This window comes from Cololabis saira, chromosome 1 (genome assembly GCF_033807715.1).
Source record: "Cololabis saira isolate AMF1-May2022 chromosome 1, fColSai1.1, whole genome shotgun sequence".
Taxonomy (NCBI): Eukaryota; Metazoa; Chordata; class Actinopteri; order Beloniformes; family Belonidae; genus Cololabis; species Cololabis saira.
Genome location: NC_084587.1, coordinates 36,139,259 through 36,283,437, shown reverse-complemented (window position 1 = coordinate 36,283,437; position 144,179 = coordinate 36,139,259). Strand labels below are relative to the sequence as shown.

The 144,179-nt window shown below is 41.5% G+C and overlaps 4 protein-coding genes across 8 annotated transcripts; all 4 read left to right on the top strand.

The window, feature by feature from the left end:
• Window positions 1-50,413: 50,413 nt before the first annotated feature.
• Window positions 50,414-89,136, top strand: LOC133444373 (phospholipid-transporting ATPase ABCA1-like). Of its 2 annotated transcripts, none has more exons than XM_061722130.1 (51): window positions 50,414-50,584; window positions 54,401-54,507; window positions 55,654-55,747; window positions 56,778-56,919; window positions 57,133-57,251; window positions 60,960-61,081; window positions 62,285-62,476; window positions 63,566-63,655; window positions 67,782-68,025; window positions 68,131-68,270; window positions 68,360-68,476; window positions 69,353-69,547; window positions 71,400-71,608; window positions 71,688-71,864; window positions 72,570-72,792; window positions 73,010-73,231; window positions 73,472-73,676; window positions 74,404-74,517; window positions 74,637-74,811; window positions 74,911-75,042; window positions 75,135-75,274; window positions 75,925-76,062; window positions 76,183-76,412; window positions 76,505-76,577; window positions 76,699-76,901; window positions 77,269-77,320; window positions 77,510-77,614; window positions 77,808-77,956; window positions 78,120-78,244; window positions 78,897-78,995; window positions 79,125-79,314; window positions 79,405-79,499; window positions 79,612-79,644; window positions 79,733-79,838; window positions 80,046-80,120; window positions 81,082-81,251; window positions 81,354-81,531; window positions 81,677-81,792; window positions 81,879-82,023; window positions 82,128-82,251; window positions 82,351-82,480; window positions 82,667-82,850; window positions 83,867-83,973; window positions 84,070-84,211; window positions 84,324-84,458; window positions 84,552-84,655; window positions 84,803-84,895; window positions 85,147-85,390; window positions 85,494-88,476; window positions 88,844-88,875; window positions 89,024-89,136. In XM_061722130.1, the coding sequence occupies exons 2-49, from the start codon at window positions 54,442-54,444 to the stop codon at window positions 85,635-85,637; spliced, it is 6,807 nt and encodes a 2,268-aa protein (XP_061578114.1). In that variant the 5' UTR covers window positions 50,414-50,584; window positions 54,401-54,441; the 3' UTR covers window positions 85,638-88,476; window positions 88,844-88,875; window positions 89,024-89,136. The 2 variants fall into 2 exon arrangements, with proteins under 2 accessions (XP_061578114.1, XP_061578105.1); XM_061722121.1 differs by having other exon boundaries at window positions 77,510-77,623.
• A 4,638-nt stretch (window positions 89,137-93,774) lies between these two features.
• Window positions 93,775-95,726, top strand: LOC133452716 (probable pancreatic secretory proteinase inhibitor). Of its 2 annotated transcripts, none has more exons than XM_061732299.1 (4): window positions 93,775-93,948; window positions 94,322-94,347; window positions 94,496-94,608; window positions 95,548-95,726. In XM_061732299.1, the coding sequence occupies exons 1-4, from the start codon at window positions 93,897-93,899 to the stop codon at window positions 95,591-95,593; spliced, it is 237 nt and encodes a 78-aa protein (XP_061588283.1). In that variant the 5' UTR covers window positions 93,775-93,896; the 3' UTR covers window positions 95,594-95,726. The 2 variants fall into 2 exon arrangements, with proteins under 2 accessions (XP_061588283.1, XP_061588274.1); XM_061732290.1 differs by having other exon boundaries at window positions 93,837-93,948; window positions 94,316-94,347.
• Window positions 95,727-102,314: 6,588 nt separating this feature from the next.
• On the top strand, window positions 102,315-105,252 carry spink4 (serine peptidase inhibitor, Kazal type 4). 2 transcript variants are annotated; one of them, XM_061732267.1, is made up of 4 exons: window positions 102,315-102,415; window positions 102,763-102,794; window positions 102,983-103,095; window positions 105,095-105,252. In XM_061732267.1, exons 1-4 carry the CDS (start codon window positions 102,364-102,366, stop codon window positions 105,138-105,140), a joined length of 243 nt encoding a protein of 80 aa, XP_061588251.1. In that variant the 5' UTR covers window positions 102,315-102,363; the 3' UTR covers window positions 105,141-105,252. The 2 variants fall into 2 exon arrangements, with proteins under 2 accessions (XP_061588251.1, XP_061588262.1); XM_061732278.1 differs by having other exon boundaries at window positions 102,327-102,415; window positions 102,769-102,794.
• A 2,655-nt stretch (window positions 105,253-107,907) lies between these two features.
• Window positions 107,908-138,807, top strand: stra6l (STRA6-like). 2 transcript variants are annotated; one of them, XM_061722099.1, is made up of 18 exons: window positions 107,908-108,031; window positions 108,533-108,605; window positions 110,230-110,330; window positions 110,500-110,630; window positions 110,711-110,831; window positions 110,938-110,983; window positions 111,177-111,302; window positions 111,502-111,575; window positions 113,774-113,882; window positions 114,003-114,156; window positions 115,363-115,438; window positions 115,611-115,692; window positions 116,849-116,897; window positions 135,282-135,399; window positions 135,497-135,616; window positions 135,947-136,110; window positions 136,979-137,122; window positions 137,224-138,807. In XM_061722099.1, exons 1-18 carry the CDS (start codon window positions 108,003-108,005, stop codon window positions 137,445-137,447), a joined length of 1,941 nt encoding a protein of 646 aa, XP_061578083.1. In that variant the 5' UTR covers window positions 107,908-108,002; the 3' UTR covers window positions 137,448-138,807. The 2 variants fall into 2 exon arrangements, with proteins under 2 accessions (XP_061578083.1, XP_061578092.1); XM_061722108.1 differs by lacking the exons at window positions 115,363-115,438; window positions 115,611-115,692; window positions 116,849-116,897.
• Window positions 138,808-144,179: the final 5,372 nt, after the last annotated feature.

The window sequence follows — 144,179 nt, the reverse complement described above, 5'->3', positions numbered from 1 at the left end:
GCAAAGTCAGCATCTGAAATCCCTAGCTGTGAAGGGGTAGATTCATACACACTAGCCCTTGAAAGGTCCTGAAACGTCTGCCTGATGGCAACAGTTCAAAGAGTGAGTGTCCGGGGTGAGATGGGTCCTTGATGATTTTCCTGGCTTCCCTGAGACGCCGGGTGTTGTACAGCTCCTCCAGGGAGGGGAGAGATTGCAGCCGATTATTTTTTGGGCCGTGGTGACGACCTTCTGGAGTGCCTTCTTATTTGCCACTGTGCAGCTGGAGAACCACACACATATGCAATATGTGAGGATGCTCTCTATGGAGCAGCGATAAAAGGACACCAGCAGCTGTTGATTTAGATGATAGTTTCTGAGAATTCTCAGAATGTACAGTCTCTGCTGTGCCTTTTTGATGATGGTTGTGGTGTTGACACTCCAGGTCAGGTTGTCCTCTATTTCCACACCCAGAAACCGTAAGCTGGAAACCATCTCCACACAGACCCCGTTGATGAACAGACGCTGAATGACTGTCTTTTTCCGTCTGAAGTCTATGATCAGCTCCTAGGTTTTTGCAGTGTTCAGGATCAGGTTGTTCTCTGAACACCACAGTGCCAGCTGCTCCACCTCGTCCCTGTAAGCAGACTCATCCCCCCCGGAGATGAGCCCTACCACAATGGTGTCGTCCGCAAACTTTACAATGCTGTTGCTGGAGTGGGCAGGAGCGCAGTCATGGGTGTAGAGGGTGTAGAGAACGGGACTCAGCACACAGCCCTGAGGTGAGCCGGTGTTGAGACTGAGTGCTGAGGAGATGTGGGAGCCTACTCTCACCCTTTGGGAGCGATCAGACAGGAAGTCCTTGACCCAGCTGCAGATGGTGTGGTATTCCCAGTTCTGACAGTTTGATCACCAGTCTATCTGGTAGGATGGTATTAAACGCGGAGCTGAAGTCCACAAACATGTTTTTTCTTCTTTTGGTTTATTTGCTCCAGAATAGTGGGTAGGTTGCCAATCACGGACTAAATGCTTGGAGGGATGTAAACACACAATCTATTTAGTTCGTTGTTTAGCATGCTTTTAAACAACTCTATCAAACTGGAAGGTTTCAATGAGACTGAATGCTGGTTTTTATAAAAAAGAGATATTGACTGATAATTTGTTTTCATGCATTGGATGAATATAGACTATTCATTTCCACAGCTTAACTATTTTTTAGCTTCTTTTTATCTTAATTTATGCCAAATAAAGCTTTTTCCTAAAACTTAACCATCTTAATATAATGTCTACATCAAACAAAATTCAAATTCAAAATCAAATTGAAACAATAATCTTTACAGCTTCGAATGAAAAATACACCTTTCCTGAGAAGTCAACTTTGTCAAGAGGAAACTGTGAAATCTCATTTGTTCCAAATTAAAGCTTTGAAATCAGGACAGGCAGCAACAAAATGTAGAAAAGCAGGAAGCAATGTGAAGGGCAAGAGACATGAACTAATTAAGGAGAAACTGGGAGGTGGAGAGTCAGCATAGAGACGGAGACAGTCAGATGGAGTATTTTATTCCCAAAATGAGTAAACATTGGCTACGTTTCGTCATCATTATGACTGTACCATAAGACAAGATGTGTTTTTCCTGTCCGAGGGTGCCAGAAGCCTGTTTTGAAGAAAAAAGATAGAAAGAAAATCCATTCATATTCATTCCAGTAAAACTCAGTACTGATACAGAGGTAAACCTAGTCAGCTGGACCTCTAGAGCAGAAGTTTGTCCATTTAAAACAGCTCATGCCTGAGAGCCAAACAATACCTTCTAACAAAAACCATGCATACACCTTTTCATGCACACAAACTAGTATTTTTCTAAGTCAGAATGGGCAGGCAATGTGTACCGTATTTTCACGACCATAAGGCGCACTGTGTGAAAAGGCGCACCCTCCGTTTTGTGTGTAATTTTTGGTTTTAAAACATACATACGGCGCACCGACCCAAAAGGCGCAGTCACAGACACGGAGACGCGGAGCTGCACACAGGCGCGCCGAAAACACACTCACGCTGCAGAACAGACCCACAAGCACACAGGTGTGCTTATTTAAAAATAGGACAGGAGCAAAACTTAGTTTGATTGTACTTTATTTCAGTTTTTACATTAATCAAACCCTTCAAAGTCCTCATCCTCTGTTTCTGCATTAAAGAGCTCCGCTAGTTCAGCTGCGCCAGTCCGAATTTCCAGACATGTCTCAGCCACTTGATCATCATCTCTTCATCCAGCTACCCCTTTTCATTCGCCCTTATAATGGCTGCGGCTGGAAACGTCTTTCCTCGGTGTCAGTCACTTTCTGCACAACAGTAAATAAACTTTTCATACCCCGTTGTGCGGATCCTCCACCGCGCAGAGCCCGTTTCTCCCCGGCGCAGATCCAGTCTTTCCCCCGGCGCAGACCCAGTCTTTCCCCCGGCGCAGATCCAGTCTTTCCCCGGCGCAGACCCAGTCTTTCCCCCGGCGCAGATCCAGTCTTTCCCCCGGCGCAGACCCAGTCTTTCCCCCGGCGCAGATCCAGTCTTTCCCCCGGCGCAGATCCAGTCTTTCCCCCGGCGCAGACCCAGTCTTTCCCCCGGCGCAGACCCAGTCTTTCCCCCGGCGCAGACCCAGTCTTTCCCCCGGCGCAGACCCAGTCTTTCCCCGGCGCAGAGCCCGTCTCTCCCCGGCGCGGATCCCGTCTCTCCCCGGCGCGGATCCCGTCTCTCCCCGGCGCAGAGCCCGTCTCTCCCCGGCGCGGATCCCGTCTCCAGCCACCCCTTTTCATTCGCCGTTATAATGACTCCGGCTGGAAACGTCTTATGCAAAGTTTTTCTTTTAAAAATCACCAAGCGTTTCTGTCCATCAGTGTGGCAGGCAAGCACAACATAAACCAGTATGTGTGTGTTCGCGGCGCGAAACACACCCGTGCATGTCGGGATCCGGTAACGGGGTTTGTAACCGACAGATTCCGCTAAAAATCTCGGAGGTTGAAGTTGATCTGACCTGAGACAGACCCCTGAAATCTCTGCTCCCAAAGCGGGTGGGAACAAGGAAGTCGGGCTGTAAGCAGCGCAGCGCTGCTCCACTCATCACCGCGGCTTCAACTGGGGAATGTGACCGGTTCCGACCGACCGGGACCGGAGGAGTGCACCTTGACTGATAGCAGGGGCTCCCGGGGACCGACCAGCGGGATTTCAGCCGGATCTGTCCCGGGGATGCGGCGATCGGACCCCGCAAACCCACGGCAGGTGTATGCTCGGTTCTGACATGCAAAACACACGCACGCTGCAGAACACACACACAAGTGTGCTTATTTAAATAGAGCGGGAGCAAAACTTAGTTTGATTGTATTTTATTTCACTTTACACATCAAGCAAATCCTTAAAAGTCTTCATCTTCTGTTTCCGCTTTAAACAGCTCAGTGGATGGTCTCATTCACGTCGCAACTCACGGGGGCTTCACCCGCCCCCTTCTCTTTTTACCATTCACATGGTGGCCGGCCTCACATTACCGTAATTCAGGTAATAGACACGGCGCACCGTTTCAAAAGGCGCCCGGCACATTTTAGAAGAGGAAAAAAAAAAAAAAGTGCGCCTTATGGTCGCGAAAATACGGTAAATATTTCCACCAAATATAACCCTCAGAGCTCATACACATACACATACACATAAGCATTTTAGAACTGCCATGGTAAAGTAGAAAAAGGGCAGGATTTACATAAAAAAACGCAGTTCTACTTGAAAGTATGATAGATAATTGTGGCAGGGTGGAGAGGTTGACGGGACACGCGCACCTGTGTCCCATCCACCTGAGTGGCTGCAGCTCTCCACCCTGCCTGCCTTTATAAGGCAGAGCTGGACAGCAGCAGCTTCAGTCTGAACCAGCTGCAGTCTCCCAGTCCTCCTTATCAAGGCTGGCAGGGTGGAGAGGCTAATGGGACACACCTGTGTCCCGTCAGCCTGAGTGGCTGCAGATCCTCCACCCTGCCACAACGGGACACACGCACCTGTGTCCCATCCACCTGAGTGGCTGCAGCTCTCCACCCAGCCTGCCTTTATAAGGCAGAGCTGGACAGCAGCAAAGAGGTCGGAGGAGCTGTCTGGTGTGATGCTTGTGCACATGTTGGTGATTTAACGAAATAAAAGGGTTCTGCACGAAGCTCTGTGTCTCTCCATCCTTCGGTCGGCCCCGGTAGCACTCGCCCTGCTACACCCGTCAACCTCTCCACCCTGCCACACACCCCCAACGCCAATCCCGAGCCGGGGTCCGTCCGGCCGAGCCTACTCCCCCCTCGGAGCGGGAGAGGAAGCTCGGAACCCCCCGGGCCTTCCTGGTCGGGGGGTCGTCCCCGGCGTCGGCCTGACCTGCGTGGAAGACGCTCTCGGGGCCGGGCCCATGGTGGCATCGGGCCCAACGGTGCGTCCAGGACCACCTCCTCCTTCGTGACGCGGCCCCGCGCCAGCTGCCGGTCCGCCTCCGGGACCGCCTCCTCCTCCTCCGCGACGCAGCCCTGCGCGGGCTGCTGGTCCGCCCCCGTCTCCGCGGGACCCGCCGTCGCTGGCGCAGCTTCTGCCTCCCGGCGCTGCGGCGCCACCAGCGCTGCCGCGGTGAAACTCAGGCGGGGTGCAGGGATGGGTCGCTCCGCAGGTCCCGCCGCCTCGGGAGCCGTCGCTTGGCGGCCCGCAGCTTCTGCCTCCCGGCCTGTCAGCTGTGGCGCCGCCAGCTCCTACCACGCTGCTGCGGCAACCCTCAAGCGGGTCGCAGGGCTGGGTCGCCCTGCGGCCACGAGCGCTTCCATTGCGGCCAGCTGCCGCCCGGAAGACGGCTGTCATGCCCGCCATGGACTGGGCGAGCGCGTCCAGGGCCCGCTCCATGCCTCTCTCGTCCGTCCTTCGCGCCCCACGTTGGGCGCCAGATGTAGCAGGGCTAGTGCTACGGGGGCCCGACCGACAGGATAGAGGACACGGAGTTTTGTGCAGAACCCTTTATTGCCAAACATCCAGGACACACGTGCACAAGCACAGCTCCAGCTTCAGTCTGAACCAGCTGCTGTCCAGCTCTGCCTTATAAAGGCAGGCAGGGTGGAGAGCTGCAGCCACTCAGGTGGATGGGACACAGGTGCGCGTGTCCCGTCAACCTCTCCACCCTGCCACAATAATTTAATTTTAGTTGGAGATTTTTTTTTTAGTTTTTTTATGGGGGGGTATGTAGTTTCACATGTTTTTGTAGTGTAGTCATATGTATATAGTAAAAATAACTTTTGTGCATAGTTGTGCATAAAAGTCATGCAAAAGGATGGCTGCTCTAGCTTTGAGGAACCTTGCTAATTTGGTTTTAATGAGTTTTTTCTTTTTTAATTTAGCACAGGGTGACAGCTGATTCATGTGCAGCTTTCGACTTCAAAAGGCCCATGTTACAATACTCAAACTGTATCTCCTTCCTGATCACAATTTCAGACTGTATCCCATAATGCAGTGGGCTACTACAGTGGATGCCAGTCACAGCAGTACTAATGGCAACCGCCATACCATCATGCAATAAATACTGTATTCTACAGTTGTAGTATGTAATATGTAGTTTCATATTTTCTCCTTCAGTGTCCCTGAGTTTAAAGAAATGTAGCATTTCATAATAGCTAGGATGCACTGACACACCTCAGTTTGGGGTTTACATACCTTAATTGTGTGTAATAATAATAATTTATAACCAAGCTGCTCTCAGGTGGTTCTGCAGTCACCACATGCATGTGGGTTGAGTATTTACTTACTGTTCTGCGTTGCATGTCATGATCACCTTCTCTGCCCCACTCACATTTGTTTCAACTTTCAAAATAATGGCCTTTATTGCCACAGAAAATCTGTACCAGGGGAGTACAGTCATCTGTTCAGGTATTACGTGTTTTTAAGTCAATAAAGTTAATTCTGTCTTTAGTTTACAATTAAACTTCATTAGTTCTTTTATCTCAGACAAAGATTTTTCGCCTTCATCAGAGTGTCACATGAGGGTGTGACTTGTTTTTATCAGCTGATGTTCAATGAACAATGCAAGGCGCGTATCTGACAAAGTGTTGTGTGTGGTTTGACGGGTCTGTTGATGTTATATTTTTTCATTGCTCTTTGGATGTGTTCTGTAACTCCTCTTATGTATGGCACACATTGCATTGTTCTTTGTACATCAGCTGATAAATGTGAGTCACACACCATCACTCTAATGAGGGCGAAAGAGAACCGGTTCTCAATTCCCATCCCTAGATTTAAAAGAGGCATTCAAAAGTTAAAGACTTTAAAACCAGAAATAAAGACAGATAGAATTAAAAAGAAATAAACAAATGCGATGCTAGAAATAAAGGTTGTAGTGCATTATGGTGGATAACTGAAATGCAGCAGTAAATTAAGTCACGGTTTTCAAACTTGACTTAAAGCAAATGAGAGTTTCAGCAGCCCTGGTGCATTCTGGGAGTTTGTTCCACAGGTGAAGAGGTTAAAACTGAACCCTGCCTTTGGTTCTAACTCTGGGTACAGAAAGTAGGCGTGACCCTGACGACCTGAGGGTTCTGGTTGGTTCATAATGGACTAGGAGATCAGAGATGTATTTTGGCCCGAGACCATTCAGAGATTTATAAACCAACAGCAGGATTTCAAAATCTTTTCTGTGACAGACAGGGAGCCAGTTTAAAGATCTAAGAACTGGAGTTATATGGTCCACTCTCTTGGTCTTAGTGAGGACTGTTTCATGGACTTTTTAGGGAGACCCGTGAGAACAGCGTTACAGTAGTAGTAGTAAACTATTTTACATAAAAACACAAAAAATGCATTAAAAAGCAGACAGACATAGGTTAAAAAGAATAAAACAAATCAAGTGCAAGAATTAAAGGTTACAATGTATTATGGTAGATTAAATGCATCAGTAAATAAAAAGGCTTCAACCTTGACTTAAAGCAATTGAGAGTTTCAGCAGCCCTGATGCATTCTGGGAGTTTGTCCCACAGGTGAAGAGCATAAAAGCTGATTGCTGCCTCACTGTGTTTGGTTTTAATTCCCGATACAGAAAGTAGGAATAACACTGTTTTATAAAGGACCAGGATATGTAGCTTGCACCGAGACCATTCAGAGATTTATAAACCAACAGCAGGATTTTATAAACTATTCTGTGACAGACAGGAAGCCAGTGTAATGATCTAAGAACTGCAGTTATATGGTCTGTTCTCTCTGAGGACTTGGGTAGCAGCTTTGTGAACTAACTGGAGCTATTTGATGGGAGACTTGTGACAACAGCTTTATAATAGTCCATTCTACTGAAGATAAAAGCATGGGCAAATCTTCTGCTGAGACATCAGTCATTTAATCCTTGATATTTTCTTTAGGTGATAATAGGCTGACTTTACAAATGTCTTAATGTGGCTTCTGGCTTGGCTATTGGTTTTTAGCTTCACTGCTTGAAGCTGAGTGTTGATGTCTAAACTTTCTTCCTTGGCTCCAAACACTATTATTAGGGCCCGGGCACCTTCTTTTTTTTCCTCGTTTTTCTCGTTTTTATTTTTCCGATGAAATGAGGGCCTTTTTTCCCCCTAAACCGCCCCAAACATCACCAAATTTTACATGCAAGCCAGGCCTGGCGAAAATTTTGATATTTTATGGTTTGCAATAATGGGCGTGGCCTAATTGCTCAACAGCGCCCCCTAGAAAACCTCGTGCCTCAAGCCCCACAATACGGTTTGACTGCATGCACGGAAATCTGTATACACCTGTATCATGTCGCAACTTAAAGAAAAAGAAAGCTTCTTCGCCCGAACCGTAACGTGCACCCAGGTGTGTTATACATCAAAATGTGCGTCTCGATCCTGCGATATTACTTTTCTCAGTCAAAAGCATTACGGTGGCGATGATAGACACCAAAAAGCGCGCCCCCTTTCATCTGATTGGTCCATATTTGATAGTTCCTACTTTTTGCCATAACCTTTGAATGGTTTGACATAAAGAGTCGTGGGTGGTGTGGTCGGACTCGGTTTTGAGTCCTTGAACATAATTGGTGCAAATTAGCACCGCCCCTTCTTCTGATTGGTCGATATTTTATAGTCCCTATTCTCTGCCATAACTTTTGAACGGGTTGTGATAAAGTCATGTGGGTGGTGTCATCAGACTCGGTATTGAGTACTTGACCTTCATTGGCCTGAATTAGCCCCGCCCCTTTTTCTGATTGGTCAATATTTGATAGTCCCTATTTTCTGCTATAACTTTTGAATGGTTTGACATACAGAGTCGTGGGTGGTGTCATCTGACTTGGTTTTGACTCCTTCACCTTAATTGGTGCAAATTAGCCCCGCCCCTAGAGAGTCGTGGGTGGTGACATCCGCTAAATCTCCAGGCCTGAAAACATCTACATGCAAGTCATACAAGCGCTTCCACTGCAGCACGCCTGAATGTGCACAAGGGTGCGAGGGCCCGTTCATCGCTGCTTGCAGCTTTAATTTCTGTTTTGTTTTCATTTAACTGATGAAAATTCTGGCAGACCATTTCATAAATGTTTGAATTGGATTATAGTCTCCTGGTGAGATAGTGACATAGATGTGTGTGCTATCTGCATAGTTATGGTAGCACATTTTGTTCTATTTGAACAAGTAGGAGCACATAGGCCCCAGAATTGCACCTTGGGGAAAAACACATGTCATTTTTGTAAGTTCTGATTTGTAGTTACATAAAGTCACAAAATAGTCCCTTTCTTTTATATAGGACTCCAACCAAGCAAGTGCTGTGCTAGGAAGTCGCATCCAGATCTTCAATTGGTCTATCAACATGTTTATGGTCGACCCGAATGCAGCACTGGGATTCAGTAAGACCAAGATTGAAATGTCGCCACTGTCGTACATACAATGTGCAAAACTCTTAAAAAACCCTGTTGGCAGAGTATGATGTCATCCGGGTTGATACGTTGATGCATATAGGAGCACAGACTGACTGATTTTCTGAAATTTGTCAGTACAGAAAGAGGCACGGTTGGATTGAAGTTCAGAGTCCACTTTAGGGGGATTTGTTAGCTTGTCATCAGAAATGAACAAAGTGTGTGCATTATTGTTGTTTTTGGCAATGATATCAGAAAAATATGATTCCCTTGCAGGGGATGGTCTGCCTGTTTTCATAGTGAAAAATAAGATGAGAATTTTGTGCCGCTGCCTGAATAGGAAGAGGTAGGTCAGGGGTAGGCAATTCCGGTCCTCGAGGGCCGGTGTCCTGCATGTTTTAGATGTTTCCCTGCTTTAACACACCTGATTCTAATTAATCATCGTCATCAGCTTGTCATCCAGGGCTGCACAATTCTGTTAATGACACAGGTACTTTTATCACGGTGTGCTGAAGCAGGGTAACATCTAAGACATGCAGGACACCGGCCCTCGAGGACCGGAATTGCCTACCCCTGAGGTAGGTGGATGGATGGATGGATGGATGGATGGATGGATCCTTTCAATTATTATATACTGTATAAATTATATACATTGTCATTTTATTCAGGATTTTCTTTCCATGTATGCAGCTTACATAATGTATAACTTCCTAAAAAGTTTTAGAGCTGTTTTCTTGTCAGGCTGTACATGGATTATTTAAACTTTTGTTTTGGTTTACTGTAAACATCCGCTGTTTTGTTTTGCGTATATGTGGGTTATTCACACCACATTTGTATTCTTTTGTGTTTACAAATAAGCAATCCTAGTCTTGAAATAACTGGGAAATCATAAAAAGTGGAACTAAAATGTTACATATTGTGCAATTTACCTCTGTATGTCAAAGCTTTAACTCTTGATTCACTTGAACGCGCTATACATGATGTGCAGCATGTCAAGCATCCTGTCAGACGTACTGGTGTTGATACTTGAGTGAGCAGGGCACAGCAGCATGTCGGGCTGCAGCATACCTCCATAGTTCCGGGGGTCCTTCTGGGACACAAGAGGAGGAGAGGCCTGGCGCAAGTCTGTATAATCAGTCCCTGAGGCTGCATCAGAGGAAGCAGAGCTCTACACCTGCTCTCCAGCAGCGTCTGATGCTGCTGCTGTTGCACCTGCACATCCAAAGCCATTAGCTTAGAGGTCCAATTATACTCAGTTGTTGATGTGCACACTGACAACTGGGGCACCACAGAAACATAGTTGTTCTTATTTATAATACCCACATGAGTCTGTGCACAGTAGATCACTTCATCAAAGACTCGTGTGAAACACAAATAAAGTCCGCTGACAATTTCACATTGTCACCAGAGAATCCTTCATCCCCGCTTGCTGCAGATGCTGCTGCAGTAACATTTTAATCAGCATTTTAATAAAGCTTTCAGGTTAGTGCAGATACACAGAATTGTGCAATGACTAAGACTAATGAATAATGTATAACAGAATCAAAATCAGTTCACTGACACAATAAATCTATGGCTTTTGCCAATATTAGTGTGTGTTTTGAATACATCCAGAGAACAACATATAAATGTTATTTTCTTGTTTTTAAAGGTTTATACAACATACAGTTCACTAACTCAAAAAATAGAGTAACTGTGGTTCTACATTCATTTGTGAAATTAAGATAAGAAAAACTGAAAAACAAGCCTGGAACATTACATCTGTTCACAGTTGAATATAATGAGCTGAAGTTGTGGTCCAGCAGCACTGTGAATATACCATGACATTTCTGACAGTATCATTAAAAACACACCAAAAAACCCAGTTTGGTTCAAATTTATGGCTGTTGTGAACAACGCTGCATGTCTTAATCGGTACAGTAACAGAGACCACATTTCCAGCTCTGTCTTGCTAAAAGCAGTAACCATGAGCACAAACCGACTCCCACTCACTTCTTGTTTGCACCAGACCCTTGTGATGTAAAGTACTCTGTGTCACTCTGTCAAACCCTCCTATTAAAATGAGGAACTCTTAATTTTAATGTTTGAAAGGATTTAAAGGGTTTGCTCTGTGGAACTGGTTCTATCGGAACATGTCAACCTTTTTCAAACCATTTCTGTCAAATGTGAAATTTTGTCTCCCCCCTCTGCCGGAAAGCATTAATTGCAACCCAGCTATTTTCACAAGATGTGGTGGTGTCATTGTTTACTAGTGTAATTTTGGCACTAGTCATGGTTGACCCCAGGTCAGTCCATTGATCAGCACACACAACCATCCTGGTGTTTGTGGGGTTTGAGAACCTTTGGATCATGATATCCAGCTCTGTTTCCTGACTCTGACCCTGGACAAAGGATGGATCTTTTTAAGAAGCACTTATATTAATACAAAGAATCTCTGCATATAGAACATGATAACATTCTCCATTATCTGAGGATAATAAATGTAATATTTGCATGATTTTTATGATAAACCTAGAATCGAGCGTGCAGTTTTAGTCATGAAACCTCTGAGAGTTTAATCAAATCAAATCAAACTTTATTTATATAACACTTTTCATACACGAGAAACGCAAAGTGCTTTATATAATAAAATCAACATTTAACATAGAAAAACTCACACACTCATGGTTAAAAACACACATCTGGTCATTTTCACACACATCCTCACTTTAATACCCACACAGCACACACACACACACCCCGCCATGGACCATAAAACATCATAAAAATAAAAAACATCATAAATAAATAAATACCTGGCTTGACGCTGAGGTGAAAAACGATATCTTGGGGATCTATCCACACCAGGAGCCAGCGCACCAATGACCACTGAGGGCATCACCACGGGAGAACCACCCAGATCAGGGCAGGCCAGCGCCCACACTGCGGCCAAGGCTGCTGTGCAGGACTAATGTATCTGACCCCAAAAGTTGAAGATTTTTATGGAGAATCCATAAGAGCTTTTTTTCTTTTATTCTCAGTATTTGCACAGTTGAGTGAGTAAGTTACAACATGATTTATAAAGTTCTTCTAGTTTTTTGGTTTGTCCTTTTATTTATTTATATATTTTACAGTTCGAGTTAGTCCAATTAATTTGTCTCATGGTTTTGTGCAATCTCAGTCACCTCTTTGCTCGGTGAAGTTGCACATTATTATGGATGACCAAAACTGACATTGTTAGAAATAAAATCAGAAATAAATATATTTTGTTTTTCCTTTTCCTTATACATGCATTCCTTGTTTTTACATTCGCTCGTCTCCTCTTTTTACTTTACTATATGCAGTTCTTCCTCATTATGCAAATGAGGAGGGCTGGCCTTCTTGGTCCAGCTCCTCTACTATTGGTCAAGAAAGAGGAAGAAACAGGATCAGGCTAAAATTAAGACTATTGCGCAACCGGAGGTGACACACTGGGCTAAACATACATACCCCTCACATTGGTTGAAGTGTGTTGTGGAAAAAACTGCTCCCGTTAATCTCTTTAACACATTCTTTCCAACTAGGTGAATAATTGGACTGAAAACTGAGTGTCTAAGTTACCAAGAATAAGACTTGAGAGATGATTCAGATTTTGTTAGATTTAATTAAACAGTTGTATGCAAAAGGGTCAGAACATACATCAGGCATCTCGTGGCAGAATGACAATGAAACAGAAGAGCATACTGATCTTAAAGCGTCGAGGAAGATACATTCTAGTAGACAAAACATTGGTGTTCCCACTGCTAATCTGTATTTGGGCTGAGTACTAGTCTGCACCTGTAGTCGGACGAGGCTATATTCTGAGGTTTTCAGCAGTTTTGTTTTCATCAAGTATGGGAAACACTTTTTTTCCCATTACAAAGTGTATACATAATTCTTCCCTCACTACCTTTTTGTTTACACTACTTTTAGTGCCTTATCATTGCTGGGACGCTCTGTTTTGTGTTTTACATTTTTTAACAATCATCATTGTTTATTAGTCAGACTCAAGGTCCATAATAAAAACATACAACACTCAATACATAAGAACACAAGATTAAAAAGAGAGAGAGAGAGAGAGAGAGAGAGAGAGAGAGAGAGAGAGAGAGAGAGAGAGAGAGAGAGAGAGAGAGAGAGAGAGAGAGAGAGAGAGTAAATATACCAGTAAATAAAAAAATCACATTCAATATGACACAATGATCTTAAAAACATATGTAGCAAAATAAAAGCATGGGATGAAACATCCAACCTCTCAGATCATTCTAGAGAGTGATTAAAAACCAGTGCCCCTTCAACCACACTACACAGAGCATCTGTGAAGCACCACTATTCTATAGACTGGTCAACATTCTTCATGAGTGAATAAAATGTAAAATCAATCCTTATTCTGGCTTTCACCAAAGAAACAAACATTGATTGCAGCCCTTCACCTAAAACATTCTCTATTTGATTTTTTCTCGTTTTGTAGATGGACAGTTTTGCCTGTCCCACTACAAAGTTTAACAACTTTACTTTACTTTACTGCTAAACTTTTTTGCACTCTCCTTTTTATAACCTCCACCAAAAATAAAGGCAGTTCCAGACCAGATTACATTAAATTTCATAAAAACAAATTCCAACAAGTAAAACAACACTTTGAGTCTGTGACATTCTAAATAACAGTGAAAAACTGTTTCCAGTTCCTGGCAAAAAGGACACTGAGCAGAGACACTGGGATTAATCTTGCACACAGTTAACAGCCAATGCTCCCTTTAGAATTCGCCACTGCAGATCAGCAGACCTCTTGTTTAAAGGTGCTTTATAAAACACCCTCCACACCGGTTTACACTCATCTGGTACATTTAGCCTCTCTCTCCACACAGTATCCTTCCTCCCACTCAACTGTTTCTTATTTATGGCCTTCACACAGTATTTGTACAGAGTTTTCCCATTCAACATGTACAGGTCTGCAGCACTCTCAGTGACCAGTATTTGTCTCGTAAGTCCAGTTTGGTTTATTCTGAGACTCAGCTCCGGAAACGGGTCCCCCGCATCAGGAAACTCCGTTCCATTAAAAATAGTCCCTTAACATGTCCAGTTCATTATTTTTTAGGATTTTGGTCCAGGCATTTAAAATGTCTCTGTAGCACAGCGTGTGCTACGGGGGCCGACCGACAGGACAGAGGACACAGGTTTAGTGCAGGAACCTTTTATTTTCTCCCTTCACCCAAGACACACGTGCTTCAGCTCCTTCACAGCAGACCCAGGGACCCTTTCTGCTGTGCAGCCATGCCTTATCAAGGCTGGCAGGGTGGAGAGGTTGATTGGGGCCACCTGTGCCCCAATCAACCTGAGTGGCTGCAGCTCCTCCACCCTGCCACAGTCTCTGGTGTGACGACATGACTTGATGCCAAGAAGAGCAGCTACCGCTTCCGTGTTTTGAAACCCGGGACCAGCAGCCTCCACTATGTGCTTCAGCTGAACTGCCCCAGCTGAAACCAAGTTCTGCTTAAGGCCCGGTCTACTGTCTCCTTGAATGTCCAGCCTGGCCCCATGGACTAGAGGCTCCTCCATGAGGCAGAACAAGGACCCCACAGGTTGCAGTCTCTGCCATTTAAATAAAAACCAGGCTTTAAACAGTCCCTTATAAAAAGGAGTCAATTTACACAAACTCATCAAATTACAATTCATTAAAAACAAAGAGGTATCTAAACCTAGACCTGCTACCTTTCTTAAAATAACATTTGTTGCTGGTTTCCATACCACATAATTTCCTGTAAGTTATCTTTGTATGAACTGTAACCTGAAAGCCGCTGTTCTGCTCTCTAAGGGCCCGATTTACTAAGATCCTAAATAAAGAGTACTAAACTGCGTGTGCACTGAAAAAGTTTGCACGTGCTGTTGTTGTGTGTTTTGCGGGTGATCAACTAAGAATGCTCGCGCAATTGATAACAGGTGCAAACCGCAGTATTTAAATGAGGTGTTGCGCGTCTTACGGTTTTGCGCCATGGAGAGTCTGGATGGAAAGCAGGATCGCAAGCGCAAAATGAAATTTGACGCGGTGGAGTTAGAAATATTAGTGGAAGAGGCAAATAAACACATTCAGGAACTACAGCAAAGAAATTTAAACATTACCAAAAGTGTTGTGCCGTATTCAGCACCCCTGCCGTGAAAAGCACCCCCTCGTCGACATATATTACCCACAGATCTCTTATTCACGAGTAAATGTCAAAAAGGACTAAATGTTCATGTTTAATTTACTACAAATGACAACGTACACAGAATGACAAAAATTATATTCTCATTCCGTGTCACTTTCTGTTTAGCATCCAGTTTTGTGTTAATGATTCATGTTTAAATGCGCTCATGGATTCCACAATAGTCATACTTTCCCACAATCACAGTCACAGATAACAAAAATCGGGTAAATGGTTATTGATGTCATTAATTAATAGCCTGCTTACTGTGTTGTCTTCCATAATATTTGTAAATATATATAATATAAACTCCTAAGTATGTGTTTGTGTGAGTGTGTATGAGGGGGTGCTTTTCACGGCAGGGGTGCTGAATACGGCACAACACCACAATAACAGCAGCCATCGGTGCGTAATGCTGGGCAGATTAGCACCTTCCTTTCGAACGTATTAAATACAGACGCAATCACAATCCCCGCAATTACTTTCGGGCTTGGTAAATCTCATTGCGTGTGGTAAATGAACCTATTTGCATTTTCCCCTCCCAGTATTTAGCGCTTTCTGGCGGGTACGCCCCATATTGATTATTCATCAGGGCAAAAGTACTAAATGAACAGCGTGTGCTATTTTGCTCATTTGAGAGGCGCAGTCCTCTTTGCACGCTGTTAGTAGATCAGCTTGCACTTTGGTTTGCGGGTGCTGTCAAGTTTGCACACGTTTTTACGCACACAAACCTTCAGTAAATCAGGCCCTAAGTGTACATTGGGTACACTTTGATGCACCCAATGTAACTGATCCCAAAAAAAATTCAACATGACAGACAAAATTTTTTGCAAAAGACCAGCAGGGGGTTCTATACAAGCTAACTTGTGCCAGAGAGTTGATGCTACCAGATTATTAATTATCAGCGCTCTTCCTCCATAGGACATCTGAGGAAGTAACCACTTCCACTTAGCTAACTTCCCCTCCACTTTCTCTACCACTCCCTCCCAGTTTTTCTTCACGGTATCCTCATCTCCCAGGAAAACCCCAAGGTAAAACCACCTCTTTTCCATCTTAAGCCACCGGGAAGCTGAGGGAGTCCTGCAGACCAACTTCCTATAGCTAAAGCTTCACTTTTTGTCCAGTTCACTCTAGCAGCTGAAATGTTTCCAAAATCATCAACAATATTCTCCAAACAGTTTTTACTACAATGATGTCATCAGCATATGCAGATAAAACAAGTGAAGTGTTAAAATCAGGTAAAAACAGACCATTAACAAAAGAATGAACATTGCACAACATGGGTTCAATGGAAAGTGCATACAGCATACCAGACATCGAGCAGCCCTGTCTCACACCCCGATACACTTTAAAAGGTTTACACAGAACACCATTTATTTTCAATATACTCTCAATGTCTTCATACAGCACCTTAATCTTAGCAATAAATCCCGGGCCGAGGCCGAACCTTTCTAGCACTTTCCACAGGTAACGGTGCTCAACCCGGTCAAATGCTTTTTCTTGGTCCAAAGAAACCAGACCAACATCCAGACCCAATGAACCAGAGACGTCCAAAATATCTCTAATTAATGACACATTGTCAACAATGAACCTGCCAGGCACACAATAGGTCTGGCTCTGGTGAATGACTTGGTCCATCATCTTCTTCAGTCTATTGGACAGAGCTTTAGACACTACCTTGTAATCCACACACAACAGCGAGACCGGACGCCAGTTCTTTATGTCCTGGAGATCCCCTTTCTTCGGCAACAGGGTCAAAACTGCTCTCCTGCAGCTCTGAGGCAGAGACGACTTTTCAAAACTCTCTCTGAAAACTTCAGAAAGGTCACGACCCAGCTCAGACCAGAACCCTTTATAAAACTCTGGTGGGAGTCCATCAATTCCAGGGGCTTTTCCCCCCTGCATACCTTGTAATGCTGTAAACAGCTCTTCTGTTGTCAGAGGACCCTCCAGCTCCTTATTGTTGTCTTCTGACACTCTGGGCAGCCCACCACAAAAGGAGTCAAAAGCTGCCTGGTCTTCAATATATTCAGAGGTGTACAGGTGAGAATAAAAGTCCACAGCTCTCTGCCGGATCTCACTAGGGTCCATCAGCAGCTGTCCCGTATTTGAACGCAGTGCATGGATAAATCTGCTCTGTCCATTTTTCTTTTCCAAATTAAAAAATAACTTGGAAGGTGAGTCCATCTCAGGAACACCCTTGAAACGAGACCGGACAAATGCTCCCTGTGCTTTAGAGCCAAGCAGGTCGGCCAATAAGGCTTTTTTAGATTTGAGGTCCTCAAAACAACCTAGATTTCCTGTGGACTCTACAGCACCCTGCAGCTCCACTATATCAATCTCTTTACCACAATCCCACCATTGTCTCAGTGAAGCATAATCTGTTTTCCTGTTTCTAAAAGCTTTCCAAAAAAACATAAACATTTCCCTTGAAATGTACATCTAAAAGCAGGGCAGTATTAAAATGCCGATACGCAGATTTGTGCTTCACATCGACAATAAAAACACTACAAGACACCATAAAATGATCAGAAAAACCCACAGGTAGTATTTGGCACTTTTTAAAAGTACTAAAATGATGTTTAAAACAGTAAAATCGATCTAATCTGCTCATAGAAACTAGATTCTCTTTACTGCTGACAAAGGTGTACTGTCGATCTTTATCGTGCATTTCTCTCCACACATCGATCAAATTCTGTGTCTCCACTACTTGCCTCATCACATGTTTCGAAGCAGTGTGAGGCTATGTGGTTTCTATCCAGCCAATCATTTTCAGTACAATTAAAATCTCTTGCCAAAAATAAAAACTCGTCTGGTTCACGATTACTTAAAACTGTACTGATTTCATTTCATACTGTTTATATTCTGTGATTATACATATTTTATATATATTTTTTGTATTTTTTTATATATATTTTTTTTATTTCTGACTTTTCAGTCTTTTTACCCCTCCCCTGCATGTGTGTGCTAAGTGTACTGCTGCCAACAAAAATATGTTTCCCCACTGAGGGAGAAAATAAAGGATATCTTATCTTATCTTATCTTATTTAAAAGAACAACTCTTTCTCCATCATTCGGTGCATAGACATTTATAAATACGAGAGTAAAATTTTCATATTTTGTTCTAACTACCATCAGTCTGCCCTTTACTACTTCCTCCACCAAATACAACTTTGGTAGGAAGTTTTTGGAGGAAAGAAGACCTATTCCTCCACTGACTGTACTGAGATGGCTAAGAACCACCTCTCCATCCCATTCCCTCTTCCAGTCAGTCTCATTTGTACTGTTGCTGTGTGTTTCCTGAACAAACATTACATTAATGTTCTTCAGTTTCATAGTTTCGAACAAACACGCTCTCTTCCTCACATCCCTTGCTCCATTTAAATTGAGTGTGGAAACTCTAAATTCACTCATCCAAGCTGATGTGAGGAAAAACACACATAAAAACATACTTTTAAGCAACGTGCAAGTTCGAGCCTCCACTCTCATTACTGCCGAGTTGTCTTCTCACTTTTAAAACAATTTTCCTTAACCTAAAAATTTCTTGATCAATCAGACATGATTCCTCTTTGTTTTTTCATATGGAATCTGGCTGAATTATAGAAACCCTCAATGTTAGGAAAATGTTCCTCTAGTTTAACTCCCTTTATGTTTTTTGTCTCCTGAAGAAAGGATTTGATGCAGTGTAAGCCTTTCTTTCCTGACTGCTAGTCATTTTAACAAGAGACACGTCACTACTGTCAGACACGACTGGCGATTACGCCGGAGGGCACAAAGCACACCAACAAAAACCCCTCTTACCTCAGCAAACAAAAAAACCAAAACACTAACAATAAACTTAATCAACTTATTTCCACAAACTATATTACATTAATCTAATCAAAGATTTTTTCAAAAAAATCCCATATGAGAGAGAGAGGGAGAAAACAGTGCTACACAAGACAGTTATACCAATGTTTCCACAGAGGTGAGAAATATCTCACGTCACAAACACGAGGGCTAACCAGCTGAGCAATGATGTCATTCTGAGAAACATTCAGTCTGCAGATAAAACTATACATCAGATGTCTAAGCAAGGCCTAAAATGAGTTGACTCTCATTTTACAGAACAGCTCACTTGCACTACACCATCTTGGGTGTTTCAATAGTATCCTCATGCAATCATTGTAAGCAACCTGCACCCTATGAATGCTTGCCTTCTTAAATTTACTCCATAAAGGAGCAGTATAGAGCGGGGTACAGTATGCTCTAAAGAGACAGATCTTCACATGGTCAGAACACATGTTAAATTTCCTTCTTAGCATGTTTGCCTGAGCATAAAGGACTCGGCACTGTCTATTAATATCCTCGTCATCAGTTAATTGGTCCGTGATTAAATGACCGAGGCACAATGTTGGAGGTGGGCTACATAACCAACTGACCTGCACTATTAATTTGCCTGTGCCCAGAGACTACATGAGAATGAGTTTGTAGTAATCCCTGGATGTTTTGTGCTTAGTTCCTGTCAAATAAAGAATAAATAAGCAAACACCCTGGTTGGGTCTGGAGTGGCCTTTTATGATAGAAAATGTACCAAAGACACACGCATTTGGAGCATTAATCTATTAGTCACTTGCCTAGCTAAAACCACTCCAGTTCAGTTTGAAGGTTTTACAGCGTTACATAATGTATGTAAGATTCTCACACAAAGCATAGACCTTTGAATAACAGCTGCGCCTTTATACACACGCACTCTGTCTCGTAGAAGTGTTTTTCTATGGGTCGTACAGTAGATGGCGCTGGACACCACCATTGATGCAGTTGCTGCTGATGCTGCTGAGCAAATGGCTGCGCTCTAAAAGGAGGATGAGTCACCTAGGAGATACTGACCTTCATGGAGGAACACTGTCATTCACACACCAACATCTTAGCATTGATAGCTCCAATAGATATGACCCACACGTGATGTTGTATTTTGGGGAATAAACACAAATTGTTTTTGACAGCAGGTACATTAAATGCTCCACTGAAACCAAAACTCCCCAAACAGACTGGGCAAATTCAGGGTGGCCTTCATTTAGATATATCCCTGGAGGTTCATGTTACAGGAGTGATGCTAATGGGAACAAGACGCTGGCCAGTGCAGAGAGAAAATATTAATTCAAGGTGAAGGAACAGACGATGCCCAATGTTTTATTGTGGTTTGTCATGCCTGCAATGTTAGAACTACGACTACGTTTCCATAGGATGTTGGTGTGATGTTTACCTTTCTTTAGTTCTATACGTTAATCAGCAGAGGTGACATATGGATTTACAAATGCATGTTCACATGTGGATTGTTACATGCTGATATTGTGAGGAAGAAAAGTTGAAGTTAGATGAATTCATCCAAAACAATGAATTCAATAGAATCAGAATCAGAATCAGCTTTATTGGCCAGGTTGGAACATTGTCCAACAAGGAATTTGACTCCGGTAGTTTCGCTCTATGGTATTAAAGGTAAAGGTAAAGACTAGAGACAAGAAAGACTAATAATGATACAACTGTGTGTTGTAAACATAAAGAAAATGGTTTAACTTTCTTCATAAACCCTTATGAAAGGTCCTGGGAAAACCACATGATCTTCCTATAAGGAACCCTGACAAGAGGAAAAAACAGCAACATTTACTTTAACAAGTACAGGATGCAATAATAACTTCTGCCCTTATTTTTCTTGTCTCTGGTTACTTGACACTTTGCAACTAAAACTGAACCTAAACCTCAAGAAAGTCTGAATCTTGAAAATTGATTGACTGATTTTAAAATCTTTGTGACTATCTGAAGCAAGACACAACCAAACTGCTTACATGACTTTTGTTTGTTTTGGTTTGTTTTGTTTATTGTCAATAAATGTTTCCAATGATAAAAGAGACCTATGTGTGTATCTTTATCATTTTATTTGTTATTTACTATTGACTAATGTTGATGTAAAGCACTTTGAATTACCTTGTGTTGAATTGTGCTATATAAATAAACTTGCCTTGCCTTGCCTTGCCTTGCCTTGCCTTGCCTTGCCTTGCCTTGCCTTGCCTTGCCTTGCCTTGCCTTGCCTTGCCTTTGTGTAGGTCCTCGTGTGAGATCCAACTTGGGCTACATTCCCAAAGGTGATGTGTTACGATGACTCCATATATTTAATTTCAAAGTATATCATATTTAAAGGACGCATCAGGAAAATGCTTTCTTCCAGCCCAGGCTGAAAAATAAATTTAGTTGAATTTCATGCACGTGCACATGTTTCTTCAGTGGAAACCACATGATGTGAATTGATTTGGCACAATGATAAATGGTTCTCCAGTTTTTATAGAGAACACTGCGGCTGATTCTCACTCCCACTGGCTAAGGCCATCACATAACAGATTTATTTCTATCCCCAATATCCCCAACTCATTAGACTTGAAAATCACCAAACCAGCTTACTCGGGTTCTATATAATACCCCCAAAACCAAGCATGTGTGTGTGGATGTGCTTTTCTTTTGCATGTGTATGCATGTCTCTGTGTTTGTTTTTAGTTCATGAATTTTAGAAAAAAGTGATTTATCAATATTTAAATGGTCTCCTTTCTGATCATGCAAGATATGTTATATAACACAATAAGTACAGTTTAAAAATAAATAGTGGAATTATTTTATATCTGGTGGGACTTGCCAGCTTGTGGTCGTCCCGTTAAAATCACCGGTTGAATTATGTTAAAATGTGCGCGCAGAATGTGGCTGTCAATTTTTAAGTCGGATGTTTTATTTGGGAATATTAAATCAAAGAGCTGCTAATGCTGGATTTTTGGGTCGGAGCAGCGGTGTTCAGCTGCGTTCTTCTTTTTCCCTCTTCCCATTTTCCCTGCCTCCTCCCTCCGTCTCCTCCCGCCTCACGTGGACGCAGCAGGATCAGCATGAGGGGGGACGTAAAAGAGGCTCATCACTACTTTACTGGGGCAGCTGTGCTTGTTTACTGTGCCATGTTTCTGTCATCTCCTCCCCTCTCCCTCACACACTTCTGCTGTTTAATCCCCCGTATTTTTCATGCTTGACTCCATCAGTCTATTTTGTGTCTCGTACCATTTTTGATCTGCTTTGATTTATCTTTTCATTTCCCCAGATGTTCTTGCTGTTACAGGTTCCACTCCCCTTTTGGCATTATATTTGACCTTTGTTTTTCCTTATGTTTTCTGAGCCGGCTGTAAACTGAGATTTGTCCCGTTATGTGGGTAAATGTATCAACCAAGACCATTAAGTATGGATTCCCCCCTTTTTTTGTTTCCTACATGAAAAATAGTCACACAAATATTATTTTATTTAAGTCTCTTATTTTTCAGTGCCGTGACATAGTGACATCATGCAAAACAGCACAGCAGCAACCACCCTAGCTTTCCTTCTGTCCAGAGATGATTGCTGGTATTATTCAAAACCCTTTTACTCTCTGTTACCTCTCTCACCCGGTATTAAGTCCTGCACACTGCCTAAAATAGCACTGGGTTCTCCTTTGGGAACTACAGCAGAGCTTTTTCTGCAATAATCCTCCTTTGTATCTGTGCTTTTGTCAGCCTGTCTGTATTTGAATGCTCTTGCAAAACTCTCATTAGCAGAAAGTAATAAACATAAGGCATGTGGTGTTCTTGTCTTAAATACTTGCACCACACATTACAGGATTTTAAAACAGCAGATAAATATTTTTTTTGGCAGGCCCAGTGACTCAACACCCATAAACAGTCAAACCAATATGGTGTAAGACTGCAAGAGAATCGACTGTCAACAGGCTTTCGGCACAACGAATGTTGGCGCTGAAACCATAACCCGTTACTAAACAATTAACTCTGTCACGTTTAGACTTCCTAAATGCTCAGGGGGATTTTGAGCACAGCTGCGACTGTGTTAATGAGGCTCCCGGCTTTCTGTTGGTGTGAGAATGTATGTATAACTTGCGAGGGACATTAAAATGTTGCTTAATCAGCAGAGGCGGACAGAGGGCCGGACAAGAGAAAACAACCACCGCAGCAGGAAGAGAGAAACATGGTGGACAACTGTTTCAGACAGCAAGTTGAGAGGCAAAGTATAGAGAAATGGTTAATAAATGTGGTATAACAGATGAAAAATATGACCAAAGATGCATTGACCACCGTAAACCTGAGGTTTTTATCTATTATCTAAATATATTGTTTGCAATTGTTTGGTCTGAAATGTTACATAAAATAACAAGTTAACAATTACAAATATCTTACATGCAAAAAAATAATAAAACCAAGTTATATTTGAGATTTGTTTCTGATTGTCAGAAGAGACCTGTGACCATAGTATGATGGCAAACATTGGCAAACATCCACCTTTCTACAGAAATGACAAAAAGTTTAAAAACATAAAACAAAAGAGAATCTTCTGAAGGTAAACAGTGTAAAAGTAAGTTCAATTTTAGTGATAAGCCAAGATTTCCACAGGCAGTGCGGGGGCTAAACAATCAGAATGAGAAGGGAAACGCAAACAGACCGAGCAAGAATAGACAGAGGTCAGTGTGATCACCAGCTGTTGGAGATGAATAGACTATTATATTGAACAGAACACAGCAGATGGCTAGTCAGCACACTGACGCACTTTTGCACAGAGACATTTTAGACATGCCAAAAAGGCCTTTCACTTGAACAAGGCGAAAGATAATCAGCTGGCTCCCATGTAAAAAAAACTCAAAGCAGGACACAGTCAGCAATAAGTTAGGATGCTGAACAAGGTTTGTCCAAGATGTCATCAGAAGAATCACACAGATCAGGGAAGAGAAGGTTACCCTGACATGATTCCGGGATGGAAATCACTGCCTGAGTTCAGGAAAACTTACGTTATTGCTGAATCCACAAAGTTAGATTTATAACCTAAAAGCCAAGATTTAGAGCGGGTACTGCCCCCTTTAGCCCTGAACTGGGTTAAAGGTCCAGAGTAGGATTTACTGGAACTAAAGAGCAAAAATTGTCATAACCTTTCCTGCCAAACATGCAAGTGAAACAACAGTGGCTGCTCATCATGTGCAAGACCAATTTTGGCACATTCTTTGCTTCATTAATTCTGGGCTCCTGTAGAAATACGGCAGTGCAATATGGTGAACTCGGCTAAAGAGAATCTGAATTATTTGCAGATATGTGTCCATTTCTGACAGAGAGAATGCCCAGTAATTTCTCCATACTTGTGAAAACTAATGTATGACATTTCTGCCTATAAAATTTCCCTATATGTTTCAAATATTGAAAATGCAGTGAGAAGTAGGATCCAGTCCTTCGTTCTTAAGGATCTTTGGGAATCTTTTGTGCTGCCTCCTCGAGGCTAAAGAGGACAACCACCTGGCTTGTTATCACCACACAGTTAAAAAATGAGCATCTGTGGTGGGGGTGCAGCAATGCATGAGTAAGTATTGTTCATGGACCTTGCTTACTTCAGACACACAAAGCCAAATTACATTACACAACAACAACAAGGCTCTGCTAGACTAACCCCACTGTATTCCAGGCATGTCAGCAACTGAAAATAATTAAAAAGGAAAAGTCACACTCTTCTCTCAATTGCTTACTTTCTCAAAAAAAAAAAGAAAGGGAGAAGTGTTGCTGCTTTGGGATTTATGCAGTTTTATTTTTTTCCATAGTTGTTGTTACTTAACATTCATCCCAGTGCATCCCAGATACAAACTCTGCCCTATCTGTTTTGTGCACGTGTACAGTAAGTTCGCAGATAAGTTCATGATGGCCGCCCACCGACAACACAGTATACATGTATTATGCAACACACAGCATTCAGTCACCATTCACCTACACTAAAATGATATGGCGCTCTTCTCTTTTACTCTTTTTTTTCCTCAATGCTATCCATCTTTTATCAAGACCCATGTGGACACTGAAGCCTACGCAGGTCTCTTCGGGGGGTACACCACTAGTTGTGGGAAGAACCCTGAGTACCAAGAAAAAAACCTATGCAAGCACACAGAAAACATGCAAACACCACCCAGAAAGGCCCCGGCCGTGACTAGAGGCAGGGACAACAGTGAGACAAACCCCAAGCCACCGTGCTGCCTGTTTTTTCAATGTTAATTGCTAAATGTGTTTTAGAAATCAACAATTTTAAGCAGTAACACCTGGGGGAAATTTGTTTTTAAAATGGCTCGACATTAAAAACAATATTAATCTTTATTTTAAATATATAGTTTATTGTTTATTAAAAAGGATCCCCATTAGCTGACGCCAAAACGACAGCTAGTCTTCCTGGGGTCCAAACGTTAACATACAAACTCAAACATTACAGAGTCAATTCATAGAAATACAATTCTAAATAGAATCACAAATAACAAATCACAAATAAAAGCAAGAAACAACATCATACATATCATGTAAACTATAGTGATGTCAATAAATACATTCTTAGTTTCTGTTTAAAACTAACCTTTCTTTTAATGTCACGGATTTCACCTGGAAGACTGTTCCGATGTGTAACTGATCTGTAAAACACTGTCCTCCTCATAGATTCAGACCTAGGTAAGGGTAATGTTATCTGACCAATTTTTGCCCTCTGAGTATTGTATGAATGAGTGTCTGAACAGTAAGTTATTTTATTATAAAGAAATGTAGGAATTTGAGTGTTAATGATGCTATGGAAATATGTAAGCACACTAGCAGTTAGCCTATCCTCAACCCTCAGCCAGGAGAGACGTGACGTAAATATATAGTTCTGTAACTTAGAAAGAAAGAAACGTTTCACATTTCATAAGAGGATGTGTTCAGATGTTACCACATCATATGGTTTTAGTCTCAGAGAAACGGGTACAAGCTTTGCACTAAATATGCTCACACAAGCTTAAAAGCAGCCTGGTCATGCATGAGTCGTGTCTGCTACCAGACCAAATTAAGCAAAACGTGTGCATTTCAGACAAACTTATATATTTGTCACGCTATAATAACCGAGTTCAGAACAAGATTGTGTTTCACAACATAAAAAAAAGTCTGCATCCATGAAATCTGTTGCTGATCTGGCTGCACTTGTGCTACGTTTTGTGGTTTGTGACGATACAGCAGAGATGTCGAAGCCGGTGATAATCGTTTAACCCCAGACCTAACCCCTCTGCACATTAACATCATCAGTGTTGACATTGTACCATGAAATAGCTGAGAGAACAGTGTGATCCACTGTGTCAGGGTCAGAACCACTGATACAGTACAAGTGTTCACTATGTTCATTTAACTAATTACAGAATTCTGTGGGTGTTTTCCCTGAAGACGTGTGAATGTTTGACATATAAAGTTAGAAGTGATGTCATCAATCAAATGCATTATCTTCAAAATTACCCGTGACAGGACCTGTCTCACAGAAACACGAGTGCACTGTAGTCAAAACAAAATGTTTCATGGCAAATTCAGGTATTTTCTTTCCTTTTTTTTCCCCAAGAGTTGAGTCCAAACCGGTCTTCTATAACCAACACAAGCATTTGCACTTTAAACTGCTTGTCTGTATATCGTTATATTTGACTCTGTAATGTATAAAAGAGATGTGTCCGGATAAAACATCTAGACCGGGGGTCGGCAACCCGCGGCTCTAGAGCCGCATGCGGCTCTTTAGCGCCGCCCTAGTGGCTCCTGGAGCTTTTTCAAAAATGTTTGAAAATGGAAATCGATGGGGGAGGGAAATACATTTTTTGTTTTAATATGGTTTCTGTAGGAGGAGAAACATGACAAAAACATTCTTAACGTTTTCCAATGCTGTAAAAATGTGTAGAATAAATATTACATTTCAACATTTTAACGAAGATTAACGAAGATTTGTACGGAAGAGTATTAGGGCCATGCAGGAGAAAAAATATTTGAGAGGGGAAGATTTTTTTTTATTGTGCACTTCGAGAAAAAAGTTGAAATGACGAAAAAAAAGTTGAAATGTCGCGAAAAAAGTTGAAATGTCGAGAAAAAAGTTTAAATTTCGAGATAAAGGCGAAATGATGAGAAAAAAGTTTAAATTTCAAGATTGTTGAAATACAATTTCGAGAAAAAAATCGAAATTTCAAGAAAAAAATCGAAATTTCAAGAAAAAAGTTTAAATTGCGTCAATGTTCAAGTACGATTTCGAGAAAAAAGTCGAAATGTTGAAGAAAAAAGTCAAAATTTCTTGAATAAAGTTGAAATATTGAGAAAAAAGGCGAAATTTCAACTTTATTCTTGAAATTGTATTTCAACATTAATCTCGACATTTCGACTTTTTTCTTGCAAGTGCAAAATAAAAAAAAATCTTCCCCTCTCTAATATTTTTTCTAAGACTATTTTTTCTAAGAAGATTTTTTTAAGACTTTTCATTTTTTGCGGCTCCAGACATATTTGTTTTTTGTGTTTTTGGTCCATTATGGCTCTTTCAACATTTTGGGTTGCCGACCCCTGATCTAGACTTACTGTGGATGATGTCATCATTTTGGCATCATACTAGTAGTACCTGCAGGGCTCCTCACTGCTACTAAGGGATGTGTCTGGACAGTCTGGATCAGAGACTGTTCTCTCCAGGAAAAGGACAGCACCTAATCGTGTAGTCAAGAGGAAGCGTTTATCCCGAGTGGAGTAGAATACACTAAATATATTTGTGACAAGTACAAGAAAAAGGAAAATGAGGTACGGTGTCGGCTTCTGCTGCAACGTGTTTGTTGTACTGAAACTCAGTAATGAAGAAGGTTCTGAACCATGAGCCAAAGATCCAATGATCATGCACTTTGTGTTACAAATGAAACAATATACCTACAAGCAGAGATTGCCCCAAGCCTATTGTGTATACAAGGGCTGATTCTGACATATCAGAACGATGGAACCCATCAAAATCAATAATCAAAGGGCTGGTATGCAATATTGATTATACACACATTGATTTTTTTGCAGTTATTGCATTTTGATTTAGACTACATTCAGTTGAAAACCTTTAGTGTGTTGCTGCTATAAAGCCACTTGCTATATCTTGCTTAGATGCGGCCTTGCTGCAATTCACAGTTTTTGACAGGTTTATTTAAGCTTTAGAACTTGAAACCCTTACAGTTGTTGGTGCTACCTGTTCAGTTCAATCACACTTCTTTGGAATATATTTAACCTTTTAATGCCTGATATGTGAGATAACAGCCCTCTTTTTTTCTTCTTTTTTAAATTTGAGGTGCTGATTATGTATTGAAATGAAAAACTCTTCCAATGTTGTATTCAACAATTTCTAATGAATTATTCTTCCTAACATTATGCGTACATTCGGTAAATGTCTGTATCTTTTATTTAGTTGTTTATATGTTTATTATAACTTTATAACCTCTTATAATATTATATATATATAATAATAATGGCAAATTTATCTACGTGAGATTATATTAACACTATAATCTCTCTGTTAATAGCTGAATGAGTCAAACAGATATATATATATATATATATATATATATATATATACACACTGTATATACTATACAGGTATATACTTCTTATACTGTATATACATCTGGCATTATAGAGTTAAGTATAATGCTCTTTTGTGCATTTATGATAAGTGCAGCTGGTTTACTGCAACCTCATATAACGTTACACCTAACACAAACAATTATGTCCTCTGATGCAGGAATCAGCTCAGCAAGTATATGTTGGATTGGAACTGGAACAGAAGAAAAAGAAATGAAAAAATGGTGGATCATTGCTGACAGAGTCCAGGAATAGCTTACGTCAGACCCCGCTGTAGTGGGAAAAGTCACCAGATGACTCCTCAAAAACTCCCCATAAAGCTTTTCCACAGATGTCCAGCTGTCCAGTACATTCAAGTGCATTATGGTCATAGAAAAATAACTATGATTTAAACACAATTAAGTCAATAAACTATTTAAAACTAAAGGCAAGATCAATAAGATGAAGTCAGCAATGAGATACTGAAGGGACTCCATCTGTCACATGGCTAGGAAGTGGCAGGAGGAAATCGCTGGAGAAACGCTGAGATTAGTCATCCAAGGTTTGAAAGGAAACAAATCACTGGTTTCTAAAAGGACAAGAGAAAGAAAGCATTTCACTGGCCTGCCGGTAACAAGTAAATGTCATGAAAAAATTGTGCTAATTTTATTGTTTGTTTCGGTGAATACTTAAATGATAAAAGATAAGAACAAAGGCCACGGCAGCAATGCTTTTTATCTCTTATACGAGCACTGCTCTGAGGAAGGATTGCAGTCAAAGTGGATAGTAGAAACATAATCAAAATTGTTGCAATATATTGTTTTAATTCTGTCCATTTTTCAGCACTTACCTTGAGTAAAACTTGTTCAATAGTTCAGTCACGCCTCAACAGCAACAATTGTTTTCTTTTTCAAAGCTTAAGGGTTCTCTCCATCTAATTTCCAATAAATAATCTGTATAAATGTATCTAAGTTGTATCATGGGTAATAGTGGATCTCCTCTTCAATCTGAGCTGTGCTCAGAGCCACCTTGAGTTATGCGGACCAGGAGACAGGTTTGTAATAAACCGATGCACCAGCAGAACGTAATAAAACAAGGTTACGCCTATCATCAAGACAACTGAGCAAATGTCTTTCCCATTAAAATAAAGAACATGGATTCCAAGTTTTTATTGTTGTTTGGTGTTCCAAATATTCAAATTTCGCTTTCCAAATTCAAAAATATGGTCTCATCAGGAAGACTGTCAAACTTAGTGTGAGATGAGATTTAATTTTGTTTGTAATTTAAAGATATATCTGATATAATTGGCTCACAGTCCCTAGATGCTGGAACTATTTTGTTTTATGTTGGTTTTTGGACTGTGGAGCAGAGCAATATGTTAAACACACAGGTTCTGGGGGGGGGGGGGGTTGGTTGTCGTTTTTTATTTTTTATTTTTGGGTTGGGAAGAAAATGGTTTGAGAAAGAGGAAAAACAAAGAAGAGTAGATGCTGTACCTGGGAAACGACAAGACTTCAACTTAACACTTAACACTTCGGTTACATTAAATTATTGTTTGTCCTTATTTGCATCAAATCACACAAGGTTGTTTGTCTTGTCCATCACAAACACTCAAAGGCTTTTTCAGTAAACATCCTGTTTAGAAATGACGGACAGAGAGGAACATAGTGTGCACACAGCAGCATGCAAATGAACCAGTCATGATGGAGAAATATTCTTTTGAGGGGCTTCCCAGAGAAATATATCTAAAACCAGTGTGGGAGCGACAGTGCTATCATTCAGGAACTGTAAATATGTAGGTCGTTTCTGGTGGGGACAGAAATTAATTAATGGGACACAGGAATGCGTTATTCAAGGTGGGCTGCTGATCACACCAGTGATCAGGTCGTACAGAAGCAAACACTGTATGTTCAGGAACTTATTAAAACCAATCAAAAAGGGACAAATAATTGTTACCTTGTTTTTTTTTTTGTTTTTTTTTTTAATTGCAGTTTTATTTACGTAACTAATTTTTGTTACAGTTTTTGCCACTGAACAATCATTTTGGACAACAAAGTTGGACAGTTACTCTTGAATATTTGGATTACAAAGTAGTCCACAGCGCCACTTTGTTCAGCTTAAAAAAACAAGAATATTTTCAACGGCTATACGGCATGTTTGTTACCCACGGACGTTTATATATGACTAATAATATTAAACAAGGCTGCATTGCGTCCTTTCAGGGATTTTCTGCTGGCCTGGTCTCGTTTGTTTGTCTGTCTGAAGTCACTTTCTGATGAGCATAAACTGGAACGAAATAATAAAAAAAAAAAATAGAAATCAAAGCGCCTTTCTTAAGATAGAAATGCTTCAGTTCTAATTTCTTGCCATATGAGAGCAAAGCTACTTTTTTTTGATGCCCTGTGAAATTTTGTCCAGCCATTCATCATAGCTGCTCATTCCTATCCTGGGTCACAGGGACCTGCTGGAGCCTAGTCCAGCTCTCTTTGGGCATGCTCTGGACAGGTCACCCTGTGAAAGTGACTTTGGTATTCATTTAGGCAGTGGTGGACAGTAACGGAGTAAATTTACTTGAGTACTGTACTTAAGTACATATCCAGAGGATTTGTACTTTACTTGAGTATTAGATTTCTTTGGTACTTATTACTCTTTCTTGAATACATTTCCAAGACAAATATTTTTACTTTTACTCGAGTAAATTTCTAGGAAGGCTGAAAAGTACTCGTTACTTTCAGGTCTGCTCTTTTTTCTTCTTCCCTAAAATCCTATTGGACACAAGCTGTTTTTGTCAAAGGAGGAGACCTATCACAGTGCACGCTCTCCACTGGGATGTACGTAAAGCGGAAATACGTCAAGCCTCCTCAAAACGATACCGCCAAAGTAGCCTGCGTTTGTCAAGACAGAGCCGCAACAATTAATTTAGAAAAAATATAGTAATTTACTGATGTGGAAAATAAGAAATTTACTCTTACTCTTAATTTTACTTAAAGTAAATTTAAAAGCATTTACTTTTGGATACTTAAGTACCTTTAAAAGCAAATACTTTTCTACTCTTACTCGAGTAATATTTTGACTTAGCTACTTTTACTTGTAACGGAGTAAATTTTCACCAGTAGTATTTGTACTCTTACTCAAGTACTGGGGTCGAGTACTCTGTCCACCTCTGCATTTAGGGATACTTTGGTATTGTAATGAGAAAATTGTCCAGTCATAATTGTTAATCTGACTGGACAGACCTTGTTTTTTCAATCTGGTTAATCTGATCATTATGCATAACTTTAAACATTTATCTGAATATTTCTGTCCACACTCCGAAAAAGGCTGAAGTTTATATTATTATAAAATCACTGTGGATTACCACAACCTTGATTCCTCAACGTTTTTGTGGTTGTGTGGTGAACGCAAAAACAGCGTCTTTATTCTCATGGATTAGGAATTGAGCACTTGAGAAATGTAGATGAAATAATTGCTCTGTTGTCCAGACACGCAGCATCTACCGCCTCTAAACCTCGTGCTTCTCTGGCTCACGCATTCCCAGTAATGACTTCCAGTAGCGTCGGTGTCTTTTTTGTTCCCGGCTGTCTGTGACATCACTCCCCTTTCACCCAGATCCCTGAAGGCTGCAGCGGAGAGGTAACTCTCGGTCAAACCACGATGCCTTCACGGACCCCGATAAGGCTCGGCAAACTAAATACCCAGGAAAGATGAGCAGAAGCTTTCTTTTTGATGGTGTGGCTCTGAAAGAAAAAATAGACAAACCAATGCATTTAGACTCTGACATAGACTGTCCAGGACCAGGTCATGGAAAATCTTGAAAACTTAAGACAAAAAAGTTAAGATTTTCATTGAAAAGATCCCTGAAATCAGTGGGTCAAAGCTCACTATAAAAATGGAAAAAAATAATGTCAACAGGATTGGATGTGAAGACGGAGCACACCTCTTCTTTCCGTTTATTTTTCCTTTCTCAAGAGACTCCAATATATTGTGCTCCTTTTTTTATTATTATTATCATTCACCGTTGTTATTATTATTTAATTGTTTTCCCTGGTCACTAAGCATCTGTACTGTATATAGTAATGTTCTAATCACTTTGTTGCTCTTGTTATTGTTTTTATCATTGTCCTGTTTACAATAAACACATTTATAAAAAAAAAAAAAACTTAAGACAAGGCAACTGGACTGCCTTTCCTTTGGTTCTTGAAGACCACTCACTCACCTTCGATCCAGAAGGCACCAATGCCTTATGCGTGGAAGGTGAAACAGGAAAAAAAGAAAAGGAAGTCCAGTTGCCTTGTTTCAACACTTTAAAAGGTACCTAGCTGATTGAGCGTGTGCAGCCTAAATTGGACGAATCATTCCAACTATCCACTGTTACATTAGGCTACATAACAACTAACCTCCATGAATGCACAGGTGCTCTTCATATATTTATATTATTGTAGGCTATCATTCACTGCAACGTGCAATTATGTAAATATCCATCTGTAAATATCCGTCTTGTTATTTTATATACCAGTATTTTTTTTTTTTTTATTATTATTATTTTATATACCAGTACTGTTTATAGTGTGTCATACTCTGATATTATTACTGTATTATTATTATTATTATTTCTATTGTTGCCTCTTGTTTTGCACTATCCCCTCTGCTGCTGTACACTGCGAATTTCCCCGCTGTGGGACTAATAAAGGAATATCTTATCTTATCTTGACCTTATCTACCTGACCCAATACAGAGGTTCTTTTCAATTCAGGAGACTCGTTACAATCTTAGAGGTGTCTGTAATTTCACAGTACAAATAGCTAAAAAAGGTATGAAAAGGAGATGTGTCTCCATCGTTGGAGTTAAATTCTGTAATGATGCCAACATAAATTTAAAAACATGTCATTCTATTGTTGTATTTAAGAAAATGGTTTGTAAAGCTATTTTTGAAGCTTATAAGTGCAATTGACCATCTGTTAATGTTTCTTTGCTTTTCTATTGTTTCTTTGCCTTTTGTTGTTTCTTTGCTTTTCTATTCTCTTTTTGGTTTTCTGGAGGTTGGTAGCCAAAAATAGAAAGTTGGTACTATAGGATAGGCTTTTATAAGCATTTTGCTTCAGCCTATGCCTTTTCAGTTATTGTTCAACAAATTTTTTTGGTTTTGTATGAAAAGTTAATGCTGTGTACAATGTTTTTTTGGTGTTGTTTTGTGTTGCAATGACTGAATAAACTTCATTCATTCATTCATTCATTCATTCATTCATTCATTCATTCATTCATTCATTCATTCATTCATTCATTCATCTTATCTTATCTTATCTTATCTTTGTAAGAGACCAGGAAAGGAGCATGCCAAACAAAACCCTAAAATAGTGTTACACACATAACCCCAATAGGAAAATAGGTTTTTAAAAAGAACAAATGATCCCGCTCCAATGAAACTCATTCACTCCTTCAGATACAGTGAGAAATAATTGTTTCCATGGTTTATTATTTGTATTCACAAATTTCCGACTAGACCTGAATGCCACATAAATCGCAGTCTGGAGGAAGGAAGCGTTCTCCTGTAACGCTCGTGTTCTGCATGCAGAGTCGTGTTTTCGTGTCTGTGCCATCACATTTTCAGTGATGGTTTCCCGTGTTCAGCCCCTTCTATCACTCTTCCCTGAAAGTAAAAGTAACAAAGCAAAAAAAAAAAAAGACAAGTAAAGAAATGAGACGCATAAAAATTGCAATTGTTTGTGTCTCCCAAATCAGTTTTTGACTGAAACGTCGATGTGACTTAGAGATGTCTTGAGAACAGATGCATTCAGATGACAAACTGTCAGCGTTGTTATGTATCAAGTAGATGTAACACATTTTTTGCTTCACGGAGTTAAATATAGGTAATCTCTCTCCACACCCCCTCCTGCTCCGCTTGCCTCCATCAAACTCCGTGCAGGGTTTACTATCGGACAAACCTCCCCTCCCCCTCCTTCACTCAGCACAGGGTAACTGTAGGGCAAAATCGTCCATCCACGTCTTCTTCCTCCCAGTTTTCCCACTTGTCTTCATTAGCATTTTTGACAACAGGTAAAGCAAACTTTTTGTTGAAGTATTTCAACAACATACAGCTTCCTGGCATTGACAGGGGGCATACGACTTATGTTCAAGCTCATAGGAGAGATATGTCTCCTCTTTATGAAAACTTAAAGCTGGGGCACAATTTCCAGATTATTCAATTCAAAGGATAGTTTTGCATGTTGTAATTTCGTTGTGGTTTAAGTTCCAGGACAGTCAGACTCGTTTTACCATCCTGAGAGGTTTTAATCTAATGATCCCATCAGCCCTAATGTGTACCTAGCTCATGCTGTGCCAGCCATAACACGCCATTGTTCTCCATCCACTGGGAATAATGGCACCTGACACCACTATCCATACCCAACAGGAATGATTTTGCTTCTGTTAAACTCTTATAGAGATTTTTTTTAATCATTATTTTCAAAAAGCTAACCTTGCAACCATATTTTTTTCTTTATTCTTCTAGTAAAGGTTTGTAAAGCAGGCTTGTGAGACCCTTCTCCATTTCCAGATTTTTCCTCCTGACTGAGTGAAGTTGAAAACCTTAAACTTTGTGATGACCCACCCTGTCTTAACAGTGTATCTTAACAGGGTGTTCTGTTCAGGTGCAGGAGGAGGGGACCAGCCCGCATGGGTGTGCCTAGATGAGGAGGCACACCTGACTCCAATCAGGCCCAGTATTTAAACAGACTGGTCAGGGCCATTTGGCCTCTCTCCCCTGCTCAGTAAGCATGGCTTTCTTTTGGTTGCTTTGAGTTTGCTTGCCTTTAGTTTTCTGCACTTGCACATACACTACACTTACACACATCCACACATGCCATACACCACTGATCAAACTGATGACGCACACCCCACTTTAACTGTAACATATATTTTGATTGATTTAATTATAATAAATACATTGTTTTGAGCATTTATCCCTGTGTGTCGTCTCCCATTTTTGTCATGATGAAGTCAGTTCATGACAAGATGGGGGCTCGTCCGGGAATTGAACCCGGGACCTCTCGCAGAAATATAGTCTGATAGACTCCGGCACTTTCATATTATTTTTGAATTAGTTGGATGCTTGATTTTATTCCTTTATTTTAGTGGCTGAAAAGTAATCAAAGGTGCACAATTCAGGAAATTGAGAGGGGAAAATATGCTGGCTTCAAAAAGAAAAATTGAGGAAGCACATGTTGAGAAGGATGACGCATCCTTTCCTCTGAAAGACATGTCTGTTTTTTAACATCACTTTTTTTTTAACAAGTTAATGAGGAGTTTTTAGCCAAAGTATTTGCAGCATCTAAGCCAAAACATAAAATACCTTGAAAGCAGGTAACGGCAGTGCAATTTAGGCGCAATGAGGTGAACAAGTCATCAAGAGAACTGTTTTTAGTCTGAAGATGAATCATGTGAAACTTTACGTATGAGGAAGACAGATTCCGAGGAACATAACGTCAAGCCTTATTGTATATAACATATTAGTCATGCAATCCATTGAACTTGAGTAATAACTGATGCTTTTGTAAGTAAGAGTTTGTTTGATTGAAGTTTTGAAGAAAACATGTTTCTAACCTTGTTGATAAACTAAAGGCCAGGAGAAATATTGAGATGTTTAGATTTTTCTTCTTCTCAATTGAACAGCACCAATATGGGCCGGTTTCTTAGTCCGTTATACAACTTGATGTGATCTGAAAGGAAAACAGCAGCCATCCACCATCAACTGGGCTGCATTTAAACTAATTACACCCTTTAGTAAAGAGAAGCAAATTTAAAAAAAGAAAGAAGAAGAAGCAGGCTCCTCTAATTTATCACTACCAGATGGCCATTGGGGTGGGAGCTTTTACTTTCCAGTAAATAAAAAAAGAAAAAAGAAGAGGTGTTTAATTGCTCAGGTGGCATATTGCAGTGTGATTCAGTCCTCGCTTCTTTTGTCTGTGTACCGAAATGTGCCTAAACAGGTCTCAGGTCAGCAGCTTGAGTGGCAGCTCAGTTGTCAACGTTGTGTGCCTGTTTTTGAAAAGCATCATGGGAGGCAACCATTTTAAAGCATTTTACTTAAAGTATGTTACTACAGCTTTTTCTGTGGCAGAACGTCATCTGTGAAACAGCTTATTATTCTCCACAAGAGTTGGCGAGAAGCTTGATCATGTCAACCCTTTATAGGCCAGACAGTAAAATACAGTTTGCAGTTTCTGACTCTCGAGTGTTATTGGAGAATATTAAAGGAACGTTTCCTACTTGGCAAATTAAATCCTATGATTCTTTACATTTCTTTCTGCTTTAGTTACTGGATATGGTTGTTGTGCCTGGTCAGAGGTTAAAACACTGCAGACAGCATTTAATCCTCTCTAGCTGTTAGTCCACATTGAGCAGGGTACCTCTGCTTTTATTTAATGCATTTCAAGTTCAAGTTAAAGTTAACTTTATTAATACCTGTAGGTAGATTTGTTTCGCAGTAGATGGAAGGCATCTCACACACAATCTTTACCGTCATTAATTTGACACAGGACAAAAACAATGAAAACAATGAACAGGTTTGCAACAGCACAAGACAGACATGGCAGGTACTCACAATGCTCAGTAACAGGATAAAAGTAGATGTTGCCCACAGGGCAAAGAACAATGAATGAATAAAGAAAGTAAAAACCAGCAGGTAGTGCAGCCGTCTCACAGCAAGAAGGTCCTGGGTTCGATTCCCGCCGTGGGCGCTGAAGTGCGTGTTAGTTCCCCCATGACTTCAGTGCCCACACCATGGGTGGGGTTGGCGAAAGGGCCTTTCTGTGTGGAGTTTGCATGTTCTCCCCGTGTTCCCCTGGGTAGCTAATGTGAGCTACCCTCACAAAAAACATGCACACAGTCCTGGGCTACACATGCCCCCTCTGGCCAACCGGGGCGCCAGATGGGGTGGGGAGGATCCGGCCGGAATAACGTGATCCTTCCACGCGCTACGTCCGGCCGGAGAAGCCTCACCCTGTCTGGTGAAAAGAAGCTGCTCACTCCTCAGGATAAGGAGGAGACCTGAGCTCAGTGCAGGGCCCTCCCGGGGTTGGTAGAGGATGGCAATGCCCAGGACTGTCTAGGTAGGAGCAAGGGGTGATAAAATGGGGAAAAAACCGGGATAAAAAAAAAAAAAAATCAGGATAGACCTCAGTAATAAATAAAAATCATTAAGATTTGTTTAAAAGAGAGACAGCAGCAGGGACAAAGCTGTTCCTGTAGCGTGTGGTCCTAGTTCTGGGGACTTTAAATCTGCGTCCTGATGGCAGTAGCTGGAACTCACTCGCTAAGGGGATGGGAGGCATCATTGGGATGGAGCTGGCGAGCCGCTGCAACTGTTTAGCGTACAGCGACTCCTGGCCCAGCTGTGTTTCCCCAATCAGCCGACCTGACCATTTACCTGACCATTTTCATTCATTTTATCTTGTTCAATTTGTTAATGTGTTATTGCTCATTGTAGTTTTATTAGGTGAGGCTTTTTAATGAGGTGAACTTTGACTTAAGTCCTTACTGTATGCAGTTCAGACTAGTTTCAGAGTCTGACACACAGCAAGGATGCTTCACCTTCTGTTTCCGTCATGTCAAATTCATGTCAGAGCTCTGTGGATCAGAGCGCATCTTATTATTACCAGATATAGTTATAATATAACAGAAAAGAATGCTGTTGTGTAACCTTCTAGTATTTCTTCCTCTCATTATGAACTGAAAATGGCCGGGTTTCCCAGATCCAACCTCTCTTAAGGATTTAAGAGAGGTTCAAAGAAGGTTTGAACTAAGAGAGAACTCTAAGATATGGGTGTTTCCCAGGATGACTTCTTAACACCGTTCTTTAGTTTCGCTCTTTCAGAAGCTCTTTGGAGCAGCTGTCCGGTTCTGAAACCAAATCAATCGATGCCAGGCAAATCGATCACCGATCACTATCAGCGCATTTTCACACGCAGCACTGCTACCTAACGCACTAATTCCCTGCTGCCTGTGCGTTATAATGAAAAATTAAGATGATAAATATAATTCAATGACCCTTTTCCATCCAAACGGTGCGTTACTCCGTTATTTCTGGCTACAGTGAGGCTTTTTTTCCCCACACGCAGAAACCGGGAGGAAACGTGGTGGGCGTGTGTGTGCGTTCAAAAACATGAGCCAAGAGAAGGCGAGTTTCGCAAATCGCAACGTGGAATTACAGCAATCCCTGGTTTTTCGCAGGGGTTATGTTCCAAAAAGAACCCATGATAAGTGAAATTCTTTTTACAATTATAGAGGGCTTCAGATTGCAGAGATCATCCCCGCCACGCACGTTTTCCTGCTCTTCTGATGCCGCTGCATCCCGCAGGTGGGTTTTTTCAAGAGAAGAAAATAGTTATGGGTCGTTGTCTTCGCTCTTTTTTCTTCTGGGCAAAAAGATTCTTTAATATAAACCGACACCATTGATTATATTTGAGACTGTAATGAACGATTCATCAAAGGATCCCGTTGATCAGCTGCTGCTTCCCTGTCATCACATAGATGCGCTCGGGCGCGGCGCAGGAGGATCGGTGTCCCGGCTGCCTGGACAGCGCGGTCCGACAGCACGTCCATGGGACTGAAGTGCTGACGCACGAATGCGTTCATAAAAACAGTTCTGCTTCGCGCACGCTGTCTCGCGCTGCCAGTAGTGGTAGATCCCTGTGCGACTACCACTTACATGGTAGCAGGAGTTGGTTGGGCTTGACGTGCCGGGGCAGCTTGTACACAACCCCAAACCTGCCTGGTCTCATGTGGTGTGAGTCTTTAATCCATTACCTGGAGGGCTATAGGACTGGGGAAGAGGACTAACAAACCAACTCCACCCCTCCCACATCCGACCAATTATGGTCAGTGGTTGGACATAAGGCTAGCAACCTTATTCTGGAAAAAAGTATATGCTACGAAAACCTCAGTGAGAAAGTCTCAACCTGCTAGAGCACAAACTCAGAGCGGGAAGAGGCGTGTTGACAGTTCTGATGACACCCCTGGAGGAGGACAGCCAATGACGTCTCATGGACCGAAGCTTTTGTCCCCCAAATACCGTACTAACATTGCAACATGGAATGTTAGAACCCTCTACCAAGCTGGAAGAATTCACCAAGTAGCTGCAGAAATGCGAAGACTGAAGATAGAAATAGTTGGATTAAGCGAAACAAGATGGTTAGGAAGCGGCAAGACGACCCTACAAAGCGGAGAAACTATCATATATTCTGGCCTCCCTGAAGAGCACCCAACACATGTGAGAGGAGTAGGGATCATTATGTCAAAGACAAGTGCAAGGAGCCTGAAGGAATGGGAACCCATCTCAGAGAGAATCATCATAGCAAGGTTTACTTCCCGCTGTCAAGACACGACTATCATACAGGCATATGCCCCCACCAACGATGCAAGCGATGCAGAGAAGGAATTGTTCTATGAACAGCTACAGGCAACCATGGCCAAGCGCAAGAAGAGAGACATCACCATCCTCATGGGAGACATGAATGCCAAAGTGGGATCAGCAAATAGCGGCAACGAGAGAGTGATGGGGAAACACGGGGTTGGAACCATGAACCACAACGGAGAGCTCTTTGTTGATTTCTGCTCCGTAAACGACATGGTAATAGGAGGCACACTGTTCCCACACAAGGAGAACCACAAAGTGACCTGGAGATCACCTGATGGATCATATGAGAACCAGATAGACCACATAGCGATTTTTAGAAGATGGCGAGGAACTCTACAAGATTGCAGAATAAAGAGAAGTGCGGATGTTGGCTCGGACCATCATCTGCTCCTGGCTCCCTGTAGAATACGTCTCGCTGCCTGTAGGAGGAAAGAACAGAAGACATTTAAGTACAATGTGCATAGGCTGAAGAACCCGGAAATAAAACAGAAATTTGTACTCACCTTGGCAAACCGTTTTGATGCACTGCGCTACAATTCAGACGAGGAAGAAGAGGAAGGAGAGGATGACGTCGAAGCGGAATGGACCATCATCAAAGAAGCATATACAAGCACATGTGAAAAGGTGCTGGGAAAGGTTAAGAGAGAGCGGAAGGAGTGGATGAGTGATGACACGTGGGAGAAAGTGGAAGAAAGGCGCAAACTGAAAGCGAAGATCGACACCTGTAAAACCAGGAACCAGAAGACCAATGCCATGGAACACTTCAACCAAGCAGATCGGGAAGTCAAGAAAAGCTGCAGGAGAGACAAAAGGAAGTGGATATCTGACAAGGCTGCAGAAGCAGAGGATGCTGCTTCCAAACAAGACCTGAAAACCCTGTACAGCATCACCAAGACTCTGAGTGGAAAAAGAAGGCAAATGAACAAACCAGTAAAAGACAAGGACGGAAAACTGCTGGCAACAAAGGAACAACAAATGGATCGCTGGAGAAACCACTTCAAAGAAATCCTCAACCGCATACCCCCACTGGATCCACCAACAGTGGAACCTCCAACAGAAGAGCTAGGTATATGCACTGGACCACCAAGCAAAGCAGAGATTGATAAAGCCATCTCATCACTCAAGAATGGGAAAGCGGCAGGATCTGATGGGATCCCCCCAGAGGCATGGAAAGCGGCAGGAAACCTTTCGGTTGAAGCTCTACACCCGTTACTTAACAGAATTTGGCAGGAAGAAAAGATACCTTTAGACTGGAGGAAAGGCACCATAGTAAAAATACCCAAGAAAGGAGACCTGACTCAGTGCAAGAACTGGAGGGGCATAATGCTCCTTTCAGTTGCCAGTAAGCTACTTTGTAGGATAATTCTCAACCGTACAGCAAACGCCATGGAATCCAAACTGAGAGACAACCAAGCAGGCTTCCGACCTAAAAGATCGTGCAGTGACCAGATTGCGACCCTAAGAATTATCGTGGAACAATCTGCAGAATTGAACTCACAACTGTATGCTGTTTTCATAGACTACGAGAAAGCGTTCGACTCAATCGACAGGACTACACTGTGGAACATCCTGGCTCACTACGGAATCCCCTCAAAGATAATCAACATGATTAAAGTATTCTACACCGACTTCCAAGCACAAGTATCTCATGAAGGAGACCTGACAGAGCCCTTCAACATGGCCACTGGAGTGCGGCAGGGATGCCTCTTGAGCCCGCTGCTTTTCATAACGGCGCTGGATTGGGTGTTGAGAGAAACCACCAAAGAGGGAAGGTTAGGGATTCAGTGGACTTTGACGACCATGCTAGATGATCTAGACTTCGCGGATGACCTTGCCCTCCTGAGCCATACCATCAGCCAGATGAGACAGAAGACGCAAAGATTAGAACACAGCTCAGGTCAAGTAGGTCTGGTCATAAACGCAAGCAAAACCAAGGAGATGCGAGTGAAAACTCTGGGGAATGCCAAACCTGTGTGTTGCAGAGATACAGAGCTAGAGATAGTGAAAGAGTTCACGTACCTAGGGAGCGTCATCAGCAGTGATGGAGACACATCCAAGGATGTAGAGGCACGCATAGGTAAGGCAAAGGCTGCCTTTGCCCAACTAAAACCAGTCTGGAGGGCCAGGAACATCTCCCTCAGAACCAAGCTACGGATCTTCAATTCCAATGTAAAGACCATCTTGCTATACGGGTGCGAAACCTGGGGTCTAACACAGCTGAACACTCATAAACTTCAAACCTTCATCAACTCAAGATTACGCTACATCCTAGGCATCTGGTGGCCCAAGAAGATCAGCAACCAACACCTCCTAGAGACGACAGGGCAGGAAGCAGTAGAGATCACAATCAGGCGTAGAAAGTGGAGGTGGATAGGACACACATTGAGAAAACCACCATCATCCATCACAAGAGCTGTGTTAGACTGGAATCCCCAGGGCAAGAGAAGGAGGGGTAGACCCAGACTGTCGTGGAGGAGAGGAGTCAAAAAGGACCTAGAACACGCCAATACCTCATGGCATGAGGCGCGGAACATCGCTAGAGACCGCAGCAGATGGCGACACCTAACTGAGGCCCTATGCTCCAGACGGGGCAAAGAGGATTAAGTCAAGTAAGCTTCGCGCACGGTGACGCGGTTGATTTGCAGCGAGAACATGCTATATAGCAGCCAAATTATCAAATAAATGATATTCATGATGATCGTTTTATTTGTGCGTAATGCATAAAGCATATACAGGAACACACTTGTTATTCCTTATTTTTCTTTTTTCCCCCCCTTTGCTGTCACCAATAAATGCTAAACAATATAAATCTAAAGTATAAAATAGATCAAAACTTGTGCGGGGTGCATTGTTTTAATATCTCATTGCTTGGTGTAATATTGTTTTGCCTGACGCGGCTGGATCTGTGAGTCTTTGTTCACTAAGATGGTTGTAAAGACTGGGTCAGCAGCATCTTTCATTTCCTTCTTAATGAAAGAGATACTTAAGCTAAGAGCAACTCTGGGAAACGCGATTTTCTTTCACAGGCTCCTTAAGAAGGTTTGAAAGAAGTCTTTCGCTGTTAAGAACTACTTAACTGATCTGGGAAACCCGGCCAATGCCTCTTAAATATTTGCACACAAGGTCTTCCCCGGCACTTGTCTTTACCTGCTTAGTTGGCAGCCACTCGGACAAAACATACACATCGTATATATAGATGATAATCATTTGTATTTTCATAACAAAGTAAGTGCTTACAGTTTCACCTGAACAGAGCTCTGAGTGGGTGGTCAAATTACTCAGTTAAAACGATTTGTCAGTGTTTAACAACAAGCAGCGGGGTGATGAAGGAGGAGACCGTAGTGACTGCCTCGCCGAATCCATGTCAGCGGAGGAAAGAGTCCAGCTTAGGCTTGTGCAGGACAGCAGGCAGACTCTTCAAAATAGAAGAGAAGAGAGGCTTTCTCAAATTCCTTAAAAGCTGATATCAGGTCCTTGTGAAGTAATTGCATGATGCAAAACTGACAGAATATGGGTTTATTCTGTTATTACACGCAAAAAATAATTCTGCTCTAGTAGTTTGTGTGCATGCGCGCATGGGTTTTTCCTGCTCATGCTGATTTGTGTGAATACCGTACATTAAATGACACCAAATTTGATTTAATGAAGCTCACACACCTCTATTCAAAGCAGCTTCATCTGTTTTTTTCCTTTCTGATCTTTTTTTGCATTAATATGAATATTTACTTTTGACATACAGTATATGTGATGCAATGTGGAGCATTTGAAGAATATGTCATTATGCCTTCGTTTTTGATGTCTGTCTTTGTTTATGTGGGTATTATGAACACCTCGCTGACTTCGAGGTCTTGTTTTGTAAACGGGGGACTCCACATGCTAACTTCCAGGATAATGTTGTTATCGAATTTGACGCGGCCGGTAAATCTAAAGTCATAAAAATCTAGTTTCCAGGTGTTTTTGGCCTCATTAATTTGATGTTGTGCTATAACACTACTTAATCATTACGTACTACATAAGGGCTTTACCTCTGATTAATCATTTGAATTATCATCCACTGCCTTCATCCTCTGGGTCCGTGTATCTTTTGGTCATTGGATTTTTCCATCATGAGTGGGAATCAAAAAACAAAAAACGATTGGTTTATTTGATTTTCCTTTTAAAACAAAAAACAAATATTGAATTACACTGCATTTTTTCTTTTTCTGTGTTAATATGATTTAACAAAGATTCAAAATACGCTTTTATTTTCGTTTTCTATTTCATATAAGAAAAAGGAAATTACTAGTCAACAGGAACGAAAAAACGAACCAAAAACAACCGTTTATTCATATTCAGTGCAGTGTTTGGCGGTGTGCTTGTGAGAACTGGGGTCCCTGGAGGTCCTGGAGAGCCAATGTCCCCGTAGCGCGAGGTGTCCCCGGCGAGCTGCAGTGTTTGGCGGGCTGTCTGTGAGTGTCCTGGGGTCCCTGGAGGTCCTGGAGAGCACAAGTCCCCGTACCGGGAGCTGTCCCCGGTCCTGGCCGGGATCAGTGCAGTGTTTGGCCGGTGTGCTTGTGAGAACTGGGGTCCCTGGAGGTCCAGGAGGCAAAGGGAAAGCCCAAGTAGCCTACCCCCCGTACCGGGACGTGGTCCCGGTCTTGGCCGGGTGCAGTGCAGCGTTTGGCGGGCTGGGTGTGAGTGTCTGGGGTCTCTGGGTCCCTGGGTCCCTGGGTCCTGGTCCCGGGACTCGTGGGTCCCTGGGTCGGGTCCCGGGACTCGTGGGTCCCTGGGTCGGGTCCCGGGACTCGTGGGTCCCTGGGTCCTGGTCCCGGGACTCGTGGGTCCCTGGGTCCTGGTCCCGGGACTCGTGGGTCCCTGGGTCGGGTCCCGGGACTCGTGGGTCCCTGGGTCGGGTCCCGGGACTCGTGGGTCCCTGGGTCCTGGCCACTTTCGCCCGATTTTCAGACACTTTGGCCGGCTTTCGGCTTCCTTCGGGCCCGCCTCTGCGGCGCTGCTCCCCCCGATCGCCGGGGGGTTTGCAGCGCCTCCCTCTCGGTAGCGAGACCGAGTCGACCCGTCCGCCCCAGGTGTCCCCCCACGGAGCCCCGCCGCCGCCGGGCAGGCCGACCTCCGATCCACCAGCAACGGGACTCGGGTCTCGGCAGCCCCGTGCGGGGAGACCTCGGGAGCAGCCGGAACCTCGCCCCGCCTCGACGCACCGTTTTCTGGGCGGGCGGGTGGGTCCGCTCGGGCTGGGGGTGACCGGCAATCCAGGGCCCGGTTCAGCCGTCTGCGGCGTGGTAGGGTTTGAGAAACATTGTTTTTCCCGGAGGACTAACACCACCGCCAGAGCGGCAGCCGACGTCGGTGGTCGGCCTGCCCGGCGCCGGCGGGGCTCCGTGGGGGGACACCTGGGGCGGACGGGTCGACTCGGTCTCGCTACCGAGAGGGAGGCGCTGCGAACCCCCCGGTGGTCGGGGGGAGCAGCGCCGCAGAGGCGGGCCCGAAGGAAGCCGAAAGCCGGCCAAAGTGTCTGAAAATCGGGCGAAAGTGACCAGGACCCAGGGACCCACGAGTCCCGGGACCCGACCCAGGGACCTACGAGTCCCGGGACCCGACCCAGGGACCCACGAGTCCCGGGACCCGACCCAGGGACCCACGAGTCCCGGGACCAGGACCCAGGCACCCAGAGACCCCAGACACTCACACCCAGCCCGCCAAACGCTGCACTGCACCCGGCCAAGACCGGGACCACGTCCCGGTACGGGGGGTAGGCTACTTGGGCTTTCCCTTTGCTCCTGGACCGCAGGGACCCCAGTTCTCACAAGCACACCGGCCAAACACTGCACTGATCCCGGCCAGGACCGGGGACAGCTCCCGGTACGGGGACTTGTGCTCTCCAGGACCTCCAGGGACCCCAGGACACTCACAGACAGCCCGCAAAACACTGCAGCTCGCCGGGGACACCTCGCGCTACGGGGACATTGGCTCTCCAGGACCTCCAGGGACCCCAGTTCTCACAAGCACACCCGCCAAACACTGCACTGAATATGAATAAACGGTTGTTTTTGGTTCGTTTTTTCGTTCCTGTTGACTAGTAATTTCATTTTTCTTATATGAAATAGAAAACGAAAATAAAAGCGTATTTTGAATCTTTGTTAAATCATATTAACACAGAAAAAGAAAAAATGCAGTGTAATTCAATATTTGTTTTTTGTTTTAAAAGGAAAATCAAATAAACCAATCGTTTTTTGTTTTTTGATTCCCACTCATGATGGAAAAATCCAATGACCAAAAGATACACGGACCCCTCTGGCTATTTTCTCAACAGTGTTAGCAGCAATCGCAAAAATTTGTCGAAGACTAAAGACTTTTTAGTCAATTTTCTTCAATGTTGAGATGTTCTTTTTCGTCGTTTTGAAGAGAAGTCCCACAGGACGAAACACAGAGTTTTCAGAGTTACTCTTAATTGAAAAACACCATTCAATGGAAACACAGACTCCCTGCAGTGCTACCTTTGTTTTCCAGAATTTCATTTTTCTTTTGTGAAAGAGTGTAATGGAAACACAACTACTGTTTATTTTTTTCCTTAGCAGTAGCAAAATTAGAAATGAGTGCTCCATTTAACTGTTGTTGGGTTAGTACAAACTGTCAATTGCTTCATAGCATGACTGACAGCATGGCATCAATTACTATATGAAAAATAAACAACTGACAGCTAAAGGCTAGTCATTGGGTAAGCTGACTGTCAGCTACCGCTATGCCCCATATTATAAATTCATTTAATGCTTTATATAAATTCGCCTGAAGCTATAGAGGCCAAAGCCATTTGCTGCAACAGGCTGTAAACATGTTTGCTTCTGCTACAAAGTTGCACATTTTAACATGGGTCAGTGAAGCTTGACTTGCTTTTAGAGCCAACCCCTAGTTGTCAGTCAGTTAACTGTTTGTTTTTTTATTATTTCTGGGTTAGCTTCAACACAGAAGTTTGATTGTTGGTACTTCGATGGCATAGTGACACGGTGGCTTGCAAGGCTGGCTCACAATTGATTTGAACCTGAGTTAAGGCCTGTCTGAGTTGAGCCTGGTGCTTCCCTTCTCCTCCATTGTTCCCCGATGTTGGAATGACTTACCAAACTCTGTCCTATCCGTAGGATCCATACCTACATTTAAGAGCAAGGGAAAGACTCAGGTCTTTAAGACCTAGTTTTGCTGTATAAAGGGACTGTTGTGTTGGATGGGAAGGGAAGAATTAGAAAAATTAGCACTAGCATGGCAGCACCTGTGTCCTGTGCTGGGACACACAGCAGTCTGACCAGCACTGATCCATGCTGGACCCTCCTATGTGATGACCTGCTGGTGTTGTTCTCTCAGATGTAAGTTGGATAAAAGCGGTAGTAGTAGTAGGTTGCATGACGTCTCTCTGAGAGTGCAGGTTTCGTCCAGGTGCACTAGGATTTCAGCATAGAAATCTAGATGTAGTGCAAACAAATTTGTACGTACATCTTACATCCTACAACTTTTTAGATTTGGGTCTGATCTGTAAAGCCACTAGGGTTTACCAGGGGCTCACAAAACATACATTGTACTCTGGGTGGTAACATTTTTATTTGTTTATTCATTTAAAAAAAATCTGCATTGATACTCCTACTTTGTAAGCATATGTCATATTTCAAAATACCAAATTCAAAAATAACAACAACAAAAAACATCATCCGTCTGTCGGATCGATGCAGCGTCCGCAGTTATGCGGTCGGTGTACCGGACCGTCGTGGTGAAGAAGGAGCTGAGTCGAAAGGCGAAGCTCTCGATTTACCGGTCAATCTACGCACCTACCCTCACCTATGGTCATGAACTTTGGGTAGTGACCGAAAGGACAAGATCGCGGCCGAGATGAGTTTCCTCCGCAGGGTGGCTGGACGCTCCCTTAGAGATAGGGTGAGGAGTCGGGCACTCGGAAGGAGCTCGGAGTCGAGCTGCTACTCCTTCACATGTAGAGGAGTCAGCTGAAGTGGCTTGGGCATCTGTACCGGATCCTCCTGGACGCCTCCCTAGGGAGGTGTTCCAGGCATGTCCCACCGGGAGGAGGCCCCGGGGAAGACCCAGGACACGCTGGAGAGACTATGGCTGCGTCCCAATACTCCCCCTCGCCCTCGTTTTCTTCACTAACCCTAACTTTTGCGCGTTCCCGTGAAGGTAGTGGTGTCCCAATTCCTCTTTTCACCTAGGGGGAGGGGGCATAACGAGGGCTAGGGGCTGAGAATAGCCCCTTCAAATCGAGGGATTTCAGATGCTGACTTGGCGAGCGAGGGGGTATGAAAATGTCCCAGAATGCTTTTGCCGTAGGCTCTGCGTCGATTTGACTCGCCGACCGAAGGCAAACAGGCAGACTCGTCTCAGAGAAATAGAGAGAAATAATCCTGTGACTCGTCAGATTTGTTTTGGATGTTTCTGATATAATAGTCTTCAGAAACCACAAAGTAATCCAGCTGTTATCTGGGTAATTTACACACTTTCAGATAAAGTTGCCGATCATCACGGCAGAATAAAGGGATTTATGGTTCCGCGTTACACCAACGCAAAGCCTACGGGGGAGGTTACGCAACCTACGCCTAGGTCTGCGTCGATGTATGCGGCGACGCGCGCCGTACGCCGTACCCTACGCCGTAGGCTCTGCGTCGATTTAACGCGGACCCAAACTCCGGAGCCGGCAGACAGAAATCTCTAAATTTCGGAGCAAATTTCTTAACAGGCGTAGCTACAACTGTTAGATTTCATCTATTAAACCAACATCTTCCTAAATGATTTATTTCAGCCGGTGTAATTCTCAACAGAGCTGCGTCCCAGAGAGAGTTTCTCTCCCGGGCTGACGGAGCAGCCTGACCCGGCGGATACGTCTCTTCTCGGGCTGTGAGCTGAGGCTGCTCCCCGGGGGCAGCGGCTCTTCTCATCTCCGAAAACATCGGGTCAAATTTCTTAACAGGCGTTATTTGGATAAACTGAGCCCAGGTTGCGGATCTTAAGGTTACCTTTATGCATGAAAAAATATTAAAACTTAATAAAGTGCCATATTAACAGCGCTACAGCTGAAATTAAAACAGCTTTTGGCTCTCAGCTTCCTGATCAGGGTAGGGATGAAAACGAGGGGTAGGGGGAGAAATGGGACAGGCACCTGGGCCAAGTGCCCTAGATCTCAAGTGCCCTAAAATATCCCCCTTCTTTTTTAGGGGTTAGGGAAGAAAAGAAGTGCGAGTGGAGAAAAGAAGGGCGAGTGAAGGAGAATTGGGATTGGCCCTATGTCTCTCGGCTGACCTGGGAACGCCTCGGACTCCCCTCGGAAGAGCTGGAGGAAGTGTCTGGGGTGAAGTAAGTTTGGGCATCTCTGTTGAGACTGCTGCCCCCATGTGACATCGGATGCTCTCTGTCCACACTGAAACCGTTAATATGCAGTTCTGTTATTAATTGTTGTTCAACTCTATCAGGCCATGTTATTGTGCTGAACTTGCTAAACTACCCTCCCTCAACGGTTTAGCAGTAGCTAAAGTACATTAACAGATTCTAACGGTAAATTAACGTTTGCTCAGCATCCTGACAAAACTTCCAGCCTTCTGGCCATCTCCCTCCAGCCAGCTGCCACTTTATTGAGGTTTTTGTAGTGAAATGATCAGCCGTTCCTCATCCATGGCTGTTTCCTACAGCGCTTTCAACCGGCTTTCAACGCGAGCCACAGGAAGAAAATAGAAGCAGGGCAAAACGGCGTGCTGCGTCGCTCGCGGCCAGTTAGGACAGTCCAATTGTTGTAGCCAATTTAGAGTTCTGCTGTGTGTGTATGTATGTGTGGGTGGAGGTTGTCATTACATCACCTGCGCACCTGTGGGCATGGGAGGTGATTGTCAATCAGAGGTTAAATAAGGGAGACACAGGTGATCAGATGGGGAATTAGGAGCTGGAAGCCACACAGTTTTTCAACCGTGAACAAAGAGTTTGTGTGGGTCCGTATGGTTGTTCTATCACCAGCAGCTTATTAGTCTGTTGTTTTTGATACTACACCGGCTCGTCAGCACCCAGGTTTTTGTAGGTGTTTTTTGAGGCTTCACATGCAAAATAAAGTGTTGAACGCAGCTCCCTGTCGGACCATTTCTTTCAGAACCAGCATGAGTTGGAAATAGCTTCAAATTCCCTGTTATGGCATTTTTTGTGGATAGATTGCCATAACACCAATAGAAAATAAAGCAATGGAATTGATTTTGTCACTGACGCTCATTCGCATCGCATGCAGTTAGGACACGGTGTAAGCGGCGGAAAATGGATGGATGGATGGAAAAAACATCATAAAAAGTAATGTGACATAATCAACATTTTTGTTGATTTGATTTTATTGATTTGTTGTGTTTGACATGATTTTTTTCCATCAATGGGATACAGTCAATATTCCCTGACAACCTCCTTGAGCATGTCGTTAAGCACAGATGAGGCGCAGACGTGTAGCTGGCCCTTTAAGGGATGTTTTGCCTCCGCACGTGCTTGCCATATATGGAGCAGCAACAAACGGTGACCGTTAGTTACCTCTGCTGCTCCGCTCTCCTCCGCAGCAGCAGCGCTATAAAACCCAGACGGAGGAGAACGCACAGTTTTGTCAGATACTGAGACGGACGAAGAGGATCAAGGTGACAGTGGAGCGCAGTTTATTCACTATTTATAGTTTGTTTAGGACGAAAGATTCGACTTATGAGAGTCACAAGAGTGGATATAAACACCAGCAGCAAGGTTGGTGAGTTAGAGGATTTGTTTGTAGGAGTTTCTTTGTTAGATAAGGAGATGTTTCTAAATCTGCATTAAAATAAAGCTTCATAATTTTAGCTGTGAATTTAGCTCTGATAAAAAAACAAAACAAGAAAAAAACACAGTTTTGGGTTTTATTATCAAAATAATGCGCCTAATTGGAAATTGAATTATCATCTGTTTTTTTTCTTTATTTATCTAAATAAAAAATTGTATGTGCTGGATGGACGTTATGCTTTAAAATTCCCATAGTTATTAAACCAAATGACATTGTTCTGTTTTTATTTTTTCCCCTTTTATCGTGTTCAGTACATTCAGACTGAAGTGTCTCGGTCGGACTTGTCTGTGGCATTAAGCTGGCGAAAGTCTAACTCAAGCATCCGGCAAAACTTTTCAAAATAAAATCACACTTGTTGAAATGATTTCAGTTATTGAAAAGCGAAACCCTCAATTTGAAAAGAAATATAAATAAATGTACTTGTGGTGTCTTAAGGTTCCACTATTTATATTAGTGGAAAACTACTTTTAAGGTAACATACGAGTATCTAATAGAAAATATTTTCAAGTTACTGCTAGCTTTATTCTGAAGGTTCGTTCAACCTACTCTCAGCCTAATTTTAGCCAGCTTGCTGCTTTTGACAGCATCACTAAGCTGGGTGACCGATAGTAACCCAGCTGATCAGAACAATGAAAGGAAAATACAGAAGTCAGTCAGTCTGCTGAAGACTTTTGACAGTATGTCATTCAGATCTTTTCACAGTCCAAACAAATTATTTCAAAGACAATATATTATAGCTTTTCCTTTATTTTGTATTTGTCTTCCCTTCGATGGCTGAAGTGTGATATAAGTTGCTTTTAGTGTTTTTATTGAGGTGCGTGGTAGGAGAGTTGCAGCATCGTCGACGAAATGCAAAGCTTTGTATTATAGTGTGTCGTGATTGTGTTGGACCGAAGATTTGTCTTTCATGCAAAACATTTCATTGCTTTATCCATTTCATCCTCCGTTTTCCTGACGGCGAAAAAAACATATTCCCATGTATAAATTAGTTGTGATTTTGAATGGTTCGTCTGTTTTTTACTTGCAACAATGAAGACAATTAGGTCGAGGGGGGGAAATTGTTGAGTGTAATGTAACACGTGAGCAACGATCGATGGTAAACAAGTGCAAATGCGCTTTTCTTTCGCCTGTTCGCCGCTAGAGACGCACTTGCTCTGCACCATTTGGCTGGCTCATCCTCAAGCAGAGTACATTTCTTTCTTTCCCTCCTCGACTTTAAGAATTTATATCACACAATTTATCCGATTCACGACGGCAAAACTTGGGAAAAAAATGTAGAAGGTATTGAAAATGAGCAGATTGTATTATTACAGAGCTCATCACCAGACTAAGAACCGACTGTGTTTGCATGAAGACATGAACGATGAATCAACACGGAGTGACGTATTCTTTTAGATACATTACTTTCCAAAGGAATCAAATGCATGTGGAGCTGTCGGGGGCACTTTGTCAGACAATATAAAATATATTAGTGCTGGAAATAATGATAACAGCAACAAGAATAATAATATTAATACATTAAACTTAGATTTGTCTGTCGTTGTGCCTGTAAAGAGCTGAGATACCTCCAGCAGACCCCTGTGACCCTAAATAGGAACAAGTAGGTATAGATATTGGATGATGGCTTTATTCTCCAATCTTGACTGAGATAGCAACACTGCAGCCAGGCTCCTTTATGCTATTTCCCCATCATTTCCTTTCCCTGTTAAAGTGTAATTTAGAAAGAAAAATCTAAATTATACAGTGCAGATGATGCACAGTTTTTCAGTGTTCTTTGTATATCTATGTTATCTTTTCTTTCTGGCTAAATAAATGGGCATGCTTTTTAAGTTGGACTTTCAAAATGCAAGTTTCTCAAATATTTTCTGAGAATATCTGTTTATTTTGAATAAGGTGCCTCTAGACAAGTGCACCGTGCCATCTGTCTGTCGCATTGAAATGTTAAATATATGTTGCTGCCTAACCCCTGCTGCCTTTTAATCGTGTGACTCACAGGGAAAACAGATGTACATGGGTCACCGTGTTATCTGTTCATCCCAAAGTTCCTGTTAGCTTTAATTGCAACATTTAAAACACTCCAGTTGATTTAGTTGTCACTGTGGAAAACGTTTTTTTTTTTTAAACAAATACTGAAGATTGAAAAATGCTTGCATGGAAAATATAAATGAATTCTTAGAAACCTTGTTTCGGTCAAACTTAACATCTGTATTGCAATGTATACCCATTTTCTTTTAACTGTTTTGCTATCTAACGCTAAAAAGGGAGAGAATAATTTAATGCCAAAAGCCACATTTGGCAGTAAGCCTTGACATTTTTCCACTCATCATCTTAACAAGTGAGATAGCGGTAAAACGTGATTACAGTGTGTTTTGATTGTATGATTTGGGGGGGGGAATAGTTTGAAGCCGTGGAGAATAGGGTTAACATCTTGATTTGAATGAGGTTAACATCCAATAATCAGTTACAAACGTAATGTTTCAACATTGCTCGGTCATTGACACTGTCACGCGCTCGCCCCACTGGTCACCACAGCCAGTCAGCTTTATCCTGTATAAAGTGCATTGGGCTTGACAAACAGAATGGCCTTGAATAATCCAGCGGAGGCAATCCAGCCCCCCCCCATCCATCGAAAGGGATGAATAAACTTTGTAAAGTTTTGGATTAAATCTTGTCTGGCTCAGAGAGTATTTGCACTTGCTCTTATGTGTACAAGAACGGGATCATAGGACTTGAGAGTTCTTCTTCACCTAAAGGTAAATTGTCATAACAGAGCAACATTATCAATATAGTGCCTGATTTACATTTTAACATGACACAAACCAATAATTCATTATTAATGAGTTGGCGCCTTTATGAAAGACTTTATAAGACTTTATAAGATTAATGTTTTTCTCAGTAAACAGAATCACCAATTTCCTCCTTAAAAAGCCAATTCAGATTTTTAGGTCTCCATAAATGTCCCAAAGGACCATTATAAAGTTCATAATTAAAGTCCTCTGTTACTTCAACAAAAAGGCTCAGGTGATACTGAACTTCAGCATTTACATAAAATGTAGTACTGTCTGGGGTAACGAGGCGTTAAACAGGTAAAACATAAGGAGATAACAGAACCGCCAACTTTCACCATTTGACACGTTGGCTCCACTTGTTCGTCCTCCCAGATGAATAGCTGTCTGACCTTTGGACGGATGAGTTTAGGTGAAGTGGACCTGAAATTGCCGGAGTTAGCAGCCTTCCTCAGTCAGCCGCTGACTTCATTTGCTGAGCTCTGCTGTTGTCTGGCTGGTGTGTGTTTCCGAGCGAACTGTTCTGGTAAATAGGGGAGTTTGTGGTAATGATGCTCATTTTTTATTTATTGAGATATTTCCAGTTACTGTTTCTTCTGGTAATTTTAAGTCTAGTGATTTTCCTTTAGATTCACATAAGATGCCGGCAGGGCAATGCTGCTGGATTTTGAGACAGTTACATGTCTCATGATCCACTGATGTAACTGGTTTCTGTTCTGTGTCAGCATTTTACAGAGAAACTTTTTTGTCAACCACAATTTTTTCTTGTGCACTGTAGAGGGTTGGTTAGCTGGCTGCTTTTTCCTTTTTTTGTTGTTTTTTTTCTGTTCTTTTTTTTTTAATATTGGCCTTTTTACTTGTGAGGAAATGTCATTTGTTGACTTTGTGAGTCCTAGTTTTGCATCGTGTGTGTGTTGGATTTTGACAGCGTCTGACCTTGTCTTTTTTGGATTTCAGTGAGGATCAGGAGTACTCGGTGAAGGTGGGAAGACGGCAACATGGCAGTCTCCACACAGCTGGGTCTGCTGCTATGGAAGAACTTCACCTTCCGCCGGAGACAGACTGTAAGTCGGAGTGCTTCTTCATTACTGATTTACAGAGACAATGTCATCAGTAACTGCAGTGATAATTATTTTTTTCTCCAAAAAATAGGTAGTCTTAGGAACTTCTATACCAAATTGGGAAAAATTGTTATTATTCTTCAACAGCACCCCCTCCTTTTTTTTATAGCAGTTTTCAAATCCCATAAAATTTCTTGCTGCTGTTGTGCAATGTTGTCTGAAGTTAGTAGTGCTGCTAATGCTGATTAGCCATTATTAGATAAGCTCATCAAGAAGGAAAAGGGTATCAGTCCCCTTGATGATTTCCCAAGAATGCTTTGTCTCACTCACACTCCCAGTGGGTCAGCTCTGAATCAGGGGATTTCTCTCTATAGCTCTAAATACATTGTAGGTTAATTCATTTGTACACGTGCATAACCCAGATCAATGGCTATGATATGGCCTCTCCGACACTTCTATCAAAAAGTGTTACATTTTACAGATTACTTTCAGAGAATCAATGAGCCGGGGGTGATGACTCGTTTAAAAGTCAAATCTTTGATCAACCTGGGATTCATGTGTTGGTTGATGCTTTCCCCAGTTATGCAAATGAAATTCAGTCTCCAACTGTAATACAGTGCTTCCTTGTACGTGGGGAGACTTGTCTGCAAACAATTAAGTCATTTGTTCATCGAGCAGAAACAGCTCCTCAAAGTAACGGCTGCGGCTACTTGACTTTCGGTCCGATTGTTTCCAACAAAGGATACAGTGGATCTTCTGAGACAGTGCCCCCCCCCCCCCCCAATACTGCAAGCATGCTGTGCTGTTTCAAGCTGCGACTGAGCAGCTGAAGTACAGACGCCATAGAGGGCAGATGGAGAAGCCAGTAGTCCTTTAAACCCAATAGAGCTTCATCTGTCTGTCTCTTGTCTTATTAAACAATGTACTTTATCCAGACTACACAATGTCATTGTGGGATGACCTTTAGCAAAGGAAGCTCTTTGCAATATATTTGTATATATTTTTTATTCTTGAACACTAGAAATGAAGTCAAGTGAACTATAAACATATATACATTTATATCTAGTCACTATTATTCACCATTACATTCACAATCATTTTTATGTCATTACAAAATCTAACTGACTGCTGTCATCTTTGATGTCTTAGGTCCAGCTGCTGATCGAGATCATCTGGCCCCTGTTCATCTTTTTTATTCTGATATCAGTTCGGGTACATTATCCACCCTACGAGCAACATGAATGTAAGTGCAAAATATTTAACACATGAAAGGATGCAAAACTGTTCTTAAATTCTTATCACTAGAAATGAACCATTTGTTATCATTTTGAGATTGCTATTTATACTGCTTTGTCTGCATTTTTTTCTGCAAGTCTTTGATATTAGTAACTCTTGGTGCTGGGTTCTTTGAAACACCAATCTGTTCGTCATCCAAGGTCAATGTCAATGACTCGAAGGATCTGTTTGTCCCGGTCTGTTTGCACTGTGTGAATCTGTGGCAAATTCCTGGAAAAGGAACTGCCATATACAACTCATCAATGCAGCTATTTTCACAACTACGTCTATCTCAGTATCATCACCAAATATCACAGTAGGATTGTCACTGGGTGCTTGGGATCTGCGTTTGACCAAATAGGTTGTTTGTTTTTATGTGATCATGAATATGATGGTTGTGTTGTCCACCAAATAAATGTTCCCATTTCAATAAGAACTATTCATGTTCAGTGAATGTGTATCAAAAGTCAGCCTGTGAACTTCAGGAAGTGTGTCAACTCCCTGACCTTCCTCTTGTTTTCTGTCCTTAGAATAGTAGAATAGTATCCATACAATTAACTGATAAAAGTTCAGCCAGTTGTAAAGATAACGTCAGCACTTTTTAACACTTGTCTGAGGCACTATTTTAGGTTTTTGTTGTTGTCAATAGTAGCTCCAAAAGATTACCAGTCTAGAGGAAATGTTAAAAAAAGAAAAAAAACTTTCCAGTCTCAAGGAAATTTTCTTTAAATAAAATGTTAAAACTATGTAAAAATGTCATTATGGATGATATAAGTTTTATGGGGAGATTTAATTTGCAAAATGAAGAAGAAAAAAAAAACCCTGCTGCTTCCAAAAGCTTTTTGAAGTAGATAATTAATCCAGAATGTCAGATCTCTTATTACTTTCCAGTTAAATGTTTAATTTCCCTCCTTCTTCTTTTCATTTATTTATTTATTTTTTACTGATATTTGATTCTGAACCTAAAGCTGATGAAAATGGTTTGATGATCTTTCTAGGCCACTTCCCTAACAAAGCCATGCCCTCCGCCGGTACTCTGCCCTGGGTACAAGGCATCATCTGCAATGCCAACAACCCCTGCTTCCGTAGTCCTACACCTGGAGAGAGCCCTGGCATTGTTGGGAATTTTAATGACTCCATGTAAGTATCTCGGTCTGCATATGCATTTCTAAAATATGTTGTTTTACTGTAATTCATAATTAGCCTAGCTTATTAACAAAGTAATTTAATTTGCTCCATTTCCCCACAAAACAGACTCTTACAAAATTGAGAAAAAAATGGCCAATTTTTTTTAAGCATTTTGAAATAATGTGTCCACTGACCTTTTTCTTGCCTTTCTGCGAACGTCACCAGAATTTCTCGCCTGTTTATTGATGCCAAGAAGATCCTGCTCTACACTCAGAATGATAAGAGCTACGAAGGATACAAGGGACTTCTGAGGGCCCTCAGGAAGCTTCAGAAGAACACTGCTGGTAAGCATACGTGTTCATTTATCTTCATGCCGTGTCTTTTAGTTTAGTTATTAGTTTGCAACTGACCCACTGACTGGTGATTTTAATCTCCTAAACATTCTTACTGACCTCTTTTGTTGTCCACTTTTCCAGCCTGTTTGCTAATTTTGACCAATTGAGCTTTAATCTGTTGCATATGAATGAAGTAGGCAGATTAAGACACTAGGTTAATGCAAAATAAATAATGCCAGAGACTAATAAAAATGACCAGCAGTATGTTGAACGTAGACAAAGTTGCAGTTGATGCAGCTGATGTTAACCGTGTTACCAACACCACAGTCCGTCAGCTGTGGGTGGCCGGTATTCCAGCACGTTGTGGGTGCTGCGTTTCCTGCTTTTACAAGCTGTTCGGGGCGATACATGACAGGAAAAACAAAAAAGTGTACTCCACCCTTGGCGGTAATTGTATAATGAAGGCATAGATTTGATCATTTGTCTTCGCTGGAATGTTGCTGCTTCCCGTCTTGGGCACGAAGAAATCTCTCACCCATAAACCGAATACTATTTTATAAACTCATTGTTATCAGCTTCACTTTTAAATCGAAACGCATGTAAAATATTAGTTACAAGCATAGGGAGCAGTGTTTTATAATGTTACAATATTTGAAACCATTTCATACAATTATTTGATAAATATATGACATTTATTCAATGCAGGTGTTTGCCAGATTTCACATAAGACCAAAATGTCATTATTTGTATACTGAACACTGAGACTGTGATTAGGCATGATGAGACTATCTTTTTGTTTGCTGGAGATCTATTATGCAAGACTTCCTCAAAGTCCAACAGTGTTTCAGAAATGAGTTAGATTTCAGATGAGAACAAATGAACAAAATCTGTTATTTCTTCCTCTATTTAATTGTTTTGTGCAGCGAGATAACAGTTTTGTCCATCTTCAGTATAACTAGATCCCAGAAATGTGGTATTGTTTAATACAGCTTTTTTTTTCTTCTTGCAACTGTGGACTCTAATCACAGTTGCTCAGTTTCAAGTTCTTAATGTCTTTAATCCACAAGAGGTAATGCATTGGTACCGTGCCGGGACAGCCGTTTGTGATTCAGCAGGCAGCGAACAGCTGGTCCTGCAGCTGCAGACCGGGGCTTTACGAATAGCAGCATGGATCAAAGAGCTGAGAAGAGCTCCTCGCGTGAGAGTTAATGATTCAGAGATTGACGTGGTCAGAAGAAGATTTTAATTGATAAGGCTGGAGGGGTGTGAAGGGTTGGTGAGAAGAGCTTTTTGCCTTTAGATAACTAGATATCTCTGTGAATTTGCTTGTTCCCAATCAAGTATGACCAATGTCTGAGAGAAAGAGCATGACATAGATAAAAGGAAACAATTAAAAACAATTTAATAATTAAGGTAACATATTTGCGATGAAAAATGCTTAATAAGTTAAATAGGAACAATAGACAGAAGGAGAAGGATCTACAATTACTTCTTATCACGGGAGCTCAGCTGTCAGTCTGCCTGCCTACTTCATCCTTGCAGGGGAAGAGAGGACCAATCAGAACAATGAAAACAGGCTGACACAGAAGGCTCACACACACACACACACACACACACACACACACACACACACACACACACACACACACACATTATCTATTTATTTTTTAACTCTCTCCTGCCAGTTGTGCAACCGTTTAGTTTGCTGGTTTAATTGATATGAAATGGTGTAGCAACTCTTCTTTGATGGTCTAAGTTTATGTGGTATTGTTATTCAATGATGCCTTTGCCAAATTTGAGTTCAGAATATGTTGTTTCACAGACCAGTTTTGTGAGTAATGAAACTGGTTTGGAAAGCGTGTGATGTCAACATGACAGAAAGGCTGCACGGCACCTGGGGCACGCACAGACTTGTAAGACTAAGTGAAGGCTGGCTGGAGTCAAGCTGGCTCTTACATGAAAAAACAAACAAATACAAAAGAAAACACAGATAAGACATCTTACACTGTCAGAAATGTTTATTTTCCTGAGGGCTCAATGGATTTAAACCAAGTATTGTACAAATGTTAATAGCATCCGACATTCCCAGATAAGATAAAACAAGGAAAGGTAATGCATGGATTTAAACAAGTGAGTACCTTTTGCTGGTTCAGCAAAGGGCTACTGTTCATTTAAGTTCAACCAGGCTAAACCATCTGGTCTGTGGTATCCTTAAGACTCTTGCCAGTCCTCTGTGTATGTGCCTCCCCTGCTGGGATGCTGATTAAGTCCTATTAGTGCTCCCTGTTCGTTACCTCCGGAGAGTTGAGCTCACACACACAAACCCAGAGATAGGCAGCGGTGCCCAAGTGGGTACTGAGACTGGGAATTGTTTAATGCATATTATCACAACAAACCGGATAAAAGGTGCTCACATTTTTGCGCAGAGCTGTGCAGGCTTTAAGGAGCACATTGGGTTGGCAGGGGCTGGCAACGCAGGCATTTTTCTGATCTGACAGAAACACCATGTTCTCTTTCACTTCCTCCCGGGGGATGTTCAGCTGAACCAAAGTGTTTCCTGTCTGTGTGTGTGTGCGTGTGGATGTCATTTGATAGTTATTAAAAAAACAGTATAAAAAAATATTTGCTGGTGCTGTAGGGAGCGGCAGATTTTACACACTAATACAAGTGTGGAGGAAAATGATAGGAACAGCAACCTTCCCTTTTGTTGTGACACTGTTTCATGTTAATGATACAAAAGAGTAAAGGAATGTGTAAACCTCCCTGGACGAAGAGTTAATCAGTTCAGTCTGATACATAAGAGCCATTCTGATCCTGGAAAACTTTAACAAACATGTAAATGTATTCGAGACAGAGAAGTGGCAGTATCTGGGCCAGAGTTTACTGTCCTGGAGTAACCTTTGTCGAGTGAAAAAGGAGAAGTAGGAGCCCTGTGTCTCATCTTTGGAATGCAGCAGAGTTCGAGAAGCTGACGGCGCACAGAGAACACATCGTGTTTTTCTGCATGTGTTGTCGTCAGTATTCAGATATTTGATGATTTGGGATCCGGCATTTAGTTCAGTGATTCTTTTATATGTTCTTGAACTTGAGCCATCGGTTACTGATGTAATCCTTTTGCTGTTTTAACACTCACGTTTCCGCCTAGGACATTTTCTAGACTTGAGGTATCTGTGAGCAAATATCCAGATCAGTTGGACCGGATATTGTGCATACTTTATCTTAGTAGCGTCCCATTGATTTCCTGTCAGGACAAGCTGATGATTTTGCTACACGGGATTCTCTGACTGACTCTGTACTGCTTCCAACCAAGAGAGTAGCTGGCACTATTGCATTTATTTCCTGTTACACTGGGAAGCATCTGCAAAGAGGTGATCAAAACATTCTGTAGCACTGAACTTGAGAGCAACAAACAAAGGAAGAGAGATGATTTAGAAACAGAAGGAAGCTTGAGCCATGCTGCCCCCCCTCCCATTAATTTATTATTGTATCTATACCACAAGAAAATAGACATGGTCTTGTCTTATTTAACTCATCCAAGAATAAGTTACTTTTTAGTACATTTAGTACCTGATATACAAAGACTGATATTGCTTCCACCTAAGACTTAATAAATTTGTACGTTATGCATGAATTAAAAACAAAATAAACCCATTTGTTTATTTATTTTTCAACCTCTTTATAGTTTGTCATCTGAAGGTATCTATGTTTCTTTTCCAGGCTTCAAGCTGAAGGACTTTTTGCGAGACAATGAGACCCTTTCTCAATTTCTTCACCACAACGCATCTCTTCCTCACCACGCACTCAAGCACATATTGGAGGCTGATGTCAATTTGGAAAAGGCAAGACGCTACAATATTTACAGTGTTTTGGGTTTTTAATTATCCTGTTTATACAACATGAAGTATGTGTATCCGTGTGTGTGTGTGTGCGGGGTGGGGGGTGTGCTCATTCAGCCACGGCACATGTGCATAATTCTAATGACCTTGGCTTCACTGTGTTGGACCACAGGATTTTACTGTAGCACAGCTAAGCCCTTAATACCCAAGATAAATTTTAGTGGCTGGGGGGGGTGGATGGGTGTAGAGGCTATCGGACAATGGATCCTCTCCCGTCTGTGTTTTTATTGTTTTTATTTTAATGGGTATTTTATTAATCAATTTCACTTTTGTCTTTACATCTCTTGTCTTCGCTGAATCTGTTTTTCAATAACATCCCGAACAGCTTAGCTACCAAATATCTAGAAGACATACGCAGAGCACCCATCCTCTTTCATCTAAGTTCATTTGTTTAACCTCATATCACATATGGGGTTAAACAATACAGATTAGTTTCACACTGTCAACAACCACCCCTAGCCCCGCTCACCACATCAGCAGTGCCCGGCCGTTTGAAGGCCGACTTAAAACGGCCGGGCACTGCTCCTCTCCACCCCTCCCTTAGCCCACATTTCTGCACACGTGCAGTGACAGAGGCTTGAAGTATAAAACACGTTACAGCATCTGATCCTGCGCAGCTCCACCGATCTTGTACAGAGCACTGATCTTGATCCTGTCAGATAAACAAGGCCTCTGTCCAGCCCTGGAACTCGCTGGGTTGCTCACATATTGGGAAGTTGTTTTTTTTTTACGGGTTGGGGGGTAAAAAAAATTGTCTCAAACAAAAGAAGAACAGCCACAAAGGGAAATTTATGAAAACACAATCCATGTTATTCACCACATCTTAATGCAAAGTCTGTTGCAAAGGCATTACAATTAATTTATCATGTCCAAGCAATACTGTTCGTATGCTTGCAAAGTAAATGAAATAGTTGGATATCCTTTGAAACATGTACTTAAAGGATCCTCTGAGCTTTTTGAATGCTTCTTGTTTCCAAAGTAAAAAACTCAGCTTGAAGTATTGTGAATATTAATCATTTGATCCAGATGAACTCAGTATTTTTCTGTTCCCTTCTGTCCCTTTCTGTCCTCACAGATTGTGTAACATACCTGTGGTTTTTATAGTCATCTTTCTAACCATCCTAATCTTTGTTTTTGACTGTTTAGGTGCTCACTAAGGGGTTTGGATTCCATCTGCGAGACCTTTGCAATACGACACCTCTGGAGGAGTTTGTCCACATCGCCGACCACAATGTGTCCAGTTTGACTCAAGATATAATCTGCAATTCATCAACCGACTGGCTCAACAAAGCCCAGACCCACTTCCTCTCCAACCTGGACTTTCTCAAGCCCATTCGGGTAATTCTGACTTGTAGTTCTGAAAACAACTGGAAAAAGTTCTGCTTCTTTGTAAAGTAAAAATGAAGTAACATGAATGGCAGTTATTAACATTAGCTTATGAAGGAATAAAATAAAATAGTGACACAAGCAAGGGTGAGATCCTTGGATTAATATAACTGATATGCAACAGAGAAATTACAATATAATTTGTGATTTTCGGTCATCCACCTCCTGGGAGTTAAGCAAGTAAATCCAATCACATGAAAAGCTAAGGAGGTATGATGTCCATCAAGGGAAGAGAATGTGTCTGAAAGCATCTTTTTTTCAGAAATAGATACATATAATAATGTTCAAAAAGCAAAACCTTGCTTTGTTATTTTTATTTAGTTTATTTATATTTTGACTCTTTATATCTTTCAAGTATTTGAGGGTCGATGGCCCTGGCTGAGTCATACATAGACGCATTCTTAAAAGTACAAGTTTACACAACCTTGATGCAATTGTTGAAATTCTTTCCTGCTCTGGTTAAGTTGTACAAAATGTGATAGTTGGAATTGTTGCACAAGTCAGTTTTCTCCCATCTGTATCCCATTTGTGTGCATGCGTAAGAGGGAGGGAGAGAAATCATTAGGACGAGTGAAAGTGAGTCAAAAGGGGGCAAATAAGGGCGAGAGATAGGACGGAGTGAATCATCTTATTATTTTCCTAGAGGACTGTTCTCTCTTCAGCGACACCTGTGCTTTATCAAATGTCACACATTCCAGCAGCTGACAACTCGCTGTGATAGATAACACCACCACACACTCACACCCTCACTGGTGTTTTCACATAACAATTTGACCTCCCCTCTGTAGCCCCAGTCATTATTGTTTTTTATATCTTCCAAGTCTTCTTCACCAAAGCTTTTAAGGAAAAAAAGAAACTCCTAGCCTTTGCAGGGGTTTAAAAAAATATGTCACGAAGTTTCAGACAAAAGACTCAAGTTTTTAAAAAAGAAAATAATAATGAAAATCTAAGCACATGGTTCTGCTTAGGACGTGTTAGTTACGTACGCAAACCGGAAACCTTCGGCAATGTCGTAAAGAATCCCATTTTTATTTTTGACAGAGGGACGTGAGATCAGATCCTAAAGTTGTCCAGGAAGTCTCTGCTGCAACCGACAGTCTCCTGGAGAGCTTGGGAGCGTTGGCCGTGGAGGTAAGTAAACCACCACCCCCGACAGGTGGGAGCAGAACTTCCAAAGTGTTTGTATCCAAAGTTCACTAGTCATGTTTCGGGAATAAAATCAATTCTTACCAGGAATTAGGGCTCGATGAAGTCAGATTCATTGCATATGTAGGTAAAGTCCAAGATGGGGCCCTTGGGGTCAGGGCTATGATGAATATATTAACTGTGTGCACAGGGATTTATGCAATTTCATGGAGTTTTACATCATAGAAAGTTCTGTGTGGTGCAAACCAGTGAATAAGGGACAGAAATGCTGTGTTTAAGGCTTTTTTTTTTCAGTGTTCAACCACACTGATAATGACTTTGTAACGAAGTCCTCCAACAGTGACACTGTTTCTCTGGAGCTCAGAAAAATATTCTTAAGCTTTTAAATGGTAACACGAGGGCCCGACTGAGTGAACGGCCAGGAGCAACATCAGCGTTTTATATACATTCAAACAGCATGGGATCTCGCATGTGAACACGGCCACACAAACATGCCTGACCTAAGCTAATGTAGCTCGGTCTGAATTGTTGGAATGCAGTGAGAAAGTAGAGACGCAGCAACTGGTTGTGTGCGCTCACAAAAACACAACACGCTCCCCCCTTTTTCTCAGGGTGCAGCTCTGCTGAATTAGCAAAAACACAAAGACCCAGCTGCATAAGTGTGTATGTTTCAATCGTTTGAATGAAGAATATGAAAGCCAAAACAACAGGGGAACGTTGAAAGGAATCATTTCAGTAAAAAGCCCTTAGCAAAGAGGCGGTGGTATTTTCTTCATAACAAAAAGCAGCTGACAGAATGCAGAAACACACCGATGTCACATCTGTTTTCATCCAACGCATTAAAATGTTGGAACCAAAGAACAACTCCACCCGTGACATCTTTCAGAACACTGGGGTTATGAAATATTCTCTGAATATGTAAAAGCACATTTGGTATCTTTTATGAGTTTTTGTTTTTTCCCAAAATGACTTGGTGAACAGCAGGATGAATCAGTGTTATAAGCACTTAAAACACTGCAAGGAACAAGCAGCCCATAAAAGATATGCATTAGAAACAAATGGAAAACCTATAAACAGATTTCCCCACTCTATCTAAGAAATATGAGATGTTCTGTGTCAATACTGCTATGAATAACTAGATAAAGTAGACATTGTCTAGTGCATCTTTAAATTAATCCATATTTACATTGCCATACGTAAAAAGGCTACAGTCATATTGTTTGCTCCAATGTTTTCATGGAAGTGGCGATAAACAGTAATAACCGAGCCTGTTATTGTGAGGGATTGAATTGTAATGTTTGGTAATTATAAAATATATGTAGCCTTTATCCGTCATTGCCACTAATTTGTCAATTTCCCAGTGAACAGTTACAGTCAAATTAAATTCTTACTGTTTTAAACTAACTTTTTTTTCTGTTTGTAAGCAGCTTAATTTTTTCAAGCTCCAAGCAGGCAGTGCAAAGATTTGAAATCTTAGGAACGTGGAATCCCTCTCTTCATTGGGCTGTTACCATTTGCACTAAATCCTTTAATATATTTGTAAGAATTTATGGTACAGACAAAGAGGTCATGAATTTCCATCCTTGACAAGCCTGACAAATATGCAACTTTTAGAATAATCCAATTTAACAGCCATTTTGCATAATGGAAAAGTGAGACTTTTTCTTTTTTTTTTTTTTTGTACAGTTTGCCTTAAATAGCTTTGATCGTTGCCGGGCAGAGTTCTTTTTCAGACTTGAGAAATTACCCTGAAACAGCCTGAAAACTGAATAAAAGATCTATCGAAGTCCTTATGTGAACAATTCACTTCTCGTTGTCCGTACTCCACAGTAGAACCAGTGCATTTAGAACATGTGTCTTAAATACTGCATAGATAGACATATTCTTGAGTCTGTTTGACACGGCACTGAACTAGGTGCAGCTGCATTTTTAAAAGGTTTGTACGATTAGAAGCCCAGATGTGAGCACATACCAGCTAATTTTGTCTGAAAGTTTGAGAATTTTGAGGTCACAAGCACACTAACAAGTGATGGATTGGCTTGAGCAGCTCTGGACTAAATAGCTGTGTACTTGAGCAGAAACTTGAACGATAGTAACCCTGCTCTGGCTCTGCTGTAAGGTTATTTTAGGTCAATCCTCTTCTCCTGCCTTTCTCTGTGTGTGTGTTGCAAGTGCATGTACCTACATGCGTGCAAGTTTATGTGAATTACTCACCTAGTCACCACCACTAGGGAATGACACACTTACTCAGCAAGGGCAAATACTCACTTGTACAGTCCAACAGACAAAATGTTGGCAGGAAGAGTCTCTTGTACACACGCAAACACTAATTAGCATCATTCGTGTTTGAGTTTATATGAAGATTTGACACTTCAAGTGCATTACAGAAAAAGGTTTGTGTAATGAGGAAGTTAAGAAGCAAAAATCACAAAAACACAAAGCCTGAGACCCGTTTGATGCATAAATTCACAGAGCCATACACGCAGACCACACAAAGATCCTGACATGCACCAATTTCATCACAACACAAGCACACACAGACAACACCTCTCACCTAGATCTTTGCACATGAAACAGCAGGAAAGCATGTGACATTGATTCAGCTCCAAGTTGAGCTGCAAAGTCATGTAACCATGTATAGACTGATCTCAGAGACAACAGCGCTTTAGTGTCACTTCCTCCTTGTTTGAAACTTGTGTTTAATATTTAGATTACTGTGAAAAGGGCAGGATAGATAGAGAATAAACTTGTTGTAAAGAGGGGAACGATCACTGAGAGAACGGTGCTATTTGTTTCCGAAAGGTTTTAGATCTGCTGTTTGTTGTCATATCATCTTACCTGTATCTGTTTGCATGTTTGCTGTCAGTTAGTACTTTCTGTTAAGTGTCAGTACCGTGGTGTTTCACTTGTGAAGAAAATGAAAGTTTCCCAAGAAGGAGAATGACTGATAGTAACCTCTTTTTGTTCTCGCTCTTTCCTTTGTTTTCATCACTCAGTTCCCTCCTACTTCACAGCTATCTTTCACACGATTGTCGTCTTTCTCTCTGTCTTCCTTTGACCTCGTGAGTTCACGTCATTTCAGGAATAGGTCTGGTCCCAAATAGCTTCCTCAGCCTACATTCTTCACCCACGAAGTCCAGGATTACTGTAAACCCCAAGCACCCTCCTCCCCTTCAGCCTTGGGAAACAAAAGCTCTCCTCTACCTCACCCTGTCTTTGTTTTATTCGCACAGAACACATAAACCCCTCCTTTCATTCCTTATGTATCACGAGTCGGCGGCACAATTGCATGTCAGCTTGACCAGTTTGGAAATATTAATGGGGAACTTGTGTGGACTTGTCTCTTGACCTGAAGTAACCTTTACTGCTCTCTGACGTAACGATGCATATGACTGCTGACAGGATGTTACAATACCGCAGGATCACAATTCCTCTTTTCTACAGTTTTTATGGAGGAAAAAAATCAAAACGATGAGTCGTGTGGAGCTTTGTTCTGACGGAAGTCTATTCGCATTTAAGCAGCCATATTTTCTGCATTATGATAGTCCTACAATGAGACCCAAAGATATAATTAACAATTGTTTTAATGAAAAGGTTCAACTGCTTAATCACAGTTAGGTTTTCTGAAATTTCCTCAATTATTAAACCGAAGTCATACGTGCAGTTATGGATGTTTGTTGCATGTGAGATTTCATCTTCCCTCTCCTGATAGTGACGCAAACCCCCCCGACACATGCAGCCAGAGGGGCAACGATAGGACTGAAACCAGCAGTTAATTTTATCTTAGTGAGGCAGATGCCCAAGTGCTAAGTGGCTCCGCCCCACAGAGCGTATATGAATTGGTAGTTCAAGCAGATATTATTTACTAGGACAAATGTTTAACACGTTCTTAAGCAGTATGGGGTATGTATACAGTATGTATCACCTCAAAGTATTACAGCACGATCCCTCCAGCCACATATCCCAGAGTTACAGGATTATTTATCTGAATATTCAGCTGCATGTTATTCAAAGTCAATATTTAATGTCCAAAACACACTTTATACCTGGTTGATATTTGCATCCTCAAGCTCTCTGTGGACACGTTTTTATGTGTCTATTCTCTCTACAGTTTGCCAGTATGAAGAGTTGGAAGGATCTGCGAAAAGAGATCGTGTATCTAAATGAGAATCCATCAGGGTCTCCAAACCAGATGTACCAGGCGGTGTCACGTATCGTCTGCGGACACCCAGAGGGGGGTGGCCTCAAAATCAAATCTCTCAATTGGTATGAAGACAACAACTACAAGGCCCTGTTCGGAAATCACGGCAATGACAGCGACAGTGAATCCATCTCCGCTTATGACAACTCGTCCAGTAAGTGTCCCGAGCTTAACATCTTTTTTTTTTGTTTGTTTTTGTGATTAATTAGAATGATTCTGTGGCTCAACCCTCAAAATGGCTTTGTGCATATTTTTTTAGCCCCTTATTGTAACAACATGATGAGGAACCTGGAGTCCAGCCCCATTTCCAGGATGATCTGGCGAGCGCTGAAACCTCTTCTCATGGGGAAGATCTTGTATACACCAGATACCCCAGCAACCCAAAGGATCATCAATGAGGTAGAGGAGGTCTTTCACATCTAAAACCCGTCGTCAAAACGGACCTCTAAGGAAGTGTTCAATGTGAGTGTGCTTCTATGTATTTTCAGGTTAATAGGACCTTCCAGGAGCTGGGCGTACTGAGGGATCTTGGGGGAATGTGGGTGGAGATGAAGCCCAAACTTTGGAACTTCATGGAGAACAGCGAGGAAATGGACATGGTCAGGGTGAGTGGGTACACTGACATTATTTCTGAAGACACAACAGGGTGGCCTTCCCAACATCCTTCCTGTTTACATGGGAGGTTAACATGAGAGCATCTGTGTACTGTAAGCGTAATTATCCGTCTGATGTGACCATGGGTCTCAAAAACAGTTGCTTCACTTTAGACGGATAATTCTAAGATAAGTGGTTAGGAACAGTGATTGCAGCTCAAACATACCCTCACCATTTCAAACCTATCATAAAGGAGTTTCTTATAAATAATATAAAGGTGGCACTTGAAGTTCACTAAAACATACAGCAAAGCAAGACTTGGGCTTCTTGAAAATGATACAGTAAATTAGAAATAAACACACAGAGAGACACTGGTGGTTTGGTTGCTTTTGCTTTAGAAGCTTCTCTTTTTCAGTTATCTGGCTTTGTAGACAGCATGGAGATCACAAAATGGCTTTCAAAATGTGTTTACGGGGTTCACCACAACTTCTCTTTTCCTTTCAACGTTGCCTACGCACCACCTCCACCTAGTGGCGAAAGGTTATACTGCAAGCTTACTGTCACTGAGCACATTTGAAAAAGGGTGTACATGATATCTCGTGTTGCGAATTAATGTTTCTTCAATTTTACTCTGCATCTGTTTTAAAAAAAGTTTAAGAAATTAGAAAATAGTAAAAGATGAAGTAAGAGACAACAAACTTGACAAGATGGAAATCAGGATGAGCGTAAAATTGGGTCAAATCTGGCACAAAGAGGCCCTCACAGAAACTGTAGCATTAATTAAGTTTGCAGGACCAAGCAAGCCTGTGGGCATACAGTATTTATTCAACGGTTTGTATTTTTCACTGGTGGTTAACATCAATTTTTGAATTTTTTTTCTTTTGCAGACCCTGCTCCAGAATAATGCCAGTGCTGCCTTCCTCAATGCCCAGCTCAGTGGGACTGAGTGGCGGACTTCAGATGTGGGAGACTTCCTGTCAAAGGCCTCAGAGGACCAGAGACCTGCAAAGTCGGCCTACACCTGGAGGAATGTCTTCAATGAAACCGACCAGGCCATACAAACCATTTCACGCTTCATGGAGGTCAGTGTGTTGCTGAGTTACATCAAATTAAGCCCAACACATAAACATCAAGAATATTGGCCTTAATAGTTCCCATTTCCGATTGTATTTATTTATTCATTCATTTTGAGTACATAACAAAAAGATTATAGAACATATATTGATATTTTCACTTGACTGATTCAATTTGAATATGCAATCTTGTCCAAAAAAAAAAAGACCTCAACTTTTGTGATTCTTCGCTGAAATATTCCCCCTTTTAATAAACTAATTAAGTTACTTTTGCCACAGTGTAGATTTAGATTTAGATTTCAGTCTAGATCAGTCTGTTCGTCACCTTTACTATGATGTCCACTGGAGCTCTGTGAGCCTTCTTCAGCTAATAGTCACAGCTGACCATCAATGTTGATATGTGACGTAGTGCCATAAAGGAATATGCAGTCGTCCTGAGAATTTAGGATTACAGTCCAAAGTTACTTGGGTTGCTTATAGTATAGGATAAACAACCACACAAGCTCAATGCCACATCCTAAAAATGATGAAATATTCCAATAATATAATGTTGTTGAAATTGATATTTTAACAGGTAAAGGGGTCCTTGGTGTTGCTTTAATTTATGTCTATAAACATTGTTTACCATTAGATAAAAAGCAATAAAAGAAAAACTAGTTGGTTATACGCTAATTCCCCATTTAGGTCACCGGCTTACAAAATCGTCATCGTTTCCACTGGTTTTCAGCGTTTGGCTACATCAGATATCTGCATGGCCATTAAAACCCTGAAATCAAATGTTCTTTTCCCTTCCAGGCTTAATCAAATTGAAACTGCAGAGTGTGTCACTGAGTGAGCCAAGCCAAAATAGAATCCCCCCCCCACAACTCCCTGCCAGTGTTAATCAATGTTCTGCCCCCGTTGTTTTCTTTAACTGTGTCAGGGAATGTCTTCGCCAGAAGGTTTAATAAAGTTCATGATTAAAGATAAATTTCATCAACAACTTTGTTTTGTAAGTCTGATGTTGAAAGTCAGTGGACTCTTTCCTCAGACTTATGACACAGACAGCTGGCGATGAATTGGTCATCCTCTAACTGCAATTTTATCATTTTAATGATTAATTCATAACTCTTCTCAGTCTTCCTTCTGCCTTGTCCCTGTGGGTAATGTCATGGCAAAACAATTCAAAACTGAAGTTGGATTCGTTTTTTTTAATCCATTTCACACAAATATTAAACAGTCTGAAGCTTCCTTGGTTGATCTTATGCAACGTTGCAAACAGCCCGCGGGCTGACTTACTGTATTTCGCCCTTTAACAATATCATAAAATGTGTGTAAACTGATACTTCCAAACCCCAAAACTATACCAAGGCCTAAGAATGCTGTCAACATCTGTCATATAACAGTATTGGGGGTGTTTATGCTACATTTTATGAGACAGCCTTTCCTGAACTCATTGTCAGCTTGTGTCAGCTGAATGTGTGGCAAACCTGTGGGAGTTCACAGATAAACAACTCCAGAGTGGTTACTCAGTCTCTACCCAAGGCACATGACTTGTTGAATAGGGTAAGAGTTCATGGTCGCTGCCAACTTCCAGATAATACTCCCGAGAAACAACTGAAATGTTTGACCAAGAAATGTTATGACTTGTTTTTAACAGATTGTTAAGGAACAAGAAGTCAAAATGGGGTGCAGGTTGATGACAGCTTGAAAATAAACATTTATAATTACATCATGGTGCTTTATCTGTAATGCCTTTAACTTTAACTTCATTACTAAGCAGATTTTAATCTTTCTGTTTACCTTCTGATATGTGACAGAAGCTAATTTAAAGGTAATCAGTTCATGTAAAATGTAACTCAACCCCACTCCTCTCCTTCAGTGTGTAAACCTAGATAAGCTGGAGCCTGTCGCCAACGAAGAACGCTTGGTCAACAAGTCCATGAGTCTTTTGGATAACCAGAAGTTCTGGGCTGGAATCGTGTTCCCCGACATCACTCAGGCCGACAGCTCAGACCTGCCCCCCAATGTCAACTACAAGATCCGCATGGACATCGATAACGTGGAGAGGACCAACAAAATTAAAGATGGGTAAGTCTGATAACTGTGCAGACCTTATGTACTCAGACATGCTGATGGTTTTCATTAACGCTCTCTTTTTTTTGCACAGATACTGGGACCCTGGTCCCAGGGCAGACCCCTTTGAGGACCTTCGGTATGTCTGGGGCGGATTTTCGTACCTGCAGGACGTCATCGAGCAAGGCATCATCCGAGCCGTCACAGGCACCAAAGAAAGAACAGGCATCTACATTCAGCAGATGCCTTACCCTTGCTATGTTGATGATATGTAAGTGTATATGTATATATGTATATGTACGAGAAAATCAAATACAGGTTTTCATGTGCATAGAGCAGGGATATTCAATTGGCGGCCCGCGGGCCACATGCGGCCCGCCAGGAGCTTTTATGTGGCCCCTGGTCATATTTCCAAAAAGGGGGTGTTTGTTGAAGAAAAAAAATAAAAATAAAAGTTTTTTAAGTTTAAAAAAAAAGTTGTTTTTTTTTTATAATATTTTTATAACTGGCTACTATGGACTAAAATGGTTGTGCTCAATGCTTAATATAATATTCAAATAAGGAAATCTTGGTGGAAAGTGGTGCTTTGTCATTATGGCGTGTTTTATTAAAAGTAGGTCAATATCAATTTCATTAAGTTTGCACAATGCATGGTTTCAAAATGAACTTGCATTCAAAATATTTCTTTATCTGAATATTATATTTAACATTCACAATTACTAAATCTGGAGACAATTAATACATAATTAATATGTAAAATAGATATATTCAAATGTATAATACAAATATATTATATTTACATAAGTCTTCGTCTTTGAGTGCAAAATACATTTTGAAAACCCCCACATTTTCAAATTGTGCGGCCCTCTCCATACAGTCCTTTTGCAGATGTGGCCCCCGGCCCAATCTAGTTGAATACCCCTGGCATAGAGCATAGCAGCTTAATGCACGTGTCCTTGTGCCTTTTTCTTCACAGTTTCTTGCGAGTGATGAGCCGGTCAATGCCTCTCTTTATGACTTTGGCATGGATGTACTCGGTGGCCATCATAATCAAGGGGGTGGTTTACGAGAAAGAAGCGCGTCTGAGAGAGACCATGAGAATCATGGGACTGAACAATGGCACCCTGTGGCTGAGCTGGTTCATCAGCAGTTTGATCCCGCTGCTGATGAGTGCAGGCTTGTTGGTGATGCTACTGAAGGTTGGTGTTTGCACAGACACGTGTGCGATCATGTGTAGACAGAGTCTATCAACATGCAGGAATGTCAGTTTGTTGCAGAGAACAATAGAGCCCACTTACAAGAAATGATGCTGATGTTTTTATTCAGCTTTTGATATAATAGCGAGGATTGTCCTTTTATGACGTCTACAAACCAAACTTAGCTGTGAAAAATAATCTGCCTTTTTTTTCTTTTCAGATGGGCAACCTGCTGCCTTACAGTGACCCCGGTGTTGTGTTCCTTTTCCTGGGATCCTTCGGCATAGTGACCATCATGCAGTGCTTTCTCATCAGCACCCTATTCTCCCGTGCCAACCTGGCAGCGGCCTGTGGTGGGATCATATACTTCACCCTGTACCTGCCCTACGTTCTGTGCGTTGCCTGGCAAGACTACGTGGGATTTGGAGCAAAAGTTGTTGTGGTGTGTGGAAGAAATTGAACATCAGTACCATTGAATTTCCAATAACGCAAAAATATCTCCAGTGTTTGAGTGTTAAGATATTCAAAAAATAAAAAAATAAAAAATTAATGTACAGTACAGACCAAACGTTTGGACACACTTCCCCAGTTGTTTGAATGAGAAGGTGTGTCCAAACTTTTGGTCTGCACTCTATGCCCACATGTGATGTACTTAACTATGTGTCGTCTGTTTTTCTCTCAGAGTCTGCTGTCTCCTGTGGCCTTTGGTTTTGGATGTGAGTACTTTGCCCTGTTTGAGGAGCAAGGGGTGGGAATCCAGTGGTCCAACTTGCTTGCCAGCCCTCTGGAGGAGGATAGCTACAATCTGACCACCTCCATCTGCCTCATGCTGTTTGATGCAGTGCTGTATGGAATCATGACCTGGTACATCGAGTCTGTTTTCCCTGGTAAGTCAAGCAAAACATTCATTACTAGAATATCATTACTAGAATATATATATATATATATATATATATATATATATATATATATATATATATATATATATATATATATATACACATACTAGGGATGGGCGATATTTTACCGTTCACGATAAACCGCCAAAAAAATTCCCCACAGTAAGAATTTGTCATCTCGCGGTAAAAACGATAAATTCCTGTTGATGACGTTTTTGTGTAATAAGAAAGAAAGAAAGAAAGAAAGAAAGAAAGAAAGAAAGAAAGAAAGAAAGAAAGAAAGAAAGAAAGAAAGAAAGAAAGAAAGAAAGAAAGAAAGAAAGAAAGAAAGAAAGAAAGAAAGAAAGAAAGAAAGAAAGAAAGGAGCCTGAAAGAAAGAAAGAAAGAAAGAAATGAGGAAAAAAGAAAGAAAGAAAGAAAGAAAGAAAGAAAGAAAGAAAGAAAGAAAGAAAGAAAGAAAGAAAACAGGATAAAATCCCGTTGATTACGTTTTTTGTGTAACAAACATGGCGGAAGGCGGATCTGAGAGCGAGATAGATTTATAGGTGGAGTTAAATTTTTTTATCGTCATTTTTATCGTTATCGGGATAAATGGCAGAAATTATCGTGATACATTTTTTAGTCCATACCGCCCATCCCTAATACATACATATATTGGCACATTAATGTTTTAGATGAATAGGGCATGAGTATGAATATTGTTTTTATATTCCAGGCCAGTACGGGATACCCAGGCCTTGGTATTTCCCTTTCACAAGGACGTATTGGTGTGGAGAGAAAGAAAATAAAAACCTCTCCGACGCTCTGTCAAAGAAGGGGAATCCTGAGGGTAAACAATATTGGCACTTGTTGATTTTTTTAAATGTAAAATCGAGTGAAGATATGTGTCTTTGGAAACCTCTGCATATGGCTAAATGACTATAGTTCTTGTTTTTATCTTACCTACAGCTGAGTGCATTGAGGAGGAGCCCGGCCACATCGACCCAGGGGTTTACATCGAAAATCTGGTGAAGGTTTACAGTCATGGAAACAAGCTGGCCGTGGATGGACTGTCCCTGAAATTCTATGAAGGACAAATCACCTCCTTCCTTGGTCACAATGGAGCTGGCAAAACCACAACTATGTAAGATAATAAAGTCGTTATCAGATGTGCCATTCCCTTGCATTTATCAAATCAGAAATCTGTTCACCTACATCGTGTCCCCCTTTTGGCTTTTGGTAGGTCAATCCTGACCGGATTGTTCCCTCCCACCTCTGGCACTGCTTACATCCTCGGCAAGGACATCCGCAATGAACTCAGTACCATCCGACAGAATCTGGGAGTCTGTCCCCAGCACAATGTGCTTTTCAGCATGTAAGTATGCAATGATAGAAGAAAACAGCTCACCAACTTTTAGCCTCGCTCGTTTTGATAAATGTCTGAATTGTTGCTCGGTTGTAATGCAGGTTGACGGTGGAAGAGCACATCTGGTTCTACGCTCGTCTGAAAGGGCTCCCAGAGGAACAGGTGAAAGCTGAAATGGAACAGATTGTGAATGATGTCGGCCTGCCCCACAAACGGAAGTCCCGCACGAGCACCCTCTCCGGTCAGTTTTGTATTTGTTAAACGCAAATTACCGTATTGTCCCGAATATAAGACGGTGTTTTTTGCATTGAAATAAGACTGAAAAAGTGGGCGTCGTCTTACATTCGAGGTCTAGACGTTATACCCATTCACAACGCTAGATGGCCGCCAGATATCTTTAAAGCGAATGCTGAACTTAACTCCCCAGGCCAAAGGAACCCTCGTCATGAAGAAGAAAAATAAAAATAGCAGTTGCATGAAGAAGAAAAATAAAAAATAGCGGTAAGAAAGAAAAGAGAAGAAAATAACAGAAGAGATAACAGAAAAGGAGAAACGTAGCGACAATCTGGAGAAAAGTGGGTGGAAGAAGTTATGATGCAAACTTCAAGATCATGATTTGAATGAGGCAAAATAACAGGCTTTTTCTCTCGAATATATTGTTATAATCATTTGTTTAAGATGTACTGTAATTATTTTCTGTATAAAAATTTAATTTGGTGTTTAAAAAGTATTTTTTCAAATTTGAGTCTTGAAAAAGGGGGTCGTCTTACAATCAGGGTCGTCTTATATTCGGGCCAATACGGTATTTGGAGCATGTGACGGAGAAGGATTTATCGGTTTACAGTTGAAGAAAATATTTATGAGTTTATCCTGCTGTCCTGCTGTTTTCAGGGGGCATGCAGAGGAAGCTGTCAGTGGCCCTGGCTTTTGTTGGAGGCTCAAAGGTTGTGATTCTGGATGAACCGACAGCAGGTGTAGATCCTTATGCACGCAGAGGAATCTGGGACTTGCTGCTGAAATACAGACAAGGTAAAAAAAAAAAAAAAAAAAGACAAGAAAAACTGTTGCTAGTCCCTGATTCATAGCTTAAATATTTATTAATTTCATTCTTTGATGCATAAACTCTTTATTTTTGACCATCTTTCTCAGGCCGCACCATCATCCTGTCCACTCACCACATGGATGAAGCTGACATCCTGGGTGATCGTATTGCTATCATTTCCCACGGGAAGCTCTGCTGTGTGGGCTCCTCGCTTTTCTTGAAGACGCACCTGGGCACAGGTTACTACCTGACCCTGGTCAAGAGAGACTACGATCTGACACTACAGTCCTGCAGGAATTCTGCTAGCACGGTCTCCTACAGCAAGAAAACAGAGAAGGTATATAATAAGGACGTCCGGACATTAAAAGCACTGTTCCGGTTTCAAAACCTGCGGTTACTTATTTTAGTGGGTCTTATTCTTTTGCTCAGGAGGACAATGTATCAGAGAGCAGTTCAGACGCTGGCTTGGGCAGCGAGCCAGAAAGTGAAACCACCACTATTGGTAAGAATTGAAAGTAAACAGGTTGAATTTCATTACACCTTTCATGTAACTAGCTTTGGGAGTCTTATAAAATCAGCTTGTCCATCAGGCATTCACTGTTTCTGTTTTTCCTTTCCGACAGACGTCTCCCTCATCTCCAATGTGATTTTCAAGCACGTCTCCGAGGCTCGCTTGGTGGAGGATCTCGGCCATGAACTCACTTATATCTTGCCCTATCAGTCAGCTAAAGATGGAGCCTTTGTCGAGCTCTTCCATGAGCTGGATGACCGACTCACTGACCTGGGAATATCAAGTTATGGAATATCCGATACCACCCTGGAAGAGGTACAGAAATCTACACGTGACCCACTATAGTGACCATGGTCATAAGTAGAATAAGCCTTTATGTTGTGTGTTTTACTTTCTGCTCTAATTTGATCTGTAGCTAGGAACCATGTGATTTCCTTTCTTTTTCATTGAAGTGTTTATTTATTTTTCAACAAATAATAAATAATACTTCCAAAAGACAAAAACAAACAAAGAAAAAAACTGTCATTCCAATTCCTCGATATCAGCCTTGCTGCAGTAATGAAACCTGCGGTTATTATCGCATGGTGTGTCCTTTGTTGACTCCTTGTGACAGAAGTGTGCTCTCCTGAACCATGTGATTTCAGTGCAGATGTCATTTTAATCCCTTTTCTTTTTACTCTAGATTTTCCTGAAAGTGGCTGAGGACAGTGGAGTGGACGCTGTTGAGCTTTCAGGTGAGATTGATGACATTTTGAGTATAGTAATGACTCACAAGAGGATGCTAACTTTTTGTTAGCACTAATGCACCTTTTTTTTTTTAATGACCACCTGTATATGTTAAAACTGGAAGCTGTTTAATGAGTTCTAGGAAGCCATAACACACAGACAGTTGACGTTAATATGATGGCCTTCAATGGTTGCAGATGGAGTTGTACCCACAAGGACACGTCGGCGTCATGCATTTGGAGACCACCAGAGCTGCCTGAAGCCCTTCACTGAGGACGACCTGGACTTCAACGACTCTGAAGGTGACCCAGGTAGAACTGCATTACCCATGCAGTGCATTGACAGCAACTGTATTGTTCCTGTCATTTGTAATGCTTCTTTGAATGCAGTTGTTACAAGCAAAGAAAATGATATTTTTGTTATTTCTTGATACTGTTACCTAATGTCAAAAATACTAATCGTATTTCAAATTTGCTAAATATGTAATGTGTTCAGAATCTCGCGAGACTGATTGGCTCAGTGGAACAGACGGCAAAGGTTCGTACCAGGTCAAAGGCTGGAGCCTGAAGAGACAGCAATTTGTTGCACTGCTGTGGAAACGGTTCCTCTACGCTCGCCGCTCCAGAAAAGGCTTTTTTGCTCAGGTATGTTGGTACTGATTTGTGTGCATGGATTTATTTTTATAAAATAGCCTCCACTGTGTGTGTGTGTGTGTTCTCCCCCTGGCATCAACCATCCAGGATTCTTCTAAGAGTTACTTATTTTTGACATGGGGTTGAACTGACTTGCCGTGGCTGTGTTTTCCAGATTGTTCTTCCAGCAGTGTTTGTTTGCATTGCCCTCGTGTTCAGCCTGATTGTTCCTCCATTTGGAAAGTATCCCAGTTTGGCTCTGCATCCCAGCATGTATGGAGAACAGTTTACCTTCATCAGGTGAGATATCGTTCCCTCAGCATAGAAAATAAGAATTCACTTTTGTTTCATTCATTTATCTCTAATTCTGATTCTTTTTTTTAAAAACTTTCTTCATGTCAATCCAGAAAGCAGCTCATAAACTTAAATTAACCTAAGTCAAAGTATTTTCAATAAATTTACCTTTCCCGGCTCAACACACAACAAGTGAATGTGGCAAAGACTCCACATCAACTTTCATTCATTTGCTCACTCATTCATTCATTCGACTGACATGAATGATGAAGCTTTTACTGGTTTGTCCGTAGCCAGGTAGCCAAAAGCACCCAGAATTATAAAGTACAGGATAGAAAAGGCAAAATAATCCTGTTGGAGTGGGTCAGGAACTTCCACAACTCACTGAAAAAGAGAAGTCACCTGTAGTACGTTCCACATTTTAATGTAGTGTTTACAGAGTAACAACAATTCCTGTACTAAATATAAAAGCTAACAGATATAAGGAGGTATTGTGGACATTCAACAGGGTTTCTCTTCAAAATCGGACTAGTTTTAATTAGTTGTTCAACATAATTAGTTTGGTATTATTTGTTTGTTTTAAACTTATTTCCCATTGAAGACAATGTAACAAATGAAGAGTATTCCTAAAGGTAACTGGCTATTTGTGTTTTTCTAGTAATGACTCACCTGAAGACGCTCACAGCAACAGACTATTGGGAGCTCTGACAGAAGACCCAGGATTTGGAACACGCTGCATGAAAGGCGAGCCCATCCCGTGAGTATTTAGGAGGAGAGTTTAAACTAACAATCAGGAAAAAGAATAATAACGCATAGCTCTGCAGAGGTTTCATACAAACTGCAGTAATGACGTCTTTAAATGCAAACCCCTCTCTCTGGGCATCAGGGACATGCCGTGCACAGCAGTGGAGGATGAGTGGTCGGTGCCTGAAGTGCCTCAGAGTGTGACGGACATGTTCGACAAAGGCAACTGGACCATGGAGAATCCCTCTCCCCTGTGTGAGTGCAGCTGCGACGGGCTCAAGAGAATGCTGCCCGAGTGCCCCCCCGGAGCCGGTGGACTTCCACCACCACAGGTCAGTGACAGGAAACTGAAAGATATTTTCAACCCCAGTTTACAAATAACACACACATATATGACCTATTTGGTCTTCTTTTGTATCCAGATGAAAATCAGTGACAAAGACACTCTGCAGAACTTAACTGGCAGAAATGTGTCGGACTATCTGGTGAAAACCTACGCTCAGATTATTGGCAAGAGGTAAGGCTCCCCTGACACCGTGATCGTCTCTCCTGGCATCATACGTGCAATGAGACTTCTTTTCATTCATGGTATCAAAAAGAATTGAATCAAATATTTTCTTCTCCTACAGCCTGAAGAACAAGATTTGGGTCAACGAGTTCAGGTACTTTATTTGTTCATGACTGATGGATATCGGAGAGGTCCTTTGCTGTGATCATCGCTGATATTAAAATGGCTGTACTTTATGACAGGTACGGTGGATTCTCATTGGGTGCCAGGAGTAATCAGTTCCTGTCCCACAAAGATGAAATTGATGAGGCGATTGCTCAGCTGAGGAGACGCTTCCATCTTGAAAGAGTAAGAGAGTTAATGATATTATCATACTGTCAGAAAGTGGTAGCCAGTTACAAAAAGACAATACCAACGGTTGTACAAGACTGTTGAGACTAGACAGAGACACGTGCAGGGTTCCTGCATGTTTTGGATTGTAGAGCTGCAAAAACTCTGGTTTACCTGTTTACTTACGAAGACTCTCCTTCTCTTTCCGCCTGACGTATCATCCAGGGAACTGCATCCGATCGCTTTTTTCACAGCCTCTCCAGTTTTATCCAAGGATTGGACACCAAGAATAACGTCAAGGTCAGTATGAACACAGAAGTGCGGGTCCAATGAAGCTTCCACACAGATAATAAAGTCACAGCTTTGACTCCACATTTATGATAAACTTCTTGATTTTTGTCTATTTCTACTATTACCATGTCATTGTTTTAACTGTACCTTTACAAGACTGTATTCATAAAAACTTCCTATTAAAGGAGCTTGAGGCCGGATTGTGGCAGGATTTATGAAAAAAATCCGTATACATTTTAAGTTTTCTAGTAATAATGTCAGATGAAGCGTTCCAAACCCAAAAGAATGAGCCCTCTAGTGTATCTCTCCTTTGCCTTGAACAGGCTGTGTGCTGCAAAATGTGCTGCAATTCGGTCCCGAATTTCCCTTTAAGAAATGAGACTCTCTAGCGCCACCCTTCACCACGACGGCCGTTGGGGGTACTGCAGCCAACAGTGAAGCAGGCACGGGAGAACGGGGAGAACGTGCATGCAGCGTCATGTGACGTCACATCCGCAGCCCAGCGCGGGAAATTCGGGACCGAATTGCAGCACATTTTGCAGCACACAGCCTGTTCAAGGCAAAGGAGAGATACACTAGAGGGCTCATTCTTTTGGGTTTGGAACGCTTCATCTGACATTATTACTAGAAAACTTAAAATGTATACAGATTTTTTTTCATAAATCTTGCCACAATCCGGCCTCAAGCTCCTTTTAAGAACAGTTTTTTTTTTTAATATATATACTTTGTTTCCTTTTTTAAAAATAAATGAAGATATAAAGCCTAGTGTTCAAAGAAAGTTTATCTAATTTCTCTTGGGACTTATAAAGTAATTTTGAATTGAATTAAATGAAGGAGTCAAAAAAAGAGTGAGAAATATATATTTAAACAAAATTTTCATTCATTCTGGTCTGTTCTGTTGTTTTACACTCAGCTCCGCTCTGTTTTTCCTCACTTACTGCCACCTAACACCTGTGTTTCTTACCTGCAGATCTGGTTTAACAACAAGGGCTGGCACAGCATTGGATCCTTCCTTAACGTGATGAACAATGGCATCCTCCGTTCCAGTCTGCCAGCTGGAAAAGACCCCAGAAAGTTTGGCATCACTGCCCACAATCACCCACTGAACCTCACCAAGGAGCAGCTATCCCAAGTTGCTTTGTGAGTATTACGGCAAACGTGGGAAATGGTTTCAAATTCACAACATAACGTAAAGATTTTGACCTTTTTCCGACGTATGCCCCATCCCGTTCTCTTTCCCAGGATGACAACATCAGTGGACGTGCTGGTGTCCATCTGCGTCATCTTCGCCATGTCCTTCGTCCCTGCCAGTTTTGTGGTCTTTCTCATCCAAGAGAGAGTGAACAAAGCCAAACACATGCAGTTCATCAGTGGAGTCCAACCCTTCCTCTATTGGCTGGCAAACTTTGTTTGGGATATGGTGAGACACTGCACAGCTGGCGTCACTTCACAGAGAAAGAAGAAAGTTCTTGTCCTAATCCTGATATGAATATAGGACAGTGAAATGTACAGTTGCTTTTTTTTCATCTTCCTGTCCTCCCTCTCCCTCCCTCTCTCTCTTGCAGTGCAATTACATTGTTCCAGCCACACTGGTGATCATTATATTTGTGTGTTTCCAACAAGACGCTTATGTCTCATCCACCAATCTGCCAGTTCTGGCCCTGCTTCTGTTGCTTTATGGGTAACTAGAACCAAAACTACATATCTTCTTCTCTTCCTATGTTTTTTTGTCTTTATTAAGCCTAAATGTGTGGGATCTTTTTGCAGATGGTCAATCACCCCCCTGATGTACCCAGCCTCCTTCTTCTTTAAGATCCCCAGCACTGCCTACGTGGTCCTAACCAGCGTCAACATACTGATAGGAATCAACGGCAGCGTGTCCACGTTTGTCCTGGAACTGTTTGGAAGCAATGTAAGTCATTAATAGAAACAGGAGATTATTATTCTGGCAGGTTTTCTTTTGTTGTTAAAATGTAGTGTTCAAATGGCCAAATATTGACATCCTTCCTCTTTTAGGAGATTGGCGGTATTAATGACATCTTGAAGAACGTGTTCCTCATCTTCCCTCACTTCTGCCTTGGTAGAGGTCTAATTGACATGGTCAAAAATCAGGCCATGGCTGATGCATTGGAGAGATTCGGTAAGTGCACAAATGATTTATTATTTATGATTATGTGATCTTGGCAAGCTACACAAAGCAAACATTATTAAAGTATTAACGAGGTCTGGTCTGTTGTAGGTGAAAACCGTTTCCGCTCTCCTCTGGCTTGGGACATGGTTGGAAAGAACCTGTTTGCAATGGCCGTAGAGGGCGTCGTCTTCTTCTGCATCACCGTCCTCATTCAGTACCGCTTCTGCTTCAAGGCCAGGTGGGAGAAATATGTCGGAGTAGTCCACTTTAAATGCCCTTTTTTCCAAATTTCACAGAACCTTTGATCATTCAGAAAAGTCAGTTGGGATTTGTGTGTAAAATTCAATATGGGGAGAAGGATTCTCACGTAAAACGTCCTGCAGGTCTGTGTGAAATCTGAGCTCTCCTCTGCGTCACCCTCTAGGTCATCCACCAGCCACCTGAAGCCTATCGGGGAAGAGGATGAGGATGTGGCCAGAGAGCGGCAGAGGATTCTGAGCGGAGGGGGTCAGTCAGACATCCTGGAGCTCAGACAGCTCACCAAGATTTACAAGCGGAAACAGAAGCCCGCAGTGGACCGGCTCTGCGTTGGCATCCCCCCTGGAGAGGTACACACGTCTTCATCTTCAACCTGTAACACCAGTCACTAGGAATGGGCGATATTTTACCGTTCACGATAAACCGTCAAAAATATTCCTCACGATAAGAATTTGTATCTCACGGTAAAAACGATAAATTCCTGTTGATGACGTTTTTGTGTAAAGTCAGATTTATGGATCTGTGTTAAATCCACGCACAACGTACGTGAAGGAAGGAAGGAAGGAAGGAAGGAAGGAAGGAAGGAAGGAAGGAAGGAAGGAAGGAAGGAAGGAAGGAAGGAAGGAAGGAAGGAAGGAAGGAAGGAAGGAAGGAAGGAAGGAAGGAAGGAAGGAAGGAAGGAAGGAAGGAAGGAAGGGAGAGAGCAGGAGGAAGTAAGGGAAAAGGGAAGGAATGAAGGGAGGGAGAAAACAAGGAAAGGAGGAAGGAAGGAAGGAAGGAAGGAAGGAAGGAAGGAAGGAAGGAAGGAAGGAAGGAAGGAAGGAAGGAAGGAAGGAAGGAAGGAAGGAAGGAAGGAAGGAAGGGGAGAAGGAAGGGAGAAAACAAGGAAAGGAGGAAGGAAGGGGAGAAGGAAGGGAGAAAACAAGGAAAGGAGGAAGGAAGGGAGAAAAGAGGAAGGGAAGATGGAAGGAGAGAGCAGGAGGAAAGAAGGAAGGGAAAAAGGAAGGAAGGAAGGAAATGAGCCAGAAAGAAAGAAAGAAAGAAAGAAAGAAAGAAAGAAAGAAAGAAAGAAAGAAAGAAAAAGAAGGATAAATTCCCGTTGATGAGGTTGGTGGATGGAGTTGAATTGGTATTTTTTTATCGTCATTTTTATCGTTATCAGGATGAATGCCAGAAATGATCGTGATACATTTTTTAGTCCATACCGCCCATCCCTACCAGTCACGCACTGCTGTATAGGAATGATTCTAACAGATGCATATACGTAACAACAAGGGACCAGCAAGTCCTGCTTCAGTTTAACATTTTCAGCTAGTATAATAAATGTGTTTTCAGTATTTAAATATATTATTTGGCTTTCCTGTAGTGTTTTGGTCTGCTCGGAGTGAATGGAGCAGGGAAGACGAGCACCTTCAAAATGCTGACAGGAGACTCTTTGGTCACCAGTGGTGAGGCCTACTTGGCTAGCAAGAGGTGAGTGACAAAACAATCCGTCTAATTTACTTCAGAAATGTCATTTTTTTCTTTCTATTAAATAAACTCATACTTGTGTTTGATATCTCCCTCCAGCGTGAATACTGAGATAGATGAAGTGCACCAGAACATGGGTTACTGTCCCCAGTTTGATGCTATTAATGACCTATTGACCGGCAGAGAGCACCTGGAATTCTATGCTATCCTGAGAGGAGTACCTGAAAAGGAAGTCTGTGAGGTAACCATACACACACACATGTCGATTTTCATATAACCTAGACTCCTACTGTATGAATTAAACACAAAACACCAAAACAAGATTATAAATGCAGTCTCTGTCCCTCCACTAGGTGGCAGAGTGGGGCATCCGGAAACTGGGTCTGGTCAAATATGTGGACAAATCAGCTGGCAGCTACAGCGGAGGGAACATGAGGAAGCTTTCTACTGCCATTGCTCTCATAGGAGGACCCCCTGTTGTGTTTCTGGTTAGTGGGATGATTTGTTTTGCTGAAGACATACTGGTGTATTCAACCTTGTTTCGTAGCAGCAGCTGAGTTTCTGTTGTTACTTGTTTACAGGATGAACCAACGACAGGCATGGACCCTAAGGCGCGTCGAGCCCTGTGGAACGCCATCTTGAGCATCATCAAAGAGGGACGATCTGTAGTCCTTACGTCTCACAGGTCAGACAGTCAATCTTACGGACCATATAGTTAAACTAACCTTTTTACTTGTTGCCAGTATGTTTAAACACGCCCAACGAATTGCTTCTGTATTCTATATGTACGTCATTGTGGTTAATCGTTTCCTGTGCTGTTGTGTTTTTGCAGCATGGAGGAGTGCGAAGCGCTGTGCACCAGGATGGCCATCATGGTCAACGGCAGGTTCCGCTGTCTGGGCAGCGTGCAGCACCTAAAAAACAGGTCGGCACCCACCACAGAACATTTCACAGCACACAAACTTTTTATTTTTGAAATTATTGTAAAACTATTTTTCAATGTTTCACTTTAAAAAAGAAAAAAAAAAAACACTTCTAAATACCTGCGTTTATTTGTCCATGTAATTTATTTTGGTCTTAAGTGTTGAAAATGAGTGCAGGAGCTACCAAATCAAGGACTAAAACAGTAGCCTTTACGTAGCAATAAGATTGAGCATGTTTGTATATTCTTCTCAGGTTTGGTGACGGCTACACCATCATCCTGCGGGTGGCGGGGCCGGACCCAGACCTTCGGCCCGTCATGGAGTTCATTGAAGAGGAGCTTCCGGGGAGTACGCTTAAGGAAAAGCACCGGAACATGCTGCAGTACCAACTTCCCTCATCCCTCACCTCCCTGGCCCGCATCTTCTCCCTGCTCTCAACGAACAAGGACGCACTCAGCATAGAGGACTATTCCGTCTCTCAAACCACTTTAGACCAAGTAAGCAGATGTAACATAGGCTCTGGCTACAACTGAGATGAATGGCAATCAATTTAAGATAAGTCTAATTTTATGTTTTGTCCTTGTATTTTCCTTCTCAAAGGTGTTTGTAAATTTTGCCAAGGACCAAAGTGATGAGGACCATTTGAAAGATGTGCATCTGAACAAGCGGGATGCTGTTGTAGTGGACCTTTCCAAACTAAACTCTTTCCTTGTGGACAACAAGACCAGGGAGAGCTGCGTGTGATCCCACGGCATCCATCAGTGGGAGTTGCGATGCTTCACCCAGCCCCCCCTCCCCCCATCTTAGAAATATGGACCACTAACTTGTGGGGGAGAGAAACAAACTATGACATACCATTCGTTTTTTTTATCTTTATTTTTTAGTCTTTTTTTAATTGTTATCATTTCTCAGTGGAGCTGCACCTCCGCTCACAGTCTCTTGCAATTGCAAGGACTGCAAGTATTGTGACAGACACTGAAACAATGAAAACTCAATGCAAATCAATGCAAGAAATATATATGTAGATATATTTAAGATGAGAAGTTATTCCTGTGATGGTTGGAGACTGGTGCTTCTCCTTCACTGGGTGGACTGGAAGAAAGAAGACACTTGAAGTGACGGCAGGATTTTAACCCTGTGTTCAATTGGAAGGTCTGGCTACTCACTTTAGTTGACAAGACAGACGGAGGGGAGGATAGAAGCAAATATCTCGAGTGGCTCATCCCCATTCCTCAAAGTAGTAAGCAGTTTTCCATGGGATTGTGTATGTGCTGCTCTCTGGAGTTCGCAACAGTGTAAAACGAGATGATTCGGATCATTCACTGCCAGCTATACCAGGATGGACTTGCTACTTTTTTATTCAGGGTCAAACCGCTCTCAATTTCTTTTTATTACCAAACAGTTATTTTGTAATGAAAACAGTAATTGAAAAAAAAAAAAAAAATAACCCTCTCAATTTCGTTTCAGTTACAAATGTGCAATCATCTACTTGTTAATTTGAAGAAATTTCATTCTCTACATAGGTAGTTTTTTTGTTGTTTTAATTGTTTAATTGTTGTTTTCTTGTTGAACGATTCAGATCGCTAACCAAGTTTTCTTTTCTATATGTTTTCTTGGTGTCCTTAACATTGTCCAGCACAGTGCCTATACTGGTGGAGAGACAACTTTGAGCACTCCATTAAAACCAACAGTGTATGTAGGCTGCCGGTGATTGTAGATTAACGACGGCTTGCATCAAAGCACAACAGAAGGCTTTTTTTGTAAAAAAAAACAAACTAAAATGATGAAAAAGCTTTTAAATTGTCTGTCATTGTCAAAATCAAAACAAACCAACAAAAAACAGTAGTTCCTTATGTATGTTCAAAGTGTGCAGTCTGCTATCAGGACTTTTTTTTTTTTACTCAGATCGAACCGAAGCTGGATCAGGGTGAACGCAGGAGGACTTTAGATTCCTCACCAATCAGGCTTGTCTGTGGAAGTACCATGCAAATATTATAGTGCATGCTTTCCATCAGGACTACACACTTTCTGCTAACAGTGCTTCTGTGTGTATCCGTGTAGATCAAAGCATGCTACTAGATCTGTGTTTGAAGCAGTCGAGAGGACTGTATTCCTCCTCGGCGCTGCTGGATTACTGGAGCATGTGTACTTGGGGTTTAAACCCAAATTATTTTGTGAAAAAAACCACGAGGAAACTCAAAATGCGGGTTTGGTCAAAGGATAACAAAATTATTTTATAAAATGTCTTCGCGGGGATGTGATGGGAGACCCGAGACGCTACCAATGTGGATATTATGTACAGCAGCAATTTTGTGACGTTAACAGTGGAGTGAACTAATACTATCTGTGCCAAATGGAAGTGAACATGTATCTTTCATCGACCAGCATAATCCTAAGGGGACATGTGTTACATGTGTTACATACAGTTACATTGCCAGCTGCGCAAAACAAAGTAATGCACATACAGGATATATCAAATGTGTGCTCTCATTCAGTCTTAGCTAGACTGCAAATTCATTCAATCTTCTAGAGATGCTGCAATCTTCTAACCTCTTCTGTCTAGATCCGTCAACTGCCACACTGAAGACAATTGTTGAGGTTGAGGTTTTTCAAACAATCGTTTTTAATAGATTGTCAATCAGCCAGACTGAACTTGAGGAGCATGTCAAATAGCATTACGCTTGTAATGCTTTATAGTCCAAATAAATCACATCCAGGGTATGTATTGATGACGGATTAAAAGTGTTCTGTCTCATGAAAAATCTTGGACCGAGTTTCCATTAAATCGGGGATCTGTAAAAGGAGGATGTGATCCTTTTTATCCAAAACCCCTCTGTTTTTAAATAAATAAATTGAGCACTTTATAAGCTTAGCAGCCTTCGTTTCATCCATGTAGAAATATGGATTTGCAAGTGTTAAAACAAATCTCAGCACTGGAACACACGGCAGACACGATTGAGGGAAAAAAAAACCCAGAGCTATACCACTGTGGTAAAAGACTGGTCTGAAACTTGAAATAGAGAACGGAGGCTTACATGACAGAGAGAAATTAGTAAAATGTTGAAAAACAGAGACATTTTTGACATAATGAGAAATGCAGGAGTGTACTAAGGTGATTTTTCTCTTTTTCTGCTCAATATTATTATTTGTTTACATTTTTAAGTATTATGTTTGATGGAGTCTGTTACCTGTTGTGAATAGTTATTCTTTACATTAATAAAAATTCATACATTTTGAAATAACAGACTTTTCATTTAATTATGTATTTCCCTTTGCCTCTTATGGTCGTGTGCTTTTAAAACAACGTTGGCCTGAAAACACAAAAGTTCACAGCTACTGATTAACAAAATGTTCACCGTGTTTGTGTCTGCTGATGGCTACATTTCTAGCGTTTTCCAAGGGGATGTGTGTCTGTTTTCATGTGCTGCATTCCCACACACACACACGCTCACGCACCAACAAAAAAATGAGCCACAAATACGGAGGCGTGTCCACTGGCACCTGCCACTCAGTTATTCATCCACCAGCGTCATGTTTGGAAGAGCTGTTTTCCTGGGACTTCTGCTCCTCTGCGTCACTGCAGGTAAGAAAGGAAAAAACGCACGTTATAAAGTAGTTTTAAAGCATCATAATCTAAAATGTAAGTCAGTAATTCTTCCTATATGGAATAAAAGTTTAAGATAAATATTGATTTGAATTACAGAAGGTGTATCTGTTTCAATATGAAGTGTTAAACACACTTTGGAATTGAAAGCACAGAGCTGAAAACATTTTTGATGTGTGAGGGGAGATAAATATTTTACACTGAACTGTATTTTTTGTTCAATCTGCCTTCGTGTAGCTAGTTTGTCTACAATTCTCTGTGCATGAACTGGCTTATTAATGCAAAGTACAAAGTACAAAAGGTGAACTTTACTCCAAGTTTTAAGAGGTGACTCTTTGTTTTAAAGATGCAGTGGACACGTTTGGATCCATGAGACAGGTGACATGAATCTTTTAAAAGAAACTATGGATGTTAGACAAACATATGAAGTGTATAGTTTTATGTTTTTTGGTGCAACTTTAAACTTGGACTGCAATGTAACAGAAAACACTATTATGTCAGATTATAATGTTCATATATCTGGCAGCCCTCTTGTAACAACATGGAGCTTTTGCCTGCGTGCCCTCGGATCTACTCTCCTGTGTGTGGCAACGATGGAATCACTTACGACAACGAGTGTACCCTCTGTGTGGAGATACGGTGAGTACACACAGCTGCTGCATGCTAATGTCATTCCCACATCCGTTTAGGTATTAGCGGAGCAGATAAGTCACATAATCGTGCATTTGGTGATACAAGCATGAAAATTGGCATGAGCAGTCTCCATGGGTCACTTGACAAGAAAATTGGTCGGGCCACTTGAAATTTCAAGCTGGCGGCCATTTTTCAAGATGGCCGCCACCTTGGTCGATCAATTAAGTGATGTAATTGTTTGGTTGGTGATATAGACATGAAAATTGGCATGAGCAGTCTCCATGAGTCACTTATCAAGAAAATGCTACCAGCCACTTGATGGCAGCCATTTTTCAAGATGGCCACCACCTTAGTGGAGCAGTTAAGTGATGTAAAGTTGGTTATACAAGCATGATAACTGGCATGAGCGGTCTCATTGTTCCCCTGACAAGAAACTGCTCACAGCCAATTGGGATTTCAAGATGGCGGACATTTTTTCAAGATGGCCACCACCTTATTGGAGCATTTAGGCAATTACAAGCATGGAAACTGCCGTGAGCCGCCACTGGATCCTCAAAAGATCAATTTTCCCATATACATTTTTTTTTTCAGTAAAGAGGACTTAGAGTCATTATTTTTTAAGTTTTGGATGATGCCAAAACAATTTTATGCCATGAAAAAAACCTCTAACACTGAGGCATAAAAGTACATTTGTGTTGATTTGGTGATTACGGGTAAATAAGAATAGAGATTAGACAATTGCAAAACTAAGTGCAAAGATGGTGCAGCAACCCATAGGCAGTCGAGAGACCGTGAAACTCCATTTGCTGTTTACATTGGAATGGCGGTGTATGCTAAAACACGAAAGCGACAACTCATTGACCTACTTCATGAGAATGGGATATGCATCTCCTATGACAGGGTGTTGGAGGTTTCCGCACTGCTAGGAGAATCTGTGGTGAACCAGTATGTGGTAGATGGGGTTGTCTGCCCACCGATTCTGAGAAAGGGACTCTTCACCACATCTGCTATGGACAACATTGACCATAATCCCACAGGAACAACAGCCCATACATCCTTTCATGGTACAAGTATTTCCATGTTCCAACATCCAGGTCTTAACAATGAGGGTGAGATAAGGCCACCACTCCAACTTTCAGATGACAGACCAAGCAAAGTTCCTGAAATTCCTGAATCCTTCTCGAACATCCAACCAGCTTTCTTCAGAAAGAAAAACCCAGAGCCCCATCCTGTAGCCAACCTACCTTTACCAGACCTCACTGTATTCAACAGAAACTTGGCACCCGAGTTTGACTGGCTGGAGAAAGTTAGCCTAACCCTAGCCCACCATGCATCCCAACGGAGGAGCCTGGATTTTAAAGTCAGCATTACATCACTGCTTCCTCTCCTCCGAGACCAAGCCCACTTTGTTGCAACAGTAAAGCATGTCATGGACAAAGTTAGTGATACAGTGGCATTCCTGAATCCAAACAAACGCCTGTCATAACTGCTGACCAGCCACTCTATGCTCTTGCAAAACAGAACCGAGAGATTTGTTGTGCTAATGTATGACAGATCCTGCGATGTCACAACTGTGAATGAGGCGAGGCTTGATCTCTTTGCCAGAAAGCAAAGACCATATGACCTGATCCCCCTAGCTCAAGCAGCACTCAAAGAGCATGCCAAACGTGCATCTTATGAGGCTGGATACGTGTGGGGACAGGCATTAAAGCGACAACCACAAATGCCAAGCCCATCTGACTGGGGATGGATAAAACAAGATGAGGAATTGAAAATCTTTTGGACTACTTTTCCACCTATTGCAGAGAGTTGTGGGGAGTTGACCAAATGCGGGGGCACCAAGGCATGTACTGGAAGGTGTAAGTGCTTCAGATATGGACTCACTTGTACATGTCTGTGTAGTTGCCCCTGCTAGATCCTATCTGCATATTCTTTTTGCCAGGGTTACTCCCCCTTGGCACCTGTGTTTTCAGGTGTAGACCTATGGCTCGGCTCCCCATGGCCACATCAGTTTGTCTTCAGTTTTTCCAGTTAATCGCATTTTTAGTTTAGTTCTTTAGTATTTTTTCCACTGGCTAATTACCAGTGAGAGATATTTTTAGTTGAGGAGATACTTTGTAATGTCAGCACCTCTACCTTTAATTTGTGAGGGATATTTTCAGTTTATCAAGGTTCCACGGCTATGTCAGTCAGAGCTGCTGTTGCCTCTAGATCTGCCCATATTGCCATTCAGTAAATACTTGTTCAATTATTTTTTGGAGCGCTATCCATTCAGCACCAAAGCTGGCCATTTTAATAATCTTCCTTTTTGTTTCTCCATTCCTTAGTATTTATTTGACAACGTTACTGTCTGTTCATTTAGGTAAAAAAATAAATAAATAAAAAACCAAAAAAATAAAAACCTCCCTTGTGACTGTTACCTTGTCGTGGTAAGGGAGCTTGTGCACTTCACTGAACCCTGAGAGCTACGCCGTTAGGAGGCAACTCCTGGCAGGTTTTACCACATCGGACAGGTCAAGGGTGAGGAGTTAAACAAAATACAGTAAAAAATCCACTCTTGGCCTTTTTAGGACCTCAAATTAAAATGGGAAAATATATTATTTAAAAATCCAGGTGGCAATCTCAAAGAATGGCTGCCATCTTGAAATTTCAAGTGGCTGTGAGCAGTTTCTTGTCAAGTGACCCAGGGAGACTGCTCATGCCAATTTTCATGTCTATATCACCAACCAAACAATTACATCACTTAATTGATCGACCAAGGTGGCGGCCATCTTGAAAAATGGCCGCCACCTTGAAATTTCAAGTGGCCCGACCAATTTTCTTGTCAAGTGACCCATGGAGACTGCTCATGCCAATTTTCATGCTTGTATCACCAAATGCACGATTCTGCCTAAAATCCACTCTTAGCCGCTCCACTATATACCCAAGCTGGAGTTATAATCGCTTTCTATAATAAGGCAAGGGAAGTTTATTTGTACACCACATTTCAGCATTCAAGATGCTTTTCATAATGAAAACATGAAAAGTAAAGAGAGAAAAGATTATGAGCTGCTTTGCAGTGGCATAGTAAAGCAAAGTTAAAATTAAGCTAGGGTTACATTTTAGTACTAAAATTAACATTGTTTAAATCTAACTTCAGAAAGGTTTAAATAATTCAGTCAAAGGCAGCTGTAAATAAATACGTTTTTAACCTTGATATAAAGGAACTGAGGGTTTCAGCATTCCTGCAGTTTTCTGAAAGTTTGTTCCAGATCTGTGGAGCATAAAAGCTGAATGCGGTTTTCTACCCCTCCCTGTACCTAAAACATAGCAGTGCATATGGTTATCTGAAGGCCAGAGGTTCGCAGGCCTCGGTGCCTTCTATCTATGTTTTGAAGAAGAGTCTCCAATCAGTTCCCAGGGACACAGAGACAATCTGCAAGGTTACATCTTCAGGGATAGCCTGAATGCAGAGATAAGTTTCCTCCTCTGCTCATGTCCTGTTAGAATTCAACATGACCTGTCAAACTAGTGAACTAGGAATAATTGTGTACCAGTAACTAAAAATGATTGCAGACCTGATTAACTCAAAGTGATTACACATACGATTAACCAAAATTATACAGCATTTCACGTATGCAATGACGCAAATAATGTTGTCATACATGCCAGGTCATTGTTACATTTTACCTCGACAGACTTTGATCCTGGAGAGATCTACTGATGGAAGGGTTTTTCTGGCACAAAGGTGAACTAGATCTCAGAGGACAAAGTGATTCACAGCCATTTCATGTCACAAATCTCTCCCCAGAAAAACCAAGAAAGTCATCTGGATTGTCAAGGAGGAAAGCTGCTAACCTGCACAGCTGCCGACATCATTGCCAAGAGACCAATGAGAGGCCAAAAAGCATCTCTAATTGACATCAACTGTCTTAAATCCTGTTTTTGTCATTGCCATTAATAATAAATTTCAATAATCAGTGTGCTTGTGACATTTTCTCTAAAATTATACATTTTGAAGTTCTCTGGATCCGTGTATGTATGAGATGTACACTTATGTTTTTGGGGTATTATTGAAGACTGTAGGTGACGTAAACGTGAAAACATGCATCATTCTTCACGGCGAGCAGCAGCGGGTCCTGCTGTGTCGTCCTCCCCGTCCCAAGGCGCTCTCAGACGGCCAGTCTTCTTGCAACAGCCGCTCACACCACAGAGCAGGAGATCTTCACCACCGCTCCGCATCTAGACCGCAAATGGCGCTGCATTGGCCTGCAATCAGGATGATTGGAGTTGGTAACAAGAGCTCGGTGAGGCTGGTGTAGGTGGGTGAGGATGGTGTAGGTGGGTGAGGCTGGTGCAGGTGGGTGAGGCTGGTGCAGGTGGGTGAGGCTGGTGCAGGTGGGTGAGGATGGTGTAGGTGGGTGAGGCTGGTGCAGGTGGGTGAGGCTGGTGCAGGTGGGTGAGGCTGGTGCAGGTGGGTGAGGCAGTATTACAGTATTCTGATCTGAAACATCTAATGAAAGTCCAAGTCCGCCCCGAATTTTGCTAAGTTTTGTTCTTCCTCTTCGTCGATGTTTTTATCGGGTTTCTGTTTTCTTCCGGCTTTCCTGTCCCTCATGAGGATCTGCTGAAGTTCACGACTGGCCACACCCACATGCCAAACCACTGTCTGTTTTCATGTGCTGCATTCCCACACACACACGCTCACGCACCAACAAAAAAATGAGCCACAAATACAGACGCGTGCCCACTGGCACCTGCCACTCAGTTATTCATCCACCAGCGTCATGTTTGGAAGAGCTGTTTTCCTGGGACTTCTGCTCCTCTGCGTCACTGCAGGTAAGAAAGGAAAAAACGCACGTTATAAAGTAGTTTTAAAGCGTCATAGTCTAAAATGTAAGTCAGTAATTCTTCCTATATGGAATAAAAGTTTAAGATAAATATTGATTTGAATTACAGAAGGTGTATCTGTTTCAATATGAAGTGTTAAACACACTTTGGAATTGAAAGCACAGAGCTGAAAACATTTTTGATGTGTGAGGGGAGATAAATATTTTACGCTGAACTGTATTTTTTGTTCAATCTGCCTTCGTGTAGCTAGTTTGTCTACAATTCTCTGTCCATGAACTGGCTTATTAATGCAAAGTACAAAGTACAAAAGGTGAACTTTACTCCAAGTTTTAAGAGGTGACTCTTTGTTTTTAAGATGCAGTGGACACGTTTGGATCCATGAGAAAGGTGACATGAATCTTTTAAAAGAAACTATGGATGTTATACATGCATATGAAGTGTATAGTTTTATGTTTTTTGGTGCAACTTTAAACTTGGACTGCAATGTAACAGAAAACACTATTATGTCAGATTATAATGTTCATATATCTGGCAGCCCTCTTGTAACAACATGGAGCTTTTGCCTGCGTGCCCTTGGAACTACTCTCCTGTGTGTGGCAACGATGGAATCACTTACGACAACGAGTGCACCCTCTGTGTGGAGATACGGTGAGTACACACAGCTGCTGCATGCTAATGTCATTCCCACATCAGTTTAGGTATACCCAAGCTGGAGTTATAATCGCTTTCTATAATAAGGCAAGGGAAGTTTATTTGTACAACACATTTCAGCATTCAAGGTGCTTTTCATAATGAAAACATGAAAAGTAAAGAGAGAAAAGATTATGAGCTGCTTTGCTGTGGCATAGTAAAGCAAAGTTAAAATTAAGCTAGGGTTATATTTTAGTACTAAAATTAACATAGTTTAAATCTAACTTCAGAAAGGTTTAAATAATTCAGTCAAAGGCAGCTGTAAATAAATACGTTTTTAACCTTGATATAAAGGAACTGAGGGTTTCAGCATTCCTGCAGTTTTCTGAAAGTTCGTACAGATCTGTGGAGCATAAAAGCTGAATGCGGTTTTCTACCCCTCCCTGTACCTAAAACATAGCAGTGCATATGGTTATCTGAAGGCCAGACGTTCACAGGCCTCGGTGCCTTCTATCTATGTTTTGAAGAAGAGTCTCCAATCAGTTCCCAGGGACACAGAGACAATCTGCAAGGTTACATCTTCAGGGATAGCCTGAATGCAGAGATAAGTTTCCTCCTCTGCTTATGTCCTGTTAGAATTCAACATGACCTGTCAAACTAGTGAACTAGGAATAATTGTGTACATGACTACCAGTAACTAAAAATGATTGCAGACCTGATTAACTCAAAGTGATTACACATACGATTAACCAAAAATTATACAGCATTTCACGTATGCAATGACGCAAATAATGTTGTCATACATGCCAAAATCAGGTCATTGATACATTTTACCTCGACAGACTTTGATCCTGGAGAGATCTACTGATGGAAGGGTTTTTTTCTGGCACAAAGGTGAACTAGATCTCAGAGGACAAAGTGATTCACAGCCATTTCATGTCACAAATCTCTCCCCAGAAAAACCAGGAAATTCATCTGGATTGTCAAGGAGGAACGCTGCTAACCTGCACAGCTGCCGACATCATTGCCAAGAGACCAATGAGAGGCCAAAAAGCATCTCTAAGATTGACATCAACTGTCTTAAATCCTGTTTTTGTCATTGCCATTAATAATAAATTTCAATGAAGTTCTCTGGATCCGTGTATGTATGAGATGTACACTTATTGTTTTTGGGGTATTATTGAAGACTGTAGGTGACGTTAACGTGAAAACATGCATCATTCTTCACGGCGAGCAGCAGCAGGTCCTGCTGTGGCGTCCTCCCCGTCCCAAGGCGCTCTCAGACGGCCAGTCTTCATGCAACGGCCGCTCACACCACAGAGCAGGAGATCTTCACCACCGCTCCGCATCTAGACCGCAAATGGCGCTGCATTGGCCTGCAATCAGGATGATTGGAGTTGGTAACAAGGGCTCGGGGAGGCTGGTCTAGGTGGGTGAGGCTGGTGCAGGTGGGTGAGGCTAGTGTAGGTGGGTGAGGCTGGTGTAGGTGGGTGAGGCTGGTGTAGGTGGGTGAGGCTAGTGTAGGTGGGTGAGGCTGGTGTAGGTGGGTGAGGCTGGTGCAGGTGGGTGAGGCTGGTGCAGGTGGGTGAGGCTGGTCTAGGTGGGTGAGGCTGGTGCAGGTGGGTGAGGCTGGTGTAGGTGGGTGAGGCTGGTGCAGGTGGGTGACGTGCTGTCATTCCATCAAGGTGTTTGGTTGCCCCTCTCAATGTGTCTGAGCTGCTTTAAGTCTCAGATATTTTACAGTATTCCGATCTGAAACATCTAATGAAAGTCCAAGTCCGCCCAGTATTCTGTTTTTCCTCTTCGTCAATGTTTTTATCGGGTTTCTGTTTTCTTCCGGCTTTCCTGTCCCTCATGAGGATCTGCTGAAGTTCACGACTGGCCACACCCACATGCCAAACCACGCCCCCACCCCCATTTGAATATAATAACATGAAATAAAAGAGCCATGAAATAAATAAAATAAGTGTCATGAAATGTAATACGTAAATGTGGCATCGCAAAATAAAAGTGTCATGAAATAATAAATATACCAGCATAACCCAAGAGAGTGCTCCAGAGATGGAGACGCAAGGGAGGCAAGAGGGGGGGGACTCCACGCAAGGCTAGAAGCTCGGGCTTGCTGACCACTGCTACCCAGCCTCTTATGGCGCACTAGTACGAGAGTGCTGCGCGCTTATTTTCAAAGAGACATGGCTTTCAGACAAATTCCCAAAATATGCCGTTCGGCAACAGACTCACTCGATACACAGAGGAGACCAGACCAGCCTCGAGTAAGGCTATCGGGTGAGGTGTGTGTGCATTTATCAACAACTTGTAGTGTGGGGACGACTGTCTACAAGCAGTGTTTGCCAGATGTGGAGTTTTTAATATTGAAATGCCACCCCTACTATCTACCGCGTGAGTTCTCTTTACATCCAGCCATGAGCTGACTCTACAGCAGCGCACTGCAAACTCCATCATCAGCGAGTTAGAGACAACGTATGTAGACGCTGTTTTTATTGTCACAGATGACTTTCATCAGTACAACTTACGGACTGTACTTCCAAAATATCACCAACCTCACCCGCTGTGACTGGCTTTTTGACTGGTAAACCACAGTTTGTCAGGATCGATAACAGGACAGCATCACCACAAACATTGGCATTCCACAGGGTTGTGTCCTCAGCCCCATCCTCTACAACAGGGGTATTCAACTAGATTCGGCCGGGGGCCACATCTGCAAAAGGACTGTATGGAGAGGGGAGACAATTTGAAAATGTGGGGGTTTTCAAAATGTATTTTGCACTCAAAGACGAAGACTTATGTAAATATAATACATTTGTATTATACATTTGAATATATCTAGTTTACATATGAATTATGTATTAATTGTCTCCAGATTTAGTAATTGTGAATGTTAAATATAATATTCAGATAAAGAAATATTATTTTGAATGCAAGTTCATTTTGAAACCATGCTTTGTGCAAACTTAATGAAGTTGATATTGACCTACTTTTAATGAAACACGCCATAATGACAAAGCACCACTTTCCACCAAGATTTCCTTATTTGAATATTATATTAAGCATTGAGCACAACCATTTTAGTCCATAGTAGCCAGTTATAAAAATATTAAAAAAAAAAGAAAAAAAAAATTTCAACAAACACCCCCTTTTTTTAAATATGACCAGGGGCCACATAAAAGCTCCTGGCGGGCCGCAAACGCCTTCAGAGAGTGATAACGACTGCGGAAAGATCATCAGGACGCCGCTGCCCTATCTGCAGAGCATATACCACCGAGTCCAGAGGAGAGGCGCCTCCATCCTCAAAGACCTTTAACGCTAAATTCAAGTATGATCATATTCTTGTCTTTGTTACTTTCAACTCCTCACTGATTCTAGCTTGATTAAAATCATGTCACAGCAAAAGTAAACCTGAAGCTGAGTTAAAGATTTTTTCCGGATTTTTCCCTTTGTCCCATGTGAGCCTACCTCCGATTCTGGACACTTATAAATCTCTGCTCTGGATTAATTTGTTTTTAACAGAAACTGCTTTATAGTTTTCTTATCTTCAGCCAGCGCTACGTGTGCATGGCCTTCACACAGCTGAAGCCTGATTAACAGTGTCTGGGAACCTAGCACTCAGCTAAAGCCCAATAGCCTGGAAATGTGCCACAGAAAAGTACTACAGCCTCCTACAGAAGATTGCAGAACTGGATATGAAAAATCATTGCAGTAAATGTGGACTGTGTGGAAATGAAACAACTTTGGCATTGATTCAAAACAGTGGAGATGAGCAAGCTAACACACAGCTAAGGAGCACAGATAACACAACCAAGAAAGCAGACTCTGTGCATTATAATAAATCATTGAGAGATAATCCTCCCTGGGACTGTCTTGGTGCAAAACCAAAAAGTAAATCATGTCTCCTGGAAGTGGGAGGACGTATCACAGGCAGGGTACAGCAAGCTGAAATATCTGTAAACCGACTGGCCTTCACTTTCTATGAGACAGAAGAGCTCTTCCACCCCTGTACATGGGAGGAAACAGGATTGGATAACCGTGAATGGGAATGTAAACAACAAACCTCCAAAACAACCGAGTGTGAAACCGCAGAACAGTAAGGTTTTCAGAAGAACAGAAATATAAAGGATTGTTGTATATCCAAAAAATGTGGGAATGAAAACAACCACAAAAATTGAACAAATTAATTATTAAAACCAATGGACAAAAATAAAACACCACTAACAAAAACAAAAAACAAAACCAAAAAAAACATAATTACATCAGTCAGGTAACAGAAAGCTACATTAGTGATGATAGGCACATACATCTCAAGACAGACTACCTGTAAACCTCATTACAACAGAAATAACGTATCTACCTCAAAGTTACTACAATCAATCAGGGGTGAGTGGAAGATCTGTCTTCTTAACAAATTGAAAAAATTGACCCCATAATTCCACAAATTTCACTGAGCTGCCAGTTAGAGACAGTCTGATTTTCTCCAATTTAAGAAAATAAAGGGTGTCTTTAATGCAACGGGCATGACAGGGCAGTATCAATAACTTCCAATTAACAGCAATTACTCTTCTGGCTAGCAAAGTAGTAAAAGTAAGTGCATCCTTTTTGGACCGACTGAGAGAAGTGGGAGCCACCCCGAAAAGTGACTCGGAGCCTTTGGCTCTATTTTTGCCCCAACTACTTCTGACAAGGTATTCAAAATGTCACTCCAATGTAGAGATGGACAAAGCCAGAGCATATGTATTAAATTTGCTGGACACTGTTGACACTTATCACAAGCCGGGGTTGCATCATCATAAATCTTAAGCAGTCAGGCCTTAGTGTAATAAGTACGATGTAAGATCTTACACTGCATAAGACTATGTCTTGCACAAATTGAAGATTTATGTACAGGTCTCAAAATTTCTTTCCAAACCTCTCTCTGATAACCCTAGCCCCAGGTCCTCCTCCCAGAGGGACTTTATCGAGCCATAGGGGCTTTGAACATAAAAGATTAATTTGATTATGAATAAAGGACCCCTCCTTGAACTGCCACCTTACTGTGGTGGAGGGGTTTCTGTTGCCCGAGTGATCCTAGGAGCTATGTTGTTTGGGGCATTACGCCCCTGGTAGGGTCTTCCATGGCGAACAGGTCCTAGGTGACGGGCCAGTCTAAGAGAGGTTCACAAGCTAATCATGGTGAAGAAAAAAACCAAGGACCGTTACGTCGCCCGGATCGGTGACACCGGGGCCCCTCCCTGGAGCCAGGCGGCAGGCTGGTGTGGGCTTGGTTGTAGCCCCTCAGCTCAGTCGCCATGTGTTGGAGTTTACCCTGGTGAACGAGAGGGTCGCTTCCCTGCGCCTTCGGGTCGGGAAAAGGTCTCTCAATGTTGTTTGTGCCTACGGGCCAAACAGCAGTACGGAGTACCCGGCCTTCTTGGAGTCCCTGGGAGGACTCCATTGTTCTGCTTGGGGATTTCAACGCTCACGTGGCAATGACAGTGATACCTGGAGAGGCGTGATTGGGACACCAGGACACCCTAAGCCGGAGGTCAATGATCGACTTTGTTGTCGTTTCATCTGACCTTCGGCCGTATGTCTTGGACACTCGGGTGAAGAGAGGGGCTGAGCTGTCAACTGATCATCACCTGGTGGTGAGTTGGATGCGCTGCCGGAGGAGGAAGTTGGACAGACCGGGCAGACCCAAATGGATTTTGAGGGTCTGTTGGGAATGTCTTGCTGAGCCCTCTGTCAGGGATGTCTTCAACTCTCACCTCCGAGAGAACTTCTTTCGGATCCCGGGGGAGGCGGGGGACATTGAGTCCGAGTGGACCATGTTCTCTGACTCCATTGTCGACGCGGCGGCTCAAAGTTGTGGACGCAAGGTCTCCGGTGCCTGTCGTGGCGGCAATCCTAGAACCCGGTGGTGGACACCTGAAGTACAGGATGTCGTCAGACTGAAGAAGGAGTCCTACCGGGCTATGTTGGCCGGTGGGACTCCTGACGCAGTAGATAGGTACCGGCAGGCCAAGCGAGCCGCAGCTCGGGCAGTCCTGGAGGCAAAAACTTGGGTCTGGGAGGAGTTCGGGGAGGCCATTGAGGAAGACTTTCGGTCGGCCTCGAGGAAATTCTGGGGGACCGTTCGGCGCCTCAGAAGGGGGAAGCAGTACTCTGCCGGCACCGTTTACGGTGCGGGTTCGGAGCTGTTGACCTCGACTGGGGACATCGTCGGACGGTGTAAGGAATACTTCGAGGATCTCCTCAATCCGAGTGACATGCCTTCCATTGAGGAACCAGAGAGTGTGGACTCGGGGACGTGCTCCTCCATCACCCAAGCCAAGGTCACTGAGCTGGTTCGTAAGCTCCTCAGTGGCAGGGGTGGATGAGATTCGCCCTGAGTACCTCAAGTCTCTGGATGTTGTAGGGCTGTCTTGGTTGACACGGCTCTGCGACATTGCATGGAGGAAGGGGACAGTACCGCTGGAGTGGCAAACCGGGGAGGTGGTCCCTCTTTTTAAAAAGGGGGACCGGAGAGTGTGTTCCAACTATAGGGGGATCACACTTCTCAGCCTCCCCGGGAACGTCTACGCCAGGGTACTGGAGAGTATCACATGTAGAGTTTCCCAAGGTTCCATCTTGGGACCTCTTCTGTTTGACATCTACATGTTCCCACTGACACAGATGATAAAGAACAACAAGATAAACTACCATAGCTAAGTAGATGACACACAGATATACATTACAATATTACCAGGAGACTGACAAGGTTAAAAGATCTGATGTCTCAGCAGGACCTGGAAAAACTAATCCATGCATTCATCTGTTGGCTTGATTATTGTAACAGCATATTTACAGGTTTACAGTTAGACAACTGCAGTTCACTCAGACCTCAGACCTGTGAAAAAGTGGACGAAATCAGTCCAGCTCTGAGGTCTTTATACTGGCTGCCTGTCCGTCAGAGGACAGGCTTTAAAGTTGATGCTGCTCTATAAAGTTCTTAATGGTCTAGAACCAAAATACATCTGTGAACTTCTGACCTGAACCTTCAGACCCCTCAGGTCATCTGGATCAGTACCCAGAGTCAGAACCGGACATGGAGAAGCTGCATTCAGCTTCTATGCTCTACATGTCTGGAACAAACTCCCAGAAAGCCTCAGATCAGCTGAAACAATCAGAGTAACAAAGGCCACGTTAAAGACACACCTATTTTCAGCTGCATTTGAATAAGAATCTCAGAATCTGCACAGATACTTTTCAAAACTTAATCAGATATTAAACTGATTGTATCCTATTGTATCTATTGTTCTTATTTCTTTATTTTTTCTTTCAATTTTGATTTATGTTTTGTAAAGCACTTTGAATCAACTTCTTGTTGAATTCTCCTATACAAATAAACTTGCCTTGCCTTTACATTTTTAAGTATATGTTTGATATAGTCTGTTTCACCTGTTGTGAATAGTTATTCTTTACATTAATAAAACTTCATACATTTTGAAATAACAGACTTTTCATTTTAATTATGTATTTCACTTTGCCTCTTATGGTCATGTGCTTTTAAAACAACATTGGCCTGAAAACACAAAAGTTCACAGCTACAGATTAACAAAATGTTCACCGTGTTTGTGTCTGCTGATGGCTACATTTCTAGTGTTTTCCAAGGGGATGTGTGTCTGTTTTCATGTGCTGCATTCCCACACACACACGCTCACGCACTAACAAAAAAATGAGCCACAAATACAGAGGCGTGCCCACTGGCACCTGCCACTCAGTTATTCATCCACCAGCGTCATGTTTGGAAGAGCTGTTTTCCTGGGACTTCTGCTTCTCTGCGTCACTGCAGGTAAGAAAGGAAAAAACACACTTTATAAAGTAGTTTTAAAGCATCATAGTCTAAAATGTAAGTCAGTAACTTCTCCAAATGGAATGAAAGTTTAACATAAATATTGATATAAATTACAGAAGGTGTATCTGTTTCAATATGAAGTGTTAAAGACACTTTGGAATTGAAAGCACAGAGCTGAAATATTTTTTTCATGTGTGAAAAACTGTATTTTTTGTTCAATCTGCCTTCGTGTAGCTAGTTTGTCTACAATTCTCTGTGCATGAACTGGCTTATTAATGCAAAGTACAGAGTATAAAAGTTGAACTTTACTCCAAGTTTTAAGAGGTGACTCTTTGTTTTTTAAGATGCAGTGGACACGTTTGGATCCATGAGACAGGTGACATGAATCTTTTAAAAGAAACTATGGATGTTATACAAACATATGAAGTGTATAGTTTTATGTTTTGTGCAGAGTAAAGTTTGGAAAAGATTTTTTTTTCTTAGGTGATGCAACTTTAAACTTGGACTACAATGTAACAGAAAACACTATTATGTCAGATTATAATGTTCATATATATCTGGCAGCCCTCTTGTGACAACATGGACGAGTTTCGGGCGTGCCCTCTTAACCTCGCTCCTGTGTGTGGCAGCGATGGAAACACTTATGCCAACGAGTGCACCCTCTGTGCGGAAAGAGAGTGAGTACACACAGCTGCTGCATGCTAATGTCATTCCCACATCCGTTTAGGTATACCCAAGCTGGAGTTATAGTCGCCTTCTATAATGAGGCAAGGTAAGTTTATTTGTACACCACATTTCAGCAACAGTGTAATTCAAGGTGCTTTTCATAATGAAAACATGAAAAGTAAAGAGAAAAACACATTATGAGCTACCTTGCAGTGGCATAGTAAAGCAAAGTTATAATTAAGCTAGAGTTACATTTTAGTACTAAAATAAATATTGTTTAAATCTAACTTCAGAAAGGTTTAAATAATTCAGTCAAAGGCAGCTGTAAATAAATACGTTTTTAACCTTGATATAAAGGAACTGAGGGTGTCAGCATTCCTGCAGTTTTCTGAAAGTTCGTACAGATCTGTGGAGCATAAAAGCTGAATGCGGTTTTCTACCCCTCCCTGTATCCAAAACATAGCAGTGCATATGGTTATCTGAAGGCCAGAGGTTCGCAGGCCTCTGTGCCTTCTATCTATGTTTTGAAGAAGAGTCTCCAATCAGTTCCCAGGGAGACAGAGACAATCTGCAAGGTTACATCTGTTAGAATTCAACATGACCTGTCAAATTGATTATTATGATTAACTAGGAATAATTGTGTACATGACTACCGGTAACTAAAAATGATTGCAGACCTGATTAATTCAAAGTGATTACAAATATGATTAACCAAAAATGATTATACAACATTTTACATATGCAATGACGCAAATAATGTTGTCATACATGCCAAAATCAGGTCATTGATACATTTTCCCTTGACAGACATTAGGCCTTTGATCATGGAGATGTTCATCTACTGATGGAAGACTGGCTTTGTAATGTTTTAATGTGTCCCTGAAGGTTATCTCAAAACCCAGATTTTGACCCTGATCAGTGGTTGTACAGTAGCTGTAATACCTGGCTATGTGCTGTTTCTTAAGTGCTCTTCTTCTGGTCCAAAAACAACTGCTTCGGTTTTGTTTTTGTTCAACTGAACAAAATGATTGCACGTCCACTCATTGATTAATTCTATGCATCTACTCACCGCTTGAATGAACTCATTGTCACCTGTTGACGTAAGGTAAAGTTGTGTGGCATCTACGTAGTTATGGTAACTCATCTTGTTTATTATTATCTGAGCTAGTGGAAGCATGTAGATGATAAATTGGAGGGGTCCTAGTATAGAACCTTGAGGAACTCCACATGCAATTTTTGTCAATTCCGATGAAAGGTTACCTATTGACACAAAGTACGTCCTGTCCTTTAAGTAGGACTCAAACCAGTCATGTACTGTGCCAGAAAGTCTGAACCAGTTCTCCAGTCGCTTTAGTAATGTAGCATGGTCAACGGTGGTCCAATAATACCAGTACTGTGGTTCTTCCATAGTCTGTATTTATATACAATAGATGTCACTGGACACCTTGCCAAGGGCAGTCTCAGTGCTGTGGTTAGCACAATCTGGAAGACAATCAAAGTGGTTGGTCAGAGTTAAGAACGTATTTAACTGTTGAAACACAGCTTTTTCAATCACGAATGGAAGATTTGAGAAGGGTCTATAATTTTGCTTTTGCCACTTGTTCAAATTGATGTTGTTTATCCAGCAGTGGTTTGATGACTGGTGTCTTCAAGGTCTGGGGGAAAACACCTGACAAAAGGGATGAATTTACTATTTAAGTCAGATCAGATGCCATAACGGGTAAAGCTTTCTTGAAGAACTTGCAAAGGTTTCACCCCTTCAAAAGGGATCTTTGTCTCTTTAATTCTGTTTTTTTGCTCCCACTCTGCTTTAATATGAATCTTATCTGTGCCTTTTAATTTCCAACCACCCCTCACTTGACACATTCAGAAAAAAATGAGGAAATATGAAGCCCAGTTTCCCAGAAGATTGACCTGCTTCCATTTTTTTCTGACACTGACACAAAGGTGAACTAAATCTGAGAGGACAAAGTGATTCATAACCATTTCATGTCACAAATCTCTCCCCAGTGTTACCAAGTTGGACATCTGGATTGTCAAGGAGGAAAGCTGCTGATATCATTGTCAAGAGACATTGTCAGATGCCAAAAACCTGTCTAAGAATGACATGAACGATCTTAAATTCTGTTTTTGTCGTTGCTATGAATAATAAATTTCAATCATCAGTGTGCTTGTGAAATCCTTTGTCTGGTGTTAGCTTTCTGTTACCATCTCCGATGTTAACGGGTCGGTTTTGACCCGTGTTTTAAATCATCTCTAAAATACACTAAAAGCAATTATCCATCATCCATTTTGTTTCACATCTCTTGGTTACATTGTTAGGCTTCCTTATCCATGAAAATATTGGTTTAAATATTTTTGGTGTGGGCCTCTGGGCCTTTTTTTGTCAGTATAGCCCTTGATTTCAATTTTAAAAACTGGTAAAATGAGCCTCAAGAGAATCATATGAATAAATAAAAGGTTGTTGTGTTACCTGGCTATTACTGAGGGGTATTAGAACACATCTTTTAAATCAATTTGTTTCATTTATTTTTTCATTTTAATATTATTAACTATAGTAACATCTATGGTGTTATGGGTCAATTTTGACCCATATACATTTACTTCAAGGAAATGGAAAAAAAAAGTATTTTTTCAGCAATAGAACTTTAATATAAACACAACATGAAAAGTCATAACACAAAATATAGATTTGTAAGGTCAAACATCCAATCAAGCATATGTTCCAAAATTCCAAATTCGAAAACTAATAAAAAACTAAATCAGAGTAAAAGTCTCTGTGTGCAAGAACATGCATATGTATGTGTGTATATGTGTGTTTAGATGCATGTGTGGCAAAAAGTGACACTTTTTGTTTGTTTTTTCCAGATATATTTCTTGCACTTGAAGCACAATGCGTTTGTCTTTCTGTCCTTACTGCTTGGGCAGACCTAACACCTCCTTCTTTTAGAATCAGGTGGCCTGAATTGGGTTCTGGCTGTGGCTGGTCTGGTTGGTGTTGAGGCAGGGCTGGCTGAGGAGGATGCCGGTGAGGATGCTCTTTGTGTTGCTGATGATGTGGACGGAGTGGTAGGTGAGCTCTGCAGCTGTCTGACCAAGGCTGTGGCATCTGGGTCTCGGGGAACCCGCTGTCTTTGCTCAATGTGTGGCTTGACAAGGGAATTTCCGAGCTCCTCCTCCTTTTTGGTTGAGTTTCACCCTTGGTGGATGTGGGTCCACAACACAAATGCATCACATCCAGACACATCAAGCATGTTCTAAAACACAACCATTGGCCATCTCCTGGTCATTCACTGGCAAGTGTAGGTGGCAGTCAGCTTGTCTACCGGTAGGTTGTCCACTCTTCCTTTGTTCTTGTTGTAGTCAAGGCTAATTGTGGGCTTTTTATCACTTCCTGATGACACAGTTGCATCTTTGTGAAGAGTAGACATCAGTATCACATTCCTTCTTTTTTTTGGACAGTATGAGACAACAGTGGTGATGTCGGTAAAAGCAAACTTTGAGGAAAGTGGAGCCCTGTACTTCACCTGCAAGATTTCAGCAGGCAGCTCAGGTTTGTTCTTCTTCACTGTGCCCACCATGGTAAATCTCCTCCTGAGAAGTTCTTGTCCAAGGTCAAAGCTGGTAAAAGAATTGTCACAAGTGATATTTTGACCCTGCAGGCCAGTAGTCAAATCAAGGACCACACGTTTTCCTTGGTTCTTCTCAGGGATGCCACTCCCAGCTTTGCCGGTGTAAATCTGTAGGTTCCAGGCATAGCTGTTTTTGGAATCGCAGGCTGCCCAGATTTTTATGCCGTACTTCCCTGGTTTACTGGGCATGTATTGCCGGAAGGGGCATTTTCCTCAGAAAGGAGAAGACGTTCATCCACTGTCACCTCTGGCCCTGGGTTGAACATCAGTGGAAGGAGCTGAACCCATTTCTCCCTGACATCCCTGATGGGTGCAAGCTTGTCAGATATTGCTCTGGTATCCTTGTTGTCAAATCTGAGGACTCGTGATATCATTCGAAATGTCTGAAGTGACATTGTTGAAAATTTTTCAGGTAAACTAGAAAACAAAAATCCAAAAGGAGAATCCACTGAAGCTCACATGACTGGGAGAGGAGCTGGCTGTCTGACAGTGCACTAATGATTTCAGTTTCGGCTCTAATCATTGCTTTATAAGCTTATTTTATAACCGTGTCGAAACCGACCCTAACGCCACAAAGGTAACCATTTCAACCAGAGCATTTTATAATTTAGAGAAAAAAAAATTTGGGATATTATTTTTTTGAAATAGAGGTTCCTGACAAAGTCAAAAAGCCTTGATGCAATAAACGCATCTTTGTGGTAGTTTTATGAATTTAAAACCTAAGAACGGGTCGGTGGTGACCCTAACAACAGACGAAGGTTGGATGCATTTTGAATTTCTCTCGATCCATGTCTGTATGAGATGTACACCTTTAAAAGAGATCTGAGACTAAAGGGAAATGAAGCCTGTCCACTGAAGCTGATTATCAGAGCAGAAGGACCATAAATGAAAGTTTATTTAGTCAATTCCGCCAGAATAAATTCCTCTGTTACATAAACGCAGCAAGTAAATCATTTGCTGGTTATCTCAGTGGCTGAGCTCACTGTTTATTCTTCTCATACTAATGCACGTCATTTGTGTGTGTGTGTGTGTGTGTGTGTGTGTGTGTGTGTGTGTGTGTGTGTGTGTGTGTGTGTGTGTGTGTGTGTGTGTGTGTGTTGAAAGTTGAAAAAAGGAAAGTTCTAAGAGGATGTAAAAAAAGAGCTGTCGAAATCCTGAGGTCAAAGGTCAAATGTGTCACATGATCGAAAGCAGGAAAAGGAGAAGTCTCAATCCAAAGTTGCTTCCTCTATCATTAAAGTGTAGCAGAAATAAAGATTTCTCCACTTCAATGAGCTGACTTATCAATGATGACAAGAAACCCAGAGGAATATGTGTAAGTACAGACTTTAAATTCAAGTCCGCTTGTATTCTTGTCTTTGTTACTGTCACCTCCTCACTAATTCTAGCATGTCTAAATCATGTCACAGCAAAAGTAAATCTGAAGCTGAGTTAAATTATACGTTTTAAACGCATTACTGAATTTCATTTAGATATATATATATATATATACGCATTACTGAATTTCATTTATATAATAGCAAACTTACACAAACACTTACACAAACTAACTTACACAAACACATATATATATACATATTGTAAAACATTATTCTCCACTTTTGTTTCTATCTTTTTTTATTTTAACCTTTGATTTACGATAAGTCCAAGTTAGTGTAGTTTATTTCAGGTCCGTTCCGCTCATGTCATTAGTTAGTTCAGGATCGCCTGTGTTCTGGTCTGTATCATTCATTTGTTTTTATTTTATTTCCATTTTCCTCTCTGTGTCCCTTTACTACACGTCAATTGTCTTATATTACATCACATACTGTTGCAGACTCTCAGCAGTTGAGGAATGTCAAAACCAAATCTCAGTGGACCTCTTCCTGCACCTTTCACTCATACCGGCTGTAAGTCGCCCATTCCTTTGCCCTTCAGTATGAGTGCACAACATGAAAAAAGGCAGGAATTCCAAACAAAACTAATTTATTAAACAAAAAGCACTGCATAAGCAGGAATCCAAAGCAAAAACAAAAAGTCCTTCACTTGAAAAACAAAGACAACCAAAAAACCAACCGAGCAGAAAACCAAACAGTAACCGTGGCAAGAAACAGTCTGGTAGGGACACAGCAAGAAACAACCAGGGGAGATGGGAACAAGGGAAGTCAAAACAGAACTAAAACACGAGGACACAGGCTTTCAAACTAAAACGGGAACAGATATTAACCCAAAACCGTGACACCAGAGAATTATAATTATATTAAAACTACAACAACACTGTCAATCTCTTTAAAGTCACTAATAGGTTTAATTGAAATTATAATTTAAGTTCTATTTTTTCTTAATTAGCTGGTTATTGACTTTAATTGCCAAAAAATATATACTTTTAAGTATTTTCTGCTCAACAATGATGAATTGCAGCTCTTGTATAAAAGTAAACAAAACAAAGTGAATCAATAAAGACTGAATCTTTGTTCCAGGACATATATGGAAAGGATACCACATGAACAGAGGACACAGATGGACACAGATGTAGCAGCACCTACAATACATATTTAATCATCACCCATGCCATAATCAGAGGTGGGTAGAGTAGCCAAAAATTGTACTCAAGTAAAAGTACTGTTACTTCAGAATAATATGACTCAAGTAGAAGTAAAAAGTAGTCATCCAAATAATTACTTGAGTAAAAGTAAAAAAGTACTTGGTGAAAAAACTACTCAAGTACTGAGTAACTGTTGAGTAACGTCTGGTTTATTTTTTAACACAACCATTCAAACAGACAAAAGTACAAAATAATCATCTCCAGGCAAATTACATCGATAAAATAAATTAAAATTAATAAAAAATAGCTTAAATTAAAATAAGCTTAAAGTAAATTCAAGTACTTTAATAAATAATAAAATAAATAAAATAACAGAATAAAGAAATAAATTAAGCACAAATTGCACAAAATTTCAAGCCTTTGTACTTTTCTTTTTTAACCAGGCAGAACTAGAACAAGCCCATGAACTCAGAGAAACTCTTTGTGTGTGTTTGAGTCTGTGTAAATGTAATCACCCAGTGATGTCATGAGATTGAAGCGTACGCGGATAAAAGGGATAAAAGAAAAGTAACAAGCTCAATGTAGCCTAATGTAGCGGAGTAAGAGTAACAGTTTCTCCTTCACAAATCTACTCAAGTAAAAGTAAAAAGTATAGTGATTCAAAACTACTCCTAAAAGTACAAAATTTCCCCAAACGTACTCAAGTAAATGTAACGGAGTAAATGTAACTCGTTACTACCCACCTCTGGCCATAATGAACACTATCACGAGCTGGTGATACATATTAGCAGCTTGAAAATATTAAAACTGTGACACAGTTTTCATCGCAAGCATCCGCCTATTAGCAGATGGAACAATATCAGGCCACCTCCTCAGATGCATGGGCTAAATGTTTACTTTCACCTGCCTTTAGTTAATTGTAGTGATGAACTAAAGCATTATCAAAGTGAGTTTGTTGGTGTTTAACTTAGCTTGAACTTGTCCACCAGGTGCTGATCATAGGAGTGCTGTCATTCCTCCAGAGACGTGTTGGGAGACTGGTGATCGACCAGAGACTGCCCTTCCTAGAGGGACGTTTTGGCATTGTGGTGTAAGACAACGGCAGCAGCTATAAAGTTGATAAAAAAACATATCAGTATGACGTGAACATCTCCATTTTCAGTCTCTTTGTCTCTCTGTATATTTTAAGCTAATTGATAAACAAGATGAGCGATTTGTATTTCTGACATGTCTAATATTTTGTCATCTTTGTGCCCCAGGCCTTTAGATACCATAGGCAACCTCAGTAATCGCTGGTCCTATGGCTTTGCCTATGGTGCTATATCGAGTAGCGTTCTTCTGCTCTTCTCTGAGCGTTACATCCCTTTCCCCGTCCCAAACTGGGCCAAAGGTACAAGTTTAATCTCAAACATAATTTGCATACACTTGAAACACTTCCCTGATGTACTTTTCTCTGACTACAAACCTCAGCTATAGTGTACCTGGTTGGAGCTTTAGAGGTGGGCCTGGTGTATTTCCCTTTTTTCGCTTGTCTGTCCACACCATTCAGGATGGCCGGAGCAGTACTGGGAATACTCTACTCTTTGTTCTGGTAAACACTGCTCCTGTTCTTTCATGAAACTAGGTGTGTGCAAGTGTGTCAGACAAAAGTAAATGAATTAAACGATAAATGAAAAACCATTTCATGTTGTTTCTAGGATCATCATCACAGTCTGGGATACAATCACCTGTCCCAGTGGTGAGGTGGGTACCACACCCTGCAAGATGTGTCTGTTGTATAACCAAGTAACCGCAATCAAGGCTGTTTAAAAAAGGCTGATTGGACAAAAGTACATGATCATAAATAATCTCATCAATTTGTATATACATGAATAGATTTGTTGTAACCACGTGACCTTGAAAAACACATTTAATAAATGTGTTTATGACTTTTAAGGTTTTGGGCAAATACCAGAAGATAATTTCCCAGTGGCCCTGCATCCTGTCCCTGGTCTTCCTCTTGGGGCGGTTTATTTACATTCTGGTTAAAGACGTTCGCATACATTTGAACCTGGAACCGGAGGTCAGTATGACGGATATGTGATCTGCAGTTATTCTTGCCACATACTTGTGGCAAAAATCACTGCTGGAAACACTTCTTGAATCAAAAAGAAAACATATCAAGATACATAAGATATTAGATCACTTATATTTTTAAATATTTACATTATATATTTTATGCATTTTCTCTTTTTTTTTGTTCATGCCTAACCTGCTGCCAGGACCCTGAGGAGCTGGTTGGGCAACATCAGGCTCAGCATGTTAAGCAGCTGCTGCGGAGAACATCTGAACGCAAGTACACATGCATGCTGATGTTCATGTTTGCTCGCTTTACATAATTGTTTTCTTTCCTTATCTGCATATATTGTAATGGTTAATGCCAAGTTTGGCAAAACCTAAAGCATATATGCATTTTTACTAAGGGGTTGGTAGCCTAGTGGCTACAGAGGTGGCTTGGATCTGGAGGACCCAGGTTCAATTCCGCAGATTGCTACCAAAGTGACCCACTTTTCGCCCCTGAGCAAGGCCCTTAACCCTAACGGCCACCCAGGTGCTGTTAAAATAGGAGTCCACTGCTACGTAGTCCAACTAGCAGGATGAATAAAAGCTAATAAGAAAAATTCTTCTTCAAACAAAGGGATTTTTTTGTGTGTATGAGTGTGGGCTTGAGTGTGTTTCCTTCACCAGCCCTCTTGGCAGTCTACTATATTTTATTTTTGTCCCCTCAAGTAAAGGAAAAAAGAAAAAAGGGAAAAAGAATTGAAAAAAACAATTCCACCAAAGAGGACTAAGATCACCAAAATTGGAGCGTGAAAAAGTAGGAAAGAAAAGACAAGATAGTGTTGTGTGCATTTTGGTGAGCGTGTGATGTGTTGTAGTGTATGTGAAGAAATGTATAATGCGTTGTGTTTGAGAAGAAAGAGACATAAGACAGACAGGTCTTCATAAGCAGGAGAAGACGGAGAAAAAAAGGGGAGAAGTTCCTTTTATCATTGAATACATTTGGTGTGTGACGTGTGTAGTGGGTGTGCAGTGTTTTGGAGATGCATGTAGGTCTGTGAGTATAATTAAGTGTTGGGAGGGGGAGGGCAGTGTTGATATATATAAATGACCAGAGGTGGACAGAGTACTCGACCCCAGTACTTGAGTAAGAGTACAAATACTACTGGTCAAAATTTACTCCGTTACAAGTAAAAGCTCAGTCAAAATATTACTCGAGTAAGAGTAGAAAAGTACTTGCTTTTAAAGGTACTTAAGTATCCAAAAGTAAATGCTTTTAAATTTACTTTAAGTAAAAGTAAGAGTAAGAGTAAGAGTAAATTTCTTATTTTCCACATCAGTAAATTACTATATTTTTTCTAAATTAATTTAAGTATCTTTTAACTCTTGTTTCTGAGAATTAACTCTTTGAAACCAGCTGCGCTGATGTGCTGCTTTTAGAACCACAATGTTATATAAAACCTGCAGAAACACCAAAAACAAATCAAATGAATGGGATCATAAGAGGACAGCAGATGATGCAGAGTTTATTAACTTTCTTCTCCTGACGCAGGCGTAGCCATTGTTGCGGCTCTGTCTTGACTTGTTGCGGCTTTGACAAACGCAGGCTACTTTGGCGGTATCGTTTTGAGGAGGCTTGACGTATTTCCGCTTTACGTACATCCCAGTGGAGAGCGTGCACTGTGATAGGTCTCCTCCTTTGACAAAAACAGCTTGTGTCCAATAGGATTTTAGGGAAGAAGAAAAAAGAGCAGACCTGAAAGTAACGAGTACTTTTCAGCCTTCCTAGAAATTTACTCGAGTAAAAGTAAAAATATTTGTCTTGGAAATGTATTCAAGTAAGAGTAATAAGTACCAAAGAAATCTAATACTCAAGTAAAGTACAAATCCTCTGGATATGTACTTAAGTACAGTACTCAAGTAAATTTACTCCGTTACTGTCCACCACTGTAAATGACATAATATGTTTGACTGCTTGTACATATTTAAGTACACCAATAGGAAGTCATGCAATACATGCAACCAGTTAGTAAATATACTTCATACTACTTCACTTCATACTATACGTCATTTTACACAGGTTTTCACCCCCGTCCTGTACACACTACCGAATGAAGGGGATTTTCTCTCTTTTGGTTTTTGTAATCTCAATGTTTACTGCTCCTTCAGGCAGATGCACCTTGGCATTAATTTTATTGAGTGAAAAGTGATTAAACAGTGACAATCCATCTGAGGGAAAGTTTTTCTTGTCTCCAACCCTGATGAAGTCCAAAACAGAATGACGTGAAGTGCAGCATAATGTGTTTAGGTCTTGAGTCAGTCTACCTGCTGGTTTGACATCATGAGTGTCATTTTTGTACAGAATATCTAAGGTTACAAAGATAATGCTCAACATTTTTGTAGTAAGAGCATTTATTTAACAGTGTTGGATAACATCAAGGCTCAGGTGCACTAAGCATATAGAATGACTTGACCTCACTTTCTGTGTCGCAGTAAACCGCTCAGCTGGTTCCAGAGACGAGTTTATGAGTGGGACCCCTATTTCAAGTTTCCCAACAGGATCATTGGCACTGCCATTATATCCCTTATAGGCCTGTATACGGTGAACAAAAACATCTTTGGATTGCACAAAACTACACCTCAAATGTATTCCATTTGTTTTGAGTCATACAAATCAATCATCCAGTGACGTCTGTGTTCTGTGTTCCTATTGTTTCTCTAGATGACACTGGCTGACTACAGTCTCAGTAATGTTGCTTTTGACCAAGTAGACCATTGGAAGAACATACTGAAAAGGCTGGTCACCTCTTGCAACGAGACAGAAGCTCTGGGAAACGTGATACCTCAGATGGAAGAATTTATTGATGTGGCCAGAAGTGAGTTGTTCCTGCAGACTGTTGGGAGAGTGCATTTCTGCTCTGCAGCATTAATGGTTTTTGACGTGAGTAAGTGGAGCTATAACAAAAATCAGTTGAGGGAAATGCATTTAGAACTATGATTCAACAGCTTCTAGATCTTTAGCAGATATAACCTGATTAGCAATCCCCCGTATGGGCTACATTAGTCTTTTACTTTGTTGTGGATTCATTTGGACGCATTCTTCATTACAGCTTAGCTTCAGCTCGTTGAGCTTTTTGCCCATTTGCTTATGTACAAGTCTCTTAGGTCCTCCAACGGCATTTCAGTTGGGTTATGGTCTCGACCTTGACTGGGCCGTTTTAAAACCTTGATTCTTTTATTTTTATTTGCTGAGGTTCTTCACATAATTTCCTGTTGCTTAACTGAATTTTGATCGAGCTTCAGCTGTCAGGCAGATGGCCTCAAATGTCTCTGTTGCAAGACTCTCATATTGAGAGGATCAAAGTGCCCAGATTCTGTGGCTGCATGACCCTGCCGCTGCTGTCCTTGACAGTGGCAACGATAAGCAAGCCTGCTGAAATGCTACGTTTGGTTTTCAACAAACTTGGCCATTAAGGCCAAACAGCTCCATTTTGGTCCGTGGGTCCAGAAGTCTTGCAGTTTGTTTCGATGCAGCCTTGCAAACCTCAGTCCTACTTCAAACATATTTTTAGACTGAAGAGGCTTTCTGCTGACAACCCCTCCAAACACACTGTACTTGTTCATCCTTCATTTAACTGTGCGGTCATGAAATTCAAGTTTGAACATGTACAGTGGGGCCTCTATGATCTGAGATTAACTCTTTGTTTTTATGTATATCTCTGAACTTTGCACAGACACATCTTGGGTCAATTTTGCAGGGACGTCCAATCCTGGGAAGATTGCCAACTGGCATGAATGATTTCCATATTTCTTACTGTAGAAAATCCATCTCCAAATAGTTTTAAACTTTTTTATAACCTTTACAAGAGTGACTTTAAGCAACACTTGCTTTTCTAAGATCATTGCTTCCCCTGACGAGATTCTTTCTTGGCATCGTATTAACACTCACCTGTATGTTCCAGATTAACAAACTGCAAAAACTACCTACTGCTGACGAGTTTATTTAGGGCTGATGCGTAGCAACACATGAAAAAAGGAGGCGTCAACTTATGCATGACTGAAAATCTTTTTGCTTGTTTCAGAATCATGGTTTGCCACCACAATTTTTGCCAGTCTCAACTCTGTTGCTTACACCTTGCATATCTTGGCGTGTTACAGGTATGAATAAAAACTCAGCGAGTTAAGATGCAAAGAGTTAAGATGCAAAAATTAAACCTGATTTTGACTGTGGTATGTAAAACGGCATCTCCAACATGAACTCATCGGAGACAACAGTCATATGTATATTTTCCTGCGTTGTTGTAATTCGGTTACAACTCTGTTGCATTAGGAAACATTTGAAGAGATTGTGGAAGGGGCAGAAGAGTTTTCTCCCTGAGAAGTTTCATAACCCTAAATCTGCTACCAGCGTTGTAAGTAAAACACACATTCAATCAGACGTGCATTACCAGTTCAAAGGTATTTTAGAAATCAAGTTGAATATGAGAACCAATAACCATTTAGAGGGCCAATGGAAAATCAAAAAACTCAAAATCCATTTTAAAAAACACCAACTCATTTATTGTGAATGAGTAGGCAAGTGCAAGCTTTCTGCTGGAGCTATAAATACATTTTGGACAGCTAAAGAGGACACAAGCAAACAAGCTTGTAGTGGTTTGTTGATGTGACTGGTTTGTTTCTGAAAAACAATGGTAGATGGTTCATTAAAAATCCCTCCAAATAATTTCAGTCAAAGTACCTGCCCTTTCCCAAACAGTTTATTCAGACATCCCAGACCAGTGTGTGACCATATCTCAGATGGATCAGGTCCCAATGCAGTTAAGAGTGGAACCGCATATGACCATAGAGGATTTTTAATCATTCAATTTATATAAAGTATAATGTATTGCACGTACCATTACAATCAATTCAAACCTCAGATGCACCAAGTCCCATAATTCTTCGTACACACTAAATCGGGCAGTCCACTGCTAAAGCACATAACAAATTCACTCGTACACACACACACACTCAAATCATGCTCAATGTTTAATGCCTATTATGACACAGTAAACAAACCATTCTTGAATAAAAAAAAAAACGTATTTTCCACTGACAGGGCCCGCTGGTGCCTGACCAGCATTTTGTGATCCCCATGAGTCCAGATCCATCCAAGCCTATCCAGTCGAGTCTAGTTCTAATGTCTGGTTCTAATAGTTTTAGTTGAAAGGAGAATATTTGCATGCTTGCATTGGGGAGACAAATCATATTTTAGGTGTCTCTGACACACTGTGACAGCCTGCTAGACCCAGGCATGCAAAGACCCCTAATTATTCCTGGTTAATTTGGTACAAATGTACAAATGTAAAAAGTAGCGGGGCATAATGACTAATTAGCAATATATGATCTCCTTGAAAATATGGTACACCTATTGTAAAATATACTGCCACTACAGTACAACATTATTCTCCCAAAAACAGGATTTGTAAGAGGATGAGTATCTAGTGTTTCATTTAGAGTATACAGAGATTTAACATTATTGCAAACTACACAAAGTGCTTAAACAAGTTTTTTCATTTTATTTACCAGGCTTCAATTGCAAGATACTCTGGATGGCAGATAGCGTTTACACTCTGGGGTAAGCTTTTCATCCTCTAAAAACATAAACAACTGAGACAGCTAACGTGAGCTATAGGAGCAAAATCGGATTTATTTAAAATGTTTTGAGTATACATTTGCACAAGCATTTAAGCCAAGGTGGATGTAAATGATAAAAGAAAGTTTTCAAAGAGAGCTATCTCTTTTAATTAAATAAATCAGATGGGAAAGTATTTACGGTTAATTAAAATTAATTAACTAATTAATCAGTAAGTATAAAACAAAGGATACTAGCTAACATAAGAAGTAAAAGCTGAGGTATACTTTTTGGAGTAGAATGTATTATTATTATTATTATTATCATCATTATTATTATTAGGGCCCGAGCACTTGCAGTGCGAAGGCCCTATTGTATTTGCAGGAATTTTTATTATTAGGGCCCGAGCACCTTCAGTGCGAAGGCCCTATTGTATTTGCAGGAATTTTTATTATTATTATTATTAGGGCCCGAGCACTTGCAGTGCGAAGGCCCTATTGTATTTGCAGGAATTTTTAGGGCCCGAGCACCTTCAGTGCGAAGGCCCTATTGTATTTGCAGGAATTTTTATTATTATTATTTTTCTTCTGACAAAGTGATGGCCTTTTTGCCCCCCTAAACGTGCCCAAAAAGTCACCAAATTTTGCATGCAAGTCAGGCCTGGCGAAAAATTTGATATTTAATGGTTTGCATTAATGGGCGTGGCAAAATGGCTCAACAGCGCCCCCTTGAAAACTTTGTGCCTCAAGCCCCACGATACGGTTTGACGTACATGCACGGAAATCGGTACACACCTGTATCATGGGACAACTTAAAGAAAAGTCTCTTGGAGCCATGACCGAAACCGAACAGGATGTCGGCCATTTTGAATTAGTCGTGTCACTTTGGCGCAATTTATGCCATTCCTTCGGCAGTTAATTCAGCCCGAACCGTAACGTGCACCCAGGTGTGTTATACATCAAAATGTGCGTCTCCCTCCTGCGACCACACGCATTACTTTTCTCTTTCAAAAGCGTTACCGTGGCGACGCTAGACGCCAAAAAGCGCGCCCACCCTTCATCTGGTTGGTTCAGACAGAAAAAACTTTGCGCCTCAAGCCCCTCAATACGGTTTGACGTACATGAACGAAAATCGGTACACTCCTGTATCATGTCGCAACTAAAAGAAAAGTCTCTTGGAGCCATGGCCGAAACCGAACAGGAAGTCGGCCATTTTGAACATTCTGAATTAATCGCGTAATTTTGGAGCAATATATGCCATTCCTTCGAGAGTTAATTCAGCCCGAACCGTATTGTGAACCCAGATGTGTTATACATCAAAATGTGCGTCTCCCTCCTGCGACTACACGCATTACTTTTCTCTTTCAAAAGTGTTACCGTGGCGACGCTAGAAGCCAACAAGCGCACCCCCCCTTCATCTGATTGGTCCATATTTGATAGTTCCCCAAAAGGCACCAAATTTGGCATGCAAGGCAGGCCTGGCGATAAATTTAATATTTCATGGTTTGCATTAATGGGCGTGGCAAAATGGCTCAACAGCGCCCCCCGGAAAACTTTGTGCCTCAAGCCCCACAATACGGTTTGATGTACATGCACGAAAATCGGTACACACCTGTATCATGGCACAACTTAAAGAAAAGTCTCTTGGAGCCATGGCCAAAACCGAACAGGATGTCTGCCATTTTGAATAAATTGTGTCATTTTGGCGAAATTTATGCCATTCCTTCGGCAGTTAATTCAGCCCGAACCGTAACGTGCACCCAGATGTGTTATACATCAAAATGTGCGTCTACATCCTGCGACTACACGCATTACTTTTCTCTTTCAAAAGTGTTACTGTGGCGACGCTAGACGCCAACAGGCGCGCCCCCCCCTTCATGTGATTGGTCCATATTTGATAGTTCTCCAAAAGTCACAAAATTTTGCATGCAAGCCAGACTTGGCGATAAATTTGATATTTCATGGTTTGCATTAATCGGCGTGGCCTAACGGCTCAACAGCGCCCCCTAGAATACTTTTATCTGCCATAACTTTTGAATGGTGTGACATAGGAAGTTGTGGGTGGTGTCATGGGACTCGGTATTAAGTTATTAAGCTTCGTTGGCCTTAATTAGCCCCGCCCCTTCTTCTGATTGGTTGTCCCTTTTTTCTGCTAACTTTTGAATGGTTTGACATAGAGAGTCGTGGGTGGTGTCATCAGATTCTGTATGGAGTCCTTGACCTTCATTGGCCTGAATTAGCCCCGCCCCTTCTTCTGATTGGTTGTCCCTTTTTTCTGCTATAACTTCTGAATGGTTTGACATAGGAAGTCGTGGGTGGTGTCATTTCTGATATGCTTATGGGGGGCGGTGGCCGTGAGTGCGAGGGCCCGTTCATCGCTGCTTGCAGCTTTAATTATTATTATTTTTCTTCTGACAAAGTGATGGCCTTTTTGGCCCCCTTAACATGCCCAAAAAGTCACCAAATTTTGCACCCAAGTCAGGCCTGGCGAAAAATTTGATATTTCATGGTTTGCATTAATGGGCGTGGCAAAATGGCTCAACAGCGCCCCCTTGAAAACTTTGTGCCTCAAGCCCCACGATACGGTTTGACGTACATGCACGAAAATCGGTACACACCTGTATCATGGGACAACTTAAAGAAAAGTCTCTTGCCGTCATGCCCGAAACCGAACAGGAAGTCGGCCATTTTGAATTAATCGTGTCATTTTGGCGAAATTTATGCCATTCCTTCGGCAGTTAATTCAGCCCGAACCGTAACGTGCACCCAGGTGTATTATACATCAAAATGTGCGTCTCCCTCCTGCGACCGCACGCATTACTTTTCTCTTTCAATAGCGTTACCGTGGCGACGCTAGACGCCAAAAAGCGCGCCCACCCTTCATCTGATTGGTTCAGACAGAAAAAACTTTGCGCCTCAAGCCCCATAATACGGTTTGATGTACATGAACGAAAATTGGTACACTCCTGTATCATGTTGCAACTAAAAGAAAAGTCTCTTGGCGCCATGGCCGAAACCGAACAGGAAGTCGGCCATTTTGAACATTCTGAATTAATTGCGTAATTTTGGAGCAATATATGCCATTCCTTCGAGAGTTAATTCAGCCCGAACCGTATTGTGAACCCAGATGTGTTATACATCAAAATGTGCGTCTCCATCCTGCGACTACACGCATTACTTTTCTCTTTCAAAAGTGTTACCGTGGCGACGCTAGAAGCCAACAAGCGCACCCCCCCTTCATCTGATTGGTCCATATTTGATAGTTCCCCAAAAGGCACCAAATTTGGCATGCAAGCCAGGCCTGGCGATAAATTTGATGTTTCATGGTTTGCATTAATGGGCGTGGCAAAATGGCTCAACAGCGCCCCCCGGAAAACTTTGTGCCTCAAGCCCCACAATACGGTTTGACGTACATGCACGAAAATCGCTACACACCTGTATCATGGCACAACTTAAAGAAAAGTCTCTTGGAGCCATGGCCGAAACCGAACAGGATGTCGGCCATTTTGAATAAATTGTGTCATTTTGGCGAAATTTATGCCATTCCTTCGGCAGTTAATTCAGCCCGAACCGTAACGTGCACCCAGGTGTGTTATACATCAAAATGTGCGTCTACATCCTGCGACTACACGCATTACTTTTCTCTTTCAAAAGTGTTACCGTGGCGACGCTAGACGCCAAAAGGCGCGCCCCCCCTTCATGTGATTGGTCCATATTTGATAGTTCTCCAAAAGTCACAAAATTTTGCATGCAAGCCAGACTTGGCAATAAATTTGATATTCATGGTTTGCATTAATGGGCGTGGCCTAACGGCTCAACAGCGCCCCCTAGAATACTTTTATCTGCCATAACTTTTGAATGGTTTGACATAGGAAGTTGTGGGTGGTGTCATGGGACTCTGTAATGAGTCCTTAAGCTTCGTTGGCCTTAATTAGCCCCGCCCCTTCTTCTGATTGGTTGTCCCGATTTTCTGCTATAACATTGGAATGGTTTGACAGAGAGTCCTGGGTGGTGTCATCAGATTCTTTATGGAGTCCTTGACCTTCATTGGCCAGAATTAGCCCCGCCCCTTCTTCTGATTGGTTGTCCCTTTTTTCTGCTATAACTTTTTAATGGTTTGACATAGGGAGTCGTGGGTGGTATCATGGGACTCTGTAAAGAGTTCTTAAGCTTTGTTGGCCTTAATTAGCCCCGCCCCTTCTTCTGATTGGTTGTCCCGATTTTCTGCTATAACATTTTAATTGTTTGACATAGGAAGTCGTGGGTGGTGTCATCAGATTCTGTATGGAGTCCTTGACCTTCATTGGCCTGAATTAGCCCCGCCCCTTCTTCTGATTGGTTGTCCCTTTTTTCTGCTATAACTTTTGAATGGTTTGACATAGGAGGTCGTGGGTAGTGTCTTTTCTGATATGCTTATGGGGGGCGGTGTCTGTGAGTGCGAGGGCCCGTTCATCGCTGCTTGCAGCTTTAATTATTATTATTATTATTATTATTATTATTTTCCTGACAAAAGGAGGGCCTTTTTGCCCCCCTAAACATGCCCAAAAACTCACCAAATTTTGCACCCAAGTCAGGCCTGGCGAAAAATTTGATATTTAATGGTTTGCATTAATGGGCGTGGCAAAATGGCTCAACAGCGCCCCCTTGAAAACTTTGTGCCTCAAGCCCCACGATACGGTTTGACGTACATGCACGAAAATCGGTACACACCTGTATCATGGGACAACTTAAACAAAAGTCTCTTGGGGTCATGCCCGAAACCGAACAGGATGTCGGCCATTTTGAATTAGTCGTGTCATTTTGGCGAAATTTATGCCATTCCTTCCAAAGTTAATTCAGCCCGAACCGTAACGTGCCCCCAAGTGTGTTATACATCAAAACGTGCGTCTCCATCCTGCGACAACACGCATTACTTTTCTCTTTCAAAAGCGTTACCGTGGCGACGCTAGACGCCAAAAAGCATGCCCACCCTTCATCTGATTGGTTCAGACAGAAAAAACTTTGCGCCTCAAGCCCCATAATACGCTTTGACGTACATGAACGAAAATCGGTACACACCTGTATCATGTCGCAACTTAAAGAAAAGTCTCTTGGCGCCATGGCCGCAACCGAACAGGAAGTCGGCCATTTTGAACATTCTGAATTAATCGCGTAATTTTGGAGCAATATGAGCCATTCCTTCGAGAGTTAATTCAGCCCGAACCGTATCGTGAACCCAGGTGTGTTATACATCAAAATATGTGTCTCCATCCTGCGACTACACGCATTACTTTTCTCTTTTGAAAGTGTTACCGTGGCGACGCTAGACGCCAACAAGCGCACCCCCCCTTCATCTGATTGGTCCATATTTGATAGTTCCCCAAAAGGCACCAAATTGGGCATGCAAGTCAGGCCTGGCGATAAATTTGATATTTCATGGTTTGCATTAATGGGCGTGGCAAAATGGCTCAACAGCGCCCCCCTGAAAACTTTGTGCCTCAAGCCCCACAATACGGTTTGACGTACATGCACGAAAATCGCTACACACCTGTATCATGGCACAACTTAAAGAAAAGTCTCTTGTAGCCATGGCCGAAACCGAACAGGAAGTCGGCCATTTTGAAATCTGATTGGTCCATATTTGATAGTTCTCCAGAAGTCACCAAATTTTGCATGCAAGACAGACTTGGCGATAAATTTGATATTTCATGGTTTGCATTAATGGGCGTGGCCTAACGGCTCAACAGCGCCCCCTAGAATACTTTTATCTGCTGTAACTTTTGAATGGTTTGACATAGGAAGTTGTGGGTGGTGTCATGGGACTCTGTAATGAGTCCTCAAGCTTCGTTGGCCTTAATTAGCCCCGCCCCTTCTTCTGATTGGTTGTCCCGATTTTCTGCTATAACTTTGGAATGGTTTGACATAGAGAGTCGTGGGTGATGTCATCAGATTCTTTATGGAGCCCTTGACCTTCATTGGCCTGAATTAGCCCCGCCCCTTCTTCTGATTGGTTGTCCCTTTTTTATGCTATAACTTTTGAATGGTTTGACATAGGAAGTCGTGGGTGGTGGCATGGGACTCTGTAATGAGTCCTTAAGCTTCGTTAGCCTTAATTAGCCCCGACCCTTCTTCTGATTGGTTGTCCCGATTTTCTGCTATAACTTTTGAATGGTTTGACATAGAGAGTCGTGGGTGGTGTCATCAGATTCTTTATGGAGCCCTTGACCTTCATTGGCTTAAATTAGCCCCGCCCCTTCTTCTGATTGGTTGTCCCTTTTTTCTGCTATAACTTTTGATTGGTTTGACATAGGAAGTCGTGGGTGGTGTCGTTTCTGATACTTATGGGGGGCGGTGGCCGTGAGTGCGAGGGCCCGTTCATTGCTGCTTGCAGCTTTAATTATTATTATTATTATTATTATTAGGGCCCGAGCACTTGCAGTGCGAAGGCCCTATTGTATTTGCAGGAATTTTTATTATTATTATTATTATTATTATTAGGGCCCGAGCACCTTCAGAGCGAAGGCCCTATTGTATTTGCAGGAATTTTTATTATTATTAGGGCCCGAGCACCTTCAGTGCGAAGGCCCTATTGTATCTGTAGGAATTTTTATTATTAGGGCCCGAGCACCTTCAGTGCGAAGGCCCTATTGTATCTGTAGGAATTCTTTGTATTATTTTTCTGACAAAAGGAAGGCCTTTTTGCCCCCCTAAACATGCCCAAAAAGTCACCAAATTTTGCATGCAAGTCAGGCCTGGCGAAAAATTTGATATTTAATGGTTTACATTAATGGGCGTGGCAAAATGGCTCAACAGCGCCCCCCGGAAAACTTTGTGCCTCAAGCCCCACAATGCGGTTTGTCGTACATGCACGAAAATCGGTACACACCTGTATCATGGCCCAACTTAAAGAAAAGTCTCTGGGCGTCATGTCGAGAAACCGAACAGGAAGTCGGCCATTTTGAATTAATCGTGTCATTTTGGCGAAATTTATGCCTTCCTTCGGCAGTTAATACGGCCCGAACCGTAACGTGCACCCAGGTGTGTTATACATCAAAATGTACGTCTCCATCCTCCGACACCACGCATTACTTTTCTCTTTCAAAAGCGTTACCGTGGCGACGCTAGACGCCGAAAGGCGCGCCCACCCTTCATCTGATTGGTTCAGACAGAAAAAACTTTGCGCCTCAAGCCCCTCAATACGGTTTGACGTACATGAACTAAAATCGCTACACACCTGTATCATGTCGCAACTTAAAGAAAAGTCTCTTGGCGCCACGGCCGAAACCGAACAGGAAGTCGGCCATTTTGAACATTCTGAATTAATCGCGTAATTTTGGAGCAATATATGCCATTCCTTCGAGAATTAATACGGCCCGAACCGTATCGTGAACCCAGATGTGTTATACATCAAAATGTGCGTCTCCATCCTGCGACTACACGCATTACTTTTCTCTTTCAAAAGTGTTACCGTGGCGACGCTAGACGCCAACAAGCGCACCCCCCCTTCATCTGATTGGTCCATATTTGATAGTTCCCCAAAAGGCACCAAATTTGGCACGCAAGCCAGGACTGGCGATAAATGTGATATTTCATGGTTTGCATTAATGGGCGTGGCAAAATGGCTCAACAGCGCCCCCCGGAAAACTTTGTGCCTCAAGCCCCACAATACGGTTTGACGTACATGCACCAAAATCGCTATACACCTGTATCATGGCACAGCTTAATGAAAAGTCTCTTGGAGCCATGGCCGAAACCGAACAGGAAGTCGGCCATTTTGAAATCTGATTGGTCCATATTTGATAGTTCTCCAAAAGTCACCAAATTTTGCATGCAAGACAGACTTGGCGATAAATTTGATATTTCACAGTTTGCATTAATGGGCATGGCCTAACGGCTCAACAGCGCCCCCTAGAATACTTTTCTCTGCCATAACTTTTGAATGGTTTGACATAGGAAGTCGTGGGTGGTATTATGGGACTCTGTAATGAGTTCTTAAGCTTCGTTGGCCTTAATTAGCCCCGCCCCTTCTTCTGATTGGTTGTCCCTTTTTTCTGCTATAACTTTTGAATGGTTTGACATAGGAAGTTGTGGGTGATGTCATGGGACTCTGTAATGAGTTCTTAAGCTTCGTTGGCCTTAATTAGCCCCCCCCCTTCTTCTGATTGGTTGTCCCTATTTTCTGCTATAACTTTGGAATGGTTTGACATAGAGAGTCGTGGGTGGTGTCATCAGATTCTGTATGGAGTCCTTGACCTTCATTGGCCTGAATTAGCCCCGCCCCTTCTTCTGATTGGTTGTCCCTTTTTTCTGCTATAACTTTTTAATGGTTTGACATAGGAAGTCGTGGGTGGTGTCATTTCTGATATGCTAATGGGGGGCGGTGGCCCTGAGTGCGAGGGCCCGTTCATCGCTGCTTGCAGCTTTAATTATTATTATTATTTTCCTGACAAAGTGAAGGCCTTTTTGCCCCCCTTAACATGCCCAAAAAGTCACCAAATTTTGCACCCTAGTCAGGCCTGGCGAAAAATTTGATATTTCAAGGTTTGCATTAATGGGCGTGGCAAAATGGCTCAACAGCGCCCCCTTGAAAACTTTGTGCCTCAAGCCCCACGATACGGTTTGACGTACATGCACGAAAATCGGTACACACCTGTATCATGGGACAACTTAAAGAAAAGTCTCTTGGCGTCATGTCGAGAAACCGAACAGGAAGTCGGCCATTTTGAATGAATCGTGTCATTTTGGCGAAATTTATGCCTTCCTTCGGCAGTTAATTCAGCCCGAACCGTAACGTGCACCCAGGTGTGTTATACATCAAAATGTGCGTCTCCATCCTCCGACACCACGCATTACTTTTCTCTTTGAAAAGCGTTACCGTGGCGACGCTAGACGCCAAAAAGCGTGCCCACCCTTCATCTGATTGGTTCAGACAGAAAAAACTTTGCGCCTCAAGCCCCATAATACGCTTTGACGTACATGAACGAAAATCGGTACACACCTGTATCATGTCGCAACTAAAAGAAAAGTCTCTTGGCGCCATGGCCGAAACCGAACAGGAAGTCGGCCATTTTGAACATTCTGAATTAATTGCGTAATTTTGGAGCAATATATGCCATTCCTTCGAGAGTTAATTCAGCCCGAACCGTATCGTGAACCCAGATGTGTTATACATCAAAATGTGCGTCTCCATCCTGCGACTACACGCATTACTTTTCTCTTTCGAAAGTGTTACCGTGGCGACGCTAGACGCCAACAAGCGCACCCCCCCTTCATCTGATTGGTCCATATTTGATAGTTCCCCAAAAGGCACCAAATTTGGCATGCAAGCCATGCCTGGCGATAAATTTGATATTTCATTGTTTGCATTAATGGGCGTGGCAAAATGGCTCAACAGCGCCCCCCGGAAAACTTTGTGCCTCAAGCCCCACAATACGGTTTGACGTACATGCACGGAAATCGGTACACACCTGTATCATGGCACAACTTAAAGAAAAGTCTCTTGGAGCCATGGCCGAAACCGAACAGGATGTCGGCCATTTTGAATTAATTGTGTAATTTTGGCGCAATTTATGCCATTCCTTCGGCAGTTAATTCAGCCCGAACCGTAACGTGCACCCAGGTGTGTTATACACCAAAATGTGCGTCTCTGTCCTGCGACTACACGCATTACTTTTCTCTTTCGAAAGTGTTACCGTGGCGACGCTAGACGCCAACAAGCGCACCCCCCCTTCATCTGATTGGTCCATATTTGATAGTTCCCCAAAAGGCACCAAATTTGGCATGCAAGCCATGCCTGGCGATAAATTTTATATTTCATGGTTTGCATTAATGGGCGTGGCCTAACGGCTCAACAGCGCCCCCTAGAATACTTTTCTCTGCCATAACTTTTGAATGGTTTCACATAGAGAGTCGTGGGTGGTGTCATGGGACTCTGTAATGAGTCCTTAAGCTTCGTTGGCCTTAATTAGCCCCGCCCCTTCTTCTGATTGGTTGTCCCGATTTTCTGCTATAACTTTTGAATGGTTTGACATAGAGAGTCGTGGGTGGTGTCATCAGATTCTTTATGGAGTCCTTGACCTTCATTGGCCTGAATTAGCCCCGCCCCTTCTTCTGATTGGTTGTCCTTTTTTTATAATAAAATTGCCGCGAGCCGCCAGTCGCTCTCGCGCTGACTCCCGCTTCCTGATTCAAACGTCTGCCGGCCCCGCCCCCTGACCAATCAGTGGCGAGTAGGGTGATGGCGGCCCCGCCCCCCGACCAATCAGTGGCGAGTAGGGTGATGACGGCCCCGCCCCCCGACCAATCAGCTCCCTGTAATGTGGTGACTTCAGAAATATTCCCGGCTCAGCCCGGTTACAACCATGGCAGAATGGTTACAGAAAAAGTAATAATTTAAATAGTAGGGTTTTACTAATATTTATAACTTACAAATATTTAAAAAATTAGGAAAAAAAAGTTCCAGACATTTTATCGCTATGTTGGTCTGTCCTAAGCCAGTAGGTCAAATAAAAGGAATAGCTGAGACTTAGCTCAGCCAGATTATTGCGGTCTTTGCTGCCAGAGGTCGAGAGTTCAAGCCTGGCTTGATATGCCAAAATTTTTGTCAGCAATTTTTGTGTTTTTTTTACATCAAAATGTTCGTCTCTGTCCTGTGACGGCGCACATTACTTTTCTCTTTCCCCTTCTTCTGATTGGTTGTCCCGATTTTCTGCCATAACTTTTGAATTTGAGTGGAGTTTGCGCGCGCAGCTCCCGCGGGGGGAGGGGCTGATGTTCAGCGCGGCCGCCATCTTGGTCGAGGCGCCGCATTGACTGCCTGAGAACGTCGGACGTGGCCGCCATCTTGGATCGGTATCGCTTTAAATCTAGAGCGTTCACTTCTATTGTGGAAGGAGGTGTCTGCATAAGTAAAATAACTATAACTCACTTGATTTTCAACCGATTTTCACGCGGTTTGTTTTGTTACAAACGGCAGACATGTAGCTATGATACAGGATGCTTGATGTACGTTAAATATGCAAGCTTTCATGCTAAAATACGTTCTGCAGGTAGTCACACTTCAGGTATACACACACACACACATATATATATATATATATATATATATATATATATATATATATATATATATATATATATATATATATATATATATACACACACACACAGACACACACACACACACACACAATATACACAATACAAAGTACAGTATAGCATATTAATGAATGTATAAATATATTTGAATAACAGAGATAACAAGCTTAAAAACAAAAAACACAACGGATGACAGCATACAATTGTCATAATGGAGAAAAAAAAGAAACATTTGGAAGGAGTGTGTGTGTGAGGAATTGTATATTAGTGTTATAAATTGAAATTATATAATAATGCAATCGCTATGATATATAATTTTACAATATAATATAGTCAAAAATATATGAAATGAAGCAACATACAATGCAATAATACAATATGCTATATTACTGGGTACGCTAATATGAAATAACAACATGTAATATAATATGGTATAATAGATTAATATAATATCATACATTCTGGACCATGAGATACAGCTGTACTGTATGATCGTCGTTCATTTGAGTGATCTGATTTTTTTTTTCATGGTTTGCATTAATGGGCGTGTCCTCACGGCTCAACAGCGCCCCTTAGAATACTTTTTTCTGCCATAACTTTTGAAAGGTTTGACATAGAGAGTCGTGGGTGGTGTCATGGGACTCGGCATTGAGTCCTTGACCATAATTGGTGACAATTAGCCCAGTCCCTTTTTCTGATTGGTTGTCCCTATTTTCTGCTATAACTTTTGAATGTTTTGACATAGAGAGTCGTGGGTGGTGTCATGGGACTCCGTAATGAGTCCTTGATCTTCTTTGCCCTGAATTAGCCCCGCCCCTTCTTCTGACTGGTCGTCCCTTTTTTCTGCTATAACTTTTGAATGGTTTTACATAGGAAGTCGAGGGTGGTGTCATTTCTGATATGCTTATGGGGGGCGGTTGACGTGAGTGCGAGGGCCCGTTCATTGCTGCTTGCAGCTTTAATTATTATTATTATTATTTTCCTGACAAAGTGAAGGCCTTTTTGCCCCCCTTAACATGCCCAAAAAGTCACCAAATTTTGCACCCAAGTCAGGCCTGGCGAAAAATTTGATATTTAATGGTTTGCATTAATGGGCGTGGTAAAATGGCTCAACAGCGCCCCCTTGAAAACTTTGTGCCTCAAGCCCCACGATACGGTTTGACGTACATGCACAAAAATTGGTACACACCTGTATCATGGCACAACTTAAAGAAAAGTCTCTTGGCGTCATGCCCGAAACCGAACAGGAAGTCGGCCATTTTGAATTAGTCGTGTCATTTTGGCGAAATTTATGCCACTCCTTCGAAAGTTAATTCAGCCCGAACCGTAACGTGCCCCCAAGTGTGTTATACATCAAAATGTGCGTCTCCATCCTGCGACTACACGCATTACTTTTCTCTTTCAAAAGCGTTACCGTGGCGGCGCTAGACGCCAAAAAGCGCGCCCACCCTTCATCTGATTGGTTCGACAGAAAAAACTTTGTGCCTCAAGCCCCATAATACGGTTTGACGTACATGAACGAAAATCGGTACACACCTGTATCATGTCAGAACTAAAAGAAAAGTCTCTTGGCGCCATGGCCGAAACCAAACAGGAAGTCGGCCATTTTGAACATTCTGAATTAATCGCGTAATTTTGGAACAATATATGCCATTCCTTTGAGAATCAATTCAGCCCGACCCGTATCGTGAACCCAGATGTGTTATACATCAAAATGTGCGTCTCCATCCTGCGACTACACGCATTACTTTTCTCTTTCAAGAGTGTTACCGTGGCGACGCTAGACGCCAACAAGCGCACCCCCCCTTCATCTGATTGGTCCATATTTGATAGTTCCCCAAAAGGCACCAAATTTGGCATGCAAGTCAGGCCTGGCGATAAATTTGATATTTAATGGTTTGTATTAATGGGCGTGGCAAAATGGCTCAACAGCGCCCCCCGGAAAACTTTGTGCCTCAAGCCCCACAATACGGTTTGACGTACATGCACGAAAATCGCTACACACCTGTATCATGGCACAACTTAAAGAAAAGTCTCTTGGAGTCATGGCCGAAACCGAACAGGATGTCGGCCATTTTGAATAAATTGTGTCATTTTGGCGAAATTTATGCCCTTCCTTCGGCAGTTAATTCAGCCCGAACCGTAACGTGCACCCAAGTATGTTATACATCAAAATGTGCGGCTACATCCTGCGACAACACGCATTACTTTTCTCTTTCAAAAGTGTTACCGTGGCGACGCTAGACGCCAAAAGGCGCGCCCCCCCTTCATGTGATTGGTCCATATTTGATAGTTCTCCAAAAGTCACCAAATTTTGCATGCAAGACAGACTTGGTGATAAATGTGATATTTCATGGTTTGCATTAATGGGCGTGGCCTAACGGCTCAACAGCGCCCCCTAGAATACTCTTATCTGCCATAACTTTTGAATGGTTTGACATAGAGAGTTGTGGGTGGTGTCATGGGATTCTGTAAAGAGTCCTTAAGCTTCGTTGGCCTTAATTAGCCCCGCCCCTTCTTCTGATTGGTTGTCCCGATTTTCTGCTATAACTTTGGAATGGTTTGACATAGGGAGTCGTGGGTGGTGTCATCAGATTCTTTATGGAGTCCTTGGCCTTCATTGGCCTGAATTAGCCCCGCCCCTTCTTCTGATTGGTTGTCCCGATTTTCTGCTATAACTTTGGAATGGTTTGACATAGAGAGTCCCTCTTCCTGATTCAAACGTCTGCTGGCCCCGCCCCCCCACCAATCAGTGGCGAGTAGGGTGATGACGGCCCCGCCCCCTGACCAATCAGTGGCGAGTAGGGTGATGACGGCCCCGCCCCCCGACCAATCAGTGGCGAGTAGGGTGATGACGGCCCCGCCCCTCGACCAATCAGTGGCGAGTAGGGTGATGACGGCCCCGCCCCCCGACCAATCAGTGGCGAGTAGGGTGATGACGGCCCCGCCCCCCGACCAATCAGCTCCCTGTAATGTGGTGACTTCAGAAATATTCCCGGCTCAGCCCGGTTACAACCTTGGCAGAATGGTTACAGAAAAAGTAATAATTTAAATAGTAGGGTTTTACTAATATTTATAACTTACAAATATTTAAAAAATTAGGAAAAAAAAGTTCCAGACATTTTATCGCTATGTTGGTCTGTCCTAAGCCAGTAGGTCAAATAAAAGGAATAGCTGAGACTTAGCTCAGCCAGATTATTGCGGTCTTTGCTGCCAGAGGTCGAGAGTTCAAGCCTGGCTTGATATGCCAAAATTTTTGTCAGCAATTTTTGTGTTTTTTTTATATCAAAATGTTCGTCTCTGTCCTGTGACGACGCACATTACTTTTCTCTTTCCCCTTCTTCTGATTGGTTGTCCCGATTTTCTGCCATAACTTTTGAATTTGAGTGGAGTTTGCGCGCGCAGCTCCCGCGGGGGGAGGGGCTGATGTTCAGCGCGGCCGCCATCTTGGTCGAGGCGCCGCATTGACTGCCTGAGAACGTCGGGCGTGGCCGCCATCTTGGATCGGTATCGCTTTAACTCTAGAGCGTTCACTTCTATTGTGGAAGGAGGTGTCTGCATAAGTAAAATAACTATAACTCACTTGATTTTCAACCGATTTTCACGCGGTTTGCTTTGTTACAAACGGCAGACATGTAGCTATGATACAGGATGCTTGATGTACGTTAAATATGCAAGCTTTCATGCTAAAATACGTTCTGCAGGTAGTCACACTTCAGGTATACACACACACACACACACACACACACACATACATATATATATATATATATATATATATATATATATATATATATATATATATATATATATATATATATATATACACACACACACACACACACACACACAATATATACACAATACAAAATACAGTATAGCATATTAATGAATGTATTAATATATTTGAATAACAGACATAACAAGCTTAAAAACAAAAAACATAACGGATGACAGCATACAATTGTCATAATGGAGAAAAAAAAGAAACATTTGGAAGGAGTGTGTGTGTGAGGAATTGTATATTAGTGTTATAAATTGAAATTATATAATAATGCAATCGCTATGATATATAATTTTACAATATAATACAGTCAAAAATATATGAAATGAAGCAACATACAATGCAATAATACAATATGCTATATTACTGGGTACGCTAATATGAAATAACAACATGTAATATAATATGGTATAATAGATTAATATAATATCATACATTCTGGACCATGAGATACAGCTGTACTGTATGATCGTCGTTCATTTGAGTGATCTGATTTTTTTTTTCATGGTTTGCATTAATGGGCGTGTCCTCACGGCTCAACAGCGCCCCCTAGAATACTTTTTTCTGCCATAACTTTTGAAAGGTTTGACATAGAGAGTCGTGGGTGGTGTCATGGGACTCGGCATTGAGTCCTTGACCATAATTGGTGACAATTAGCCCAGTCCCTTTTTCTGATTGGTTGTCCCTATTTTCTGCTATAACTTTTGAATGTTTTGACATAGAGTCGTGGGTGGTGTCATGGGACTCTGTAATGAGTCCTTGATCTTCTTTGCCCTGAATTAGCCCCGCCCCTTCTTCTGACTGGTCGTCCCTTTTTTCTGCTATAACTTTTGAATGGTTTGACATAGGAAGTCGTGGGTGGTGTCTTTTCTGATATGCTTATGGGGGGCGGTTGACGTGAGTGCGAGGGCCCGTTCATCGCTGCTTGCAGCTTTAATTATTATTATTATTTTTCTTCTGACAAAGTGATGGCCTTTTTGCCCCCCTTAACATGCCCAAAAAGTCACCAAATTTTGCACCCAAGTCAGGCCTGGCGAAAAATTTGATATTTAATGGTTTGCATTAATGGGCGTGGCAAAATGGCTCAACAGCGCCCCCTTGAAAACTTTGTGCCTCAAGCCCCACGATACGGTTTGACGTACATGCACGAAAATCGGTACACACCTGTATCATGGGACAACTTAAAGAAAAGTCTCTTGCCGTCATGCCCGAAACCGAACAGGAAGTCGGCCATTTTGAATTAATCGTGTAACTTTGGCGCCATTTATGCCATTCCTTCGGCAGTTAATTCAGCCCGAACCGTAACGTGCACCCAGGTGTATTATACATCAAAATGTGCGTCTCCCTCCTGCGACCACACGCATTACTTTTCTCTTTCAAAAGCGTTACCGTGGCGACGCTAGACGCCAAAAAGCGCGCCCACCCTTCATCTGGTTGGTTCAGACAGAAAAAACTTTGCGCCTCAAGCCCCATAATACGGTTTGACGTACATGAACGAAAATTGGTACACTCCTGTATCATGTCGCAACTAAAAGAAAAGTCTCTTGGCGCCATGGCCGAAACCGAACAGGAAGTCGGCCATTTTGAACATTCTGAATTAATTGCGTAATTTTGGAGCAATATATGCCATTCCTTCGAGAGTTAATTCAGCCCGAACCGTATTGTGAACCCAGATGTGTTATACATCAAAATGTGCGTCTCCATCCTGCGACTACACGCATTACTTTTCTCTTTCCAAAGTGTTACCGTGGCGACGCTAGAAGCCAACAAGCGCACCCCCCCTTCATCTGATTGGTCCATATTTGATAGTTCCCCAAAAGGCACCAAATTTGGCATGCAAGCCAGGCCTGGCAATAAATTTGATATTTCATGGTTTGCATTAATGGGCGTGGCAAAATGGCTCAACAGCGCCCCCCAGAAAACTTTGTGCCTCAAGCCCCACAATACGGTTTGACGTACATGCACGAAAATCGCTACACACCTGTATCATGGCACAACTTAAAGAAAAGTCTCTTGGAGCCATGGCCGAAAACGAACAGGATGTCGGCCATTTTGAATAAATTGTGTCATTTTGGCGAAATTTATGCCATTCCTTCGGCAGTTAATTCAGCCCGAACCGTAACGTGCACCCAGGTGTGTTATACATCAAAATGTGCGTCTACCTCCTGCGACTACACGCATTACTTTTCTCTTTCAAAAGTGTTACCGTGGCGACGCTAGACGCCAAAAGGCGCGCCCCCCCTTCATGTGATTGGTCCATATTTGATAGTTCTCCAAAAGTCACAAAATTTTGCATGCAAGCCAGACTTGGCGATAAATTTGATATTTCATGGTTTGCATTAATGGGCGTGGCCTAACGGCTCAACAGCGCCCCCTAGAATACTTTTATCTGCCATAACTTTTGAATGGATTGACATAGGAAGTTGTGGGTGGTGTCATGGGACTCTGTAATGAGTCCTTAAGCTTCGTTGACCTTAATTAGCCCCGCCCCTTCTTCTGATTGGTTGTCCCTTTTTTCTGCTATAACTTTTTAATGGTTTGACTCCCGCTTCCTGATTCAAACTTCTGCCGGCCCCGCCCCCCGACCAATCAGTGGCGAGTAGGGTGATGACGGCCCCGCCCCCCGACCGATCAGCTGTTGTAATGTGGTGACGTCAGAAATAGTCCCGTGCTCAGCCCGGTTAGAACCACGGTGGAATGGTTACAGAAAGAGTAATACACAAAATAGTAGTGTTTTACTAATATTTATACCTTACAAATATTTAAAAAATTAGGAAAAAAAGTTCCAGACATTATAATGCTATGTTGGTCTCTCGTAATCCAGTAAGTCAAAGTAAAAGTAATAGTTGAGTCTTAGCTCAACCAGAGCATTACGGTCTATGGTGCCGGAGGTCCGGAGTTCGAGACCGGCTCTATGCCGAAATTTTTTTTTTTACATCAAAATTTTCGTCTCTGTCCTGCGACGACGCACATTACTTTTCTCTTTCAAAAGTGTTACCGTGGCGACGCTAGACGCGAAAAAGCGCTCGTCCCCTTCATCTGATTGGTCCATATTTGATAGTTCTCCAAAAGTCACCAAAATTTGCATGCAAGCCAGGCCTGGTGATAAATTTGATATTTCATGGTTTGCATTAATGGGCGTGGCCTAACGGCTCAACAGCGCCCCCTAGAATACTTTTCTCTGCCATAACTTTTGAATGGTTTGACATAAAGAGTCGTGGGTGGTGTCATGGGACTCGGTATTAAGTCCTTGACCTTCATTGGCCTGAATTAGCCCCGCCCCTTCTTCTGATTGGTTGTTCCTTTTTCCTGCTATAACTTTTGAATGGTTTGACATAGAGAGTCGTGGGTGGTGTCATTTCTGATATGCTTATGGGGGGCGGTGGACGTGAGTGCGAGGGCCCGTTCATCGCTGCTTGCAGCTTTAATTATTATTATTATTATTATTATTATTATTATTATTATTATTATTATGTTTTATCCAAATATGTTGACACTGACAAGCTTTGTCTAAATGATTTTATTCAGGCTACCTGATTGTTCATTTTGTCCACTTCCTGTTCGCCCTGCTCCTGGTCTACGTGCTGGTTCTTCCCATACAGCATGGAGAAGTCCTGGCCATGCTCTCAAACCTGGGAATCATACTGTAAGACTACTTCTTCTGTGAATGTGGGTGTACGGGTTCATGTGCAGGGATGGACGGATGCCCTCACTGAGATCTACGTCTCTCTTGTGTCTCTCAGTCTGACAATTGGGCTGGTGATCAGCTTGGTGATCGTCCAGATAGTTCTAGTTCAGGTCTTCTTCCTTCAAGACAAACTGTCTCCTACAGATAAAGATAAGCCTCTGGCTCTCAACAACAGGTTGGTGTATTTCATGACTATGGCGTGCAAACCATGATCCTCTATAAATGCTAACTGCTGAAATGTAAATTGGCTGCTGACAAAGAGAAATTTAGAAAATTTAGAAACTGTGGAACTGTGATTGTGTCTGAAGCCATGAAACATATATGTTCTCACAAGCAAACAGCAACCCATCTTCAATATGTATGCAAGCCAGAGTGGTAGAAAACTTATTTCTTTTTTAGTGAGAAAATGACTTGACATCAGTTTCCAAATATTGACTAAAGAAATGAATATGATACAAAGCATTTTTAGGCCATGCCACGCATTTTCCTTCCTTGTGCTTCCCAGGAAAGCCTTCCACTGCTTCAACTACTTCTTCTTTTTCTACAATGTGGTGATGGGAATCACCACCTGCATATTGAGGCTGCTGTTAAGTGTGGTGGTGGGAACATGGCTGGTGTCCCGCATAGACAGAACCATAATGCAGAGGGGATATGAAGCCATGGATGCCGGTGAGCAGAAAAATCTTTCACAAGCACGCGCTAAACTGAAAAACTAACAAATAGTTTAATACTTTCAAACTGACAACCGACTGAAGCCTAATCTACATTTCTTTGACTGTTACTGATGTTTGTTATTTTATTTTTGACAATTATTTCCATTTATCTACATCCTTACATACTTCCAGAAGATGGCAGAATTTCACAAAGAGTGAAAGGTTTAACAATTTGGGCAGTTTGTGCTCTAACTGGAAAAAGTTGTATGGAGCCACTGATTTGTTAACTAAAGATGCAAGAATGAATTTCACCGCACACAACAGATATTTATTTATTACGGAAGAGGATTAGAGCCACTGAAGAAAAAAAAAAAGATATATGAGAAAAAGTCAGAATTCTGACTTTAATCTCAGAATTCTGACTTAAAAAAAAAAAATGAAAATAAAAATCTTCCCTAAATTGTTTTAGGTTTCTGAAAAAAGTCAGAATTCTGACTTTTTTCTCAGAATTTAAATTTTTTTTCTTCAGTGTCCTAAATCCTCATCTCTACATTTATTAATCAGATTATGTTAGATGACAGAGACAACTCACAAAAAAAGAGTTAAGATTTATTACATCTTTGCCATCATCATATCAGGGATAATAAAACTGAAAAGTTAAGTTGTTTAACCATTTAACCATTACATATTTTGTCATAGAGCTACCAATTATATCATATAAGCCTATGCTATAATATTACCATATTTCACACATGAAGTAGCAACAAAATTCATGTACTTCAACCCATTTGTTACCTCTGTTTTTCATCCCTTTCAAATGCATCATTATTCACTGTTGCACTTTTAACTGTCTGGGAATTTTCTGTCTTTTCTGTGTGTTCCAGGCTATAGTACATGGATTGGAATGATATTTGCTGACCACTATCATAACAACCCAGTCATGGTCTGTTTCTGCCAGCAGCTAGTCTCCAACATCCTGGAGAAACACAACCCAACCACATACTCCTCATTCAATAATGATCTTTCAGGTTAGAAGAAAGTGTGTGCACACCCTATACAGTTAACTATAAGCTTTCACTCGTCCCCCGTCTAATCATTCTGCTGCTTTTGGTTCATTGTTATTTTTCAGTGCCCTCCATGAATAGCCAGGCCCGGAAGCGCTGGGCGTTGCTTTATACCTTACTAAACAATCCTCACCTGATCCTGCTCAGAAAACATCACATCTCCTCATCCTCTCCCCAGTCTGACAGTGTGGTGCGGGCTTGGGTCATGGCATCTCAAACTCAGAGACGTCAGTCACTGTCAATAACGCCACCAGAGATCATTGTGACACCCGAGGAAGACTTGAAATGAGTTTCATATGGAAGATTCATATGATTGTATTCACTCTTGGACAGAGGGTGTCATTAAATGACCAAAGCAAAATGTGCTGACAGTTGTACAAAAAAACATGTAACTCAGATTTAGTACAGCTAGCAAGGTAAAATTTCTATTCGTGTGACATTTTTTCCTTGCATTTTCTGTTTTTGAGTTATATAAACTGCCACACAGGCTACAGCTAAATTTCTTGCCATTCTGGTTTCAGGCTACCAGCTTTTTCGCCTTGCTGCTCTGTATTTGCAACAAACATTTGGCTGCGGAGTGTAGAACATGTATATAGTTTGTATGTTTAAATTAAACCTCGTAATTCAGCTCTTTAAGGAGCCTTTCTGCATTTAGTTAACTTCTCTGCTCATCAGTATGAGTTAGAAGATTTGTCCAGCTCTTTGCATGACTCAGCACTGAGAAAGCTGCATGCACTTATGACAAGATGACCATATGATGGTGTCTTTTAAGACATTCCTTCTTATATAAAGGGACTGTTGTGTCGGGTGAAAAGGGAACACTTTAACAAAACAAAACAAAAAACAAAAAAAACCGTAGCACTGGCATGGCAGCACCTGTGTCCAACTGGGCTCACAGCAGTCTGACCAGCACTGATCCAGCTGTACCCTCCTATGTGATCTCTTGCTTGTGTTGTTCTCTCAGATGTAAGTTGCTCTGGATAAAAGCATCCGCTACATGACACTAGTAGTAGTAGTAGTAGTAGTAGTAGTAGTAGTAACAGCGCAGAGCAGAGTCCTTACAAACACCAGGAAACTGGACCACATTACATCGGTCATGAAATCACTACACTGGCTTCCAGTGAGTCAAAGGATAGAGTTTAAAATCCTACTGCTGGTCTACAAAGCACTGAATGGTCTTGGACCAAAATACATGCTGGATCTGTTAGTTCCTATGAAGCTCCCAGACCCCTGAGGTTCATCTGGATCTGGTTTGTTGTGGTTCCCAAGAACCAGAACCAAGCAAGTTGAGGCAGCGTTCAGTTATTCTGCTCCTCACCGGTGGAACAAACTTCCTGTAGACCTGAGGTCTGCTCCAACTGTAGATCCTTTAAATCAGGGTTAAAAACATTACTGTTTACTGAAGCATACTCTTAAATTAAATACTTACCTGCTGTACTCTACTGCCCTTACTTTTTAACAACTTGTGTTTTTTTTTATTTTACCTCTTTTATTATCATTTTATTTTATTTTATTTGTTATTTACTGTTTAATTGTGTCTTGCCGCTTTTAATGTTGATGTAAAGCACTTTGAGTTACCTTGTGTTGAATTGTGCTATACAAATAAACTTGCCTTGCCTTGCCTAGTATATTCCCAATTACACATTAAACTCAAGGGGATCATCGTTTTTATTTTTAACTAGCACACTTATTTTTAGTACAAGATTATCTTGTAGAAAAGAATGCAAGGGGTCTTCAACCCTGGTCCTGGAGCCCCGGTCCTGCATGTTTTAGACGTGGCCTTGCAAGCCGTTTTAACATTTAATGGCTAAGTTTGACTATCCGGAATTAACATTGCAGTCAGATATCTACAACTGCATTTTGACTAGTCATAATGTCATTGTGACTAGTCAGAATTGTCATTCAAGGTATTTATAACGTCATTTTGACTAGTCAAAACTCTAATTCAAGATATCTGTAATTACATTTTGACTAGGCAGAATGGAAGTTTAAGATATCTCCAATTTGAGATTTCTCTAATTAAAAATCATTTCAAGATATCTATAACTTGATTATAGATATCTACAATAAAATTATGGCTATCCGTAATACCAGTTTTAGATATCTACAATGTAATTTAGACTAGTCATAATTCCAGTTCAAGACATCTACAACTTGGTTCTGACTAGTCAAAACTTAATTTAAGATACAGTATCTAAAAAGGACAATGTAGATATCTTGAATTGAGGGGAATTAAAGATATCTTGAACTGGAATTAGGACTAGTCAGAATTAAATTGTAGATATCTGAAACTGGAATTACAGCTAGTCGTAATTCAGTTGCAGATATCTGTAATTAGAAACCTTTTATTTTATTTTATTGAAAATACTTGAATTTACAAACAAACAAGGTACATTGAATCTGCCATGGAGCAAGCACATTAGAAAAGGCCTGCACTGAGTGGACAAATTAATGAAATAGGAAATAGAAAAGAGGAACAAAAAAAAACTTAAATTAAATTAAATAAATACATTTTCTAAACATCTTAAATGTTATGACAAAATAATGACAAAAAAATAAATAAATGTAGCTTAAAAGAAAACAAGGATAAAATAAATTTGCAGTTATAGTTTCCTTCTGGTAGGGTTATACAACATTTCAATCAGAATCTATTAATTTATAACACTGAATGTAATTCAGCAGTTTGTTCGCAGATTTGAAGTTCATATACTTGAGGGATTTACAGTACAATTTAAATAATATACTGATAAATAAATAATCTTAAATTAATCTAAGGAATTCCTGAGAAGGATAGATATCATCTGTAATTAGGAACCCCATACACATGAATGGCAAAAGTGACGTCATTTGCCCTAGGCAGAATGACGTTGTGGATATCTGAAATGACAACTGTGGATAGGAAGAATTAAATTGTAAATATCTGAAATGATCTTTTTAACTAGGAAGAAATAAATTGTGGATATCTGCAACACATAGCCAGTCTAACTGTTAAATACTAAAACGGCTCGCCATAGCCTCGCGTCATCACACCTGGTCCTATTAATGACCTTGTGGGCGTCGACGCTGAGTGGAGTTCGTGTCGAGGGAGCAGACGTTTGAACGAAAACAGGTACTTTCCATGTTTTCACACCCTCGGTAAATGTATGCTTGTTTAATTGTGCAATGTAAAACAATTGACAGGATATAAAAATATCGGCTGCGGTCCGAAATGCGTCCGCAGCTAAGTGCGTTTTGTGCGTTGCCAGTGACGGCTCCGCTAGCAGGTGAGCACGTGTGTTAGCGGAGGAAACAAGATGGCGCTAACGAGATGAGACAATCAAGTGCTTGTCAGGGGTTACTGTGTCCACGCCGACTTTGTATAGGAAAGAAGTGAAGTGCATCTGCTCGTAAGTAGTTAAACGTGTTAAACTTTCAACTGCAAATTGGAGAAAATGCATAAAATGGCGCTATATATTTTAACTTTTTAAACTTTTTTTCTTTGTGCACGTTTTAGAAAATGACGGTTAAACCAGTGACGGTTTAATACTTTCTTACTAATAATATAATTAATACTATAAAATAAATCATCATATAAAAATACTTACTAATACATTCTTACTAACTTCTTAATACTTTACTAATATTTTTAATACGTTCCTTAATAATAAAAATGTCCTAATACTTTCTTAATACTTTGCATATTGAAACATAAAATTGTTTTAAAAAAAAGCAACATTGTTACAAAGCCATTTTTTACCTAGTTTTTTTTTAAATACGTTTTTGTTAACAAAATGACAAATTTTAAACTGTGATTATTCAGTGTTCATATTGGCTCTTAATATTTTAATTCCAATTAAGGCATATTTTAAATCCAAATTCTTGCATTATTTTGAAGGATAACTTGCTTATAATGAATACAATAATAGTGTTGCTGTAAGTAATGTCTTGTAGAGGTTTCATCGTTTATATTTATAATATTATTATTATAATATTTACAAGTTGAGAATGTATTTAAGCTGTTTTTCCAAGTGTGTGTGTGTGTGTGTGTATGTATGTGTATGTGTGTGTATGTATGTATGTGTATATATATATATATATATATATATATATATATATATATATATATATACATACATACATTACTTTTTTGTAGCAGTATATGTAGAATATAGTTAAGCCACCTTGAAATGGGTGACTTGTGTACATAGTTAAAATGGGAATTAAAAGATTCTAATCTAAATTCAAGCTGTTTATCAAAGTCTATAGAAAAAAGCAGCTGCAAAACCACTGTAAAGAAAACTTATGGGTGACATTACAAATGGGTTGTTCTTGCAGTCTACGGTTAGACAGATGGAATTTTTCTGGAAGTGGCACATGACATGTAAAATCTATGTGCTTTAAGATATTCTCATGTAAAGAATACTTGGTAAAGTTGTAGTCAAAGAGTTGCTGAATCCAGGCAGTAGTGTCTTTATAATTATATGCATTGCTATCATGGTGTTTTCGACTGTGCATACTAATAAAAAATTAGACGAGGATAAATATGTCAGGTTTTTTTTCTTTGGTTTATCACTATTTGCTCAAGTATGTGAACATTCACAATTTTTCTGACACTGGAAATGTATGCTGTGAAGTCTTAGCTATCCATTGAGAGCAAGATTATTAATATTATCCTTATAATTGTGGAGTTATTGTTGATTTAATTTGGATAGGCCTGTTCAGGCGAAATTCACCTTTAACAGGTTAAAGCACATAGATGTGATACAGGTTTTAGTGTGGATAGTAGCAGGCGCACTCTCTATTTGGGCACTTGGATACCTATACTGTGCCAAATGTGTTTTTTACCTCTTTGAAAGGAATATGGCTATAAAAGACTTTGATGATGCATGATTTCGTAAATGTTAAATCCCAATCCAAAAATCACTGCGCTCTGGGCGGGGTCTCGGTGCGTCTTTCCCTATACACTGTGCAACTGTGCGTCACTAATCCAAGATGGCTGCCGCCCTCCAGAGATTACGCTCGATGGTAAAGGCCTGATGGATGATGTGTCATATATCGTTTGAAAGCTCGCGACATGTAAAATGTCAACAAAGTTTACGTAAATTCCCAAAAGCCGACCGGCAGGATATGAAATGACGGCGGATGAAGCAGTTTCACTACTATGAAGGATTAAACCCTGAATTTTGGTCAAAGAATGGTGTGTATAGACTGAAAATGACAACAAAACAGTATGGAAATAAAATATATTGCTTTTGGTGAGAATAGCTTTGGGATTTGCTGATGTATTGTGTGATGAAAACGCAATCTGATGTGCGGGCTGTGAAATGTGAATTTTGGCTTTCGGTTTGAAAAGATTATGTTCGGTATCATTTGAAAGCGTAGCTTTTCTAGTTTCATATTATACCCACTACGTTGGGGTGAAGAAAATTGATCTTGCGTTTTGTTGCGGGGGTTGTTCATGTTGGAGACGCATCATTCATTTGTTGCATACCTGTATGTATTTTGAAGTTGTTATAAATCAAATACTTTGTTGACAAAATGTACTTGGAGGTGTGACATATTGGCTTTAGGGCTTCTTGTGTGAGAAACCGTTGAAAGAAAATACCCTGACAGCACTTGAGTAACTTTTTCCCTACATGAACTGGTGCATCCAGCTGCTGGACCCGTTAGCGGGTCTGTTGGGGGGAACAGATTAAAAGTGGTTGCTCATCTCAAACGGCTCTGCTGTCAGTCAGTCCTTGAGAACATCTAAAGCTGAAGGTCAATAATCAGCTTTCTTTCTACTAGATCTGTTAGCTGCCGTTGATGTGGTTTATCACTGTATTTTGTTTTCAGTCCTCTCTGATATGGGTGTCTTGGGCAAAGCACTCTTTCCATTTTATTTGTCCGACATCGTCAGGACAAGGGCAAATATGCCTTTTTCATTGCCTTTCCGCAAGGCACTTTTTTTTAGCAACTCTTTCCAAAGCTGATGGTTCAAGTGCACCTCTCCTTTAAATTGCAATTGACTATCGATGACATCAACATTCTTCAAATCTGTACATTTGTCTTTAAAGTGAATCATAAGACTGATGATTTACCTCATGGTTTTAGATATTATTTTGTTAATAACTCAATTTCATAGTTATTCAACCTGACAGGTTAAGAAACTTTATCTTTGATTGTATAAAACATCCCGTGGTCAGTTTTCTATTAAATACCGTGCAGTTATCATGTGGAACAATTAAGTACATTTTATTGATTTATCTTTGTCACTGTCCATGTACAAAAAGAAACTTAAAGGGGACCTATTATGGAAAAACATGTTTTTTCTTGCTTTAACATGTATAAAGTGGTCTCCCCTCAGCCTGCCAACTGAGAGGAGGAAAGCAACCAAATTCTGCCGTGTCTGTACAGCCGCCCGGTTGAGCCGTCTAGTGTGATGTGGCTTCTACGAGCCGTTCAGATTCTGCTCCATCGTTAAGTAACGGCGGGCGCGATTTACATCGGTTGACCTCCGATGCGTGAAACCACGCCCACAACTAACTCCGCCGGCCGGAGCTTCCGCCATTTTTTTGTAGCGGTGTATCGCGTCATTCAGGCAGCCAATCAGCACAGAGCCTCATTATCATAGCCTCCCCGCCCACTCAGAATCCCTCATGGAGAATGAGGTTAGAGACTGGGAAGATAAAGACATGGTTTAGAGGCCTAATTTCTAATTTATTTCGCAAAAAAAATCAAAAGCTTGTTTTTAAGACATTCAACGCCTGTTTAAAATAGGTATTAGATGCCATAGTAGGTCCCCTTTAAGAATGCTCTGTAAATCATTTGATTTAGAATAATAGGATTCCCTATTTTTTTTCACTTTTTCCTTTACAGGAATTGTTCAGTTCGTGCATTTAATATGTAATTGTGATTTTTATATTTGTTAATATTTTAACCTTAGTATATTGTTTAGAGATTTTTTTTTTAAGTATAGTTACACACCTATTTAGAATATATACGGTACATCGTACAGTAGCTACTAGCTAACAAGTGACTGCTCAGATGTATTGGGTTTAAG

What these genes read in the sequence shown, in the direction of transcription:
- LOC133444373 (XM_061722121.1), top strand. Translation starts at nt 54,442, where the DNA reads ATGGCAGTCTCCACACAGCTGGGTCTGCTGCTATGGAAGAACTTCACC. An exon ending in GCTTCAGAAGAACACTGCTG is followed by an intron (nt 57,252 to 60,959) that starts GTAAGCATACGT and finishes TTTCTTTTCCAG; the next exon opens with GCTTCAAGCTGAAGGACTTT. An exon ending in TGGAACTGTTTGGAAGCAAT is followed by an intron (nt 82,024 to 82,127) that starts GTAAGTCATTAA and finishes TTCCTCTTTTAG; the next exon opens with GAGATTGGCGGTATTAATGA.
- LOC133452716 (XM_061732290.1), top strand. Translation starts at nt 93,897, where the DNA reads ATGTTTGGAAGAGCTGTTTTCCTGGGACTTCTGCTCCTCTGCGTCACT. An exon ending in GCTCCTCTGCGTCACTGCAG is followed by an intron (nt 93,949 to 94,315) that starts GTAAGAAAGGAA and finishes TTTGTTTTTAAG; the next exon opens with ATGCAGTGGACACGTTTGGA. An exon ending in ACCCTCTGTGTGGAGATACG is followed by an intron (nt 94,609 to 95,547) that starts GTGAGTACACAC and finishes ATCTCTCCCCAG; the next exon opens with AAAAACCAGGAAATTCATCT.
- spink4 (XM_061732267.1), top strand. Translation starts at nt 102,364, where the DNA reads ATGTTTGGAAGAGCTGTTTTCCTGGGACTTCTGCTTCTCTGCGTCACT. An exon ending in GCTTCTCTGCGTCACTGCAG is followed by an intron (nt 102,416 to 102,762) that starts GTAAGAAAGGAA and finishes TTGTTTTTTAAG; the next exon opens with ATGCAGTGGACACGTTTGGA. An exon ending in CGTTTGGATCCATGAGACAG is followed by an intron (nt 102,795 to 102,982) that starts GTGACATGAATC and finishes TATATCTGGCAG; the next exon opens with CCCTCTTGTGACAACATGGA.
- stra6l (XM_061722099.1), top strand. Translation starts at nt 108,003, where the DNA reads ATGATGACAAGAAACCCAGAGGAATATGT. An exon ending in GGACGTTTTGGCATTGTGGT is followed by an intron (nt 110,331 to 110,499) that starts GTAAGACAACGG and finishes TTTGTGCCCCAG; the next exon opens with GCCTTTAGATACCATAGGCA. An exon ending in GATAGCGTTTACACTCTGGG is followed by an intron (nt 116,898 to 135,281) that starts GTAAGCTTTTCA and finishes GATTTTATTCAG; the next exon opens with GCTACCTGATTGTTCATTTT.